The sequence below is a fragment of the Arachis hypogaea genome, chromosome 18 (assembly GCF_003086295.3).
Source record: "Arachis hypogaea cultivar Tifrunner chromosome 18, arahy.Tifrunner.gnm2.J5K5, whole genome shotgun sequence".
In the NCBI taxonomy this organism is placed as follows: domain Eukaryota; kingdom Viridiplantae; phylum Streptophyta; class Magnoliopsida; order Fabales; family Fabaceae; genus Arachis; species Arachis hypogaea.
Genome location: NC_092053.1, coordinates 2,351,149 through 2,493,762, shown reverse-complemented (window position 1 = coordinate 2,493,762; position 142,614 = coordinate 2,351,149). Strand labels below are relative to the sequence as shown.

At 33.4% G+C, this 142,614-nt stretch overlaps 14 protein-coding genes, 1 long non-coding RNA gene and 2 pseudogenes across 22 annotated transcripts; 6 read left to right on the top strand and 11 right to left on the bottom strand.

Annotated features, from left to right (window-relative positions):
- Window positions 1-873: 873 nt before the first annotated feature.
- LOC112772629 (pentatricopeptide repeat-containing protein At1g03540-like) lies at window positions 874-2,247 on the bottom strand (annotated as a pseudogene).
- Window positions 2,248-3,660: 1,413 nt separating this feature from the next.
- On the top strand, window positions 3,661-7,160 carry LOC112773330 (protein STRICTOSIDINE SYNTHASE-LIKE 13). Its single transcript, XM_025818409.3, has 4 exons — window positions 3,661-4,155; window positions 4,561-4,845; window positions 4,931-5,098; window positions 6,519-7,160. The coding sequence occupies exons 1-4, from the start codon at window positions 3,782-3,784 to the stop codon at window positions 6,916-6,918; spliced, it is 1,227 nt and encodes a 408-aa protein (XP_025674194.1). The 5' UTR covers window positions 3,661-3,781; the 3' UTR covers window positions 6,919-7,160.
- Window positions 7,161-10,110: 2,950 nt separating this feature from the next.
- Window positions 10,111-15,486, top strand: LOC112771681 (electron transfer flavoprotein-ubiquinone oxidoreductase, mitochondrial). Of its 2 annotated transcripts, none has more exons than XR_003187172.3 (18): window positions 10,111-10,659; window positions 10,767-10,843; window positions 10,942-11,048; window positions 11,168-11,249; window positions 11,323-11,431; window positions 11,699-11,745; window positions 11,849-11,923; window positions 11,986-12,102; window positions 12,613-12,681; window positions 12,829-12,921; window positions 13,045-13,147; window positions 13,532-13,656; window positions 13,823-13,872; window positions 13,987-14,053; window positions 14,243-14,322; window positions 14,781-14,920; window positions 15,011-15,077; window positions 15,215-15,486. XR_003187172.3 is itself a non-coding variant. In XM_025816482.3 (18 exons), the coding sequence occupies exons 1-18, from the start codon at window positions 10,305-10,307 to the stop codon at window positions 15,296-15,298; spliced, it is 1,836 nt and encodes a 611-aa protein (XP_025672267.1). In that variant the 5' UTR covers window positions 10,111-10,304; the 3' UTR covers window positions 15,299-15,486. The 2 variants fall into 2 exon arrangements, 1 of the variants encoding a protein (XP_025672267.1); XM_025816482.3 differs by having other exon boundaries at window positions 14,792-14,920.
- A 1,155-nt stretch (window positions 15,487-16,641) lies between these two features.
- On the bottom strand, window positions 16,642-19,990 carry LOC112771223 (probable transcription factor PosF21; annotated as a pseudogene).
- A 6,184-nt stretch (window positions 19,991-26,174) lies between these two features.
- LOC112771322 (probable hydroxyacylglutathione hydrolase 2, chloroplastic) lies at window positions 26,175-29,621 on the bottom strand. Its single transcript, XM_025816030.2, has 8 exons — window positions 29,357-29,621; window positions 28,681-28,863; window positions 28,344-28,547; window positions 28,040-28,163; window positions 27,845-27,945; window positions 27,213-27,287; window positions 26,729-26,827; window positions 26,175-26,643 (listed from the first exon to the last, which is right to left on the bottom strand). Exons 1-8 carry the CDS (start codon window positions 29,408-29,410, stop codon window positions 26,497-26,499), a joined length of 987 nt encoding a protein of 328 aa, XP_025671815.1. The 5' UTR covers window positions 29,411-29,621; the 3' UTR covers window positions 26,175-26,496.
- Window positions 29,622-33,972: 4,351 nt separating this feature from the next.
- Window positions 33,973-37,850, bottom strand: LOC112771441 (uncharacterized). Its single transcript, XM_025816196.3, has 4 exons — window positions 36,533-37,850; window positions 36,053-36,361; window positions 35,864-35,955; window positions 33,973-35,150 (listed from the first exon to the last, which is right to left on the bottom strand). Exons 1-4 carry the CDS (start codon window positions 37,505-37,507, stop codon window positions 34,289-34,291), a joined length of 2,238 nt encoding a protein of 745 aa, XP_025671981.1. The 5' UTR covers window positions 37,508-37,850; the 3' UTR covers window positions 33,973-34,288.
- Window positions 37,851-59,955: 22,105 nt separating this feature from the next.
- Window positions 59,956-60,895, bottom strand: LOC112772608 (large ribosomal subunit protein eL38z/eL38y). Its single transcript, XM_025817572.2, has 3 exons — window positions 60,684-60,895; window positions 60,293-60,476; window positions 59,956-60,107 (listed from the first exon to the last, which is right to left on the bottom strand). Exons 1-3 carry the CDS (start codon window positions 60,684-60,686, stop codon window positions 60,085-60,087), a joined length of 210 nt encoding a protein of 69 aa, XP_025673357.1. The 5' UTR covers window positions 60,687-60,895; the 3' UTR covers window positions 59,956-60,084.
- A 5,381-nt stretch (window positions 60,896-66,276) lies between these two features.
- On the bottom strand, window positions 66,277-68,279 carry LOC112773020 (protein SHORT-ROOT). Its single transcript, XM_025818057.3, has one exon. It carries the CDS (start codon window positions 68,002-68,004, stop codon window positions 66,607-66,609), a length of 1,398 nt encoding a protein of 465 aa, XP_025673842.1. The 5' UTR covers window positions 68,005-68,279; the 3' UTR covers window positions 66,277-66,606.
- Window positions 68,280-74,555: 6,276 nt separating this feature from the next.
- LOC112772660 (uncharacterized) lies at window positions 74,556-78,033 on the bottom strand. Its single transcript, XM_025817629.3, has 11 exons — window positions 77,747-78,033; window positions 77,459-77,658; window positions 77,287-77,347; window positions 77,065-77,113; window positions 76,731-76,785; window positions 76,565-76,652; window positions 76,224-76,342; window positions 75,755-75,880; window positions 75,513-75,606; window positions 75,152-75,306; window positions 74,556-74,882 (listed from the first exon to the last, which is right to left on the bottom strand). The coding sequence occupies exons 1-11, from the start codon at window positions 77,892-77,894 to the stop codon at window positions 74,823-74,825; spliced, it is 1,155 nt and encodes a 384-aa protein (XP_025673414.1). The 5' UTR covers window positions 77,895-78,033; the 3' UTR covers window positions 74,556-74,822.
- A 6,372-nt stretch (window positions 78,034-84,405) lies between these two features.
- LOC112772601 (uncharacterized) lies at window positions 84,406-87,840 on the bottom strand. Its single transcript, XM_025817567.3, has 10 exons — window positions 87,433-87,840; window positions 87,097-87,221; window positions 86,825-86,937; window positions 86,541-86,743; window positions 86,153-86,437; window positions 86,018-86,076; window positions 85,814-85,850; window positions 85,651-85,722; window positions 85,417-85,567; window positions 84,406-85,320 (listed from the first exon to the last, which is right to left on the bottom strand). The coding sequence occupies exons 2-10, from the start codon at window positions 87,203-87,205 to the stop codon at window positions 84,763-84,765; spliced, it is 1,587 nt and encodes a 528-aa protein (XP_025673352.1). The 5' UTR covers window positions 87,206-87,221; window positions 87,433-87,840; the 3' UTR covers window positions 84,406-84,762.
- A 5,601-nt stretch (window positions 87,841-93,441) lies between these two features.
- Window positions 93,442-97,215, bottom strand: LOC112771849 (uncharacterized). Its single transcript, XM_025816668.2, has 7 exons — window positions 96,553-97,215; window positions 96,126-96,225; window positions 95,515-95,580; window positions 94,724-94,838; window positions 94,471-94,553; window positions 94,114-94,175; window positions 93,442-94,002 (listed from the first exon to the last, which is right to left on the bottom strand). The coding sequence occupies exons 1-7, from the start codon at window positions 96,726-96,728 to the stop codon at window positions 93,891-93,893; spliced, it is 714 nt and encodes a 237-aa protein (XP_025672453.1). The 5' UTR covers window positions 96,729-97,215; the 3' UTR covers window positions 93,442-93,890.
- A 4,421-nt stretch (window positions 97,216-101,636) lies between these two features.
- Window positions 101,637-103,249, top strand: LOC112770925 (probable peroxidase 26). The gene is made up of 4 exons (XM_025815408.3): window positions 101,637-101,989; window positions 102,069-102,251; window positions 102,351-102,510; window positions 102,601-103,249. Exons 1-4 carry the CDS (start codon window positions 101,753-101,755, stop codon window positions 103,032-103,034), a joined length of 1,014 nt encoding a protein of 337 aa, XP_025671193.1. The 5' UTR covers window positions 101,637-101,752; the 3' UTR covers window positions 103,035-103,249.
- LOC112770923 (rab GTPase-activating protein 22) lies at window positions 103,166-108,789 on the bottom strand. 2 transcript variants are annotated; one of them, XM_025815407.3, is made up of 11 exons: window positions 107,974-108,789; window positions 107,544-107,642; window positions 107,310-107,413; window positions 106,372-107,159; window positions 106,122-106,244; window positions 105,923-106,011; window positions 105,637-105,837; window positions 104,926-105,363; window positions 104,643-104,726; window positions 104,037-104,287; window positions 103,166-103,528 (listed from the first exon to the last, which is right to left on the bottom strand). In XM_025815407.3, exons 1-10 carry the CDS (start codon window positions 108,145-108,147, stop codon window positions 104,246-104,248), a joined length of 2,142 nt encoding a protein of 713 aa, XP_025671192.1. In that variant the 5' UTR covers window positions 108,148-108,789; the 3' UTR covers window positions 103,166-103,528; window positions 104,037-104,245. The 2 variants fall into 2 exon arrangements, with proteins under 2 accessions (XP_025671192.1, XP_025671191.1); XM_025815406.3 differs by having other exon boundaries at window positions 103,166-103,532; window positions 107,974-108,692.
- Window positions 108,790-115,806: 7,017 nt separating this feature from the next.
- On the top strand, window positions 115,807-121,969 carry LOC112770838 (protein NLP8). 5 transcript variants are annotated; one of them, XM_025815260.3, is made up of 7 exons: window positions 115,807-116,376; window positions 116,495-116,559; window positions 117,261-118,303; window positions 118,939-118,983; window positions 119,174-119,920; window positions 120,435-120,555; window positions 120,930-121,969. In XM_025815260.3, exons 3-7 carry the CDS (start codon window positions 117,359-117,361, stop codon window positions 121,682-121,684), a joined length of 2,613 nt encoding a protein of 870 aa, XP_025671045.1. In that variant the 5' UTR covers window positions 115,807-116,376; window positions 116,495-116,559; window positions 117,261-117,358; the 3' UTR covers window positions 121,685-121,969. The 5 variants fall into 5 exon arrangements, with proteins under 5 accessions (XP_025671045.1, XP_025671043.1, XP_025671046.1 ...); XM_025815258.3 differs by having other exon boundaries at window positions 116,495-116,598; XM_025815261.3 differs by lacking the exon at window positions 116,495-116,559 and having other exon boundaries at window positions 116,039-116,376.
- Window positions 121,970-122,846: 877 nt separating this feature from the next.
- LOC112773040 (peroxisomal membrane protein 13) lies at window positions 122,847-125,753 on the top strand. The gene is made up of 5 exons (XM_025818081.2): window positions 122,847-123,190; window positions 123,688-123,921; window positions 124,029-124,357; window positions 124,615-124,707; window positions 125,190-125,753. The coding sequence occupies exons 1-5, from the start codon at window positions 123,163-123,165 to the stop codon at window positions 125,403-125,405; spliced, it is 900 nt and encodes a 299-aa protein (XP_025673866.1). The 5' UTR covers window positions 122,847-123,162; the 3' UTR covers window positions 125,406-125,753.
- Window positions 125,754-126,515: 762 nt separating this feature from the next.
- LOC112773041 (uncharacterized) lies at window positions 126,516-128,194 on the bottom strand. Of its 2 annotated transcripts, XR_011876601.1 has the most exons (3): window positions 127,675-128,183; window positions 126,915-127,057; window positions 126,516-126,830 (listed from the first exon to the last, which is right to left on the bottom strand). It is a non-coding gene; the product is annotated as an uncharacterized lncRNA (long non-coding RNA). The 2 variants fall into 2 exon arrangements; XR_011876600.1 differs by lacking the exon at window positions 126,915-127,057 and having other exon boundaries at window positions 127,675-128,194.
- A 3,616-nt stretch (window positions 128,195-131,810) lies between these two features.
- On the top strand, window positions 131,811-133,286 carry LOC112772626 (protein FAR1-RELATED SEQUENCE 5-like). The gene is made up of 2 exons (XM_025817596.1): window positions 131,811-131,852; window positions 131,967-133,286. The coding sequence occupies exons 1-2, from the start codon at window positions 131,811-131,813 to the stop codon at window positions 133,284-133,286; spliced, it is 1,362 nt and encodes a 453-aa protein (XP_025673381.1).
- The last annotated feature ends 9,328 nt before the right edge of the window (window positions 133,287-142,614 follow it).

Sequence of the window (142,614 nt, the reverse complement as noted above, 5' to 3'; positions counted from 1 at the left end):
GAAATTAGTTTAGTTTTAAACAAGCAATAAAAAAGACTCAATTATCAACAAAAACACATCGAATTCACTTTTGAATCCATATGAACTTCAATTAAAGTAAGGAGGAAAAGAAAAATCGCAGTAATAACGGCAGCAATAAAAGAATAACGATTGAGAGAAAACACGCGAAGACGAAGAAGAAACACGACGAAGAAGGAGGACGAATGCGAAGAAGAAGAAGGAAGAAGACGAAGAAGAAGAATATGTTTGCTTTAGTGAAGCGCGTGTGTACACGCTGGTCCACACGTGGGTATAATAAAAGTGGTTTTTGTTGAATTTAAACCAATTTAATTGGACTTGATTGCCAAAAAACTTAGATATGTAGCTGGGGTGATATTTTTTTGTATCTTTAAAAATAAACCACTTTATCTGAGTCAAAAATGGTATATCTTAAAATATATTAAGATCAATTAGCTTTCATTGAACTGAGATAAAAAAGTTCATGATGTTAATTGATCCATCCTTCCAATTTCTATCATCACACAGCTTCCTCCATGTTTGCGAGATCAAAATGAGATCTCTTTTGATTCTCGCATTCAATCCAGCTCTTGCCAGGCATCTTCTTAACCCCTCTATCCTCCATTAACTTCCTGATTGCTAGAGTATCATTCCACCTACCAACTGTTCTATAAGGTTCCGTTTGGTTAATGTCCATGTCCATCAGAGACATGGACACGGTGGTACGTGTACACCGTTTGTTTGCTGAGACATAAAATTTTAAAAGATACGGTTACACACAGATGCACATAAAAGACATGTATTTAGTGTATCTCTTTTAAGCTGTGACATTAAGACACAACTCATGAGACACAGATTTTTTCAATTCTATCCCTAATTATTTTTTAAAATTCCAACCATTGTCCTTTATCTTTAACACTTGAGTTGTTTTAGTTTGGGGATAAAATGGACTTTTGAATTAAATACATGTGTCTTGTGTATTATCACCAAACATGTTATAAAATTTGTGTATCTTTGTGTTCATGTGTATTTGTGTCTTTGTGTCTATGTCTCTATTTTTTTGAGACAACAACCAAACACTGCCTAAATGTTACCAAGCAGAACATAACTTAAATGAAACCCTGGTTGCAGCTCAATCATCTTTTTGGCTATGCGTTCTGCAGTGATATAGTCTGAGCACCTAGTGCAAGCTCCAAGAAGTACTACCCAAAGTGACTGATCATGTCTACAATCCGAATTTTCCAACAAAATTTCAGCCTCCTCTATCAGTTCAGCACGACCTAGAAGATCAATCATGCAATTGTAATGCTCAACTCCAGGCTGAATCTCATATTTCTTTGTCATTGAAGTAAAATATTCTCTCCCTTCATTAACCAAACCAGTATATGACTGCAAGCAAAGAGAACAAGGCTAATGCTACCATCCCTCTTCCATTCTGTGCAAACCCACCAATCATTGAGTTCCATGTTATCAGATTTCGAACTTGCATACTCAGGAACAACCTATACCCAAAATCAATGCACCCACATTTTGCATATAGATCAACCAAGGCTGACTCCACTATAATGTCTCTCCAACCACCCTTTCTCACATACATACAATGAACCTCATTCCCCTGTCTCGTAGCAGCGAGTCCCGAGCAATAGTCCCCAAGCTGTAAATATCCACAATCCCACTCTCCTTAACAAGATTGAGCACAGTCTCATACTCTCGATTATAACAATATGTGCCGAGCATAGCAGTCAATGACACCAAATTCTTATTACTCATCCTATCAAAACAATCCTAGACTGGCGAACCGAACCACACTTACCATACATATCCAAAAGACTACTCTCAACAACCACATTCCCACATATCCCAGAAGTAACCACCTTAGCATGCACCTCTCTCCCCTGTCTCCACCACCCCAAGTTACCACAAGCGGCCAACAATGTCCCGAAGGTAAAACCATCCGGTGCCAACCCGCAACCTCTATGAATCTTATAGAACAACTCTACAGCATCCTTAAACCTATCATTCCTTGTAAGCGCTGAAATAACTGATGTCCAGCACACAGTATCCGGTTCAAGCAATTCATCAAACAGTTTGCGTGCATCCTCCACACCAAAATTCCTCCCATACATATCAATCAACACACTAGAAACCACTCGATTCGAGTCGAACCCACGGCTCACAACAACCCCATGAAAGCACCTTCCGACTTCCGAGCCTCAAGAAACCAAGTTCGGAGCAGGCCTTGATAACACATTAGTTCTTCACTGTTTTGACAGCATAGATTCCAGACAAAAAATGAGCGCTCTTGGATGTTTGATGTTGCATTTAGAATTATTGGAAGAGACTAGAGAGTTCTCAACCAAATTATGAAATTTATTTTATGTAAGTTTAACGAGGAATGCTAGGAGGCAACAACTTTGTGATTTGTAGCCATCAAATAGTCATCAATGATGATTTTAATGGTGTGAGATTTCATCTAATGGTTCACTTTTCTTTGTTAGTTATATACTGGCCAGAATTTAACAAAGTTGCTGGCACCCTAAACTTTTCCAAATTTAATTATGGATGACAAGAAAAATTTTGAATTTCGATATTTTTAAAAATTAAGATAAATGTTTTATGCTAATTTTAATTGTAATAATATTATATTATATTTATATAGGATCAACAACAATTTTAATTTAAGATATTTAATATTACGTGGTATTTTTAAATTAAAAATTGTATAAAAAAGTAATAATATTTTATTATAGGTTTAATTACTCTATTGGTTTTTATAGTTTTACGAAATTTTCAATTAGATTCCTATATTTTTTTCTTTTTAATTAGATCTCTGCATTTTTTTTTTTTTTTCAATTAGGTCTCTCTGGATAGTAATTAGTTTAATTGTATAGAGGTCCAATTAGAAAAAAAATTGGTGCAAGAAGTTAAATAAAACGAAAAAAAAGATAGAGATTCAATTAAAAAAAATTTTGGTGCAAAGACTCAGTTAAAAAAAAATATAAATACCTAATTAAAAATTTTACGAAACTATAAAGACAAATAGAATAATTAAACTTTTATTATATTTAATTTATTTTTAAAAATTAGATTCAAGAACGATTTAAAATTACCTGGCACGATCAGCATGTGACCTATTTATAACTTGTTGCTGGATTGAACGAATGAATACACAGATGGTTGGAAAATCGATTTAAAATTTTAAAATTATTAAGCAACGCAATGTCTATCGTGTAAATGGTTAGAAATTGGAAAAGAATTTTTACTCTATCAGCTACAACATGAACAATGTCTTCCACAACAAATTATACAGGTCATCATCATCACATGTGAGGGGTCCTTCTTCTTATTTAATTTTTAGTTTGGAATTATTGTTGTCCAAGATACGGAACATGCATCATGAACAAGAATCATTATTAGGTGAGACTCAAGTATGCCTTACAAAGGAAGAAGACAATTACATATACATTATACTTTGGCATTTATCACTCTATAGAAATATAATCTTGACCGTTGTGCTAATTTGTTTGTTCATGAGTAAACACATTATGACACTTTGGAATTAAAAACCACGGAACTTTTCAGCAACCAAATGTTTGTTTTCCAACGAAAGTCATAAGAATGCGATCAACATGACAACCTACTCCCAACTTGAATGGTGTCATCACCAATGCATGCATCATAGCTTTTAACTCTTCTAAGTTCTAACCTTTCAAATACCAAAACTCTACCAAGTTATTGAAGTTGAAGTGAAGAGAAATTAAACCTCAATACAAACGTTCCATGAATGGAGAAGAGAAACCTACTCATCAAAGATGAACCCTTTATCCAACACCCTTTTATTGTTTCTCTTGTTCTGATTGTGGGATTTGTTGTGATGGACCCTTTTCATCTGGGTCCATTGGGGAATCATGAGTTCAGACCCGTGAAGCATGACATTGCACCATATCATCAAGTCATGAAAAATTGGCCTAGGGACAACTTAAGCAGGCTAGGACTTTATGGCAAATCAGAATTTAAGGACCAAGTCTATGGACCTGAGTCACTCGAATTCGACAACTTGGGTCGCGGTCCTTACACCGGTTTAGCCGATGGCCGTGTGGTTCGATGGATGGGAGAGGAACTTGGTTGGGAAACATTTGCAGTTGTCACCTCCAATTGGTTACTATCTATCACTATAGTATTCCCCTTTATTATTTTGTCAGGCAGTTACTTTTCTAAAAACATTTTCATACAAAGATGATATTACAACTGTCAAATAGTTCAATCAAATATATTAAATTATTTAACAGTTTGTAATACTATCTTTAAGAATGGAAACTCAGATGCAGTCGACTTCACGTGAAGTTGATAGCTGAGAGTCGTTAGATGATTTAATTGATTTGACTAAATTTTCATCTAACGGCCCTCAACTATCAACTTTACGTGAAGTCGACTGCACCTAAATTTTCACTATCTTCAAATTATTTTTGTCCTAATACAGTTACTGAACAAATTTTAGAAAATACATAATTTCGGATATGCAATACATGTATTTTAAGCTAATCTAATGTTAATTATGATTAGGACGGAGAAGGTTTGCTTGAGAGGGAATGATTCAACAACTGCGAAGCAATGGAAGCATGAGAAAACGTGTGGGCGTCCACTTGGTCTAAGATTTGACAAAGAGAGTGGAGATCTATATATAGCTGATGCATATTATGGTCTTCTTGTGGTTGGACCAAATGGTGGACTTGCTACACCTTTGGCAACTCATGTTGATGGAGAGCCTATTCTCTTTGCTAATGATCTTGACATTCATAACAATGGTTCCATCTTCTTCACTGACACCAGCAAAAGATACAACAGAGTGTACTACTATACTATTTCTCTGTTTCTTGTTAATTAATTAATATTATGGGGGTTATTAGTTATTAATTACTTGTTTAATTTGCAGTGCGCACTTCTTTATATTGTTGGAAGGAGAAGCTACTGGTAGGCTTCTGAGATATGATCCTCCAACTAAAACAACTCATGTTGTCTTGGATGGCCTTGCTTTTCCTAATGGTGTGCAATTCTCTAAAGATCAATCTTTCCTCCTCTACACCGAAACCACCAATTGCAGGTTACCACAATTTTGGTGTATTCGATATTTTAACATATATTTTATATTAAAAAATATTATTTATATATTAAAATTAATTATTAAAATTAACTTTTATATGTTTATGTATAAATTATATTTTAATATTTTATACTAATAATTTATTTTAGTGATTAGTTTTGATGTAAGTCTAGCATGATTAATTTTATATAACAGATGAATTAATCATTCAAATTTCAGTCAAATAAAAAAAAATTTGCTGTTACAATTTTAACAATAGAATATAATACTGAAAGGGATAAATCACCAAAAATACATTCAAATTTTGTTATGGACAAAAATATTCTCAAATAATTTAAAAATGCGATAAAATTTTGGTAATTTTTAATGTTAGGTAATTTTATCGTATTTTTAAATTATTTAAAAATATTTGTATCGATCTCAAAATTTAGATACATTCTTATTAACAATAAAACTATTCGATTGCATTTTTAGTCTGCTAAAAGATTGAGTTAACACAGAATTTATTGTCTACAAACGCACTTCAACAACTAATTTCGTCAAACTACCTCGATGTTTAATGAATATCACCTTAATTTATATTTCTTATGATTAAAATCATAGAAATTTTTCAAGTGATACTCCATTGTGTTGAAATAAAGTATTCCAGGTTTGATAACATTATATTATGAGTAAAGGATTGTTTTTGTCTCTAATATTTGAGGTAAGTCTTAAAGTTGTTCCTAATGTTTCAGTCGTCCTAACGTTTCAAAACTGACTCAATGCTGTCCTACCGTTAGGGATCTAGAATTGACGGCGGGACAAAATTGAGACGATTTTAAAATGTTAGGACTTAAATAGGACGAAAACGTTGGGGACAAAAATGATATATAGAAATTAATTTTAATTTTATCTTTCAATAATATCAATTTTTTACTATACATAGTATTCAATTATTTTTTAATCACATCTAAGTAAATTAATATATATACAATAAAATATAAATTATACTTTTTGTCTCTAATGTATCAAAATTCTTTAAAATTATAAAAAAATAAATTTATTTAAAATAAAAGTAATGTGATTAAGTGTAATTTATTTAGATATAATTGAAAAATAATTGCATACTATGTACAGTAAAAAATTAATATTATTGAAAGATAAAATTAAATTAAAATTTATTTTTATGTATCATTTTTGTCCCTAACGTTTTCGTCCTATTCAAGTCTCTAACGTTTCAAAATCGTCTCAATTTTGTCCCGCTGTCAATTCCGTTAACGGATCCCTCACAGCAGAACAACATTGAGTCAATTTTAAAACGTTAGGGACTTAAATAGGACAAACTGAAACGTTAGGAACAACTTTAGAACTTACCCGAAACAAAAATATACTACTCTTATATTATTTAGAAGATATTGAATGGTAGATGACATGATGACAGGCTAAGGAGGCTTTGGATAGACGGTCCAAGAAGTGGGAGAGTGGAAGACGTAGCAGACCTGCCAGGTTTCCCAGACAACGTGAGAATGAACGAAAAAGGGCAGTTTTGGGTGGCAATAGACTGTTGTCGGACACCGGCACAAGAGGTTCTCAGTCACAACCCATGGCTAAGGAACATCTACTTCCGGTTGCCGGTAAGAATGAGCTTGCTCGCCAGAGCCATGGGAATGAAGATGTACACCGTCATCTCGCTTCTCGACGACAATGGACGCATCCTCGAAGTTCTTGAGGATCGAGAAGGTGACGTCATGAAGCTCGTCAGTGAAGTCAAAGAAGTCAACGGCAAGCTCTGGATAGGAACCGTGGCCCATAACCACATCGCCACCTTACCTTACCCCTGAAATGACTCAATTCTCCTCCACGTAGGATTTTCCTCATCGGTAGTAGTCAGCGAACTGCATGATCTATGTGTAACAATATTTATTTATAATAAAATATTTTGCCGCATGTTACATCGAGTTATTTTAGGATGAACGGATTAATATTATTACATTTATTCTGACTGTGAAATTGGAATTCTCTTAAACACAAATTTGTAGGATTTTGGGTTGGCATCTAAATATATTTATAAGAAATTTCAATATTTAAATAGTAATAATTTAATAATAATAAAAATGATAAGAATAAACTACTAAAAATATATTCGAATAATTTTGTCGCGGACATAAATGTATTCGAATTTTGTTATCAATAAAAATATTCTCAAATAATTTAAAAGCGCGACAAAAATGTCCAACATTAAATATGTATTTTAAAAAAAATACTTTAGAGATTGAATTTTGATGCAATTTTTTGCAAACATGATTAAAAAAGAGATATTTTTATCTTTAAAATTTGGTGATTTTTTGCTAAGTATATTTTTTTTATGATTTTTTAAAAGTATTATTGGTTGTCGACAAAAAATCACAAAACAATATATACTTAGCGAAAATCATCGATTTTAAAGATAAAAATATCTTATTTTTCTAATTATACTTATAAAGGTCGCATCAAAATTCAATTTTAAATCACTTTTTGAAAAACAATATTTAATGTTGGACATTTTGTAGTATTTTTAAATGAGTAAATGTCCAAAATGGTCCCTGAATTTCAAATCGGTATTCAATTTAATCCTTGATTTTTTTAAATGACCAACTAAATCCCTTAAATTCAGAAATGTGCGTCTCCGTTAGTCCCTCGCAGAAGTGCCGTCAAAACATTGCTGATGTGGAACGTTAACTACCATGTGGGCATTCTAGCTGTATGCTGATGTGTGCCAAGGTTGAATTTGATTCAAATTGATATCTGTAATTGCCTAATATTACCCAAATTAGTCCATTTCAATTATAAAACCCTAATTGTCTTCCCTTCTTCAAACTGTATGCTACGTTCTTCTGTTCTTCGACTTTCCTTCTCTTCTTCGACTCTCCTTCTCTTCTTCAGATGAAAAAAGTAATGTTATTTCATTAACAATCTGCTATTACACAAGCAGCAAGTACTTTGATTAGCAAAATAACTTACCTCCACCACCATTCATGGTCTTCCACAAATAATTGAATTTATGTCAGGCCAATATTGACCAATGCAATTATGACAATGGCAGCGATAAATGTGATGAACAAAATGCTAGAAAGAGTGTATATTTTGTAGTCCTACATACTAGCATATTCCTGATGTAACTACAGGACAATTGCACTAAATGACACAAGATCGCCAATAAACATTTGAAATGGTATTTTCCTATATCAAACAAATTGCTGAATCTTCCTAAGATATCTCTTTGTGGAAGAAGGGTTTTAAAACTCAATTCTAAAGCCGTATCCAATAACTCCATCAAACACGAGTAAGGAGATAGCAAGGACTATGAATATAGCAAGAATCACAATAATGAAGCAAAACGTGAGAGCAGTTGTGGCACCATAAAATATTGCAATAATGTTGAAGATAGAGGCTATGACAAAAACTAGTCTAATGTAAAGAATTACTGCTAAATTAACACTCCTTTTCTGGAATCATAATCAAGTAACACAATAGACATAGGATGTTGATAAAAAAATATAATGAGACATCATTTATTTTTCATGTTAATTGTATATGAAATTACCCATTCATTTCCAACAAACTAGCCATAGAAAGATGCTGATGAGTACCTGAACAGCAAAGAAGTTTTTAAGTATCTATCCATCCTATTCTCAAAATGCAGTGCAGTTGCATTTCAGGTAATTGAATAAGTGAACTTAAATCAACATCAAGATCAACATCAAACATCATTACTTATATCAATAGCACCATTTGGATCACCAAATACATTCACTTCTATGACTTGGTCTCCGTTAAAAGAACATCAAATTGAACATGCATAAAAAAGTAATACTTTGTCCCTCCCTTAGCAGGACTCCAACAATCCTCCTCAAGCTTCCCAATAAACCCCCAAAATAGAAGGTCATCCAAGTAAAACTGGAAGTAGTAGTCACAGTTAATAGCTTCGTTGAAGCTTGCAACCTCATCAACATATCCATTTTTGGCACAATGTCTCATCAATTTTGTCCTCTCTGAACTTAAATTCATACAAAGCATTGCTCAAATAAAAAGCCACAATAACAGAATTGAAATCCCCATCTTTTTTACGCTTCACTTTACCAATAACTCCCTTTATTCCTTTATTCTTTTTTCTTTTTCCATCACTATAATGTTTTGAACATCATTGGAGCGATTTATCTCAATATAAATTACATCCAGGCATTCAAGATTTGTATCAAAAAGAGTGATAGTGAGAGATTACAAAAACCTAAACACTCACCTTTCACCTTCTGCAATGTGCGAATATGATGATGCTTCATGCAAAACTTGATTCACTGAACACAACCGGGGGTGCCACGGAGGGGCACTTGTGAAGCTCGACAATTGCGAGTTGAAGGAGATGAAGAGATGATGCAGAAGAGAAGAAAGTGTTTTTGATAGCAAACGGCATTGTTTGGCCTGTTCCCCTTAAACGGTGTCACTTTTCAAATTGCCAACTAAGCATTTAACTGCACACATCAGCAGTGTTATAACGTCTGGTAACTTTTGGACTAACGGAGATTCACGATTCCGAGAGTCAGGGATGCATTTGGTCATTTTAAAAAATGGAAGACTAATCTGAAGCGAGTTGGATATTTCAGGGACCATTTTGGGCATTAACTCATTTTTAAATTATTTGAGGATGTTTTTGTCGATAATAATATTCGAGTGTATTTTTGTCTTATTCAAATGTATTTTTGGGGGTTTACCCAAGTTATAAATAAATAATGGAAAAGTATAGATAAACAATGAAAATATTAAAAAATAAACAATGTTCATTTTACTAGTGTACGAATATTTATTTTAATATTAAAATTTAAAAGGTTAAATTGGAGGTGTAATATATTTTTATTTGATTAGTGGTTGATCGTATTGTTCAACAAAATCATTGTTCCTAGCATTCCTCATAAATAATATATTTTAAATATGTGTTAATTTGTAAATTTATAATGTTAAGAATCTTTAAATATGATCATAAGCTGAATGAAGCCAAAAGGACAAATGCACTTTAAAGAAGATCAGATTTTAAAATTATAGAAAATTACATCGCAGAAATTGGAGATGATGTTAGATTGTTAGTTACGTGCTTATCACATTCACTATTACTTATATAAGAGCAGAGAAAGAGCATGGCTCTGAAATTGTAACTAACCAACTTCGCTTCAATCATTGTTTCCTCTTCTTCACAATGCTCAAGTTTTGTTCAATCTTCTCCAAATCGAAATCGAAGAATCTCTTTCTTCTTCGGAGTCGTACCAAATCTACTTCAAGTTCTCAATCTTCTCCAGCTGCATACACCTTCTCCCGGCGCATATTTCCGTATTCCAAGCACTCTTCGCTCCTCGCACCTGCCTCCATTTCTAGGGTTCCGCCTTCTCGAAGCTTCGCCACCGATTCAGAGGCCAGAGACTCTATTGAATACGATGTCGTCGTCGTCGGAGCTGGACCTGCTGGCTTATCGGCCGCCATACGCCTCAAGCAGCTCTGCCACCAGAAAGGAGCTGATTTATCGGTGTGTGTGGTGGAGAAAGGTGCTGAAGTAGGTTTGTTCCATGCTACTCTCAGCTTAATTGCTTAATTAACTTTGATGTAATCGTGAACTGTTAAATGTTAATTATTAAGTTAATCTTTATATGTTATATGTAATTAGGTGCTCACATTATTTCCGGAAACGTATTTGAACCTCGAGCGCTGGACGAGCTTCTCCCACAGTGGAAGCAGGAGGAGGTGCATTCTGTTTGTTGAATTTAGTTACAGTTTATGAGTAGTTTTAATTTGTGATTCGTTTTTTTAATCTGATTCCGACTGTGTCTTTTTACTTGCAGGCTCCAATCAACACTCCTGTTTCTTCGGACAAGTTTTGGTTTCTCACCAAGAATCGTGCTATTTCTCTCCCGTCTCCTTTTCACAACAAAGGCAACTACGTAATAAGGTTTCTATGACATTCAATTCATTCCATCCTTTTGCCTTTTATATCTATAAAATCATGGATTCTGTTCTTTCCTTTTTTTTTTTTTTCTGAAAAAGTTTCTATTTGGACATCTGATACAGTCTGAGTCAGTTAGTACGTTGGTTGGGAGCAAAAGCTGAAGAGTTAGGAGTGGAAATATACCCAGGCTTTGCTGCTAGTGAGGTATTTCTGCATTTGCTTGGATGCTACTTCTCCGCATTCGTTGTTGTTTATTGTTCTTTTTTTTGGTGGCCAGATATTGTATGATACAAACAACAAAGTTATCGGTATTGGTACAAATGATATGGGTATTGCAAAAGATGGTTCTAAGAAGGAGAATTTTCAGCGTGGTGTTGAGGTCAAAGGTTTCGTTTTACATGTTTCTTTCTCACGCATTTCAGTGTGTGCTTGCCCTACTTGATGCGTATTCAGCTTGCTCCCGAAATTTGTCATTATATGCCTGACCTGTTTATCGTTGCTCACTTAAGGCATATGCTGTTGATGGTTTTCCTTGTTTATTATGCAAATCATTTATATGTTTATATCTAGATATATTTATGGTTTTGCATGTAATTTAGTTAAGTCTTTCTGGGTTTGATTGGTAAACTATGTAAGCATGGCATCACATGCAGGTCGCATAACACTTCTGGCTGAGGGATGTCGAGGATCACTCTCAGAGGTTTGAAAATTCAAATTTTAAGATTGATATAGATTCGGGTCTTTTCTGTCAAATATTGTTTTTATAGCATGATCTTCAACCTTCATCCCTGTGTTTCCTACAGAAAATAATGGGAAGGTACAACCTGAGGGAGAAGGGAGGAGCAGAACATCAGACATATGCTCTGGGAATCAAAGAGGTATTATTATGTCACTTGATTCACATGTTGAATGTTCTGATAGCTTAACATTGCACTTGCAGGTTTGGGAAATTGATGAGAGAAAGCATCAACCTGGTGCAGTACTCCACACATTGGGATGGCCCTTGGATCATAAAACATATGGAGGATCTTTTCTGTATCACATGAAAGATAATCAGGTAAGAGTCTCCTCCCCCATCTTCAGTATTCATGTATTCACTTTTTTGTAATTTTGGACTGCGACAAACACCATCTATTTTTTGAATTAGTTGAATTGTTAAGATATTATAGGGTACCTTGGTGTGGTGCAATTTTAGTAAGACTTAGTTTTTTCTTCTTATTTTCCTCTCAAAACAAAATTTGAGGAAGAAGTTAGATGTGTGACTGCTTTTATTTTTCAGCTGGCCTTCAATTCTGAAGTCTGTTAACTTAAAAGTTTATGATGTTATAGTTCCATTTGGCAGACTTATCACCTAGTTCCCCCCAATGAAATATTTAAATCTGTGATCTGTCTGACCGATCACAATACATATTATGGTCTCTGTTTTTCTACAGCAAATTTTACTATGTGCTTCATATCCGAAAATGAATATTGCAAAAATAGCACATAGTGCACAAAACTGAGTTTCAAATTTTCTTATACTCCAAAATATTCAACACATTAAGAAGTCCACTTACCATTGTGACAGATCTCTATAGGCTTTGTTGTTGCTTTGAACTATCAGAACCCTTTCATGAATCCTTATGAGGAATTCCAGGTATGCTTTGTTGTCTTAATGTTGAAAATTCCATTGAACGATTGATATTTGATACATTACATATTCTCAATTCCTGATCACTACTCTTGTTCAGTACCTTCTTCTTACCTTCCTCAATCTCCTTTTTTCTCTCTCCTGGCTCACCAGAAATTTAAGCATCATCCTGCAATCAGACCATATTTGGAAGGCGGAACAGTTATCCAGTATGGAGCTCGCACTTTAAACGAAGGTGGATTTCAGGTACACTACTAATAGCAGGTTCCCTTTCTTGTGTTCAGTCAACTAGAAATGCAAATAATAACAGCTTCCTTTTATTTTATTATACATAATGCAAATACAAATATGATTCTAGTTAAATTTCAGTCTATCCCATATCCAGTTTTTCCTGGAGGAGCAATTATTGGATGCTCAGCTGGCTTCTTAAATGTGCCAAAGATAAAGGGAACTCACACAGCCATGAAATCAGGTATTGGCTTCGTGTAGTTTGCCGGGTTGACTCTTTGACATATCTAATTACTATTTTTTTTTTCACAGAAGTTAATTTTGTTTTCTTGGTCAGTGGAGTTTCAAAATATTATGTTTCAAACTTTCAATGTGAAAGTTCTTTTTCAGGATATGCATTAACATTTGACCTAGATCCAAAATATTGATCTTCAATATCTAAGAATTTTTTTTGGTGTTCTTTATGGCCAATTAAACAGTGCATTCTCCAATGTTGGTATTTCTCCATTTGTTAAATCTTCATTCAATTCAATTCATTATAATCAAGCACACACTAATACGTGCATATTTGTCAATGATTCCATATTCCAGAGTTGTTCTTACATATCTCTAATGCTTCTTTTTGCAGGAATGCTTGCAGCTGAAGCTACATTCGGGGTGCTTAACGAAGGTCTGGATATGGATATGTATTGGAAAGCTCTGAGGAATTCATGGATTTGGGACGAACTATATAAAGCTCGGAATTATCGACCAGTTAGTGAAGCAATTCATTCTCCCTCCTTTTTTTTCGCTCTTTATCCTGAGTCACCATTCCTTTGCTTGATGAAAAGCCATTGGGACTATTTATGCCATGATAATAGCTCTAGAATTAATAATTTGTTATCATACCATATTGACCTTTTTTAACATCTTGTTGTAGGCCTTTGAGAACGGGCTTATTCCAGGATTGGCCTTAAGTGGTCTGGAACAGTAAGATCCAATTTTTCTTGCTGGTTATGTTCATTACTTCAGCACAGGAAAGTTGCCTTTTTCCGTGCTCCCTTTTGTATGGGATTTCACTTAGCTTGGTGGTTTTCCTGTCAGTTATCTACTCCGGGGGAAGCACCCATTTACTTTGAAGCATGGTAAAGCCGATCATGAAGCTACAAATGTAAGAAACATTATTCAAGATTTTTTTTTTCCAAATTTAAAGTTCATATTTAAGCCTTTCATTATTGGATGTTAACAGTGTAGTGAGTTTTGCTCATTTGATTTGTTTTTCTTGTTTGTTTTCCAGTAAAATATAACCTTTATTTTGATAATTTTTACCTTTTCTTTTTATTTTTGGACGTTAATGCAGGCTGCACAGTTGCATTCTCCAATTCAATATCCAAAGGCAGACGGGATTTTGTCCTTTGATGTTCCTACCTCCCTTCACAGGTTTTGGAGCACTAATTCTCTCCTGTTGCTTATTATTGTTTAGAGTTGTGACAAATGATCATTTTAAATAATAATGAAAACAAGGGAAAGTGAGCTAGCTTGTCTAAATATAAGGTTGCATGGTTGCATATGGAACCTAGCACCAGACTAATACACTTGCAAAATGCACTTACAAAGAGAAATAGAGCATAGAGATGGGTTCTGCTGAGAGATTGATGTGTAACAGGAGAGAACGCAAATTGAAATCCATGTAGTCCTTTTACATAGCTGGATGCACTTAATACCTAATTTTCTAGGGTGGCCTACACATATTTTTTATAAAATTGAATACCATTCATATTTCTCACTTGAGGGTAAGCAGTAGGATGACATTTCCTATTTTAAGAATGCTATCCTTGTAAAGTTATGATGGTAAACACACTGCTTTATCCCGTTGCTTTATAGGAATTTATGTTCAGTTTATTTTCAGGAGCAACACAAATCATGAGCACGATCAACCTCCTCACCTTCGTTTGAGGGACCCAAAGATTCCTGAAACTGTAAACTTACCGGTGTATGCAGCCCCCGAGTCACGATATTGTCCTGCGCGAGTATACGAGTAATGCCCATTTTTTACAGCTTGTTTATGAAGGGATTTTTGGTTTTTTAATCATTTCTTGATTTTTTTATTTACCTTTCCGAAATATAGGTATGTCGCAGATGAGCATAATCAGCTCAAATTGCAGATTAATGCACAAAATTGCTTACATTGCAAGGTGAAATATTTTAGACCTAATTTGGATATTGTTTGAATTTAGTGTTTTGAATTTTGTGTCATCCTATCGTGATCTTGCATTAAGGTAGCGTATTATCTTCATTATTCACTGTTTAATACAGTTCTTTGATATTTCAGGCTTGTGATATTAAAGATCCAAAGCAAAACATAGAATGGACAGTACCAGAAGGGGGTGGAGGCCCTGGATACTCAGTCATGTAGATCTACACTACACAGTACACACCTTTAATAAACTACTTTAGGCTGCTGGCATGTTAGTCATTGTGTATCATGTACACCGAAAGGATAATGTTACACGGAATAAAATAATACTAAATTTAAACCCATGCGTTATGCAGAATTAACATGAATTTATTTTTATATATAAGAAAGTATTTAATTATGCAAAATATTAGCAAGGATAGAGTAGAAATAGTGAAAGCCTGAAAGGTATATGATTACGTGAGAGGAGATAAAGATGTGTAAAGTGAATGTTGATGTATATGGTAAATATGTATAGAAGCGAAGAGAGAGAATGAATTATGTTTTATTAATTAATTTATATTATTAAAAAAATAATATTACTATTAAGTCTAAAGACATAGAGTAATTTACATAAAAATAAAGAGTTAAAAAGGATTAAAAGGTAAGATTAAACACTATAAGATATAATATAATGTAATGATAAATTATAAAATGACAATTTCACTAAAATATTTACGTAACAATATTAGAAGTTACCTAATATATCAAGAGTTTATTTTATCATTATTTGATTTTTTTAATATATTATAAATAAATTAATAGATAAATAGATAAATAAATCAATTGATTTTCGTAAAATAAAATTTATTCTCTAAATAGGATATACAATATAAAAATTTAAATACTATGTTTTTACATGGATGATATGACAACTTTATATGAATTAAAAATTTGTGTCGTTTATTTACCATAATATTACTTTGGCTCTTCTTTTAAATATTATAATAGATTATAGTAATAGAAAATCTTTAAGTGTACCAGTACATTGATATTTTAATAATTTTTAACTATTAATTTTAATTATAAAAATATATAGTATATATAGTTAAAATCAACAATTAAAATTTATTAAAAATACTGGTGTACTGATATATTTAAGTTTTTCCAATAGTATTAAGGGTTTGCAACCCCCAACAAATAAGCATTTTTTGGGGTTTAAAATCCTAAATAATTTTATAATAGAAATTTAAATTTCCAAAAAAAAAATTAATGCAATTTTATCGTTCACAACCTACTTTTATTTTCCGTAGCGTTTAAAACACTAAACAATTTAATAATTATTTTTTAAAGTATAAAACCTTAGATTTTTATATTTCTAGTTTTTAAAGCTCTAGATATAGAGTATATCTTGTATTAATGTTTGATCCAAACTCTAAATAGATGTATTGAGTTCAAAAGCCCACCAGATGAATAGATATATTTGTTTAAGAATGTGTGCACTGTATGATTTTCCCGGATATTATTGATGCGAATGGATTAACTACTTTAAAACATGTTCATTGCTAGAAAGAGTTAAAAAATTGATAAACCATGTTAGTTAATATTTCTACTTGATGTAAAATGTTAGTAATCTACGAGAACAAACAGCTCCTCTAAATCATGCATCTAAAAACGGCGAGGTATGTTAAACTAAACAGGTAGCTAAAGGGTAACCCAGAGCAACTGGAACTGAAGGCAGACTTACCAAACATAAATCTACCCTATAACTGTAGTTGTATATCCATGACCAATTAACTAAGTGCCAAAGAATTTTAGTATTGTACATAGCAAATACGCGACTTGTTATTCTCAATCCCTATCTAGGACCCGTTTGTAACTACTGTTTAAGAATGAACAAATTTTAACAAAAGGCCAAAACCTAGACGCACTAAGACACGAGAAGGGAAATGAAGAGGTGGAGAGAACAATGTGCAGCCTCACTCAACAATCCTTGCCCATTGAAGGATTTACATCTGATGATGCATTATCTTTGGGGCCAGGAGAAGGTGTAGATGACCTAATTTTCAATTCTCCTGACTGTTGATGCATCTGTTCCTGCTGTTGCTGCAACATCTGTTGCTGAAGCTGCTGAAACTGATGCTGCTGCTGCTGCTTCTGGGGATGAATCTGGAGCTGTTGAAATTGCTGGGCAGCTAGAAGTGTGTGCATCGCATGATTATTCGGGTAGAATTGCGTCCCCCTCCAAAAGAAGCAAAGTTCATCATAGGCCCTCCATTATTAGGTGGCATAGCTTGACCGGTCAGTATTTTCAAATGCTGAATTTCCTCTTTCAACGCATCATTTAATGCTGCAAGTACATACGTTGGTTAGTTATCATGATACTAGAAGCTCCATGGTGAACATGAGCTATCTACCTTGCATACGCTAAAAACCTTGAACATCAAATTTCATACACAAGAGCACTTTTTGCCTTTAAAAAGGAAAAGAGCCCAAACTCAATCAAATTTTGCACCCAGGTTCAAACTAAACATGGATCATTATAATTTATAAAGAAAATTTGAGATAATACAAGGGAAACATTAACTAATGTCCTCTCATAACTATTGAGCCAACGTTTTAAGAGACGGGAAGTGATGATATCAGTAGAGGACTAGATTTTGAAACTTGATCATAACATGACCTTACCATCTTGCAAGTGAACTTGTTGTTCCATGGTTTGCAATCGCAACTTCAGCTCATTGTTCTCCGAATTAAGTCCATTGGTATCTCTCTGCTCATAATAGACCAAAATGCATTGATTATAATCCTCTAATTGTCTTTTCAATAAGAAGGGTGCATGGCAATACAGAAGTAATACACTATACAACATCCAAATGACATGTGCACAAGTCAATAGAAAACCATGAAACATAAGTTGTAGATAATGAACAAGGACAATACCTGCAATAGTGTTAACTGTGCAGACAAAGATGTTGCTTCAGTTTGCAATGTCTGCACCTTCCTTTCAAGTTCAGCAATGTAGCGCATCTTCCTCTCTTTTGACCTTGCAGCAGACTGCCTATTTGCCCAAATCCTGTTTCACACATCAAAAGACAGCACTTATCAATATAGATTTTTCCCGCTCATTAAGGGAAAAAAAGGAACGACATAACAAATTGACAACAACCAGCCATACAACTGAATATGCCCTCAACAAGGGCCATTCTATCAAAGCAGTTTCTAGAATTTCCCCTAGCAGGTAGTAAACCCAGAGAATAAGAAAAGGCAAAGAATTTTTTTCATAAATCAAATTAGAATATTGATGTTAACAGGACAGTATATGATAAATGCTTCTAAATTCAACTACAGCAACCAAAATACAGTATATAAACATATCTAAATTTCAGAATTAAATAAGGCACAAAATCACACACCAGTCCATAATTGGTTCAGTCTCCCCAAGCTAAAGATAATGATAAAACAAATAGGACTTATTCAGAAACGATACCTCTTTGCACGCTTGGGATCAATTAAGGCTAGTTCGGCAAGCTTGGCAGCTGACATTGCTTTTTTAGAATCAGCTGCAGATATGTCTTCTGAACCAGAGACGAGCATCTCAGGTTTGATGGTTGTTGACCCATCCATGGATTGGCTGTGCTGGTGTCTAACTCTAGGCCGTTCATTGTTACCAAGGACACTGTTCTCTGCAGAAGAGGTAGGCCCTCCTGATGTAGGAGTTGATGTGGGTACCGAACCTGAAGCTGCAGCAGCATTAGATGGCTCACCCATTTGAAATGTTGATGTAGCAGATGATGAATTGAATTTATCCATATCGAGGTACATTGAAAGTAAGTCCTCCTCTGTGTCGTCAGAAAACGACGGCACATCGGCACCTCCAACGACACCAAGGTCACTGTCGAAGCTGATATCATCAGGTAGGGTTAGAATCTCTGAATGAGCACGCCTGTGTCCCCTATTTCTTGGAGGATTATCGGGCATTCTGCTAATATCGTGACTAAATCCACTAGAATCTGAGGACATTCCATGACCAAAGTGACTGGAGTCTGGGCTAGAACCTGGAACCATTGGAGGATATGACGACGATGAAGACGGCTCGGATTTCACATTGAAGGCATTTCCAGTGGGTGAGTAACCCGAATAACGTCCTGATGGAGGTGGAAGACCTCCACCATGAACAAGAGGTTTGTCCTTGTCCATGCAGATTCCTTAATTTCAACCCTAACGAACACTATGCAATTGCAATGTTACTGCTAAGCTAATACAGTCCAATCACTCCAAACTCCCAGTATATCTCATTCCACGAAATATAACAGCCCTAGAATCGAAGAAGGAAAAAAAGCAAAAAAAAAAAAAAATCAATTTCCTAATATGAAAGTCCGAGTAATGGTAATTCTAAAAATGATAAACAATAAGCATCATCGCATACGGAATCGATATCAATGAATCGGGAAGGAGTGAAGCCTTTACCTTATCGCAGATCAGTAGCGTGAGATCGCAGTGAGAAGCAGAGAGTTCGAAGAATCGAAGAGAGCCACAAACGATGGAGCTCGAGATTCAGATTGAAACCCTAGATGGAACGAGATGCACAATGGGGGAGATAATGGAGGAGAGAGATGGGAATTTGTTCGGGAAAATGGAAGCGAAAGGATGAGATAGGGTTTCTGTGTGTTCGAAGAGAGAGAAAATGAGATCTGAATTTTGATAGAAAGAAAGAGGGAAAAAAAAAAGAGAGCAGAGAGGAGGGAAGCTTCCAACTCAAGACATCAAATTCATTGCAAGGCAGATATACAAGTGCTGCAATTATTATTATTTTTTTATTTATTAATTATTATGCGACAATATTATTGTTCAATTTATTTTCCCATTTCCTTCCATCCCTCATCTTCCGCTACACTGTTTTATTGTCCAAAATATTTTTTCTGGTTTCTCATTAATAAAATATATTTTTCAAAATGAAAATATGTGTTGAAATACGCCTCCTTTCAGCATGTGCACATGAACCTTCAATGTGATTTGATAACTATAATTTGCCATGCCCATGCTTAGAGTATACTCCTATGTTGAAATACAATATTATATGTTAGTTACATATTTGACTCTACTTTAGTACAATTTTTCCATCAATAATATATAGTTGAATTTTCATCTCTGATGGGTGCAGTCAGTTCTGTCTGTGTGATAAATTATATTTAATTATTATCTGCCAGCTATATACATATATCCAAAGAAAATGCATGGGCAGTAGGAATTGTAACACTATTCCCATTTTGAAGCAAAATGTCAATTGACAATTGGTTGGAGTCATTGAATTCAAGCATATATGTTTTGATTGTGAGTGCTGGGAAAAAAAGAGGGGAAAAGATTAATATATACATGCTGAGCTCCTTCATTCACTGATTCACGTGGTTGCGCAACCAAAGTAATGATGCAAAATATAAATGGAAAAGTATAAGTAACCAACAAGATTTTTGAATAATGTGTAAACAATGTGAATTAATAAGGTTAAAATAGAAAATTTAATTAGTAACATTAAATTAGGGTGTAGTATATTTTCATTTGATTGGTAGTTGGTTATATTGTTCAAAATTTCTATTATTTCCCTAGCACTCCCCTAAATAATACCACATAATCAACTAAATGTAGCATTCTAGTTGTAGATCATGGCTCACCGTGCACGTCACGTAATTAATTTACCCTAACAAAATAGCAGCTATTAACAAACAAAATTTAAAATACCCCTCTCTTCTCTCGAGACAAAAGATAGTTTAAAACTTTAAAAAACAAAATTAAGATACGATTTTTACCTACAAAAATTTTAAACGCTAACAAATTTACAAAAAAAAATAAAAATAAAATTATACTTATTAAAGATGATTTTGTACAATAAAATATTCAAATATTGATTATTCAAAAATTTTAAATTATCTTTTTTCTAACTCTAATTATCTTGATTTTTTTTCCCTTTCAATTTTCACTATTTGACTCCCCAAACATCAACACTTCCTCCTCTAAATCTCAATCCTCCACTAATGTTAGTAAAAATTAAATTATTTTACACTATATTAGAACTTTCATAAAATTAAAACTACAAAAATTATAAGACAAATTTTATCTGCTAGTTAAAATTGAAAGCTATAAGATTAAGTTAGTTTTGATGAAACAAATAATAAAAAAAATGAAGCATTTATATAATAAGTTTCATTCAGCATCTCCGTACTAAAAAAATCATGAATTTAAAGTTTCAAGTTGATGACTATACATGAAAAATTTGAAACAAATTTAAATAAAAAATTTGACTAGTTAAGTTTCTACTAGTTTCATAAAATTTAGTTATTATAAGAATTATTATTTTATTATAAAGATTTGTTTATATAAAGACTTCATATATATTGTTAATAATCTTCTTATATGAATACAAACATATACAAAAATAATTTTATCGTTTGAAAGCCATCTTTTATGAGTACCAATTTTAATTTCGTTTTTTCACAAATAAATTTATTAACATTTATAACTTTTATTAGTAAAAATGATAATTTACTCCAAAAAAAAATAGGCATTAGAAGAGCAGGCAGAGAGGATCATATATGATTCAATTGTTCAATTAGTAATGTTAATGTGGGACTTTGGATTATGATTTTAGAAAATATTATTACTATCATCTGAAACTCAAAATTCTATATAGGTGCAGGCATCCATTACTTACACGTAGATACATTATTAAACGACCCGATTAGGATGCATGTGATTATATCATGTTGATTCTGTAAATCTGTCAAATAAGTATGTTGGTACTTTGCAACTAACATCACGTAGATACATTATTAAACGACACGATTAGGATGCATGTGATTTTGTAACCTGTCAATAAGTATGTTGCTACTTTGCAACTAACATCGTAATGTGTCTACATTCTTTTTGTTTCCCTTCGCACACGTAAAAGGAAAAGTATAGATAATTAACATTTTTAAACAATGTATAAACAATGTGAATTAATAAAATTAAAAGAGTAAATTTAATTAGTAGCATTAAATTAAGATGTAGTATATTTTTATTTGATTAGTGGTTGTTCATGTTGTTTAAGATAGTCATTATTTACCTAACACTCCCCCGCGTAAAATCGTGTTCATTTTCTCCCATGGGAAATTATTGTGGATTGTGGGAGATAATAAAACATATCCCAAAAAGTTGAAGCCTTAGTTCCTCAGTTCCTCACTCCAGTTGTTGCAATCAAAAGAACTTTTCAATGTTGATTGGGTAGTCACTTAATTATTTAATACATATTGTCAATAATTCTAGAAGAAAAATAATTTAATTTTCATGTACAATGCAAAGGAGTTTTCGTACATTATTACATCAGCAAAATTAAATAATTTTTAAATTTATTACTTAAAAAATCATTTAAAAACATGAATTTTATTAGAACAGACCTTTCAGTGCCATCTAAGAAAAATCTAAAAAATTTGTGTTTAGTTTATATTTTTATTTTCAGTATTTTTTATTTTTTAAATTTTGTAAAAAAAAAAATATAATATAAAAATAGAAAATAAAATTTTATTATTTTTACTTTTTTTTACAAAATTTAAAAAATAAAAAATATTAAAAATAAAAACACAAATACTACTAAACTCTTTGATTCTACCACCCACCCACACTTGCTTAAACATACAGAGATCAAGCAATTTTTTCAACGGCAATGCATGGATTCTTATTTTATATATATATATATATATATATATATATATATATATATATATATATATTTTTAATTCGACCATACACAACTTTGACCTGCATTAAAGAAATAGAAATAAATATGTACGCACAAAAAGTCAAATAATAACCATAATTAGGAAACTCTATTTAATAGCAAGCTATATAGTCAATGCAAATAATGTTGTATCCTTCAAAATATTTGAAAAATAATAAAAAATTAATCTAAAATAATTCAGAACTACTTTATTTTAATTTTTTTAATTACTGTTAAAATATTTAATAATATAATAAATATTACATAGATAAAATTATAAATATTAAATTACATAACAAAATTTTAAATGATTATTTTTACTTTAGATTATTATCTTCTTAAAGTTGTATACATGCATATCTTATAAAAACAAAATATATTACATAAACATACATACTTTTCTAGTTAAATAAGTCTATCAGAAAAATAATATAGAAATGGCTAATGATTGTAATTTATAAAATTAATTTTACTATAATATATCAGTATTAATATAGAGATTTTAAATTCCTGACTTTATACGTGACTTTGAATTAGCTATTATAAAATTTTTTGCATATATTTTTGATTAAATTACTTATTGTTTTAAAAGTTTTATAGTTAAAGTAATCATATCTTTATATTGGCAACGGTATCATAATTGAGTATTTATGTAAGAAAATTATTTACACTTATTATGCATTACGAGTAACAAGTATATACGAACTTAACAAATTAATCCGTTTTTCAAACATTATATTTGATAATAATTATGTTAAATATATACCAATATTAGTTATTAATATATAATACATATTAAAAATAAATTGAATTATCAATTTTTTATATTCTCTTTCAATACTAAGACCCAGGTCCAAATAAGCTAAAAAGGCCCAATCTAAAGATTGGCCTTTACTGTCCACCGACTTCCTTATAAGAGGTCGACTCGAATATAGATTCCACTCCAAAGAAGTCGGGGTCGAAGGATAGAACACTTATTTAAATAAGTAACTGCTCCTAAAATCTCTCAACCCACTTCCAAAAGCCATATCTCAACTTCCATAAGATAAAAGGACGGTTATCCTCCTTAAAAGGTGGAACTATTCCAACAATAGTTATTGGTTCACCACTATAAATATTCTGACAGTGCTCAGGTATCTCTAAGTTACAATACTCTCTAAAAACTGCTTACCCTTGTTGACTTAGGCATCGAAGTGTTGGGAATAATGCAACATTCCCCCTTGAGAAAACACCTTTGACAGAGAAATAAAATAGACACAATCACAACACAAGAATTTAACGTGGAAACTCTAATTACCGGAGAAAAACCACGGCCGTTGTCAAATGACAACCAGAGAATATCACTATGTGAAAATTGTTACAACACATAGACTTCTTTCTCTCACCGGCACCCCAGTACACCCACACTCTCTCAAAGCAAATATCTAATTACACCTCACAACACTCTCTAAACAAAGAGTACATAGGAAAAGAAAAATCAGATACAAGCTTAAAGTGTTTCTGACTGGTGCAAAAATAAATGGAGAACTTAGCCTCATATTTATAGCCTAGGCCACCCACTCCATTTGCTATCCTGAGCAATGTGGGACTAATTCAACCAAATCCTAACAATCTCCACCTTGATTGAAATAGTCACACATCTTCAGCTTCCATTGTCAACACCGACAATTCTTTGCTGCCATTGTCTATACCGACAATCATAGTTCAGAGAACTATCATACTCCACCATGAAAGTATACTCACTTGGAATTAGACCACTCCAAGCATTTCACCTTGGTACAGATCGAAACCTTGCTGAAAATTCATGGTGCAACTTCCAAATTGGCTTTTCCTGGAAGTTCTTCAGCCATCGACCTAACTCCGCCACACACCTTGCATCTCAACGCCAACCAATGCCCGTGTGCAATTGTGGACCCGATTGCCACAACTCATCCTTATCCATGGCAGTGCGGTAATACCATGAGGATACTTCTTGTCTTCTAGAGAACATCATCTTCTCTCATAAAGAGAGCAACCAGAGATCTTCTCCTTCAACGCCTTGTGCAAACCTGATTGTATCAACACATCCTTGACTTGTATTTGCCACAAGCCAAAATTGATTCTTCCATCAAATTTCTCTATTTCAAGCTTCACAGCACTTGAATATCCTGACATTGTTGCAACTGTATACTGGAATAGTATAACTCAACCGTGCACTAGGAAGGGTCCCCAGGAAAGAGAGGTGGGTCACAATGGACACACTTAAATACCAAGTCTTTCCTTAGCCAGAACCTTTCCAAACTGCACTCTCACAGTATCACACTGCCTTCCAGCAACAACAACAGCAACCAAAGATCAACCTCAAGCCACAGGACAAAATTCTTTTCTGATGTGGAAGGTCAGACTAGGCTGCAACCACAGAGCATACTAAGAATAAATCCCACCGAACCGAAGCTCTTGATACCACTTGTTGGGAATAATGCAACATTCCCCCTTGAGAAAACACCTTTGACAGAGAAATAAAATAGACACAATCACAACACAAGAATTTAACGTGGAAACTCCAATTACCGGAGAAAAACCACGGCCGTTGTCAAATGACAACCAGAGAATATCACTATGTGAAAATTGTTACAACACATAGACTTCTTTCTCTCACCGGCACCCCAGTACACCCACACTCTCTCAAAGCAAATATCTAATTACACCTCACAACACTCTCTAAACAAAGAGTACATAGGAAAAGAAAAATCAGATACAAGCTTAAAGTGTTTCTGACTGGTGCAAAAATAAATGGAGAACTTAGCCTCATATTTATAGCCTAGGCCACCCACTCCATTTGCTATCCTGAGCAATGTGGGACTAATTCAACCAAATCCTAACACGAAGTGTCCTTGCAGGTACCACCCTCCATTCCTTCATACACACAAGTCAAACGGGCAGCTCCCAGACGCAAACCAAGTCAAAGACCACCTCCTTATGACGTTTGGGCTAACCTTACAAGTTCAACCCACTAATCTCTAGTTACCCATCATAACATCAATCATATTAAATGTACACTAAAATTAACTAATAATATAAAATATATGTTGAAATAAAAAATATATATCAAAAATAAATTAAACAACACATGTATTTATACATAGCTAATTTTAATGAACAAATAATATTTTTGTTAAACTATATATATATACATAAATACATAATAATTTATTTTGATAATTGATTTTGTTATGCATATAATTTTTTTATTCAATAATATGGAGTGATAACTTTATAACGAAACTTAAACACCACATATATTTATACATAGCTAATTTTAATATAAAAATAATATTTTTGTTAAATTATATATATAGTTATATATAAATACATAATAACTAATTTTGATGCTGATATTGATGGTTGATTTTTTATTCGATAATATGGAGTGATAACTTTACAAGGAAACTTTTTCAAGCACCAAACCAACAATGCTAGCATGAGGGAGTGTAAATGCTACTATTCCATCTTCCTTAGTTCCATGTACCCTCATGCCAACACTACTTAATCTAATTCCTTACAATGACACTCAATTTAAACTCAAAAATCATGTTGAGAATATAGCATCAAGCTTAGATTATTATGACCCAAGTGGATTCATTAAACCCATCACCCTATACAGAATTAAGTATCTTCAGGGTTTTGAAATTAAAATAAAAATTTCCTAAAAATTATCCTTTGCTTGCCGAATGACGCCCAGGGTTTCTGCATCGTCGGCCGTATCTGCAATCTTTAATACTCGCCGGATTTCTGCGCTGGACGTTCGAAGGAATGGATTTGTGGCCTTTTCCGTCTTCAGTGTTGTTGGAATCTGGGGAAAATGGTACTTGCTAGTTTGGTTAAGACAATACTAAAGGGATTCCATGAGTTTGATAACATCAATTTATGAATCTCACCGTCGGCATGCCCTTGCTTCGAAGGGAAGCTACATGCGCAGCATACGATTGAAGCTCCTTGTTTCCAGGCTCAATGGACAGTGCAAACTTTGAATTACTCTGCCAAATTACAAAGGCCGAAGGTCAAGGCCGCAGCATATGCGCTAAGAAAACAAAGGCAAAGAATATGAATAGTACAACAAGTAACTAAGCCTTGGTCGATTATACGAAACACACAATGCCATTGCGCTCTCTCATAAATCATATTTTTGTTTAAATAATTTATATTTAAATCTCTTCCAATAACTTCCTATAAGGTTTTCTTAGATTTCTTGTTACCTCTAGCTTAACTCAATTGGAGTCTCTGCAAGCCTTCTTTGAACATGTTTATACCACCTAAGACAAAATTCTATGACCTAAATCTTAATCCTATCTAGTCTAATCGCTAGTGTGTCCAGTCCTAGCCGTAAAGAATATACGATACGAAGAGGAAAAAATGACCAACCAATGTATACTCATGTCCACAGTAGATGCTTGTTTCGTCTGGCAAGGACATTATCTTTGTAAGAGACGATTGCATCTGTAACAAACATGGATAAAACTCTCAATAGCTGATAACAACACATGCATTACAAGTTTTCTAAAGTAACTAGCAGTGTAAAATTGGCTAGGATGCCTTTTAAGTAAATCTGCTAATAACATATATTAAAAAAATAAAAGAAAAGCGACAACAAGAAGAAAATTCAATTCAATTGTATTCTATACTAAGATAACAGACTTAGGGGGGATTTCTGTATAATGTTCACTATCTAAGCCTTAAGATTAAAGCATGTGTAAGGGTTAATTTTAAACAACTCCGTCATCAAATAAATGTGAGGTATATTATGAAAGCATCTACTTTTACAAAGTTGTGATTTGTCCCAAGGGATACTAGTTACTCTAGAATAAGAAATTGTCCCCAGTTACTTGCAATTTATGCAGGGATTTAAAATCTACAAGGACTGCAGACAAAGGGATATACCATGATCTGCAAACTATTATGCCACATCACAAGGCACAAGATGCATCAACTCATCACTTATGATAAAAATCTCAAACCTTAGAACAAACTGGAAATATAAATGGCACTCAATCAACCTGTTCAGGAGTTCCTTCAAAAAGCTTGCCACACGATAAGCTGAACAGAGTGTCTCCGGTAAATATCGCCTTAGATCCAGGAAAGTAAAAGCTTATATGGCCTGCTTACAATATAAGTAAAAAGATATCATGAAAAAAATGATGCTATAAAAGTAATGAGAGGACTCCATAATGCAAATGGGTGATCAATGCGACCTCGAGTGTGACCAGGTGTGTCCATAACATGCACCTCGTGGCCAGCAAACATCCACTTATCGCCATCATTCAAATAGATATCAATGCCAGGAATCCTTTCCTTGTCAATTCCTGAACCAATCACCTACGACGAAATAAAGGAAGCATTGACATTTGTAAAAAGTAGCAGTATCACTTTAAATTTGCTCTTCACATGAGAAATTGTACTTCAAACACATACTACATTATTATAATTATACCATAATGTTCGCCGAAAATACATATAGCATAGAATAAACTAGATAAGTGAGATAGATAAGGATACCTTTGCTCCATATCTTGCTTTCAACTCTTCATTTCCACCAGTGTGATCATAATGATGGTGAGTGTTGAGTATGTATGTCAAATTTATATTTTTCCTGCTCAATGCATCAATGATAGGCACAGCTTCAGAAGGATCGACGACACCAACAGTACCCGTGTTCACATCATGCAAGAGATAAGCATAATTGTCTCTCAAGCATGGTACCTAAAAATTAAGAGCAATAATCAGTAACACATAAAAAATTCAAGTTTTCTAGCACAGTTTCTTTTTATCAGAAACCAAAACCATAACCAGCTAGAGTGACATTATGATGAGGAAGACCTGCTCCCCTCCTCACCAATTCAATCTGCAAGGAGGAAGACATGCTGGCAACACTGCAAAATCGTCCTACTCGGATTGAACGACTAGCTACCCGAAGCGTTTTCAATGGTGTAGAAAACAACCTCATGAATCCATACAGAATCCCTTTTCTAAAGCAAAGTTGTCTTGCATTTGGCCACATACAAAACCCACTTCTCACCTGAATAAAAACACAGAATAACCCAACATATATTATCATAAAACCAAACATTCACCTCTTAAAGCTCAATCTATGTGAAAGTAAACGATTCCTGCTGACACAACACACTCATATACTCATATGCTATAACAACAAACAAACAAATACAAATACCAAATAAACAAATGAACACACAAATTATTCATATTACTTCCAAGTAAAAGAATAGAATCAATGATCTCTCTCTTTAAACATTAAAAAACTAATCTTTCCATGATTTCAGATGATGGGGTGAAACAATTTCTGGCACGGAGAGTACGGTCAGAAAACAGAACAACTTCATATGCGAACAAGAAGCATAGGCGAGGCAAAAAATTAAAATTTTTTTGCTCCCCAAGAACAAAAGGAGAAAATTTGAAGGATAGAAGCAATATTATGCTGCTACCACTTTCAATTTGACAAGCTAATTACAGCATAGGCATATCACAGAGAGATGAGAGAGAGAGATAAGAACCCTAGAGGGAGGGAAGGTGGCCATGGCAGATGAAGCCCTTGAGAGCATCTGCATCTATGTTTACTACTGTTCTTGTTTGGTTGAAAACCAAGTTGCTGTTTTCTTCCTTTTTCACACCACACTGGCTTCCACCTCTTCATGCATTCATTCGTTTATTCATTTTCAATTTCCCCTGTTTTTTATATATAACCTTTTTTGTGAGGTGTGAAATTGGCTACAAAATTACAACACCCACTTGAATTTTAGATTTTAATCCTGTTTATGCATCACACAAAGGCATGAAAGAGTATTGTTAATGTATTCCACGTGGACATACTCTCAAATCTTCCTTTGTCACCATCATGGCATGGCATGGCATGGCATGGCCCCTAGAATCATCCCTTTTTATATTCTCTACCAAGTTCTCCCCCTTTTTTCCCTCTTTATTTGTTTTACAAAATATAAATTATATTCACTTTCAATTTTACGCTTTTTATTTTTATTATGGAGAAGGGATTGGGGTAGGACGGGGATATGGAGAGCGTGTGAGCTTTACCAGCTTGTGGGATCAGTTAAGGACAAATCGGACGGTTCGAAATTTCCTTAAATCGAACCTTACGAGTTGTTTAAATTTGTTTAAAAAAATCTTATAATAATCAATTCGGATCTTCCGAATTACTTTTTCTATTATTAAAAAAAAAAAACAACACGGACGGTCCGATTTATACCGTTCAAAATTCAAAATTTTCCTCCTTACAAATCGGACCGTCCGATTTGCCACTTATATTTTACTTCACAAATAATTTACATGGTCCCAATTGTTAACATCAAAATTCACAAAAAACTGTCTCACATTGTGGTCTAGCACCCCATATCCCATTACGAAACACTACACACTCATATGTTCTATAACCAAAAAAATCAACCTCAATTTTAATTTAGTTTTAAAAAGGATAAATATCATTTTTGGTTATTGATCATTTGCTTGAAAAACAAAACGTCTTTTTTACAATTAAATTTTTTTTAATAAATTTCTAACTATTTAAATAATTGATTTAACCCATAAGAGACTTTTATATACCTAATGTGTTAAGACCACTTAGAAAAATAACTTAAAAAAAGTATTATATAGTTGTAGGTATATAATATAGAATAAAAGAACAAAAAGAGATTAGGGGATAATACTTATCACTTTATATATAATAATTGAATGGATATGTGATAAGTCTATGCTGCTGCTTCTTCTTCTTCTTCTTCTTATTATTATTATTATTATTATTATTATTATTCTCAAAATTTCAATTTAAAGTTTTAAATCAAAGAGAAGTGTTAAGGGACTAGTAAATTTTGTGAGTTATAGTTATTAATTAGTCATTAATAGTATATTTAATAGTGTGAGATTTCATTTAATGATAGAGAATTACTCATTTTCTTTTTATTGGCTAAATACTGGCCAAATTTTAATAAATTTGTTGACTCGCTAAATTTTCGCTAAACCAAATAACTGTATTAATAAGCTTAATTAAGTTGGGTGTGTGTGAAAAACTGAAAATGACATTAGATGGGTGGTCAATGGCCACCAACTGCTTTATGTGCCGAAAGGAAGTCAAAGAAGAAGAGCATTTAATCCCCATACCTAAGTTAGATAGCCATCAAATGGGAATTGACATAAGATTCATAGATCAACTTGAATTTATCTTGCTTCCATTGTCTTCTATTCTTCTAAGTTCTCACATGCATAGGACAAGAAATAGACAACGTCAAAACCATACTAATTATATTATATATAACTTATTGAGAAAAAATAAATAGGTCTTTCATCTTTTGATTTGTAGATATTTAAGTTATTGAGAATTTAAAAATACATTTAAGTTTGACTTTTTTAAAATTTGAACATATCGATCTCTCATATTTACTTGGGTATGTTAGACTCAACAAAAAAATTAAACATAACTTTCGTTGTCCTGACCTGATTGATATAGATGTACACGTGAAAGAATTTTTACAATTCAACTAGCTATTCTTTAAAAATGGTACAATATTCAGCCTTTTATTAGAATAATTTAAAAAAATTAAAATAAACACATCTAAAAATTATGAATAGATTTAGTATCTTTTTAAAATTAAATACACATTTAAAATACAAACTAAATAAAACTGAAATTTAAAATTTAAATTTTAAATTTCGGTTTCAGATTTAATATATTTAATTATTAATATATTATAATTTAAATACATATCTAAAAATCAAATTATTCAAAATTCAAAATTTTTATTTTAAAATTTTAAAATAAATCTTAAACCATCTAATTATTCTCAAACAAGAAGAGAAGTAAAGTTTGGCCCACATCGAAAATTCAGATACGCACATCGAAAACCCAGAGAAGTTATCATCTGCCGCCGTTCATCCGCACCACCTTCCTGCTCATCCTCGATGCTGCCTTCCTCCTTTTTGGCGCTCATTCACAACGCCGCATTCCCCTTCGTCGCCGTCTTCCTCCTCCTCGTCGCTCGTCTGCATCAACGTCGTCGTTCATCTACGCCGAAAACTTACCTAAGGTTTGGATGAGTCTCTGACACCATTACTTTTTTTATTATTCTGTATAAATTTTTTAATTTTTTTATTTTGAAATAAAAAATCGAATAAAATGGCCTGAAGAGATTTTCATATATACTGCAATGTTAAATTATTTTTGCATGTGCAATTTCTAAATTTTGAAAGTGTTTCAAAAATATTTTCTGTATAACTTCATAATTTTAGATGTGTTACAATTATTTTTTAATGTTTAAATTTAAATTTTAGATTTATGATTTTGGATGTGTTTTAAAAATATTTTCTGTATAACTTCATAATTTTAGATGTGTTACAATTGTTTTTTAATGTTTAAATTTAAATTTTAAATTTATGATTTTGGATGTGTTTCAAAAATATTTTTTATATAACTTAATAATTTTAGATGTTTTACAATTGAAAAAGAAACTACAATTGAAAATATTTTAGTTTGTGTATATAATTATATTCGACCATTTATCACTAGAAAGTCGTAAAACAGATCTTGCATTTTATCAAATGTACAATAAGTAAGGGATTAATTTTTTTCTAAATGCACTAACTTTGAATTCTTTTTTTTCTGCAGATAGTAAGATACAAATTGAAATATTGTAGCAGAATAGAAGAAAGAAGAAAATCGTGTTAAAGAATGTAAAAGATGGAAATAATAATTAACTATGAAGTGGGTAGGAAGTTAAAAAAATTTTAGTTTTTAAAATTTAAATTAATTTTAATTATAAATATGTATCCTAAAAAATAGGAATATGTTTTAATTAAAAAATAATTAAATAATATTAAAGGCTGACTAAAGGCTTAATTTTATTGTACAAGTAGCATTTTCCTTTTTAAAATGAGACAATTAGACTCACGAATCGATGTGTTCAAATTTTACTTAAATATATTTTTAAATTCTCAGAAACTTAAATGTTTACGGATCAAAAAATTAGGAATTGATTTATTCTTTTCTTTAACTTATTTAACAAATCTGATACAGTACAAACCTTTTTTTTTTCAAAAAATAAATTACTACTTATGTAAAAATTATTTTGAGAAAAAGACAACTAAAAATATAAAAACGTCTCGATTTTTTTAAATACGAGGTATTTAAATTTCTCCAAAATATATAAAGATAAATTTAGATGTCTCGTATTTTAGAAAATAAGAGACATTTTTGTATTTTTAATTAGTCGATAACTTATTTATCTTCAAGATAAAAATTAAGAGACATATGTGTCGTTTACTCTATTTTGAGAAAAAGACCATGATAGTTTGAGATGTAGATATGAATTATGTCATGTAGCTTATAACAAAATAATTAATGAATAAAGATTACAAAAAAAAAAATTGAAAAAAGAAAAAAAAAAGTAAAAAACTATTGCGTTCATATTCCAAACTAGTTTACTACTCATTTGACATTGTTGTCAATCTTTTTGTACCTTTTAGGCTTAGGATAAGGTCAAAGCCACATATGAAAAGATGGCAGAAAAGGCCAAAACATGCATGCATTGCAAATGGAAAATATTACTGCTGGTTAAGAAAAACTGAATTCTGAACACGTGGGGTGGGGGAAGTTTCGTTACAGTTTTGAGCTGTGATATAATCTATCCAATAATTCAAAAGCAATCATGCGAATCAAGCCACTCTTATTTATGGACTATGTCTCTTATCCACTATATATAGGCCAGCATATTGCAATTGCAGCTTGGGTCCTACACTCCACAGACATGAAAGATGCCAATGAAGATAGCATTCTGCAATTTACACAGCCCTTTGTATATAGTACACTGTACATACACTTATTTTTCAAAGATCCCACCAATTTTATGTGATGGATCAAAACATGATCATTCTGTTGCAGATGTCACACACAACTTGACATAATCATAGTTCTCCTCTTATTCCTCAACTCTGCTATGTTTGCACTTGTTGCAAAATGCTTGTTATCATGATTTGGCATAATTTCAATTTGGATAAACTACAAAGTTTTCAGAACATTAGTCTATTAGACTACTTGCATTGACTTCATGAGCATGGTTGTGTACTTGTGTGTGTCACAAAAGATTCCAAGCCTTGATAACTAACCATATTATAGTGAATCTAAGGGGTGAGTTTGATATAGAGGTGAAAATGGAGCCAAAAAGAATTCAGGAATTAGTTTTACAAGAACACATTGAAGGCAAGTGATTAGGAAAGATTATCTCTCTGCCTATATCCTCCAATGTTTCACTTCGTATAATTATATTCAGAGGAAAAAATGAAAGAAAAAAAAATCACAAATCACATTTGCTACCTTCCCTAACAAATAATTAGCAGTCAATCTATACCTCAAACCCCATATAGGATTTATGTACAAACAAAGAGTGGAGTCTATTGCACCCTTAAATACCAAACTATGTACTCATTCACCTTTTGGCTTTAGCCTCTGTTGTTTGCAACGGAGGCGATGATTGTGATCCACCACTGAGTGCAGCCGCGGCAGATTCAACGTGTGTAAGAAGATATTCGTATATTTTCTTCCTCAGTCGATCGATTGTGTCTGGTGATATCGCTTCTTCCTCATCTTTGCTCGACCCTATCTCATCTAACCAATCATTTACACTCTTTAGTTGAGTGAGCATACCTGCTATTTGGCCATTATCTGACAGGATAGCATCCCCATCAGAGTCCAAGAACCTCTCAACAAATCCCAAAAACCAGTCTCGGGACTGTTGTAGCAGCATTTCAGTCAAATTGACCACCTCACCAAGGCCATTTCCTCTAAACCAATCTGGGAGCGGTTGGACTGGTTGCTTCTGCCCTGTTGCTAACCCATCACCTGGTCTGCGAGTAGTTCCTTGTGAGGTATGCTTCGAGTTAGCTGTTAGACGATGCTTTACAGGGGCTTTAGATGAAGCATCTTCGCTCGAATTTTGTAGGATTAGCATGTGTTGACTTCCTAAAACAGTTTTTTGATTTTGAGAATTACTTGAAGCTGGAAGCTTGGATGATTGAGGGTCTTTCACAAAAACAGCGAAAGATGATAGGTTGGTGGCGAGGGCTGCCTGGACCCATGAAGCAGCATGTTTCTGTCTCTCTGATTTCACTTTTAGTGCTTCTTCTGCTGTGATCCTTTCATAATCAGGAGACGAACAGTCTAGAACAGGTTTAGATAAGGATTCAGCAATTGTTCGGGTGCTATTCAGGCTAGCATGAAGAACTAAAAACTGCTCTACTGCTGGTTGTGGGTTGTGTTCCTTAGAAGAATTAGTTAGCTCCACATACATACTGCCAAAAACAAACATCGGGAAAAAGTGTCAGCGACAACATAGCAGGTTGCATTGCATTATGAGATTCCAACATAATTGCCAATCGAAATGGTTTAATTTTATTTATGGCCGAACCAGAAATCATGCTGTACATTTAGAGAAATATAGACCAAACCAAACCACAATTCAACTATATTCTATAAAAATTATGCTTCCAATTTTCAAACCAAACCACAATTCACATTCTAATTAATAGTTTAACATGAATTACAATCATTCGCATAGTTCTTCACTTTTAGTCTAGATATATCCAACAACTATGGTAGAGATTGTTCACTTTATTTACTTGTGATTTCAAAATGTCACATTGTTCACTTTGCCTCAATATACAATTTCAATTATCCAACTGTTTCATATTCAATCTTATCAGCATTGTCCAAAGCTTGTATGAATTAGTACAGAACTGACAGAAAACAGATTTCTCCGAAAACTATCTTTACTTTTCTGGAATGACACTGATTTACATTTTACCGAAGTCAGCAAAAAGCATTATTTAGCTTATATTCTAGAGGTGCTTTCCTTCACAAAAGAACAATATATAAGTAGAGTATCTTGGACTCAAATACAAATACAAATTGCAATTTCAGGTGTGTGAAGTTTGCAATCTTGACCATGTCACTAAATACCTGATCTAAATCATTTCAGCAGCTCAGAACAATTCAACATTCATACCTTAGGCAGTGCAGCAAACTATCTGCAGCAGCAGCCTCTTGCATAGCCTCAGTTGCTGCCATCTGCGCTGCATCTCTGTGCTTCATTACTTCCTGCCATAAATTTTAACAAAGAATAAGCTCCTTTCATTTTTCAACAGAATTGTCAACTAGTCAAATGCAAAAGGCTATGAGTTTCAAGTCAATATACCCTTCCAAGCTTTGAAATAGATGATGGGAGCGACGACCACTGAACACTTGCATCCGTCACTCTTCTACTATTTACAGGAACTCTAACCAGGTTTCCTGGCAATCCACTGCTAGAAATATCGGCTGCCTTCTTTCCGTTGGAAGTTCTTAGCCTACTTGATTTCTCTTGCTCCTCAACAGTTCCATTAGCACTGGCCTTCTTCACAGACACTTGACTCTTATGTTCTTCCTTAGATGGCTTCGCCGGAGCTTGGATCCTGCTCTCCACTTTAGACGGCAACTTGTCACTCGAAGTACTTCTCCTAGGAGTCTGCCACACCACAAAATGAAAGGATAACATCAAAATTGCTGGATTAACCCAAAACTAGAGACAATGTAAATTACTATCCATAAGCAAACTATCAAATCAAAAAAAGCATAGAGCATATGATTCAATTCATTCAAACATTTCAGAAAGTGCAGATTCTAGATTGTGACTCACACTAACTGAACTTCGAGCATCCGACTTGGGATCAAACTTTGCAGGCCGGGGTTTAGGTGAAGACTCTTTCGTCTTAACCTCCATAGTCCCTTCCCAGCTCTTGCGCAGCGCCTTCGCCCCCAATCCAATCCCTTGCACCAAATTCCTTATTGGATTCACCACCAAAGACTCCTTCTTTACAGCAGGGGAAGCCTTCTTCCCTGCCTCCACCACTCCCACCTTCTTGGCCTTCGCCTGCTGGTGCTGCTTCACTCCATTGGCAAACTTCTCAAAGGAGCTTGGCAATGAATAGCAGCTGCTAGGCGAGGAAGGAATCGACCTCGAATTCAAAGACCTCAATCTAGACAAAGATTCCCTCTTCACATCAACCTTTAATGGTGGTGGCTTAGTTGTTTGAGACAAAGACCTATTACTCCTATCAAAACCACCAACATTTGATCTCTCTTTCTCCTTACTCTTCTTCTCCTTCTCCTTATCCTTATTATCCTTCACAGGAATTTTCCTCGGAGACTTGGATCTCTCAAAGTCAATGGTAGAAACAGAAGAAACACTGTTCTTGTCTTTGTCTTTGTCCTTGTTCTTGTCATTGCTATCAAGAAAACCGAGTTGGTGAGTGGCAACAATGTCTTGAGGGGTTCCAACACAAGGGTGTCTACCAGGGACAGGTCTCACGCCACGAAGAATGGGAACCGGTGAAGCATTCTCCAACCGATCAACGAACACGAACTGCCCTAACTGAATCTTGTCGCTCAGGATGAGATCGTCGTGTTCATCAGGTAGCGACACGTAGGTAGCATGCGACGAATCGGAGACTTTAAGGTAGAACCCCTGGTTGGGGAAGAGTTCTCCGCCGGCCAGCGCCGGCACGATGCTGACCACCTGAAGCAGTGAGGAGCGGTGCTCGCCGGCGACTTTGACATCTGTGTTCATATGCTGAAGGAGCTTGAGAAGGACGCCGGGAACCAGATTCGCCATTGTTGTGTGAAGCAGCTTCAATATGCATCAGTTATTCCTCTCAAATGGGTCGCTTCAAATGGCGGAAAGCAAGCTTTTTTCGTTCTGCAAGCACAGATTTTGGTGGCAGAAGCACAAGACTCTCTCTCGTTTGTACCAGAATTTCAGATATAATATTTTTTCCTTTCAATAATTTATGGATTAAATATTTCGAATTTATTTTCAGATTTCAAAAATCCAGTTTAGGTAGAATATATACAAAATAGAATACAATCTCGTTACCTAATATAAGCAATTAATTAACAATTGGCCAATAAGTTTGAAAGAATTTAATTTTTATCAGTATAAAAAAAAATTTACAGGAATAATCAATAGTCTATAGAGGTGGCAACGAGGCGGTAAGGGCGGGTTTTTACTCTATTCGACTCCACCCCGTCGTACAAGAACTCGCATAGAATCCTAATCCGATTTTGCGGGTATCCGTCCCGCCTCTATCCGCCCCTATAATTATTAAAATTCAATAAATAAAAATAAAATTTTAAAATTTATATAACTATCATCATATACATAATATAAATTAAAGTAAAAATTTAAATATGATACAATATTATTAATCATTTACTAATTATTTTACATATATTATACATATTATATATATAGCGGGGCGAATATTACCTAAACCCGACCCCGTCCCGTCCCTCTCAAGAATCCATCCCGCTAAAAACCCGCCTCGGTGCGGGGCGAGTAATTACCCGTCCCAAACGAGTAGGAGCGGAGTAGATACCTGCAGGTTCGGGTGGTATTACCATCCCTAATAGTCTATTAATATATCTAACTAATTTTTTAATTCATGGTTAAAAATATATCACCCTTTTTGGAACACATTTTTTTTATTTCAAAGTAAAAAATATATTTCATGCTCGCAATAATGATAATGATACAATATCACCAAATAAGACAAGAATCAGGTAAATTATTACTTTCAAGGTATATCAATAAGAACAAAAGAAGAAGGAGGGTTTCCTTCACCAAGAAAATGTTCATATGGTCTTTTTTTTTTTTTTAGTGAGTGGTGGGTACAGCTAAGCTAAGGACTTGAGAAGGAAGGATAACCCACCAATCATGACCCAAAACACAAGGACTAGACTTTTAATAATCAATTAATCTTAGAACTTCTGGCATCAAATGCAAATTCTATAAACAATCCCATATGGTTTTGTATTCCAATAACAATAGTCATAAATAAGTAAAATTTAACCTAACAAAAGAAAGCTTGAAAGTGGGTAATACTAGGTAACTTACCAATTATTTTTTTAATAATATAAATAACTACCAATAAAATTAAAATACACTACTCTTATAAATTATTTACCTAAATTTTAATATTAGAATAATCATCCACACACCTAATAAAATGAACATTCGATATATCTATTGTTCACATTGTACACTAATATTGTTGATTACATATACTTTTCCCTTGCAGAAAGCCCAAAATTATGCTACTATATTATTTAGATAAAGTATTCCTTTTACTTAAACATTGTCAAAATTATTTTTTTCTCAAAAAGAAAATAAGCAGTGTAAAATTAAATTTAATTTTGATGCATTATCAGTAAAAAATCGTTTTATATATGTATCTAATTACATAATATCATATTAGCAAAAATAATTATTTTTTACATTGTAAATGGTTATTAAAGAAAACGAACTGTGTTAAAATTTTATACAATCAATATATCAAAATTAAACTCACATTAAATTTAGGATTGGTGAAAGTGAAATGACTTTTAAAAAGTTAGGATAATGTCAATATTATAAACCCTTGAATGGTACTCTTTTTTCCATGGAATTGGGGGAGAGTTTTGATAGAAAGGGATGGATGAATGAAGGAGTGAAGAAGCTGTAATAATGTGCATTGCATGATTGAGAAGCAAAGAGCTGTCAGTGTCTGACAAATGCATATAAACACACATGCAATTCCTTCAGGGATTCATCTCATTCACACAACATAATATGAGGGACCTGACCCACTCCTCTTATTGCCATGGTTTTATTTGCTTTCACAAACAAACACATAAAATGTGTGGGGGCAGTTGAAAAGCCAAAACCTGAAGAGAAGTTTTAAAGCCGAATACAAAGAGGGACAAAAGGAGAACCTGAGTGATGGGGGATCAAATATGATTCTATTTTTATCACATTCGGCTAAATTGTTTATAGTCATTGATAAAGAAGTTTGGTTCCATATTTATAATGTTGTATAACGATTATGGTTTAACTTTCTCTCTGTGACATAGCCAATTTGCAAATGGGTGCATGTGCAAGGTAACGTTGGTGTTCGGATCAAGGTAATGCTGTGTCGCCTATCTGGAAAAAATATTAGAGGGACTTAGATGAAGAATTGGAACTGAATATTGAGTATAGTGATTAAACATTAGAACTAAAATTTTAGTAATGCGATATAAAATTTTAGTTTTTTTAGGTACCGTTTATTTTGAGGTATTGGAATAGAGATTGGAAGAGTGAGACTTAGTATGATATTTGTTGGTTTAGAATTTGGTATTAAAATTTCAATATTTTAATGCTTCAAAAAAATAGAGACACAAGAGACTGAATTTTATTGAACTTTAATAATATTTTATATCAAAAATATCTCATTTCAATTAATTAATTCTAATTTTATTCTTTGTGCAAATTAAGTTAGAACTTCATTCTTATTTCAGTATCTGTCTTATACTTTACAATAAACACAATAAATTTATTTCAGTTTCTGTCTCACAGTCTCTATCTCTCAGTCTCAGTCTCTGTCTCTCGCTTTTAAACGCTACTTTAATATCTCTAAAAAATGGAGACACAAACTCAAATTTCTAAAGATGGAAATTAAAACTTTAATAATATTTTTTTTAAATATTCTTATTTAATTTTTTTAAATTTAAAATTTGCCTATTAATCTCTATATTTATTTACTTTTTTTTTTTACCAAAGATAGGAGACTAGAACCCACAACCTTTTAATTGAGTATAGGAAGACTATGCTATTTGAACTATAACTCATTGGCAATCTCTATATTTATTTTAAACCAATCATAATATTAAAATATAATTTAATTCAATATATTTTATATCAAATATAATACAAACATTTAATTTAATTTCTATCTTTTTAGCCTTTGTCTTTTCCTTTCTATTTCTTTCCCTTTCAAATACAACCTTATATTATAAGGTGGAACAAATTAAATACGACCTTTATTCTTTATTCCATGGCTATAAAACTATACTAAAATTATGAAATATAGTAAATATTAAATAATAATATGGAATATTTTCTCTGCCATGGTTTGGTCATAGGTCATTTGATTTGGTGGCTGGGAAAATTAGGAATGCCGTAACCGAGTTGGGTTACCGTATAGGGATGTAGTATTGACGAAATTCAAAAAGTATTTCAATTTTGTTCTCAAATCTATGAATTGCACCTAATATTCCTCACCTAATTGTTTTAACTTTTAACCGAGTAACGAAATTTATACTGAATAAATTTGGGGAGGTGACGATAAGGATAAATTATTGTTACCGTCGAAATAACTTTTTTTTTTTTTACCAAAGATAGGAGACTCGAACCCACAACCTCTTAATTGAGTATGGGGAGACTATGCCATTTGAGCTATTACTCATTGGCACCGTCGAAATAACTTTTAACCTAAAACTAAAGAAATTGCATGAGTTTGATTATGTATAGGTTTAAAAGTCTTGACGTGTAAGTTAATAACTGAATATTTATAAAAATAATAAAAACCTACGGTGGTTCGCTTGTTAATTCTGTATTATATCAATTAAAAATATTACGTGTCTAAAAAGATCAACTAATCATTTTATATTTATATATAAATATATAAATTAAATTATATTCTATATAAATGATTAATTTATTGAATAATTTTTTACGTATATACTTATTGTTACGATGGGTAACCGAAGATTAGTGGGTTGGACTCGTTGGGTTGGTCCAATCGTCTGAGGAGGAAAGCTTTCGAATGGGTCCGCGCCTTTAGGGCCTCCGTCCGACTTGTGAGTGTGAGTGAATGGGGGTGGTACCTGCAAAGACACTCCGATGCCTAAGTCAGCAAGGGTGTAAGCAGGTCTTGGGACTTAGAGATACCTGAGGGGTGTCAGTGTATTTATAGTGGTGAACCAATAACCACCGTTGAAGTAGCTCCACCTTTTAAGGTAGATAACCGTCCCTTTATCTTAGGGAAGTTGAGATATGGCTCCTGGAAGTGGGTTGAGAGATTTTAGGGGCAGTTACTCATTTGAATGAGTGTTTATCTGCTAGCTAATCTTCGTCCCTGACTTCTTTAGAGCAAGTCGTGGCAAGAACCGACTTCTTCAGGGGAAGGTTGGTGTAGGGTGAGGCTCAATCCTTTGCGTTGGGCCTTTCATTTGTACCTGAGCCTTAGCGTTGGGCCAGGGTATGAACAGTGCCCCTACTCGAACCCAATTTCTTTTAAGAGTTGGGGTCGAATATTTTAATTCGGAACCGTAGCCGACCTGATAAGGAACCGACGTGATTTTTTAGAACTGACGTGTTTTAAGAATTCTCAACAATCGCGTCTATTCAAAACGTCGCGTCCGTTAGGAATTTGCGTATTCATACGCGGGGATCAATTACATTGGGAACGATGCCTCTCTTTAAATGACGATCTTTGTTTTTACCATTATGCCCCTAACGTTTTTATAAATACTTTTACTCTCTTTCCTTGCTTCGTTTCTGAAAACTTTCGCACTTCCTCTCCTCTGTTCGAAAGAAGCTCTTGTTCGAAGGAATTCCTCTTTCTCTGCCCCTATCATTTTTCAAGTAAAGGTTAGTTTTTCTCTACTTTCTTTTTACGAATTGCTTTTGTTTGCATGTTTTTATTTTGGAGAGGAGGGTTAGCTCGTAGGCTCCTAGTGACTCTGTTTTGTTTGATTCCAGGCCCCTTAGAGACCCTGTTTTTTATTCTTTTTCTTTTTCCTTTGTAGGTTTCGCTATCCCTTTCTAGGAAAAAATGTCTTCTGTAGAAATCCTTACTCAATGGGTGGATGTCACGGTTCTGGGGGAAGAACCTTTTGTAGATACTGACTTCATCACCAACCTTCGCACTCATCATAGAATTTGTGCTTCTGATGAGGACGAGCCGAAGTATGAGTTGGTTGCCCCGGGTCTGGAAGACCGGGTTTGCTTCGGGAGGGCTTCTGATGAGGACCCCCCCCTTTCTTTTTTATGTATGAAAGTTTTTTCACTCGACTGGGGGTGCTTCTGCCCTTTTCTGCTCTTGAGGTTTCTGTTTTGCATCACTGCCGAGTTGCTCCTACCCAGCTTCACCCCAATTCTTTGGATTTTTTAAAGTTTATCAGCTTATCAGTCAGGCCTTAGAGTTTCTAACTTCTCTGAGGATTTTCTTTTATCTATTTCACATGACTAAGCCATTTAGTGGGCAAAATAATAAACAACAGTGGGTGTCTTTCCGAGCTATTCAAGGTCGGAGAGTCTTCACTCTTTTTGATGAGTCCTTCTATGACTTCAAAAATTTCTTTTTCAAAGTTCAAGCTGTAGAGGGTCACCACCCCTTTTTCCTGGATGAGAATTCTTCTCCTCGCTTTCCCCTGTACTGTATAGAGGCCTCTCCTTGTAAAAAATATAGTTTGGATGATTTAGATGAGGTGGAGGCGGCCATTGTGGGGTTCCTCCGAGAAGTTTGGGGGAGAGCCCCCTACCTGGATACAAAAAAGTTTCTCCAGGGGTCTCCGACCTTTGTCCAAGCTCAACTAGGTAGCTTTTTGTTTGTTTATCATATTTTCCGACCTGATGGTCGCCCGACTTGTTTTCTCCGACTTGTTTTACTGACTTTAGCTTCCTAATTGCTTTTACAGAGATGACGAAGAAGAATTCCAGGGAGTCTTACCAGAGAGTTCAGGAGGCCAAGGCGAGGTCCCACGCCAGGGCAGCTGGTCCTTCTCTTCCTTCCCCCCTCCCCCTTCTCACAACTTGGGGACCCCACCCAACCTATTGTCATCTCTTCCTCAGCTTCTTCTCTGCCGTCCCCTCCTCCCCGATCTTCCCCTGAGCCAGAAAAAAGGAAGAAGCGCAAGACTTTAGAGTCTATCTCTTCTTTTGAAGGTGAGGCCAATGTGGATGCGCCTCAGTTTGTTCAGAAGCATATCTATCCTCATACTCGTATAGGTATGGATGATGCTTCTGTTCGAAACCACTTTATTATTCTGACTCAGGAGAGTATCAGGGCGGCAGGGGTGTGCACAAAGCTTCTGGATATTTTTGAGAAGACTCCCCTTAGCTCTTTGGGTTCATCCCTGAGGGTTGAGGAGCTGGAGGGGAGGATTCTCTTGTACCAAGAAGGGGAGAAGATGCTGGAGGAGGAGGTCGCCAAGTTGAAGGAGGAGAGGGATGGCCTCCGGGAGAGGGAGAAGAAGTTGCGGGCCCAGTGCTCCATGGCGGAGGGCCTAAGGTCGAAGGCGGAGGAAAGTTATACGAGTTTGTTTGAGGACCTCGTGGAAGTGAAGAAGAATTTGGCGAGATCTCGAAATGCCTATGCGGAGCTAGAGGACTCCATTGCTGACGGGGCCGAAGAAGCATGGAGGATCTTCAAAGAACAGGTCGGGGTTCTTGCTCCCGACCTAAATCTCTCTCCTTTGGATCCGGATAAGATAGTGGTCGACGGGGCTATCGTTTTTCCTCCCCGACCTGTTTCCAAATCCGAGCTGAAGACTCGGGGGCAGAGGATCATGGAGTCCCCTCCCTGACCAGAAGATGCCCCGAGTTCTTCGAAGGCTCCTGGGACTCCCGCTCCGTCTTCTATGGATATGGCTCCAACTTCTCTTCCTGGTCCTGATGGTGCTCCGGCTACTCTCCCTGACTCTGGTGGTGCTCCGACTGCTCTTCCTGGCTCTGGTGGTGATGTCCTTCCTAACTGAAAAATTTATTGTGGCTATATGGGGGCCCGGCCTGTGGATCCCCCTTTTTTAAACTATTTCTTTTTATGCTGTGGTGGTATTTTGCTGACATTTTCTTGGCCTTTTATGGCCGTAAATAAAATATTTAAAAATACCATTTTTTGGATAAGGGTTTAGGTTATCTTTCTTTGTCTTGTTGTACGTATGCTTGTCTGTTTAGGTTTTGAAAAGAACCTTTTTTATCTTTCCTTTTGAAAAAACCTTTTCCTTGGCTGGCTGTCCTTTCTTCTAAGTTTTTCTTAAGTTTTTCTCGAGGACTTGGGACAGCCAAGGTTGCGAAAACCGAACCGGTCAATAAACCGGTAGGGTGACCGGTTCAGCGGTTCAGTGGTCTGACCGTGGTCCAACCGGAGTTCAACCGGTTTAGTTAAATATAAAATAAAATTATAAAAAATTAATATATAATTTTCAATATTTAAATTTAATAAATTTTAAACAGAAATCACACAGTATAAATTATATTTAACAAAATAAATCTTCAAATTACATTTAACAAAATAAATCTTCAGCCATAAAAAATATTCTTTCAAATTTTTTAGATATTCTTATGAAGTACATTATCTCAAAAAAAAAAATTTCCTGTAGTTATTGCCTTATCGGCATCAATGTTTAGTCCATGCCAACATTGTTCCAAGCAGGTACTTCATGGCTGCAAAACCACCACAGCTCCAATCTCAGTTGACAACAAAACCACCACAGCTATATTTCAATACAAAAGCATCTCAAACACTGATCCCTTCTCTTCTTCAACTTCAACATGCAAACAATAGCATCAGCAACAAAATCATGAATAAATAACAAATAAATCAGAAACAACAAATAACAAATAAATCAAAATAACCTCAGAAAATCAAAATAAATGAAAATCATGAATCCAGCAAACAAATAAATCAGAAAATCATGAACAGAAAATAAAAAATAACACATAAATCCATTCCAGCGAACAATAAACCAGCAAGCAGAGGAGGAAGGCGAAACTGCGAACAGAGGAGGCGAGGCTTACCGACGGCGAGGAGGTAGGCGAGCAACGGTGACAACAGAGGAAGCGACATCGGTGAACACAGAGAAGGCGAGCTCGACGATGACAAGGACGCGATGGGGGATGGGAAACAGAATCAGGGAGTGTTAGAGACTGAGACTTGAGACCCGAGAGGGTTGAAGGCTTGAATCAGAGAAGAAGAAACTTGAGAACTGAGAACTGAGATCTGAGACCTGAGAGGGTTGAAGCAGAGACTAAGACATGAGACACGGCAATGGCGAGGAGCAACGAAGCGGCGCGACTCACGGCGACAAAGCGAGCTCGGACAGAGAGGGCGACAAGTAGAGAAGGGGTCGGCGATGAGTTTAAGCTCTGAAATGGGATGGTGGGTGGTGGCTATTGGAATTTGAAGAGATGAGAGGATTGTGGGTGGGACTAGGGTTTTCATGGTGGGTATGAGTGAGACTGTGAGAGAGAGAGACAGAAAGGGGGTGGGGTGGGGCATTGGGGCCTTTTTGGCCTTTCTTTCTTCTTTTTTTTTTTTCCACCTTCAAAACGACGTCGTTCAATAGTTTAGTTTTCAAACAAAAAACCGCTAAAAAACCGGACGGTTCTTCCGGTTCACCGGTTAACCGCCGGTTTGACCAGTTTTTTTACCGATTTTTTGCTAAGCGGTTTATGACCTTACCCAGACCGGTTAAGTGACCGGTTCCCGATTTTTTCGGTTGAACCGACCGGTCCGGTTCGGTTTTCAGAACCATGGGGACAGCCTTTACCTTGGTAGGTTTTCTTGTCTCTTTTTGGTATTCTTGGTGCTCAATTTTTCTCTATTGAGTTTTTATGACTTAAGTTATTTTTGCGATGCATTTCTTTACTTCTCAGTTTTTCCGACTTATAAGTCGGATGTTTTCCGAGTTTTTCACGATCTACTTTTATAACCTCTTTACACCGATTTGTACCTCGTCGTTTCATCCTGACGACCATCTAGGTCGGTTCATGGGATTTTCACGCTTTGTCGAGTTTAAGTCGGTGCGTTTCGTAGAAAAACGAGAAGGAATTTATAAGAGATATTGTAAAAAGATCTTTATTTATTTGCAAAGGTACTTGGCTGCTACTAAGGGTTTTTTGACTACTTATGGCCCCTTAGCCTCTACTATGATGCCTCGTTAAAAAACCCCCCTTCATGAAAAACCATTTTCTTTTGGGAAAAAACCATGAAGTTGGGAAAAGAGTACATCAGGGAGTAGAGTTCGCTTTTAACTGTAGTACCTTTTCATATTACAAGCATGCCACGACCTAGGTAGCTCGGTGCCGTTTAAATTGGTCACCTTGTAATAACCTTTTCCTAGGACCTCACTAATCTTGTATGGTCCCTTCCAATTAGCAGCGAGCTTTCCTTCCCCATATTTGTTGACTCCAATGTCGTTTCTGATTAAGACCAAGTCGTCTGGGGTAAAACTCCGTCGAATGACTTTTTTGTTATATCTGGTAGTCATCCTTTGCTTTAATGCCGCTTCTCTTATCTGGGCTTGCTCTCGGACTTCGGGGAGCAATTCGAGTTCCTCTTTGTGCCCCCTGTATGTTTCCGACCTCATCATGAAATATCACCCTTGGACTTTGCTCGTCAATTTCTACTGGTATCATGGCTTCCACGCCATAGACAAGTCGGAAGGGTGTTTCCCCTGTAGCAGATTGTGGCGTCGTCCGGTAAGCCCATAACACTTGGGGGAGCTCCTCAGCCCAAGCTCCTTTTGCGTCTTGTAGCCTTTTCTTCAATCCTGCCAGTATGACCTTGTTAGCTGCCTCGGCTTGTCCATTTGCTTGTGGATATTCCACCAAGGTGAACTGGTGTTTTATCTTCATACTGGCTACCAGGCTTCTGAAGGTAGAGTCGGTGAACTGAGTTCCATTGTCCGTGGTGATGGAATGAGGTATCCCATACCTTGTGATAATGTTTTTGTAGAGGAACCTTCGACTTCTCTGGGCCGTGATGGTGGCTAATGGTTCTGCTTCTATCCACTTTGTGAAGTAGTCTATTCTCACAATTAAGTATTTGACTTGTCCTGGGGCTTGGGGAAAAGGTCCTAACAGATCCATCCCCCATTTTGCGAAGAGCCATGGAGAAGTTATACTGATGAGCTCCTCAGGGGGAGCCACGTGGAAATTTGCGTGCATCTGGCATGGCTGAACCTTCTTCACAAATTCTGTGGCATCCTTCTGCAAGGTCGGCCAGTAGAAAACAGCTCGGATTACTTTTTTGGCTAGCGACCTAGCTCCAAGGTGGTTTCCACAGATCCCATTATGAACCTCCTCTAGCACTTCAGTGGTCCTTGAGATCGGTACGCACTTCAGCAATGGTGTTGATATTCCTCTTTTATAGAGGATATTTTTCACCAGAGTGTAGTATTGTGCTTCTCTCTGGATTTTCTTGGCCTCTTTTTCCTCTTTGGGAAGAATGTCGAATTTTAAGTATTCAACTAGGGGGTTCATCCACCCGAGGTTTAACCCGGTGATTTCAAGGACATCTTGTTTGGTCTCTGTTTTTACTACAGAGGGTTCTTGGAGAGTTTCCTGGATCAAGCTTCTATTATTCCCCCCTGGTTTGGTACTTGCTAACTTGGAGAAGGCGTCTGCTCTGCTATTAAGATCCCGAGTTATATGTCTGATCTCGGTTTCTGCAAAGCGCCCGAGGTGCTCCAAAGTTTTTCCAAGTATCTCTTCATATTTGGGTCTTTGGCCTGATACTCTCCATTTATTTAGGAGGTCACTACTTGAGAGTCATTGAATATCATCACTTTTGTTGCACCGACCTCTTCTGCCAATTTTAAACCTGCGATCAAGGCTTCATATTCTGCCTGATTATTAGAAGCTGGGAATTCAAATTTGAGGAAAACCTCAATTTGTGTTCCCGCTTCATTAACCAGTATTATGCCTGCGCTGCTTCCTGTCTTGTTTGAGGATCCATCCACGTATAGTTCCCACGTAGTTGGCCTTTCCTCTTGATCTCCCGCATATTCCGCTATGAAGTCGGTGAGGCATTGGGCTTTAATTTCCATCCGGGTTTCGTACTTCAAGTCGAACTCGGAGAGCTTTATTGCCCACTGAACCATCCTCCCTGCAACATCCGTCTTTTGGAGGATTTGCTTCATGGGTTGGTTCGTTCGAACCCTTATTGTGTGAGCTTGGAAGTAAGGCCGTAACATTCGCGAGGCTATTACCAAGGAGTAGGTGAATTTCTCTAGTTTGTGGTACCTTAGTTCAGGGCCTTGTACAACTTTGCTGGTGATGTACACGGGATGCTGTCCGACCTCATCTTCTCGTATCAGGGCTGATGCTACAGCTTTGTCTGCTACAGACAAATATAGGACGAGCTCTTCCCCAACTAGAGGTCGGGTCAGGATTGGAGGTTGGCTCAAGAACCTTTTGAACTCCTGGAATGCCTCTTTGCACTTTGGAGTCCATTCGAACAGGCATCTCTTTCTTAGTAGAGAGAACAGTGGAAGGGATCTTAATGCTGATCCTGCCAAGAACCTGGAGAGGGCTGCAAGTCTACCATTCAATTGTTGAACCTCTCTTAAGCAAGTCGGGCTTTTCATTTCTAGGATGGCTTTGCACTTGTCGGGATTTGTTTCAATTCCCCTTTGTGTCAGCATAAACCCCAGAAATTTTCCAGCCTCCACCGCGAAGGTACACTTTGTGGGATTTAGCCTCATCCCATGTAACCTTATGGTGTTGAAGACTTGCGAGAGGTCTGTCAAGAGGTCGGTTTCTTCCTTGGTTTTCACCAGCATGTCGTCTACGTAGACTTCCATTAAGTTCTCGAGGTGGGGAGCGAACACCTTATTCATCAGCCTTTGGTATGTGGCCCCCGCATTTTTTAGCCCAAAGGGCATGACCACATAGCAGTAGTTTGCTCTAGGCATGATGAACAATGTTTTTTCTTGATCCGACTTGTACATCGGGATCTGGTTGTATCCCGAGTAGGCATCCATAAATGACAAGTATTGATACCTCGAGCTAGAGTCTACTAGAGTATCAATGCTTGGAAGTGGATATGGGTCTTTGGGACATGCCTTATTCAGGTCGGTATAGTCGATGCACATCCTCCACTTGCCGTTTTGCTTCTTGACTAGTACTATGTTTGCTAGCCACGTCGGATATTTGACCTCCCTGATGAAGCCGGCCTCTAGGAGCGCTCGTACTTGTTCTTCCACCGCTTGAGCCCTTTCTGGACCGAGTTTACGCCTTCGCTTCTGCACAGGTCGTGACCCCGGATATACTGAGAGTCTGTGGGACATGAGCTCGGGGTCTATCCCTGGCATGTCGGAAGCTTTCCAGGCAAAGAGGTCGGAATTGTCTCTTAAGAGCTTTGTCAACCTTTGTTTTAGGTTTTCCTCTAGGTTGGGTCCTATGTTGGTATTCTTTCCTTCCTCTTTGTTGACTTGTACTTCTTCAGTTTTTCCCCCTGGTTGTGGCCGCAGCTCTTCTTTGGCTCTCGTGCCGCCGAGCTCTATGGTGTGGACTTCCTTGCCTTTTCCTCTCAGGTTCAGGCTTTCATTATAACATTTTCTTGCCAATTTCTGGTTTTCCCATACCGTTGATATCTCCGCATATGTTGGGAATTTCATGCACAGGTGAGGGGTAGACACCACTGCTCTGAGTCGATTTAGGGTAGTTCTGCCAATCAAGGCATTATATGCTGACCCAACGTCAATGACTATAAAGTCTATGCTCAGAGTTTTGGATTTTTCCCCTTTCCCAGAAGTCGTATGGAGGGGCAGGAACCCTAGTGGTTTTATTGGCATGTCGCCTAAACCATACAAGGTATCTGGATAAGCCCTTAATTCCTTTTCTTCCAGCCATAGTTTGTCGAACGCGGGCTTGAAAAGGATGTCTGCTGAACTCCCTTGGTCTACTAGAGTTCTGTGGAGATGGGCATTTACCAGGATCATGGTTATCACCACTGGATCATCGTGTCCAGGGATTACTCCTTGCCCATCCTCCTTTGTAAATGAGATAGTTGGGAGGTCGGGTGCTTCACTCCCGACCTGGTAAACTCGCTTGAGGTGTCTCTTGCGAGATGACTTGGTGAGTCCCCCTCCCGCAAATCCGCCCGAGATCATATGTATATGTCTCTCGGGTGTTTGTGGTGGTGGGTCTCTTCTGTCCCCGTCATCTCGCTTTCTTTTCCCATGATTGTTCGACCTTTCCATGAGATATCTGTCAAGTCGGCCCTCCCTGGCCAGCTTTTCTATCATATTTTTGAGGTCGTAGCAATCATTTGCTGAGTGACCATACATCTTATGGTACTCACAGTAATCGTTGCGGCTTCCTCCTTTTTTGTTTTTGATGGGCCTAGGAGGCGACAGTCTTTCAGTATTGCAGATTTATCTGTATACATCCACTATGGAAACTTTTAGAGGAGTATAAGAGTGATATCTCCTCGGTCTGTCGAGACCGACCTCCTCTTTTTTCTTGGGCTCCCTTTCTTTCTATTTTATTGAGTGGGGGTGCCCAGGTCGCCAACTCGGCTCTCGTAATCTGGCATTCTCCTCCATGTTGATGTATTTTTCTGCTCTCTCTTGTACATCGCTCAAGGAGGTGGGGTGTCTTTTTGATATGGACTGCGAGAAGGGACCTTCTCTAAGTCCATTTACTAGGCCCATGATGACTGCCTCAGTAGGCAGGTCTTGAATCTCCAAGCACGCTTTGTTGAACCTTTCCATATAGTCCCGTAAAGGTTCTCCGACCTCCTGATTTACTCCCAGGAGGCTTGGTGCGTGCTTTACTTTATCCTTCTGGATGAAGAACCTCATTAAGAACTTTCGCGAGAGGTCCTCAAAACTAGTGACCAACCTTGGAGGGAGGCTATCGAACCACTTCATCGCCACTTTTGATAGGGTAGTCGGAAAAGCTTTGCAGCGAGTTGCATCAGAAGCATCAGCCAGATACATCCGACTTTTGAAATTGCTTAAATGATGTTTCGGGTTTGTGGTTCCATCATAGAGGTTCATATCAGGGCTTTTGAAGTTTCTTGGAACTTTTGCCCTCATTATGTCCTCACTGAATGGATCCTTTCCTCCGAGGGGCGACTCTTCTCGGTCGCCACGGGAGTTCCAACTTCTAAGGGAGGACTCTAACTTCAAGAGTTTTTCTTCTAACTCTTTTCGCCGCTCTATCTCTTCCCTCAGATTTCGTTCCATCTCTCTTTATCGTTCTAGCTCCTGTTCCAGCTGTTCCAGACGACCTTGGTGGCTATGGACCAGTCCTATTAGCTCGGTCGCGTGGGGTGGTCCTTCTTTTCCTGATTCGCGTCCCTCCGAGGAGTTTACCTTTGGGTTTTTTAACCCGGAGGTGCCTTCTCTATGTTGGTCGTTGGCTCCCTGGTGAATGGTTAGGTCCACGTCGTTATTTCCAGTGTCTAGATTTTCTTGTTCGGAATCAGACGCCGTATGACCATCCTCTGGTGAATTATCCGCCATTACTGGTTGATCTCTCGGGTCACCGGCAACGGCGCCAATGTTACGATGGGTAACCAAAGATTAGTGGGCTGGACTCATTGGGCTGGCCCAATCGTCTGAGGAGGGAAGCCTTCGAACGGGTCTGCGCCTTTAGGGCCTTCGTCCGACTTGTGAATGTGAGTGAATGGGGGGTGGTACCTGCAAAGACACTCCGATGCCTAAGTCAGCAAGGGTGTAAGCAGGTCTAGAGAGTATTGGGACTTAGAGATACCTGAGGAGTGTCAGTGTATTTATAGTGGTGAACCAATAACCACTGTTGAAGTAGTTCCACCTTTTAAGGTGGAAAACCGTCCCTTTATCTTTGGAAAGTTGAGATATGGCTCCTAGAAGTGGGTTGAGAGATTTTAAGGGCAGTTACTCATTTGAATGAGTGTTTATCTGCCAGCTAATCTTCGTCCCTGACTTCTTTAGAGCAAGTCGTGGCAAGAACCGACTTCTTCAGGGGAAGGTCAGTGTAGGGTGAGGCTCAATCCTTTGAGTTGGGCCTTTCATTTGGACCTGGACCTTAACGTTGGGTTAGGGTATGAACACTTATCATACATTCAATTATCATAAAAGAGCAACTAATGTTTTGGGGTAGACAGAATTAAATTCAGTCAACAAAGACTTATTTCGAGAGTTTTCAGTCAACAAAGATGTTTTATGGTAAACTAATTACATCCTAAATATAATAAAATATATATTTTTTGACCTTTTTGGACTGGAAATCAAATATTTTATACCAAACTAATAAAACGAGTAAATAGCAAGCAGTTATGCGATAATATCTAAATATAACATAATTTTATTTAAAAAAGAGGATAAATAGATTATTGGCTTTTTCACCCACGACATTTAAGTTTTTGAGGATTTGACCTTTTTAAGATCTAGATACATTGGTCTCTTTATTCACTTGGATCTGTCAAACTCAATAAAAAAATTAAACGTGACTTCCGTTGTATTGACTTAATCGATATACGATTGTATACATGAAAGAGTTTTTAAAATAAAATAAATTAGACCCATAAATCGATATATTTAAATTTTAAAAAAGTTAAAAATTTAAATATATTTTTAAATTTTTAAAAATTTAAATATCTCCCAACAAAAGATCAAAAATTTATTAATCTTTTTCTCTTTTATATTTGTTGATCAACCTTTCCGAAAACAGCAAAGAGCTATGTATGACACTCTAGCAAACATGTGAATGACATTATGATAGTGTATATGTTTATGGATAAAAATGAGGTTATTTTTAATTACTTTTCTAAGTTGCAACTGTTTTTAGTATATGAGTGTATATGTTTATGGATTTTAAAAAAAATTAATGTAGTATTTAATAAATTATCTTTTTTTTATATAGATATATAACGTACATTTTATTTCTAATTTTTCGAATTTTTAATTTGTTTTCTTGAACTAGCTAATAAATTAAGCCACAGAATAGAATTTTACAAAATATATAGAAGAGGTTACGAATTAGAATCAGAAAATTTCTATTCTTTTAATTTAAAAAAATGTAAATAATATTGTAGATTATATAATTAAAGTAGCTGTTTTTAGTGCATACATATTCGAATTGAATTTAATCGTGGAGTGAACTTCAACGTCAAATAGATTTGGGCTGGGTTTGGTAAAGTTTTTTCAAGAGATATTTGTGCACCTCATTTTGCGTTTGGTAAATTAAAAAATCCAAGTGCTTGTGTTTGTGACTTTTAAAAGTTAGGGATGCTTTTAAAAGTACATAAGTCGAAGCTTTTTAAAACTGGCTTATGCTTATCAAATTTTATTTATTTTTTCACACATATTTTCTGTTATTATATTACCATTGAAAAAATCACAAAAAAAAAAAAAAAACATTACCATTGAAATTCTCATATATTTCTAATTTTTCATCCTAACCTTCACTTCGGAGACTATATCAAATATTTCCTATCTTAAAAAGCATAATTTACGATCCTAACAAATTAGAATGCATAATTTTCTATCCTAATAAAGATATACATGAGAGTACTCTTGGAGTACCGTATTTATTCTTAAATTATAGAAATATTATTAATATAATATTTCTATGTATATCTAAATTATCCATTAATAAATTCTAACACAGTCTTCATATATTTTTTATTTTTCAACCTAATCCTCGTAAATTTCAACACAAATACATCTCTATCACATATTAAGTATGAACTTCTATCTATTTATATTATTTTTTGGGCGTTATTTTTGTATTTTTTTTGTAGATCTATTATGTTTGTTTGTTTTTTATCTGTTCTTTTAAATGTGAAGAGGTTGAATCATAAAATTTTTCTTGCATGAACATTAGTCAAAATTATAATAACAACATGTATATACATATGTAAATATAGATATATAATCATGCATAATTTTCTATCCTAATAAAGATATACATGAGAGTACTCTTGGAGTACCATATTTATTTTTAAATTATAGAAATATTATTATTAATATAATATTTTCATATATATATAAATTATCCATTAATAAATTCTAATACAGTCTTCATATATTTTTTATTTTTTAACCTAATCTTCACAAATTTCAATACAAATACATCTCTATCACATATTAGGTATGAACTTCTATCTATTTATATTATTTTTTTATGCGTTGTTTTTGTATTTTTTCGGTAGATCTACTATGTTTGTTTGTTTTTTATCTGTTCTTTTAAATTTGAAGATGTTGAATCATAAAATTTTTCTTGCATGAACATTAGTCAAAATTACAATAACTACATGTATATACATATGTAAATATAAATATATAATCATAAGAGTAGTTTATCTGAGATATGTGTCCTATTTTTTGTGATATGTAAAAGTGAGCCAATATATATAGGTGGGTAATGGACGAACTCAGTACTAACATTGGATTACATACAAATTTTATTATTGACTAATGATAACTCTATTTATATTAGTACAATCAAATAAATATTTAAACTATTAGTCTCTAAAATTTGAGTTAGGTAATTTAGTATTTTTTTAATGATGATGTTTAGGATAAAATAAATTTTTATGATACTTATATAAAATTTTAAAGTTAAAAAATAAAAGAATTTATTTATTATATTTATATTTATTATGAATTTTTTATTTTAAAATTATTTTATTTTAAAATATTATATAAAATTTTAAAGAATTTGAAAAAACAAATTATTCTTCATTATAAACATATTTATCATAATTTTTTTAAATTTTAAAAGTTATTTTATCAAACACAATTGTGATACTTATACTTATTAAAAATTATTTTTAATTTAATTTTATCAAATAAGTGCTACAGCTTTTAAAAAGCTGTCTTTTAAAAGATAGTTTTCAAAAACTATTTTCAAAAAGTAAAAACTTTATCAAATCAAGCCTTAGGCATGACCTAACATTTTTTTTTCCGTTTTTGTTTAATCACTTAGTTAAACATGCTGTTCGAGATTTCTCTAATGTTGTTATCAACCAAAAGCATATTATTCCTTCTTCTTTGAAATATAACTGGGAACCACCTCCAATGAATGTCTGTAAAGTGAACTGCGATGCAAGCGTTTTTGAAAATGAGCAATTAGCTGGCTTTGGATGTATTATTAGAGACAGCATGGGAATTTGGATAAAATGTTGTTCTGCCAGTATACCTCTTTCTAGTGTTCTCTGTTGTGAGCTTCATGCTATTTGGAGAGGGCTTGTTATGGCTTGGGATTGCGAGTGCAAAGAGGTCATATGTGAAACTGATAATCTTGATGCGTTTTTTCTTGTTTCGCGAGGCACAACCAGCATGATTAGGAATGACTCTGATCTGCTTGACAAAATCAAAGAGATGCTCCAGCGCAATTGGACAACTACTTTAGTGCTCATCCAGCGAACAGCAAACAGAGCGGCTGATTTAATGACTAAGACTGCTGTTTTAAACAAGCAGGTGTATCTAGAGTGGTTATTGCCTCCTAATAATTTAGACATTATTATTAGAGAGGAATACTACTCTTTTTTTTAGGTCTTTTTTTTTGTGTTATGTTCGGTCACAAAAAAAAAAAAAAAAAAAAGACGGGCAATATAGGTTAGCCAATTAGACAGATAGGTTAAAGTTAGATATCCTCTATCAGACATGTGTAACATAAGGAATCATGTATATTAAAGTAATCCGGTTATTAATGCGCTAATTTGAAGTTAACTAAAGAGAAAGTAACAATTTTAAGCTCCTACACATTAAGTTCATTATAATATCAAATGAAAGTTAAAGCAAAAGAATGTACAAGAGATCCATGCATAGAAGTAACATATTATTTTTTTTTATTTTTTTTTACGGTATCTCCTAATTGAGCAGGCCAAAAACTAATTCGCGACGTATTTGAGTTTTATTTAAAAATTTGCTACTAGCCAATGAATTGTTGCATGCACAAGACCAAATTCAAACTCTCAATACTTGATTAAATAAATTAGTTAACTAACTTCTAAACCAACCAAAAATTGCCAGATAGAAATTAAAACACCTGATCCAAAATTTGACATGCTCTGAACAAGTTATAGGATTAGTTTTCTCATCATCTAATCAATAAACCACTATATTACTTTTTTTTTCGTTGATGGTGTTGATTCCTTTTGGTTGCATGGTCGTTGGTTGATGATTGAAACGTATAATTGCATGTAAGAATCTTTCCCTATCAACTTCTTGTCTATGTCGGTGTTGAAAAATTATAATTGCAAATGTTGGTTTAGGATTTGAATTGGTCGAGGATAGGGCTGAAAACAATTGACCAAACAAAAACTTTGAAAATTTATTTTTTATTTTATTAATGAAAATTCTGGTTAAAATGTACGATAACCTAACCAATAAAAAATATAAATATCCTGACATATGAAATTAATCGATAAATTAAAATTTATAATTTTGTTATAATAACTCTTACATTTGTTACTGATAGAAGAGAATACAGCACTTTTATTTAAGTGGTAGTTGAGGTTTTTGAAAGATGATTTGTTCATTTTGAAAGAAAATTGTATGTTTCTGTAATAACGTAATTTTTTTTTGAGATGATTTGTGATCAACCTGTACCTACAAGAGGGAGTTCTTAGAAGAATATTTGTCAACTATAAATAAGGAGCCACAAGTGAGAGAGAAAATAATCAGAAGCTTGGCTATGAAATTAGTGGATGGCAAGATAATCCACTTTTGGGAGGATAGCTGGTTACCATGTGGTGTTCTGAAAATTACTTTTCCAAGACTTTTTAGGTCTCAAATCTTCAAAAATCTGCCATAGGGAATTGTGGGTTCTGTAATGGGTTAGAGTGAATTTAGAATTTCCAATGGCGACGAAAATTATTTTAATAGCAGCTGGAATTAGTAAACCAGTTTCATGCGGTTCTGCAATTAGTGAAACTGACAACTAAGAGAGACGATAGAGTGGTCTGAAAATTTGATAAAAAAATGTGTTTATTCTACTAATTTCTTTGTGTAGGTGTTGCAGGCAGAGGTACTTCCAACGGATATCACAAGCTATAGCTTCACTAATATTATTTGGAGAGGATTCGTCCCACCAAGGATTAAGTTGTTTACTTGGTTTGCACTGGTTGGTAGGGTGAATACAAGGGAAAGACTGTGTTAGCCAGAATGATAACGTGTGTATTATGTCATAAGTCTGTTAAAACTACTTTTTACTTGTTTATTAGTTGTGATTTTGTGAGCTCACTTGGCAGGTATTATGTGCTTGGTTGTTCGCTTTTGAAAGGATATGGACTATTCCAGGTACGCTCAAGTAACACTATGAAAATTGGACAAATATATCACCGAGAAAAATAGAACGAAAGCGGTGGTTAATTGGCTTTTTTGCAATCATTTGGACAATTTGGCTAAAAAAAAATGATAAAATCTTCAGAAATCAAGATTCAAGTAGACATTATTAACCGATCCTTTACAAGTTGCAATGAGTAAATTGGTGGTGAATCTTGTGATTGTTGATGGCAAGAGATGATTAGTAGTTGTTATTTTTAGCGTTGAATTTTCGTTTCTTTTCTTTTGCTCCACCTTATTGTGTTGAGCTTTTTTACTTCAAAAAAAATATACAAAAGAATATAACAAACATTAGTACATGAATGTATATCAAAAAATTTTTACCGTATCTTCTAATCCAACAAATTAAAGACTAATCTATTAATCATCCGATAGATTAAAAACTAATCCGTCGTAAATCAACGCTCTATTTTTTAAGAATTTGCCGCTCTTCTAATTATCGAAGGTATTTCGAAACATTAATTAAGAGGCAGCAACCGTTCCACTATCCTAAGGCACGGGTCTGGCTTTATTTGGTGTATCAAAGTAGGTAAGCTTCTAGCTAGCTACAGAATTATTTCAGGTGTATATATATATATATATATATATATGTGCTATTTCAATTATTTTTATAAAAATAAAAGTATTAAAAGCCTAAACCCTAAACCCTATATATATATATATATATGTGCTATTTCAATTATTTTTATAAAAATAAAAGTATTAAAAGCAGAGTTGGCATGTATTCTTATTTCTTATCTTCACGAGTTCCACACCAATAGTTGAACTGCCAAGTGCCAACCTTTAGGACCATGATTGATGGTGCGATTGTTATACACAACAATACCTTGACTTTTTATTAAATGAAATGGAAAATAAAGGATAGAATGAAATAAGTGAAATGTAGAAAGAGATCATATTTTATAGTCCCACAAACCAAGCCATGAATGAGCCAACCAACATGCTAATAAAATAGTATAGGGCATAGGCCAAAGTTACACGACAAAAATTCTTGGTTTACTATACAATAGAGAAGACGAAATGAAAAGATTTATTGAAAGCAATAATAACACACGAAAGAATGTTAATTTGAAAATTAAAACGGAGCAAACAATTTAATTATAAGAAAACAAATTTTAAATTGTTCTTGCCACTTTTTCCTCTTATAATTGTTGAGAAAATTCAAACTTTCTCTTTTTGTAATTATTGGTTGTTTGCTTTCTTACAAGTGTCAAATTAGTATTTCCTTTTTGGAATCAATGGGCAAAATTATGGAAGAGACTTGTTCAAGCAATGGCTTAAATTCTAAGAAGTAAAATCCTAAAATTATTCTTACAGAACTAAAACAAAAATAGTGATTAAGTAGGATTCGTAGGTTGCGGGTAACCGCCAACATAACTTATACTCCATCTTCATACCACAATTCCAGTGATATTGGGATTTACAAGTAGTTCTAATATTTTGTTTAGAAATAATAGTATCATTAACCATAAAAGTTCACTTGTGAAGTGTGAACTATCTTATAGTTAAGAGACCATACGAGAACCATTATGAATATTCTCAAATCTGTTAAAAATATTTATAAACTCAAGTATGTTTCATCCAAATCAGTTACAAGTTTCAACACTGTTGTGTCCGATACCAACAAAGACGCCCTCTTAGAGGCATAGACCACCTTTTTTTTTTGCATAAAGTGACGAATAAATTCATGTGGATTAATATTTCAGACGGATTAGTCTCTAAAAAAAATACCAATAAAATCCTTCAAGATAACAAACACAGACAAATTAGTTCAAATTTCTAGTCTCTAAAAAAAATACCAATAAAATCCTTCAAGATAACAAACACAGACAAATTAGTTCAAATTTCTACCCTAATTATAGAGGTTAATTCGAAGGTAGTGTGTGCACATCTACTATTCTAGAAGACTTTATTGGTGTTTTTTCTTTAAAGACTAATCTGTCCGAACTATAAATCCTCAGGGATTAATTTATTTAATTTACTCTTTTTTTTGTTAGAATGTGAGTTTCCACTTTCTTGTTGAAACAGAGAAATAAAAAAAATGTGGATAAAATGGATTATAGTGTATATCTCACAAGGCCTTCTACAGTTGTATTCAGATGCAAGTTTCAGTAGCTGGTTTCTATTGAGTAAATTACTGGAAGGAATGCAACTTTAATCGCAAATCTCAATGCCAAAACGAAGAAACTGGAATGTCGCAATGCAAACAATTAAATTGACGAAGGTTTAAGTTGAATCAGTCATGAACATAATATATAATTCATAATCAAATGCAACAAAAAAGAACAACAATCTTGCAGACAAAACTTGTTCTACTCTGAATCACAGATCCTGAACGCTCAAACCTGCAAGAATAAATCGGGATAAACAGCATGAAAATCAATCGAATTCTCCACTGTACTTTTCCTCACACCAGATCAGTTTTAAAATCCATGGTAATTTCAACTCAGCTAAACACACATGACCATTTATCTATGCAATTCAGGTTCCTAAAGTCTTGAAATATTGACGGAAAGAAAAGAAATCGAACCTGGAGGAAGTGATTGCTTCAACTTATCAGCTTTCTCAGAGTCAAAGACACAGAGAGTGTAGAGGTACTTGGAGCATCGAACCTTGAACTTCACCACATCTCTGCTCCTCTTGATCTTCACCGATCGTGCATCCTTCCTCCTTGCAGTTAGAAGGAAGTCCTTAATCTCATGAATCTGCTTCGGCTGCACCAAATCACACAGAAATTCAGAAAATTAAGCTAAAGAACAGAAAAAAACCAATACATATTGAACGTTTCAGATATTCAGATCTGAGATGATTCAACAAGCAGAAAATGCGAATCGATTACACAGGTAGAGAAACCGTGAACACTGAACAGATAAAATGAACAACGAAGGTATGTAAAATTGGGTGGGAATAGAGCGAAGTACCATTGTGGACTTCGATTAGGGTTTCCGTCTCGAAGGCTCAAACAGAAGCTGCTAGCTCCACACTCAATTCAGATTTAGAATCGTCCCTTTTTAGGGTTTGGAAACTAAACCCTAGAGACCATAATGCGAAATGACGTTTCTATCCTTCGGAAGATGGGCCTCAATCTGGGCTAGGCCCAAAATATTTGGGTTCTTTTGTTTCACTCTGTCTCACTGAATCTGTTTCATTCGGATCCATTTGTGCTACATATTTCACCACCAAAAAAAAAAAAAACAGATTCTTTTTTTTACATTTATATATTAAATTAAAAAAAAACTAAAAACTGTCAACTATCATAGAAAATAATTACTTATTGTATTTAACCCTTTTTTCTCCTCAAAATTTCTAATTAATTAGATGAGAATATAAAAATATTTAACACTCTCAAAATATATGAAAATGACATTTAAATCAATATTATATTAGATGCATAAAATTGAAATACATATTCAGATATACAAATATAATTTCCGTTATGGATATACACTCCTCCATTTCTTATTAATATTGGTGTTATTATACTCTACTTCCTTGTGTTTCAATTGCTTAATGCAAATTCCTGTCTCCTTGTAATGAGTAATGGTTTATTTGCTTGTCTTTTACACCCAAAACTCGTTGCACTTGCATAAAATTAGTTATGAATTAGAGGAATAATAATAATAATATATAAGATTTGGTTTGTTATGTTTGCACTGATATGAATGTATATATCTATGAGAACGAAAAGGAGAAACAAAAAATGAAGTGATTGTGGCATGGCAGTGATGATAGACAAGTAACGTATAAAAGAGTACTAATGGTACCAAAACCAACAAGTCCAATCCAAAGCAAGAAAAGGTTTCATTGCTTGCCACTATGTAATGTTGGCCTATTAAACACTAAAGAGCAATGCAAGGCAAAGAGACTCGATTACTTAAAAGCAAATAATCTTTGCTATTCATATCAAATCAATGGACCATAAAAGCCACAGTGCATTCAGTCGGCTACCATCTTTGCTAGCAATCAACCCCTCCCATGGGGCCCTCCATTTATAAACAAAGCTCATTAAGCAGGAAATTCATTTAATTAAATCATGTTCATTTTTTTCATTAGGGGAAAATAATGTGATTTTTGTTCCATAAAGCATATAGTTATACTTAGTTCGATTTTATTAATAATTTATTAAAGATGGTATTTGAAAAAGACTTTTTTTTAATTATAGCACTTATATTTAATAAAATCAAGTTGAAAATAAATTTTAATGTTTAAGTAATAATATTTGTATTTAACAAAATATTTTTAAATTTAAAATATCATAATATACATAAATAGAGAAAAAATTGATTATGAATAAATTTGAAATAAGAAATTTAATTAAAAATAAATCTAAATATTTATTAATATATAAAGTTATTTTTTAATTTTAATAAGTATAAACTAATTTTAAAAAGATTCTTTTAAAAAAACTTAAATTTTCAAAAATATAAATACAAATATATGATCATTTTTATATTTACCAACTACAAAATAAGATATTTTAAAAGAATTTACCAAACGACATCGATCTTATATGTCTCATTAGTTACATATATAGGTTGGATTTGTAATTAAAGTGTTTAGTAGTGATGATGATTCCATATAATATATTATATGAAATGATGATCAAACAACCCAAAATGGGTATGAAAACTTAGTGCATGTTTGGGCGCCATTATTTTGTTAAAAAAAGATCTTTTTTCAATGAAAAAAGATCTTTTTTTTTATTTTTTAACATATTTGGCAAATTTCTAGTAGTAAAAGTAAAAGCACTAGTAAAATCAAAAAAAGATCTTTTTTGAGAAGCTGTAATTTACATCTTTTTTTAAAAGATCTTTTTTCCTTAAAAAAAAGATGTTTTTCATGTAATAAATAAACAAAAAAGTACTTTTATATTGTTATACCCAAACATAATTGATTGATAAAAAGACCTTTTTACATGAGATATCCAAACATAAAATTACTTTTACTTCTCTATAAGATCTTTTAAAAAAAGATAACTCAAAAAAAGATCTTTTTTTAAAAGTTCACCCAAACAAGCCCTTAGTCTTTTTAAAAAGATCAAATTTTTCTATTTGGGTTGCTTTGCATTTGGTTCTTTCAACGAAAGTGTTTTGTTTTAAGCGTTATCTTTTTCGCTTCAGATGTTTGCAGGAGATGCAGGGTAGAGATTAAAACCATAGAAGATTAAAACCTTTCATTCTTTGATTGACTACAAAGTTGCTACTAATGCTAAACCCTTACTCTTTAATGCTAGTATCTTTTTCTGATTTTTGGGTATGCTTGAATTTGGTTGTATATTATTATAAATTCTGATGGTACGTGAGTTTCGGGTATTTAAAAAATATTTTTTCTTGAAATATTTTTAAATGTAAATTGTTTGTGGTTTGGAGAGTTCTTGTTTTGGTTTGAGAAAATGATACTAAGAAAGTTACATGGAAAGCTTATTAATTGCTTAGATGTTTTCTTTTTGCAAAGTCTCCATGGTTTGAACATATGTGAAGGGTATGATTTTGTTTTCAAAATTCAAAAACTCCTCTTTCGACAATCGGATATTTCAATTTGATTGGATTCTGCAGGAAATAAATAGAAAGATAAATTGATTAGCTCATTATGGCATCAAGACTAATTCTAATCATGTAATTCGGTCAGTTTCAACAAACGATATTTTCACTAATTATCTGTTCGAATATTAATATTGTTATTTAAGTTTATTTTGTGTTCATATTTTGGCGCACAAATTAATTAGGTTAAAAAAGAATAAAGTCTAATCAACACTCTAAATAAAACTTAAATCTACATTACTATCTACTCGATTTTATAGAAGTCGGACTCAGCAACATGGGCCTAGCCTTATTTGCTAATTTAAGTATCGGCATCCTTTATAGGTATCACTTCCACCTTTTTACGAGAAATTCAAACAACTTTATTTCTGTTAAAAAAAATGTTGAATCTTTTACCTCAAGGCATTTGAACTTTACATTCAATCTCAAATTACCCTGATTTTAGGTAAGCCTGAGAACACTTTGTGTTTTCCCTTCGGAGATGTTTGGAAAAAAAATGTATGGAAGCAAGGCAGGTGACAATAAGAGATAGATATATAAAGAGAAAGAGAAAGGAATAGAAAACTGTGGAAATTAAAAGTAGCAAGATGGGCCATGAATGAATTGGAGAGGATGATAACTTTTGAAAATTATAGCACATGTACGTTTCCATGTTTCCCACTGAGATCTCACTTTCCACCAAGTTGCCTTTTTAAAGCCTGTACATTGGGTTCACTCATGCTACTCATCTATGTCTTTCTCTTTTGATCCTTTCCCCCAAAACCTACCTTCTTTTGCAATCCAATACAACATATAATACACACAAACATACATACATATATTATTATTATGAATTATTAATGGTCATGCATGGCATCTAATTCATCAAGATGTATTTATTTATTGTCAAACATATTGTGACATTGACTAATCGATTTTTTTTTGTTGACTCGTGAATTTAAAGTTTTACTATATATAATATGAGAATAAATTAAACCCTTGACAACATTTAATTAAGAGGGGATGGCCAATTGTTAAATTTTAAAATGTGTTTTATATTATCAATTATTAAGAAAAAGTATATAGAACCAAGATGTGAACAGCCAAAAATAAACAACTTAATTAATTTATAATTATATTTAATTAATTTTATTTGTTTTTAATTTATAATATTTGATATTAATTGCTTCTCACCCCAAATTAAAATTTTGAACGATACCTTGGAGAAATAGGGGCAGGAATCACGGAACTTCCAACAATTTCGATTCTTAGTATATAAATTTTTTTTAAAATATATAAAAGAATACCCATTTAGTATGAAAAAGAAACATTCTGATACTTAGTAGAAGAAACATCCTAATGCCTAGTATAAGCACCATCCACGTAGAGGTTTTAAATTCACCAAGAGGCATTTGGCTGGTTTTTTGCTGGTACCCTCTTGGTTCCCTAGCATTGTTGAATTATTAATAGGTATATTATATTAGAAATATTTAATAACCAAAGAAAATCAGCCAAAACTTTTCTTATTTAATATTTATTAATTGTTACGATAATTAATAAATACTAAATAAAATAAATTTTAGCTGTTTTTTTTTGTCTCCCTATCATTACCCATATTATATATGCTAACCCTGAGTCGTGCAATGGGGGAACCATAAATATACCTCAATTGTGATCAATAGAATCCACATCATCGCATATCTTAATTCGATTTTAGTTTATCTTCTTGTTTTGTTCTTTTTTGGAACTGAAAATCAGTAGCTTACTATGCAGTGAGAGTGATGCGTTTTAGTTAGATGACGTAATGATGTCATTAATATTATATAATCCATTCTATTATCTATATTATTCCATTGTTTGAAGCAAAATAAATAAAGAGAATAATGGTGCTTTTCCTTGTCTCTGTTATCTTATTTACCCTAATGCACCATGTTGTTCTTATATATGCTTTATGCTATTTTAATACTGGATAGACACTTATAGAGAGTGACCTAATTGACAATATATAATTAAATTAACGACTATACTAAGTGTATATTAAAATAAGTCATCAAAATCAATCACCAGTATAAAATATATATTAAAAATAAATTAAACCACACATGTATTTATACATAAATACATTAGTCGTAACTTATTTTAATGACTAATTTTAATATACGTATAAAACATTTTTCTTAAACTAAACAAGGGAGAATTAATCTTTACTATGTCAAAAAATCTTTATTCTATTTTATTTTTTACAATATTCTTCTCCAATTTAATAAGTTAAAAAATAATTTGTTGTAGATCTAAATTTTACTTAAAAATTTATTGTCGAATAATAAATTATTGTATATACAATATATGATAAGATTGAAACTTTAAAATATGAAAAGAACTAACTATTCTAACAAATCAAGTTGATTATAAAAAGATAATTAACATGCAAATTGATATCGAAAATGTTGGTAACCAAAGAAAATCAGTTAAAAACAGTCATAATTTGTCTTGTTTAACATTTATTAATTGTTGCGATAATTAATTAATACTAAATAAAGCAAGTTCTGGCTATTTTTTTTGTCTACCTAGCATTACTCAATTGATATAAATGCACGCAAAATGTTCCTCAAAATCCATAGTGCAGATCAACATGGATATGAGAATGCTATATGTGAATCGGATTTGGATCTTCTAAAGTTTAAATTTCACTTTAGAGAGTAAAGTGTGATCTCTCACCATTGATTTCATAGGTGGGACCAAATAATAAATATGAAAAAGAAAATATTCAAGGGTAGAAAATCACATTTTACTCTCTAAAATGAAATTCAAACTTTAGAGGATCCAAATCCATGTGAATTACTTTGAAATCTTGATCTGATCTGACAACATACCACCAATGCACTTAAAGAAAAGAAAGTTGATGAAACAATAATAATCATCCATCGTATTGATGATGGATGCGCAAAAAGGGGGAAAGTAAGCAATCACCATGGAATTCATAAAAAGAGCACAAGTTCAAACACCTTCAAACAAGGAAACCATAATTATATAAATAAATTAAAGAACACCAACCAACCCTATAACAGCACAAATTCCGATGCAATATAAAGCTATAAGAAAACTTACAAACAAATGCATGCAATATAAATCATAATAGAAAGTCAAAAACAAAATCCATCCATATATATACATATATATCCATTGCTAATTAGCCATCCTCATCAATTTTGAGTTTTCTAATTAAGAATTTAGCAACCTCTATATATATATATGAAAACAATTTCAGTGATAATATATAAATACACATTCAATTGAATTATTGAATCATCATAAGCAGCTATATCTAGGGTTTCCATGCTGATGCCCAAACTACAGGTTCCTCCTTCCATGTCAAGTAAATTCCTGAGAGAGTATTATTATTGTAATTACTATTATGTCCTTCTTCTTGTTCTTGTTGTTGTTGTGGCAAAACCAGTGACCAACCTCCACGGTATCTCTTGAGCAATGCTTTAACATCATCAACGACGTCATCGCTGAACTTTGCGGCTGAAAACTCCTTCTTCAGCTTCTCACACCACTGTGTTCCTCTCTCTCTTCTCTCACAACAATCTTCAAACTCTTCTTTATTATTATTATTATTTTGATCATTATTGTTTTGTTCATCACCACCGCCACAAGCCAAAACCCTAACTATGCTTCTAGAACAATCTCTCTCTAACATCAACCGTTCGTTGCTCGTTAATGGAAAACTCTCTTCCAACATCTCGAAGTATAAGCCGTAGAATTTAAGGCACTCTTCGAAGCACTGAACGAAATCGTTTCGATTGCTGCTGAAATCGGCTTCTTCCTCAACGACGGTTACGACCTTCGGATTAAGCGATCTGAACATGCGAATTGCCGATTCTCTTTCTTCAACCTCGATCCTTCTCAACGCTCCGATGCAATTCACGGCGATGGCTTCGTCGTTTGTAATCCCTAACGATTCCTTCGTGAGCTCTCCGAGGCGATCGAGACCGTTGATTACGTTGAATTCAAAGGGAACTCCCATGAGTCTCGCGAACTTCTCCATTCTCTGTCCGACCTCCTTCATCACAGAACTTACTGTGGCGGAGCTGAGCGCCACCACAGTAAGTCTGAGACGAGGAGTTTCGTCGTTCCTGGTGGCCAGCGCTTCGAACAGCGTTGGCCACTGGGTGCAAAGAGTGTTGCTTATGTCAATTATGTGGAGGTTGGACTCGCCTTCCAAGGCCTCGAGTATTGCTCCGTTGGCTGCCACGTGTCCGAAGGTTGTCCAAGGGGAGACTTCTTGGAATTTGAGTATCAATTTTCTGGCGGAGTCGAAGTTGTTGCTCTTTTGAGCGACGGTTGAGAGAGTCTTGTAGCAACGGTGGCCGGATTCCGTGGCCTTGCAGAACAAGGCTTGCAAGAAGTAAGAGGCGAGCTTCTGATCCAAGTCGCCGTAAGGGGAAGCGAGTTCGTTGAGCATCCATAAAAGGTGGTGGATTTTGGTGGAGTCTCTTTGTGAGATGGCGATGGCACACTCCTTGAGGAGCTTGCAAGCCCATTTACCATCCTCACATGGCTCACCGGAATCGGAGGAACACCGGCTGGTTGAGTTGGTGGTGGTGGTGTTGTTATGCATGTCTATGGTTGAAGCATCATCATCATGGATATGATGATGATGATGAAGATGAGGAATGTTGTTATTGAAGTGTGTTTTTTTGTAAGGGCTTAGGTGCATGGTGGTAGGTTCTAGTATTCTAATTCATTATTCTTAGTTTGTGAGGATTTGTGCTAATAAGGAGATATTGTGGTGGAAAATTTAGATTTCACTTTAGACATTGATGATTTGGGAAATTATATATAGGGTCGTTGTCACAGTTTGTCATTGATACAGTACTTTATTTTATAATATTAATAATATTAATAATAATAATAATAAAAATAATAATAAGATGGAAGTACAGGCTAAGGGAGTTTGTGGTGTTAGGGATATACATTGTGTACTTAATGGCCTTCTCTAGCCTGCACGTAGTGGTTGGCACATCCATATACATCTTTGCTGTTTTTTTTTTTGGGATGGTCATTACAATGATCCTTTTCACATATTTCTTTTAGGGTTTAGAACAAAGTATATTTTTTATTTGCTTGTGTTATAGATTATTATTTTTATAAAATTATTGCTGAATTAGTCATATATTTTTTTAAAAATTAATTATTATGGATGAATTTGATGTGAATCAATTTTTTTTAGGATAAAAATAAAATAAAAAATAAAATAAAATAAAATTTATAAATATTTTTAATAATTTAAAAAAAAAATATTTTTTTGTCGTCTTATAACTTATAAGTATAGAATAAATAAGGTATTATTTTTTTTCTTAAGAAGAGAAGATTGAATTACCACGCGAAACTTCAATAGAATTATTTATTTATATTATATTTATGTCCTATTTGAGCATATTGTAGCTCAAATGACATAGTCTTTCCATACTCAATTAAGAGATTGCGGGTTCGAGTCTTATATTTTTTGTAAAAGAAAATTGAGCAGATTGTAGCAGAAAAAAATTTATATAGCGGCTTATACATTTGTTTGTTGCGAAGCAGCAGGAATATAAATTAAACTTGCGTGAAAAATAACATCATCATTCATCAATGCTATGTATATATCTCTTAGTTTAAGCAGAATTAATTATCTAGCTATGAAGTGACAATGACAAAGTTTATATTGCGGCTCCGATCCATGTTTCCGATGATGATTTATATATATTGCTCTGATTCGGAGGTGACACCTAGATTACTTGTAATAGCAGAATATAAATTTGTAGGATTAACAATATGTAAATCGCTGTAGATTAGTATATTCATGGTGATGGATTGTATTTATAAGAGATTTAATTATAAGAATTATGGATAAATAACGTACTTAAAGTCCTTTATTTATAGCGTTTGAAAGTAAAATTTAAAAGATTTAAAAAAAAATATGTAAAATATACCGAAGATCTTAGGTGAATAATATGATTTAGATTTTATTTTTTATGGACTAACATATTTCTAAAACAAGCGTTGTTGAGCTTATCACAGTTTTATAATTAATTTGGGAGAAAAATCATTAAAAGTTTCTACTTATTTTTTATGCTCATAAAACTAATAATTTATGTATCTCTATTAAGATAGAATTAGAGTGTCTATTATGAATTATGATGATTAGAATTGAAGACTCAAATTATATTTTTTGTAAATAATTGTATCTTTTTTATCAGAAAATTAACTAATTGTCAATATAATTAACTAATAAATTTTTTAATAATTATAATACCATCGAAAATTAATTTTTATATTAATAAATTAGATCATAATTATAATAAAATTCTAACACTGATCCGAACGCCCTAGATGCTATACAGTGTGAAAGCCAGGCACATATGTCTTTCTATAATTGATATACTTTATACTTTATGTGATGATACTAATTAATTAAGATGCGTTAGATTAGATAAGACATTTATATATTTGCCAATGAAGATTATTATTAATTATTAGCTAGTTCGTTACCTGTAGTGTGTGGAAAGTGTATAATGTCTCATTATTCGTTACTTCATTTAGCTTTAACTAGACAACTAAGCTATATATAGCATTAATAGTTTAAACCAATTAACAATATGACACAGGAGCATATATAACTCTGAATTGAAAAACGACCCATCATGATGTTGGTATGTAGCTTATTATATATATAATTAATTAATCACAGAATTTGTTGGTTTATTAATGTGGAAGGGATAGAAATCATAGAACATATATTCTCACACACAAAATATGTGGGTGAGGAATCCTCAGTCACTGGATGGCAATCAGATCACGTTAAATGAAAAGTAACAAATAACATATTTCTTTCGGGGATGCAAACAAAGAGATAATGATAAATACATATTATATAATTGATAAATACTATAACGATATTGTAATGTGACTTGATCTTCTTGTATTATTATTATAACTTCATTATTGTTGACTTCAATTCATCACTATCTCAATGATCTATCTTAGCTATTAGCTTACACAAATATTTATTCATATACACTCCATGTTGATACTAATTAATTAATTGATAGTTTAGATTGAAGGGGAAAAAATAGCACATCACCATTTAAAGTTAGGACATACATTTTAAACTTATTAAAATCTTAACAAATCTTCTATATATTAAGTATTAACTAATAGTTGCTAATTAAGGATTGAACTCATCAAATTTTGGCATTACATCAGCGGTAGGCAGATTATATGAATTAACTTTTGGCTGCTGCTGGTGCTAATTATTTGTATCTTGTCTCACTATTTTTTTTTAGGAATCAAAATTAATTTTTTTTTTCAAAAATACTATATATATATATAAATCAGTTATATGAAGTCGGTCAATGTATATATATTTGTATATAAATATATGTGTATTTTAATTTATTTTTAATATATAATTTTTTTAATATATATTTTATATTAGTGACTGAGTTTAGTATATATTTAGTATGAGTATTTTTTTTATAATTTTTTTAATTAAATTAATAAATACTATATAGAGATATATAGTTAGAGAAATATTTTAAGTACATCGGGGAGTACCGGTATACCAATTGTTTTAACTGTTGATTTCAATTAATATATATTATATATATTTTTTTATAATTCAGATCAATGGTTAAAATAATTGGTGCACCAGTATTCTCGGTACACTTGAAATGTTTCCTATAGTTAGTTGGTTACTTAATTATAAATTGAAATTGATTAGTTGATGCTAACTAAAAGACGATGATGATAGATAATAATGAGAGAGAAGCTAAGGGTGAAGATGACCTCTCTCCCTCTGATTGGGCATCTTGAAGGTATATATCATCACCTTGTAGTAATGTAGTGTTTAGAATATAATCAAAATTAAAATTATTAATTTGTTGCATGCATCCAAATTAAATTAGTCTATAAAATACTTCCCACTTCAGGTAATCATTTGATCTTATATATAACACCAAATATATAAGTTACCACATATCACATCCTAATAATATGAAACACTGCCATAATAATATTATTAAAAAATAATGCTAGACTACTAGCAGAATTTGTTATTAGTTAGTAATGTTTAAAATATTAATTAAAAGTATGTTATTAAATGAATAGACTAATGATATTAGATTAATAATTAAAAATACTAGATATAAAATAAAATTATTGATCCTTGAACATTTCTTATTACTAAATATGTATCAAATAGCACAAGACACACAACACCTTTGCAAGCAATATAATAACATGGTTTTTAAAGCTTATTTTAAACTATGCAAATAATATAAGTAGATCTTGATGGAATAAAATATTTTCATTATCCTTTAATTTATGCATAATTTATTAATCAATAGCGCTATATATACGTATACTAAATACTCTCGATAACCTGTATAAAAATATAATTATTATTAATTAATTGTATATTTATTTTTTATTTAACAAAAAAAAAAACACAAATTAATTATTAATAAAATATTGATGTCAAAATAATATCTACAAACGAAAGGATGTATGAGTAGCGAAATTGTCAATTAATTATCCATGTCAAATAATTTGAGATTTAATTATTTTGTTAGTCTCTATAATTTTATTAAATTTTTAATTATATTTTTTTAATTGGATTGTTACACTACTTTTAGTTTTGTAATTAGGTGATTTTCATGTCAAAAACATTAAAATTAACAGAATATTTCTCCTAAAATACGTGCGATCAAAGATCTAATTATGTTTTTAATTATAAATATTTTTAATTTGCAAAAAAATATTCAGTTAACTCTAATATTTTTTATACTAAAAAGGGCCTAATTATAAAATTCAAATCAGTGTAAAAATTCAATTAAAAAAAATATAAAAACTTAATTACAAATATGATAAAACTATAACATCAATAGAATAATTAAACCTTAATTTGGTTTCAATTTCACTGTCCATGTATATATTAAGAAGATGAACTTATCAGCAATGCAAATACTGAAAATTATGTGGTATCAACTGAACTTATTCCATACCAATGATTAGACAAGACGACAAGGTTGAGAAAAATCTTGTACTGTTGGCAACACAACACACCATCTAATCATTGGAGAAAATTATGTCTTTGCCATATCCCCCCCCCCCCCCCACCTCACCCATTTCTAAATTATTTTAACTTTAATTTGTTAGAAAGAAGGTTCATATGGGCGATCCTATTGATGGTGGTCCATGTCTTCATCATATATTGCTATCTTTCCTTGTCTACTATACAAATAAAGTTTGTGTCACCACATTTTTATGGGACTATACTTCTTGACATGATTTTTCAACAAAAAATTAGGATGTTGCTTCTAATTATCATCATAATAAATATATAGCTAAATCTGACAATTGCATGCGTAGTATTGACGATATAACTTCGTCAATTTTATTTCATTTTCATTATAAATAAACACACACTACTAACAAAATGAGAAACTGCCTCAGTGGTCACAGAATCCGTTCTTCTAATAAGGCTCGGAAGATACGTTAAAAAAAACTCATCAGTTCATGGCTTCATGCCATTGCCACCCCTTAATCCCACAATAGTTGGTCGCAGTCATGCATGCAAACGGATGAACTACGACTAATCCGTCGCAGATCTAAATTCTATTTAAAGATCTGCCGCTGGAAAATGGATTGCTGCATGCACAAAGCAAGATTCGAACTCTAACACTTGGTTAAACGGATGAGTGAATTAACCACTCGACCAAATCAAGTTGATTCTATTTTATTTGTAATTTCATACTGTAGTTTTGTACTATTATTCATTTATTTGTATTTAGATATATCCACTGGTGGTTGAATATAACGTTGTAGAAAATGAAATGTGCACAGAAATGCAGATACTGAGAGACATGAAGTTTCTTAAACTGAGAAAATGGGACAAGAAATTTGGGGGCACATGCCTTGTTTCACAGATATTAATTAGTAAATGATAATAGAATAGAAACAACCACCAAGTAGCACTCTCAGGCTGACACTACCTGCCACCACTAACTGTCTCTGCCAAGTATAGAAAATTGAGAATTTTCGTAAAATAAATAAAATATAAAATTGTAGCAAAATTTAAATCTTAATAAAACTCTCTAATTAAGTAAAGTTTTATAAATTGATTTAGTCATTTAAAATTGAAATATCAAAAAATTTTAAGAATTAAATTGAGATTCTTTTCTGTTCTTTATCTTAGTAGCACACACATTAAAATAATTCTTACCATTCTAAGCTTCCTCTGTAGTTCTCTTTCCAAGATCACTGGTAGTGGTGTACCTATGTATTCATTCAAGAATTCCTAGAATAATAGCAGGATTTAATAAATGTATATAGTTAACTGACATCATCATGTACTAATAAATAAAAAGACTTTGTTGTTGTTTTCTCTCAGATTTTATATTTGGTATCTCTCTGTTTTTTGTTCACTCCTAGGAATCTACAATTTCAACATGTTGAAATAGAATATATATATAGCAAACAACTCTGCAATCTTTAAAGAATATGAGAATTAATCAGAACAAGGTTTAGTATTCTCCCAAGTTGCCTCCAGATCAGAATACAAACCGTTCAACCCAATAGAACACTACTCATTGCAGTGGCAGGCCAAGGTTCAAGCTAAGCTGTGGTGGTGCTGGCACACATGCATGCATGCTATCATCATCCTCAACCACAACAGCTTGCACCAAAATAGCTAGCTAGCTAGATTATACTACTATATAAATCCAAGAAAACATTATTATTTGTAAATGTAAATGCATTACAACATATGGTGATGCATTGCATTGAGACTATCGCCTCCTTTAGGTATATATTAAAGAAAACAAATGATAGATACCACTGTCGGCTGTGCCCTCTATCAAGATTCATTCACTTTAAAAATATTATAAGGACAAATTATAGGGAAAAGGAAAAAGAGGAGGAAGATGTTAGAACTTATATATAAAGCCAAAGAATCTCATTCTTTGCATGCTTAATTTTAAGGGAAAAAAGGACGTTTCCACTTGTTTTCCTCACACAAGTGTTTGCAAATACACCAAAGAGGTTTGCGTGGTACACCATAATATGAGTTGTATACTATTTTGGGGTTATAGAAAGAAACAAAGAACTAGCTAGGTAGTGATCCATATATTGCATAGGGAAATCCATACTAAGATTTAAGAAAAAGAAAATGACAACAATTAGTGACAAAACAAAATAGGAAGAACCGAACAAGTCAACAAGCAAAAGGATGAGAAATATTTTGTATATTGAATTGACATACACTCTTTTATCATTAGATAGAGTCAGACTCATTATCCCATGTGGTTACCACACATTCCATTGAATGGTAAGAGATATGTGTCTGCTCGGTTTAAAAGACAGAATGAGTATAAGTAACAAATTTATATACACTAAAAAAAACTTTACCATCAGTTAAGGCCCCATATTTGTACTTTCAAATACCCATAACTATCCATCAACACTTTCGATTTCGAAGCTTTAATTGTTGCAGAACTAGTGTTTCCATCCTTTTGAGTGACCATCTTCCATGTAGGGCTCTAAAAATCCAATAAACTGAAAAGGTTGGAGGCACAAAAAAGAAGGGTTGAGAAAAATTATTTCAATGGACAATTCTATTTGTTACCAAGGCTAAAGAAAAATAAATCTTGCAAGTTGAAAACAGAAAAAGCTTTTCTCCAGGCTAAAACCTTATCCGCAGCTAGGGAAGGATGAGTATAAAGAAAGTTAACTTGAGTCTTAAGTTATGCAGAAAAGACACCATACTATGTTTGAACGTGCGACGGAAGCAAATGAAAAACAGAGTTTAACGATTACCCACATACCTTGCTTCCATCTTCTGTCCATCGTGCGCCATATCCTTCAGCAACCCTTATTTCGAACACGGTTCCATGCGGCGGGACAACATGCATATTCACCCAACAACAATGTGCTATTAGGCGCTTAATTACATCCATTGCAAGTCTATTCTTATTAGAATCTGCAACGAGTGGTTACAAATACAAGAATTAGTAAAACCAATGCAATCAACTTGTTAGACACACTATTAATCAATAGCATTTTCGTCAACATATTAAAATAACATGCAGAGAAACATAGAAAGCAAAGCGCAAAACGGAAATTGCAAAGCAATTATTATTGCAAATCTATTGAAAAGTTTCTGAAAAAGGGAAAAATATTCCTTACCACCTCCATCCAGGGACCCCCAATAACCACTGCTACTCCTACAAGCATGTTTGGCCAATGCACGAGCTCCAAGAGTTAAGGAACTACCTTCAACCTTAAGCAGTCAAGCCAACAAAAGGTATAATTTAGTTTCAAAGTACACAGATTTTTCACTGCATCATATTAGCTAAACAAACTCACCATCAAACAGAGACTAATGAAACCTCGAAAAAAAAAAAGTATGAATGAAGTCACTTTCTTACATCTGGATTGCATAGCAAACTAAATGATGCTAATAGAGTTGATCTTGGTGGTGGAAGCGCATCTGGAATTGTCCCTGCTGTATGCATCAACCCTAGAAGGCCTTGAACACCTTCATAACTTAATTCCTATATAAGATGAAAACAGCACAAGGGTCAGGGCACTTATGTAAGTAAATAGCCATTTACCAAAGCAAACATTTATGACTGCATATGATAACTTCAAGGAAAGAAAATGCAGGACACTTAAGAGGGAGAATATGGGGTAAAGCAAAAAATATATATGTGATTTTAATTCCAATAGGAAATAACATAGTTCTTACTTCTTAAGGTCTAACTCCACTTTCATTGCAGTACATTATTATCAAATAAAAGGCAGAACATGCACAGTAACATAATTGTAGAGGGTTCTTAGATGATGATTCTAAGATTGCAGATCAGTTGCAGTGGTTTTACAGGAGAGTGAACTCACAGAGAATAAATTGGCCAAAGGAATGTATGGTTGAAGGGTATGTTTTGAAACACCAATTGCAAGAACACCATTTGACTTTTCCTTCTCTTCTGTGTAAAACCTCCGGTAGATTTCTACTCCTGCAATGCTATGCAAGCTTTATTCTGGGGTTATCAGTATAAAATCTGGAAATGACTTAGACATCAATGTAACTGAGGCTTCTTTCATCTTAAGAACTTTTTGGCTGCATAATTACAGGGAAGGAAGAAATTAGCAACTCAAACTAGCTTAGTTCACTTTGATTCTTCATTTTGAATCAATTAATCATCCTGCTATAGATACTAATACAATATCTCCAGTACCTTTTTCAACACTGTCAACACCTGGAAGAACTTTCCCGAGGTTTTCTGTCTCCAACATGTCAGCAAAGGTAGGATACCAACGTATTCCCTACATATTGATTATGTTAAGAAGCAGAGCAACCGCATTACAGAAAGATCCTCCACTAATAACAAAACTAGTCATTACCTGAACTTCAAACACGACAGATTTGTTTACCAGAATCAGGTTTCCTAGTCCAATCCTGGAAAGGGAAAACCAAATATTCCAAAAATTAAAAGGAAATATGAATAGAAGTGAAATGGGCAACATGTAACTCATAGTAATCCAATAGCCAACTATTAAGAGAAAATACAATCCAAGAATCAAGTAACAAGATACTATGCATCCATGGTAAGACAACTTTTTTGTTACATTGGAAGGACAAGCATAACACCTAAGTTTCTAAGACTTATTGGAATATAAATTTGCATACAACCTCATTGGCATATCACATATCTTTAAAATTGTAAAACATTGAAACCTGCTGTATTTGCCGCCGGCGCACCTCCCTTCAACTGTTTTCAGGCCATCTGCAGTCAATAACTACATCATAATTCCTAAGACTTCATAAAAGAAATAGGACTCTACCGCATTACTTCAAAGCAATTCATTCTAAGCAATAGAGAATTTTTCTACCTATCAACATGGCTTGGGAAAAAAACAAATGCTTTAGCAGTGATTACAGAGTGATAGAACTTTCTACCTTTGAGCTGTGAGAAAAATGGTTCTTGAACATGGATTTCAAAAGAGAGACTCTTCAAAATCTGTTGAAACAAAATGTTAATACACTATTTAAGATCTGTTGCAACTAGCTTCAATCAAAAGACAAATAGAAAGAAGCAAATAGAGGCATCAAATGTTTAAGTTCATTTTACATTCAGTATCTCAGATATCTTATCCAAAATCAATTTGTGCCACTCGGAATGCTTCTTCTGCACGGAAGCATTATCAATTTCATTAGTCACCGATGAATTGCATGATCCTGTCCAGAAAAACGTTTGAGAATCCATGCATTTCAAGAGAACTAATGCTAGACGCTTGTACAATGGATACAGTGGCACTCCTTCCAACAAATCTGCACACAAACACAAGCATGTAGTGTAAGTAGGAGGACAAAAATGGAAACTTTTTTTTTCAATCGAGAGTGATATAAATAGTTGTACCGAGTGAAGAAGATGGTTGTGTGGGATCATCTTTGAGAAGGGTGGAGCAGAATTCAGTGGAAAGGGCAATATGGTAATTCTGAGAGTTGGAGAGAGTGAACTTCACGAGCTCCTCTAAACAATCGCTTCCACACTTCTCCATTTTCATTTCACAATCAAACTTCAAACCCTAATCAAGTCAACGCATCTTAACGATTTTTGCACCTTGGCCCAAAATACCTAAAATATAATTTTGATTAAAGTCAGTGACAATGAGTATGAAAAAGATATAGTTTTAGACTTTGAGTATGGAAATTTATTATCTTTTAAGTTTTTATATAAATTTTATTAACTGTTCATTATTTATTACGTATTTTATCAAAATAGATGAAGTTTCATTCCAAAAGTTATTATCTACTAATTTACATGACAATCTTTTATAAATAAACATATCACAGTAGATAAATAATATATATAAGTATCCATTAATTGATGGAAAGATATCATGTACCATTTACCATCATGGAAAGTCAAATTAATACTTTTTGTTCTTTAAAGCTAATTAGTTCAAGTTCGAGCCAATGAGTAATAGCTCAAATGGTATAGTCTCTCCATACTCAATTAAGAGGTTGTGGGTTCGAGTCTTCTATCTTTGATAAAAAAAAAATTAGTTCAAGTTCGAAATTTTTAAGAGTTTAATCGTCGTTTTATTTTTTTATTATTTTTGTTGTATCTTTATAAAAAAATAAAAAATAGGCAAATAATAAAAATATAAATTATAAGTACCCTGATAATTTATTTGTATATTATTTTTGCCAATTTATGTGTAAATTTGTGTAATATAAATGTAAATTCAATAATACTAGAGAACCAATAATATATCTGCAAAAAATCAGTCAAATATTTTTGGGTTGAGACCCAAAAGCCCAATTCACTTCAGCATCACCCCAAAATTGATCCAGAGTATACAAAAATCACCCTCCTAAAAACCCTACCTTTGCTTTCACCGTTTTACCACACAGAAATTTGAAAATTATCTACACCCGCACCATGCTTCCGGGAACATCGCGCAACCCTCTTCCCTCTCTTCTCCGGACGCTGCGACGCTACTCCGAGCCTCTCCGTGCATTGCGCCTCCACGCACGGTACCAGAGCCACGCGACTCTGGCACTGCATGCGTGTTTTACCGGCGCCACTGAAGCCTCCTGGTGCAGTTGCGCCGTCCGCCAGTGGACCTCCACTTCTCCAGCCTGGAATCCTCCCTTCGTCTCACTAATTGGCAAGTATGGTAAATGTTTTCTCTGATTTCCTATGCATATTTTGAAAAGAGATTTGGACATGGTTTTGTTGTATTGGTTCCGGTGAATTTTAATTGAATGGATGTTTTTTCTATGTTGTATAGCTCAGGTAATATAATCTTGGTGCATCACTGGCCCTTGTCAAAAATATCAGCTGCATGTTTTCCTGTTTTTGGAGTTTCACAAAAGCCTGATCACAGGTAGGTATGTTTTTTGTTTACTAACTGGATTTGGGTATGTTCTAATTATATGAAACTCCAGCGAGAAAGTTTGATTTTATGATTAAGATTTGTACGAGGTTTTACACAAAATTTGTTTGGAGTTTGTAAGTTACCAAGAACATAAAATTAGAACTTTGATAAATTGTGATTTGTAATCTATGCTTAGGTTCAGCAACTATGGTTATAAGATTAGTTATTCACTATTTTCTCATTATAGGTATGCACGTGTTGCAAGACTATATATTGTTAGCGTCCTAATTTGTTAACAATTATGATCAATTACTGTTAATTAATTTTGTACCTGAACTGCATCTAAGAGCTGGTGGAGGTACTCTATAGCTGTTTTATTTATTTTTATTCCTTGATGATTTTGAAGAGCAAAAAAGATATCCCCCAAGTTTAATTTCTCTAAAACTTTTCGAAAACATCTCAATCAAAAGGTAAACTTCACCTATTTTTTATTGTTTTGTTTCTTTGCCGGTTTTGCATTGTTATGGCATGAAGTTGCTTGAGACATGTTGCTATATACGCCTAAATGAAAAACCTTTGGAAGAAGTTATGTTATGACATGTGTTATTATAGACTAATAGGTTATTTTTGCATATTTGCTAATTGGTTGTACTTTAAAAAGGTTTTTAAAGGACTGTCCCTGGGATGTTAATGATAAATTATTAATAGAATTCATTGAAACAAATAGATAAAATTAGTAAAAAGATTGGAGGTTGATTTTCTCACCCAATTATTCTATTTTGCTTTCTCAAATTGGTCCGCTTATTAATAAGTATTCCTTGAAGTAATTAGCAGCGAGTCCTCCTATACAAATATAGTTGCAAATCACTGCCATGCTCTTGGTTAAGCAGTGTTTTTTTTTTTTTCGAATTCACAGGGAGTAAGAGACGTACTTCACCGGTAATTACGATATTTTTCTAATTGAACTGGGTCTAAACTGAATTTGTCAACCTCCAGCAAGAAAATTCGATTTTTTTGGTTAAGATTTGTTGGTGGTTTTACAACATCTATTGGAGTTTATTAGTTACCTAGAACATAAAATTTGAAATTGTTTATTCCTGTGTTGTAATCTATGCTTAGCTTCAAGAACTATGGTTGTAGTCGATGTGGTTTACATTTGCTATTTTGTTGGATGTTGTTTAATTGCTATAACTAGCGAATGGATGATTCTGTAATTAGAAAGCCAAAGAGGTTGTTATTGGAAATTGGGTTTTGCTATATTGACTTCAATTGGTGATTGATTGTTGCTGTTCTCTTAACTGTGTTATGGATTTTGGATGGCGAAATTATAGTAAATGTTGGCTGATTTGTTTCCTATGATGTTTGTTGGCAGTATCCGTTAAAGGATTAGGGGTTGTTTCTTGTGAGACTGCAGCAGGATTGATTTGCAGAAAAGCCAACCAACATGGGGAAAAAGGTAAAATGATATCTACCATTCGCAGATTTAACATTCCACATTATCTTATGTGTGACTTACTGCTAGTGTAACCTCTAACAGAAATTGTTAGAGTCTCGGTGTTCGCCTAGCTACATACATGACATGATGAGCACGCTATCTAAAAACAACTCCGTCGAGAAGCTTGCGGAGATTGATGAGATCGGATTCGGATTCTTGAGGCTTGTTCCAAATTGGTCGGTAAAGCAAGCCATCATGGTTCATCTGGCTGAGTCGTATCAAGTTAAGCAAAGAACTTTTATACTCGACATTGGCAACATCCGCCTCAATGCCGAGTTAATCGGGAAGGTTTTCGGCCTTCCGTCTCGAGGTAAGTTCTGCTATCTTAATTACCTAGTCTTGCATAGGCGTGCTGGCGTAAATATCTTTGGGTATGGATATATGACCATGCAATAACAAATGAACATGTTGTAGTGGATCCATTTCCAGTCCTGGATGACTGTAATCCGTGCCACGTGGCCATCAAAAAGAGGTTCCATAGACGGACAACAACCGAACTCCGGGATTTAGTTTATAGTTGTCCAATGGCCACAGAATCAGATAGGATGGAGTTCAGGAGATATTTCCTACTGGTGGTGATGAAAATGTTCCTGTGCCCCACCACTCAACAGGTACTTTCGCCATGGCACATCTATCCCGTCTTAGATGTTTCTGATCCACGGAGATTCAACTGGCCGTTGGAAACTCTGAAGTGGTTCGACAAGGCAGTCGAGAAGTATAAGCTGAAAGGGAACAAAATGTGTGAAGGCTGCATGTTCGTCATGCTGGTAGGACGCAATGACCATTACTAAATTCAGTATGCCGTTTTTTTATGAAGAACATAACTTGTAGAAAATTAATTTCCTATACGTTAGTTTGGAGAGTTCAGGCTCTAGTACTGTTATTTGTATGATTTATACTGATATGTTGCTGAATTACTTGAATCTTTGTTTACTAATTTTAGATGGTTCAGTGTATGTTTTCATCTGAATGTTTCCTGTCACTAGTTATGTGTCCCTCGATATATACCAGTTGATTGCAAGCCTTATACAATCTTGAACTATATCTGATGCTAACTGTTCAACTTAATAGTATATTCAACTTGATTTTCCGTCATGTATAACAAAACTTGCGCCCATCCTCTGTGTAGATCCTCTATTTTCAGCGGTTGCAATACAGTCTGCTCGACAACTGTCTTGAGCATGAGCCATGGCTCGATGCGTGGGCCTCGGAGAGGCTAGAAAAGAAGGCGTAATATATTCTATCCGAGGTACTCATTTCCCTCTCGTAATCAGTTAATTTATGCAATTATGTAAGTTGAAGCTGCTTATCAGATGACTCAAGATGTTTTTTATGTTTGCTTTTTTGTTGTTTCTAAGTATATTTTTTGTTTGTCAGATGTGCTAGGTAAATGTCGCTGACCCCATGTGTTTGAGATTTTATTTATTTATTATTTATTTTGCTGTTTCTAGTTTCTATTTTGGTGGTGCTTCGGGGTTTTATTAAGATCATTGATTCTCTTCGTTTCTTAAATCAATGGCGCCTTTTGACTAGACAGGGAGAAGGTGAAGACATAAAGGGCCAGTCACCGCAAGCTGCAAGGAGAAAACCGGGAAAAAAAGCACCACAGAAGCGTGGGCAAAAGGATTCGGTGCCGCCAAGGGTAAACACGTTTTAAGGCTTTAGCATGTTAACAAGTTTACTTCGCTATTGTTAATTTGGTTCATGCTATTACTTCAAACAGGGGAGCTCAGTCGGTGGAGAGAGTAGGCAGGTATCAAAGGAAAGACAACCAAGTGGACGCACAACAGCTCCACATCCAACCAGAAGAAGTTCACGGCGCGCCGAAGGATCAAAAACTAGCCCGAGAGTGAGTATACGTTTATTGTTGTGTATGGTTTAAATCATCGACTAGCTTTGCATAAGTTTATTAGGTTCATTTCAATGTACTTGGATATTTCTTTACCCAACATATTCGTTATGCATAAAACAGCCTAGCAAGGGAGCTACGCAAAAAAGGGAGCCTAAAAAGGACCGATCACGTAGGTCCAGCCCAAAACAATCTGAAGAAAAATATCTCCCAATTAGCACAGATGATGATGAGGAGAATGAGCCTCTTGCTAAGAGAATTTGTCGACTGTATAACCAGGGAGTTGACCAACAAAAACCAAGTGCCGATTCACCGAAGGCAACCTCAATCAGGATAACGTTCCCAATGAAACACCTGTCTCTAGAGTTCCCGATGCAGGAGCACTCTCCGTTGCGTTAGTGCAACATGAAGAATGGGAGTTCGACGGGCAAGTCTCTTAGGCAAAACTATTTCATTTTGTGGTCTATTTTGCTTGTTAGTGAATTAGGGATTATATCCGTATACAACTGCCTTTTCTCTAACATCGGTTGAGTTTCTTGCAGTAATCCCAATTTCCTGTCGAACCGAGACCCCGAGAGTGAACGAATATGGCAATACTTTGAGCAACTGCAGAACACGAGGCCACTGCAGACCGTGATGTCAGCCACTCCGTCTTGCATGACTCCTAGCCCACCAAGCAAGAAGATTTCACCAGGCATGACTCGGACGGAACAGCAGTCTACCCAATGTACTCCTATGTCCAGCTTTCGCCCTTTCAGCAGTGGATGCACCTTTATAGGAGTACATTGGGTAGACTGCTGTTCCGTCCGAGTCATGCCCGGTGAAATCTTCTTGCTTGGTGGGCTAGGAGTCATGCAAGACGGAGTGGCTGGCATCACGGTTTGCAGTGGCCTCGTGTTCTGCAGTTGCTCAAAGTATTACCATATTCGTTCACTCTCGGGGTCTCGGTTCGACAGGAAATTGGGATTACTGCAAGAAACTCAACCGATGTTAGAGAAAAGGCAGTTGTATACGGATACAATCCCTAATTCACTAACAAGCAAAATAGACCACAAAATGAAATAGTTTTGCCTAAGAGACTTGCCCATCGAACTCCCATTCTTCATGTTGCACTAACACAACGGAGAGTGTTCCTGCATCGGGAACTCTAGAGACAGGTGTTTCATTGGGAGCGTTATCCTGATTGAGGTTGCCTTCGGTGGGATCGGCACTTGGTTTTTGTTGGTCAACTCCCTAGTTATACAATCGGGAACAACACTTGATCCGCGATCGGCGTTGTCACCTTCAATTGCGACTTCTGGATAATGGTGGCACGGACTAGTGGAGGCAATCGGGAAGAAGAATAACGATGGTCAACCGCAACCCAACATGTGGTGGCACGGACCGACGGAATCCAAGAAGGGGTCGGTGCTTGGATGGTTGAATGGAAGAGCTGGGCGCCGCTTGGGATAGAGAGCTTGATTCGGGATACAGCCGCTTGGAAGAGATGGTGAAGAATCGGGATTGTTGGAAGCAGAGTTCCGTGATCCCCGTAACTAATTCTCCAACGTATCATTCAAAATTTTAATTTGGGGGTGAGAAGCAATTAATATCAAATATTATAAATTAAAAATAAATAAAATTAATTAAGATAATTATAAATTAATTAAGTTGTTTACTTTTTGGCTTATCATCTCTTGGTTCCATATACTTTTCCATGTAAATTATACAGTAAACTCATGTGCATATGTGTGTTAAAAAGAACTAATATGTGAAGTAATTCTCTAAGCTTGGAAAATAATAAAAATTTGTTAAAAATTAAAGTATTTGATTTGAATTTCGTTGAGACTAATAGAAAAAAGTGCAACTTCTTGAAGCAAAGGAGATTATAATAATCTTGAACTAGTATTATTTGATGAGTTTGGTACATCTGTATGGTGTTGAGGTATATATAGTATGGGGTTGGTTCCCTCTTTTTTATTTATATCATATATTCTAAATGAAATTTTTACAAAAAATATGTCACAATTTAGTGTAACCTAAAATTCATATCACCAAGGTAACTAAATTCTAAACACCTTTGAGGACTAAAAAGACTGTGTGTATCAGTGTATGTACAATTTGGAAGTTGTTTGCACATTTTGCTTTCTGATATCTTTTCTCTGTTTCTAATCTAAGTATAAATTGTCTTACTGTAGTCGTTTAATCCATGTAGTCGACTCTTTCTAGTGGGATACGACTTTGTTGTTATAGTTGTTATTAACAACTTTAGTGGAGCCTAATTCCAAGTTACTGGGTTGTGTTGCACATTGTGGCTCAACAGAACCATATGAAACATGAGCCTTTAGAGTCCACAGTAGAACCAAAACCAGCATGATCACAGCAACAAGAACCATTCCAGACCACACCATCTTTGCATATCTCTTCAATGGATTGCAGTGTTTGACAAGAATTTCAGAGAATGCATCCTTCACAAGCTGGCATTCCAACAAGTTCTCCATGCTTGGATATACATTTAGTAAGTCCTGAATTGAACTTGTGAATGCTTCAACTCTCACATATTCACTTCCACTTATTATGAAACTGCTTCCACTTTCACTGTCACATGTTCCATCAGAACATGTAAAAGGCTTTAGTACCTTTGCAATGTCTCCTATTCTTATGGTGTTGGCAGGGCAGTTCTGTGGCTGGTATAGATACTCCGGCGGCGCCGAGAAAGGGTTGCAAACATGAACAAGATTTGGATATGATGTTGCCTGCATGCCTGATATGTTTTCATTCACCTGCACAATTACCATAACATGTGACACCAATACTAAAATAGTTACATAGGGATTACTATTAGTGTTGAATCAACATTTGATTGATGCAAATTATACCTTATTTACAAGGTTATAGATTCCAGCACTAACACCAGACAGGACTGATTTTGCTGAGAGCAATTCATCACAAGGAAGTATGGAACTTAAGCTGTTATTGTATGGATTTTCTTGAAAGTTGTCAAGTGCTGTGCAAGCATCACCAGAAAATCTGCAATATGGTGGAACTTTTTTTAGTTAGTTAAGGTTGAGAACTATTGAGAATGAGTAATGCAGATTGGAATTGGAGTTTACTTTTCTAAGAAGAAATAGATCCCAAAGAATATCCAGCATATCACTGTCATCAACCAGCAAAGTGTGATTAACCTGTGAAGAACAAAAGGGTAACACAAAATTTAGATTTTTGACAGATAAATAGCATCTAAGCTTCCAAGAAAATGCAGTTCAGCTTGCTTACAAGTAAAGTGCTCGTCGCAACCTCAGTACTCCGGAAACTGTTCACATAAAAATCCAAACATTTATGAGAATCATGTGTCATATACAAAAATTGCTTGAAGCAAGAGCTACAAAGTAGTCTCTTAGGATTTGAAAATGATGAATTCATCCCACACAATTCAAAAACTTGTATAGGAGAACTAATTATAAACCAAGTGGGACATACCTGACAAAACTGTCACTGCAACCAAGTTGAAGCTCATAATCACAATGGTAATCACAAATCTGCAATTAGAAGCATTCCACTATTATTGCAATGTACTGCATTATTCATAAGAGACAGAGAGGAATGAATTCTTACACAAGTTTCAAGCCCTTGTTGATAAGGCGCCTATTCTTGCTAGCTTCCTTTTCAATATTTGCAGATGCATCATCAAGCCTCTCAGTTGTTGAGTCAAGTCTCACAGAAACCACAGCATTATTGACATTGTCTTCCATCAAGTTACTTTCCATGTCTTTTAATGCTCCTGCTGTGTTGTTTATTGTCTCTGATGCCTCATTTGCTGTCTTTATTATAATTCCAACTGAACTTTCTGCTTCAGAATGGAATCTTGCACTCCCAGCAAGAACAAGCCCAGTTGCAACTCTACAAAATCAAACATCCATGCATACATGAATTGTGGAAAGCCATGGAATTTGTCAAGGAGAGTGAGTTGGCTCGATGTCCGAGGACGAAATGAATAACTTACATGGCTAATATGGTGAGCAATATAGCCAAAGGGATAATTGAAACATCAAAACTCTTGTAAGGAAACACATTCTTCACCCTTTTTGGTTTCTCACTTTTGCCATAGAACTTGGTTGTTACTAACAAACAACCTCCATATAATGTTCCACAAAAAAGGAAGAGGATCCCAATTGCATATCCATAAACTCCTGTGAAGATCACTGACTACAAAACATTAAGGAAGTGTTAACAATATTTCATATATATCATTGGTCTATGAAACTTAGAGTTGAGAAAGATTTATACACTCCAATAGTGCTTGTTGGTGATGTCAAATCCTCCTTTGTACTTTCTTAAATTATCTAAAGGATCCACTCTAACAGTATTATCAAGCTGCCAAATCTGTTCTGGTGCATTATCTGCAACAAATATAGACATAATGTTCCTCATTTTTAGACAATTTTGAAAGACATGGAGAATATGCAACATTAATTATTATTAGTCCTTCAAGTAATACAGCTTTCAATGTGAATAAACACAAAGGTATAAAAGAAAATCTGAAAGAAACCATATATTACCTGATGGAGAATCAGCTGGTGGAAGAACTTGAGCAGCAATTTGTGGTAAAATCAACACCATAATCACTAAAACAGAAACTAGGCCTTTGATTGCATTGGCTACAACCATCTCTTTTAAGAATAATCTGCCAATCATTGTTTTCATATCCGTTAGATAATTTGATATGTCTATACAATCATGTCAGAACCATTAGGTAGAAGGAGTAATGGCTTAGGAAAAAGAAAAAAAAAACATTTGAAGGCTTTCCTTTTTACATAGAATAAGTTGGTTACAAGGAAAGAACATTTGTGACTGTTGTTTAGTGCATGAATGTAGTCTTTTTCAAAGTAACTTACCTCAGAAAGAAACTGAGAGAGAGAAAACCGAAAGTTACTGGAAAATTATTAAACTGTTCCCAAAAACCTGCAAGAATCTCTGCCTAAAATTTTCTCTTTGGAGAAAAAACTTGGCTTGTGGCTTAAATGAACCATAAGACACTCAAAAACCCTCTTTAATCTGCAGAGTTTGCATGTGATGTGAAAACACCCATGTAGCTTTTTTCCCTTCTCAATATTCTCCAAAACTAATAAGTAATAGTGTTATAGAAACCTTTCACACTCTGATCTTTCAAAAATCAATAGGGTGCTTAAAAAGTGTGTATATATATATCTACATATATGTATATATAACATATGAAAACACCTGGAAACTCATCAAGACTACTATTCAAGTGCCAAATTGTTTAATAAAAAGTACAAGAATCCAAATCCAACCTCAACTAGAACACTTTTAAGATTTTTCTGATGCTCTAAATCGTCATTTCTTATCAACTAAAAGACCTTGATGGGTTAGTTGGTTAATTAAATATTAACCAAGATTAGATTTTGCATAGTTTTGGCACAACTTTTTTAATTTATAGTCAACCCCTTGTCAGCAAAATTGAATTTTACTGCTTTAAACTTTAATTGGTGATTAAGAAGAAGAAAAAAATTGCTACCTAAAGTGATAGGTAAGGTTTCAAAACTTGTATAGTAACTTTACTGAAAAAATAAGAATCCAAAAACAGTGTGTCAATGAAATAATATTAGTGATAATAAAATAATATACAAAACCGTGTCAAACACTCTAGTCAGAGGGTTATGTTCTCATTTCTCAGTGTCCAAATTTTCAACCTAAACCACTTCTGATCTGATACATAACAACTACAAAGAAGTCAAAAAAATGTCATTTTTAATTTAAAAAATCCTATGTGTATAAGGTCCTACTTTTTTGAAGGTGGTGCATCTGGTATAATTCACAAACAAAACCATAAATTTTCTTCATTTTTTCCCCTCTTAAAGTCAAATGATGACAAAGGGCTTGACTTTCTCGTCAAGGAAACAAACTAGCTAGTGGAATTAATATGTGGGTAGATATTTTTTTTAAATCCTCATTTTTTTTTAAACTTTAGAATTTAGAGTTAGGATTTAGAATTTAGAATTTATTTTTTAAATTTAATATTTAGGAATTAGAATTTAGAGTAAAAGAATAATTTTAAAAAAGTTGATTGATATTAGTTGAAAAATAGTTGATTTTCTAGTTGAATTCATATTATATATGTAAGTTAATTTCTATGCATTACCTAAATAGAATTGCACAAATATATAATGATTTTTCACCCCCTTTTTTTTTGTGTAATAAGCATATAATCTAGCAGTAGGTGTGAAATCTGTTAGATTTAATTATTCTATCAGTCTTTATAGTTTTTTTAAATTTTTAATTAGATATATATATATATATATATATATATATATATTTTAATTGAATCCCTATATCATATCAAATATTATAATTAAATCCTTACCATGACAAAAATATTAAAATTAATAGAATATTTTGTTAAACAGAACGAATATATCTAATACTTAACTGAATATTTTGTATAATTTAATAGAATATCCGGTTAATTCTAATATTTTTGTCATAGTAAAAATTTAATTGCAAAATCTGATATAATATAAAAATTTAATTAAAAAATATATATAAAAACTTAATTAAAAATTAGATAAAACTATAAAGATCAGCAACATAATTAAATCAATCTGTTATATGATAATATTAATACTATATTATATGGTATGGGTTATTTATGCACGAGGAAATCGAATTAGTTCATTCCATGAATTGCAAATAGCAGCCATTTTCTGCCGCAAAAGTGGAAGGGTATCTATCTAATATATCAAGCAAGTTGCAGCAGCCAGGTTCTATAAAGTAGAAAACTAAAAAAGGCAGACAAATAAATCCCAAAATGATATACATATTATTAAATTAGTTATCCTTTAATAAGGTTCAATGAACAATTACTCATTTTTGGGTCTAATTAATAGTACATATGGTCATGGATCAAACACCTATGCTGACGTGGCATGAGTATTTTGTCAACTTGGACCAACAGGCAACAGTGATTGCCAATTTGACTAGTACGTACGAATCGGTTTGGAACATATTAAATGTCTATTTAATTCATGTTTGTATTAGTATTTTTTTTACTTTTTATTAATTTATATAAAAATTATTAGAAGTTTTAACTTATCTTTTTAATTATTTTTTTATTTTTTAAAGAGATAAAAATTTATATTTTTTATCTTTTTAATGTTTAAAAAAAATTAAATATATTTAAATTTTTATTCATTTAAGTATTAGAAAGATAATTAAAAAAATAAATTAAGTTTTTTAATCATTATTCATATTTTATTATTCTAAAATGATATTATTTGTAGATTTTATTTTTTAATAGATATTTGACTAACTAATTCAAACAATGATTTACAATTAATAGAATTTTAGAAATTAAATATCAATATTTATATAATTTCAAAGAATATAATTTCTTAAACAAAAATACTATTTTTATATCAAAATCAACCACTAAAATGTATAAATATATGTGGTGTTTAACTTATTTTCAATGCATATTTTGTATTTTAACATATATTTTATATTAGTGATTGATTTTAGCATACGCATAATATAGTTGTTTTTTAAAATATTCCGAGAGAAGAGAGATATATGCATACTGGAACCAAAACGCGTTGTGTCAATCTTTTTTGCACTCGAAAAATATAATATAATATAATAATATTATTTGTAGATTTTATTTTTTAATGGATATTTGACTAATTAATTCGATAATACATAAGATGTAAATATTTTATTTAAAAATTATATTAATTAAGGTAGATACACAATAAAAAAAAGATATAAATTAAATTTATTAGGATAATTTAATTTTCATATATTTTTTAAAAAATACTTTCTTAAAATATTACGAGAAGATAGAGGTATACATACACTTTTTAATTTGAATATGGAAGCAAAAGTGGTGTTGGATTCGGATATGGGAAATACAGGTGCTTTACAGCTATGTGGTGTCAGTGGAATAGAACTCGAAAACTATGTGATGTCAATGGAATAGAACTCGGACCATGCGAGTTCTCCATCAGTAAACGGATGGTCCGTTTTCTAGCTTCCAAAATTCATATTTGCCCAACCACAAGTGGGACCATGCGATTTCTTAAGGAAAATTTTAAAATCAAACAACTCGCATGGTCCGATTTGTGTACTCCGAGTTTTTTCAATTTTTAACATAAATCGGACTCTCTGATTTGTGTACTCTGAATTTTTTTCAGCTTTGTAGACACAAATCGAAGGGTCCGATTTGTGTACTCCCACAATTTAAAAAAGAGTGAATACCCCATCCGGCCCCTGACAATTATCTCGAAAGGACAACGAGGCCCCCAAGAAAAAAAAAACACCCAATCCGGCCCCTGATAATTTTTTTGGGGACTGATTAGCCCCTGTGCCAAAATATTTTTTTTGGCACAGGGGCCTCGTTGTCCTTTCGAGGTAATTGTCAGGGGCCGGGTTGGGTTTTTTTTGTCAGGGGCCGGGTTGAGGTTTTTTTTTGTCAGGGGCCTCGTTGTCTTTCGAGGTAATTGTCAGGGGCTGATTTGGGTTTTTCTCTTTAAAAGAACACCAAAAATTACCATATTAAAGTATATCACTCGTTTTGCTTCCATATCAAAATTTTTTAGCCGTATACATACTAGTGTCATAACACTTTATTTCGATATTTTTAACGCAAAAATATTATCTGTAAGATAATATAATGATGTCGGTATCATCGGATTAAATAAATATCATTAAAAGTGATTTTGTTCACTCATGTAGTTTTTTTTAATCAACTATCAAAGATCAATTGTAACTTTTTTTTTTTTAAATGTATTATTTTGAAATAGATAAAAGACTTGTTATAAGATTGCACTTTTATAACCTAGCACACGAATTTTGACCATGCAAGGAAGGTTATTTTTCAAGAAGATAATAAAAGTGATTCCAACCGTGTGCTTTATCAATTTATATTTTGTTCTACTTAAACACCAAGAATTATATAGTTATTGGAATATCTTACTTTAAACGTTTTGATATTTATTAAATGATAACTTTGCCGAAAGCCATAAATTCCATTGCATGTTGCTACGTGAGACCACGCCATTGCTTCCAATTAAACTTCATCTTTCATTAACCGAAAGTAAATGCAAAATAGACTCCATCAAAAGCATTACAAGGAAGGTTCCAACATATTTGAAGTTTAATGTTCAATTGAAAGTGCAAGAAGAGCCGTTGAAAAAGTCAACTAGTTAGAACTTAGAATTAAAACTTTTTACAAGCACCACAAATATGGTGTGTACTACACGTACTCCTGAAATGAAGACTAAATTCCAATCACAATTAACTAGTAATAATCATAATGAAAATGCTTAGTGGGGTAATATCAACCATCAACTCAATATTTGTGGCAAACTTCTTTGTCAAGACAAAGAAAAATAATGGAACAAATCATATTTCACTTGGGAAAACAATGAAATTTAACGTTACCCAGCATATAAAAACAATTATATAGTTCACTATAACTAAAAATTATTTTATCATTATTATTATTAATTGTTTTACAGAAATAGTTAATGTCTTAATGACATAATACCATAACTTCTTGGCTAAGTAACCTAAAACCTAATTCTTATATTTGGCCCCACTCTTAATAATAATATTATTGTATATGTTCATAAAAATATATATACACATGTTGAACAAATAAAAATTTGAAGTCAAATTCCTTTCTTTTACAGAAGTATTTTTAGTATTACTAAACTAATAATTCAATTTGCTAATAAATCATAAATAATATTTATTTTTCGCACAACGATTAAATATTGTGATTGAGTTCAGATTAATGAGGGATTTATGATCCACATAGAATTTGGGTTAATGGGTTTAAACCTGCAAATATGTTTAAAAGTAAAGTATTGTTTTTGTCCCAACATTTGGGATAAGTCTCAAAATTATCCTTAACATTTGAATCGTCCTATTTAAGTTCTTAACGTTTTAAAATTGAAACAATATTGTCCTGCCGTTAGAAATCTGTTAACGGAATTGACGACGAGATAAAATTGAGACGATTTTGAAACGTTAAGGACTTAAATAGAACGAAAACATTGGGGACAAAAATAATATATAAAAAAAATTTTAATTTTAACCTTCACCAATATCAATCTTTTACGGTACATAGTTATTCAATTATTTTTTAATCATATTTAAGTAAATTATACTTAATCACATTACTTTGATTCTAAATAATTTTTTTTTTTATAATTTTACTCTTAAAAGATTTTTACTCATCATGAAATGTTTATAAAATGATTAGAATCACATTATTTTATTGTATATGTATCATTTTTTTCCATAAGTTTATGTACTAGTTATTCTACAAATATTTTATGATGAGTAAACATTTGTAAGACTAAAATTATAAAAAAAAAATTTATTTAGAATAAAATTAATGTGATTAAGTGTAATTTACTTAGATGTGATTAAAAAATAATTGAATAACTATATACAGTAAAAAATTGATTTTATTAAAGGATAAAATTAAAAGTTATTTCTATATATCGTTTTTGTCCCGAACTTGTTTATCCTATTTAAGTCCCTAACGTTTTAAAATCGTCTCAATTTTGTCCCGTCGTCGCCGTCAATTCCGTTAATACGGCAGGACAACATTGAGTCAATTTTAAAACCTTAAGAACTTAAATAGGACGATTCAAACGTTAGGGATAACTTTGAGACTTACCTCCAAACGTTGGGAACAAAAACGATACTTTACTCTGTTTAAAATGAAGTTTAAACTTTAAACTGAATCTTACCCTGTCCAATGCTTACCCTTGTCTAATCTTTAATCAGGTCAAAAAATTATATCTTTATTATCAGTTCAAATGAAAATTGGAAATATGGGATTTGCAGGGGGAGGGGAGAATGCAATCCAATTACACTTGAAGGAAACATACAAGGTAAATACATCTATAATTTAAAACAATATGAACAACATTAAGATCTGCAAACAAAATACCATGGACGATAAATGGAATTATAGCACTACTTATTGATCAATCATCTACTAAATTTAATTGAACTCAATTAATAACAAAAACACTAATAATTCCTATAGTTCCAACTAAGGTTAGAGCCAATAAGAACAAGAGAAAAACAGCCAACATTTGCAAAACAGAATTAACAAAAAAAAATTGAAGACTAGTACAACTTAATTATCAACAATTATTTCATTATATCTCTCCTTTTTCTTTTCTCTTTTTTCCTCCAACTGGTAAATCTTGAGTCAACTTGATTCAGTGATTGGCAGTTATTATCCCGATCAGAGGCAGAATATGAATTGAGTTCCACTGAAGGCAGAAATATGGAAAAAAGGGATGATAAAGTAGCATCATGATTGTGTTGGGAGAGTAGTTCTTGGAAGTATGGAATTCGCTAGATCGTCGTTCACCTTCACAGGAAGAGGCGGCATTTGCTTCATCACTTCTGGCGAATCGTTCAACCTGCCATGAAAATAGAGAAGAAGAAAGCAAGTATTTATACTCGAGTCAAATTAAACTTAAAGAAAATATTAAATAATATAATTTCAAGATATATTAAACAGTATGACTTACTCATTCATGATTTTAAGGATGTTGTCTCTGGTTTGGCAGAAAAGATTGATATTATCTTGTATCTGAAAAGAAAATCGGAAAGAAAAGGAAATTCGAAGTCAGCTGCAAAGAATGGCCTAAGAATGGAAAGGACACCGATAGATGAGAACCCTAGTTTCGTAATAACAAGATATCCCAACTATAGTCATTTCCGCTGTTTTACAAACTCTTAAAAGATTCATGATACTAGATTGTTGAATAAATTAGAACAGTATATGGAAAAAAACAATAACATGAAAGAGAAAATATGCAAATCCTGTTTTTGTTCATGTGGTCATTTTCATAAATTAAAATCGGTCAAAACTGTTATTAACCCACCATAAAAGAAGAAAGATTAGCAGAGATCTGATTCAATGCCTGTGCATTTTGTTCCAATAGCTCGCCAGTGGGACCTCCGATTGCTGCCAAAAGACCAATTCAAATAAGATAAAGCTGCTTGAACATTCAAAAACTACGTAAAGTACATGAGATGCTTCAAAGGTGAAACAAATGCTTATGTTGGAAAGAAGCCTGTAATCACAAACCACACCATCCTAAGCAATGAGACCACTCAGAAGTTACGGAGCCTGACCTGTACAAGGGATACCATCATCATTGTCCATTGTAATCATAGGAGGAGCATACGGGGGAACATTGGAACGAGCAGGAAAGTGAGATGACTTTGCGCCAGCATCTGAAACTCTTTCCTGGAAATAAAGATAGATTTTTGCTAAGCATCTAAATTCCCATTGAGAATGAAAAGGGACATAAAGAAAGAAACTACAGTTGTCCAGTATTCTACAAATGATTTAATATTTGTTAAATTTCTGCTTTGTTTTTTGTACACCAAGTGTTGGAAATTGGGGAATAGTGTTTAGGAAAGTAAAAATTAAGCAGCATTTTTATTCAAGAAGAACAACAGTTTTCTAAAGATGTACTATGAATGAATGTCACAAAGTTTTGGTTGGATAACTATTGCTCATAACATCATGAAGTGAAATTTATTGGTGTTCACCTTAGCATTCTGGAAAACCAATCAATTATTTCACCAGGACTAAAAAATAAAAATTAAGATCATCAGTTCAAAGTTAAAAACTTGATGAAGATGAAGAACCTTGGTACAAGGGTTGAAGATTATTCTTATTTATTTTCCACTTAGGCTAAGGGAAAAGGGGTTTAAAGTCAACTAAGCAATCAACAAGAGAACATAAAAATAGGTCAGCCCTCAATCCACATGGCACAAGCATACACCAATGCAGAAACGAACAGGTAGACACTAAATAGCGCCTTTAAATGCAAGGACAGGGCAGAATATACATACCACAATAAAACTAATATAACGATTGCAAGAATATTGAAATATTAAATAAATGTTAGTAGTACCTTCTTATCTTTACTTTTCCTCGTCAAATTGTGATCATCCTTCCTTCTTTTGCTATTTTCTTTCTTCTGCAAGAAAGCACACCAAACGTGTTACCAATAAGAGTATGAAGTAACCAAGTTTATTAAGGATGGGTTGCAAAAGGAATAAAAGTTCCTAACACAATTTTAATGAAGGAACCAAATCCATAGTTGATGATTCTATTATACATGAGCACAAAATATCTCCATCAAAAAAAAAAAAAATCATGCAACCATGAAGTAGAACCATAAAGCCTCGAACGCTTCAATGACAATTTTCTAATTCGAATAACAGAAAAGCTGCGTGTACAAGTAAAACTAAGCCAAGTTTCTAACCAAGAGACGAAGAAGAAAAACAAAAAACGAATTGCCACTTGTTTTTGGGGCCGCCGCTTGGCTGGAACTTGGTTAAATTCACTTGTACACCTAGCACCGATATTCTAATAAACAACGAGGAAAATCAGAATCAGCTTCCTCATATGACATGTGATCCAAATGGCTCAATGGTCATGCAATCATATGTAATGATAGAAACATGATCAACCCAGAGGAAATAAAATTGTACAGCATTCCATAGCACAAATGAATCTTACATTCATCCACCTAACTCGCAGCGCAACATCTCGGACGGTCTTGCTTTGTAGTTGAAGGGCTATCTTTGCATACCGCACTATATTTGTTTCCGAGGCATACCTACAAGTAACACATTAAAATTCTCATCAATTCAAAAACTATTCATTTTTCTTTTGTTTTCTCTTCTCTTCTCTTTCCCCGGAATTAAACAAACACCATTTGCTATTCAAGAGCCAGTTACTAAACACTACCACAAGTTCACAAATTGATTTTGATGTGCAATCTAAGTATAAAATGCAATTCAAGCTTGAATAATTAACAGCTCAATTAAATATCATTATTAACAAAAAAATAAAAGTATAAAACATCATTATTTAAGCACAACAAGTCACATATCCCAAATTACACAAAACCCCAATAAAACTACATAACAGAAACTGTACTCACTTGCTGAGTCCATCTTCAAGAATGGCCTGTTCTTCGGGGGTCCAATCGAGAGAGATTCCAGGGTTGTGCTTCATGGCGAGAGCTGAAGCAGAAGCCGAAGCCTCAGGGTTGTTGTTGCCGTTGAGCGAAGAAGAAACATGAGTCTGTTCTTGGTGGTTCCCAGAAGGGTTCGCCATCGATGACAAACCGATAAACCCCGTCAACTTGCTCAATTAACGAAAGCAACTTTTTCACCCGAATCCGATTCAAAGCGTTATCCAAAATTAACGGCTTGTTCCCGCCAATTGCCGCCAGCCGCCGCCACCCACCCAAAAATGAATTCAGAGAGAGGTGTTGATAGTGATAGAGACGATGAAAGGATAAAATAACAGACAGAGAGATAGAGAGAGAGAAAGAGAGGGTTTTGATTTTGAGGTTTGAAGTTTGAAGTTTGAAGGAGGTGGAATTGCAGGGTGTGGAAAATTGAAAAGGGAAAAAGGAGGAAAATTTTGCCTTTTTAAGGAATAGGGATTTTCTGGAATTCCAATTTTGCTTTGCCCCAATGGGTCTACTCTGCAGGATGAAAATCAATGACACTGCTTTCATGGCACCCTCCAATTTACCATTTTGTCCTCTCTTTCTTTCTTTGCCTTATTTTTCTTTCTTCTTTCTTTTCTTTCTTTTTCACAACTATCTTGCTAATAGTAATATGTTAAGGTTACTTTAAGGAATTTAATTTATTGTAAATATAAAATAATTTTACACGTATATTTAGTTATGTAATATTATATTATTAAAAATAATTATTTTTTATATTAATAATATGAATTATTATTTAAAAAAATAGATGTAATTATATAATTATGTAAAATATTTTATATTGTATATCAGTATATTAAAATTAAACTATAATTTAAGACATAAATATTAAATTTTTTAAATAAATAAATTTATTAAAAATACATTAAAATTTTAAAATTCTTTCGTTTTTTAACATAAAGGTTTTTGTATTTTTAATTCTATTAAATTATTTAACAAAACTTTTTAGCAATATATATTATTTGAACATAAAAAAATGTGACTATTTATTTGTACAATAACTTTTTATTAATTTAATGTCACAATTAAAGTTTGTAACCAAAATTCCAAAAGAGCAAGATTTCTAACCACCTAAACAATGTCAATTAATCTATTTTCAATTGACAATTTAGAGTAAAACATAATTGGAAATTGCCACCTTTAGTCCTTTACCACTATGAAGAGAAGTTCAAAAATCTTATCATATTGCATGGTTGAGTTGAATGTGTTTTATATTATAATTAATATTTATAAAAAGAATGTAAAGAATAATAATATATTGCACCGAATTACTACCTCATCGAGTTTGATTTTATGAAATTTAATAAACAAAATCAATAACTGTTAAGTTTAAAATGTCATAATCTCTCTATTCTTATTCCTAATTTAAAAAAAAATAATTTCAATCGGATTTTACTCAAACTAATTCGATGACTCAAACCAATCCAAAATCATTTAAATTGCATGGTATAACTATAATTATTGATCCAATACTAATCATCCAGATTATAGGTACCATGTCCATATTGGTACAAAATCTAAAAACCAAAATGATTATTACAGTTTTTTTTTTAATAATTATATAATAATCAAAATTAATCCTTTAGCCCTTGCCAGCACAATGCTTCAAGAAGTGATTTCATACTACAGCTTTGTTATTATGAACTAACTAACTTGGGCTTAAATTAAGCACAGATTTTCAAACTCAACACAATCGAGGCCAGCGAATATATGTGGATGTTTTACGTAGATTCCTTTCCATTCTTGGATAATATATATCAAATGTTTAATGTTCTAAAAGATAATAGTTACGATATTTAGAGATTCATTTTAAATTTTTAATATACTGAAAATATAAAATATTTTATATAATTATTAAATGATATATGTTTTTAATCATTATTTATATTATAGTTATAAAAAAACATTATTTTTAACAAAAAAATATTAAAGAATTATTAGAATTTATTATTTTTAATTATTATTTTTAAATATTAATTTAATTTTTTTAGTCTAATAATACATATAATAATATATTTTATTCTATATTTTTAAATATTAATAATTAATTAATAGTAAAAGACAATAAATTTTAATAGTAGTCTATTATTACTCTTTTAATAATATAGTATTACATAGTTCAATATTAAGATAAATCTCTTTTACATTTATTTAAATTCGTAATAAAATTTAAAAATTTATATTCGTGCTAGGCCAAATGTTCTAAAGATAACAGTTACGATATTTAGAGATTCATTTTAAATTTTTAATATACTGATCATATAAAATATTAGTCATAAAAATAATTATTTTTAATAAAAAAAAAGTTAAAAAATTATTAGAATTTATTGTTTTTAATTATTATTTTTAATCATCAATATAATTTTTTTAGTCTAATAATATAATAATATATATTATTCTATATTTTTAAATATTAATAACTAATTAATAATAAAAGACATAAATTTTGATAATAATCTATTATTGCTCTTTTAATAATATAATATGAGAAAATCTAGAGGTAAGTACTTTTATTAAAATAAAACCAACACTTAACCAATAAAAGAAAAGTGAGTAATCTTACACTATTAAATATAATCCTACATCATTAAAAATACTAATAATAACTAATTGATGGTTACAAATCACAAAATCGGCTGACCCCTAATACTTCTCAAAAGCCTTAACTAATGTCCTAAGAATATATCTATGTATCTATGTATATATAACTATAAACACACACGCTAACGAACTATAGTTCAAATGACATAATTTTTCCATTCTTACTTAAAAATCCCGGATTCAAGTCTCAACAAAAAAAAAACACGCACACATACACGCCCCAAGTCCAACTAGTTAACTTGTACCACCTTGCTTGATTACTACTCTTCTTAAACATGAGTATAAGACTGTTATGTGTACAAATTACAACACATTTAGAAAAAGCCCCTTTAATTAGCTTTGCTTTTGGTGCTTAAAATGCCTTTATTTTAAACTCGTTTTCTAATTTCTGGGTCTATACCCTTTGCTTGGTCTTTATATGTTTTTTTTTTTTTTCATATATTATATCAACTAATAAAAAATTGTTATATAGTTTATCTATCAACCAACATAATAACATATTGCATACTATACTAAATTAATTTCATTTAATTTTTCCATTTTCGAGTTAATTATGTTCGGCGACCTGGCTAGTTTTTTAAATTTAACTTTTTTTTTTCTTTCTAATTTTTGGATTTTAGCCTTTAATTGAAATCCCCACTATGATCCATCTCGAAGCATAGCTCTACTTATTCAACAGTCAAAACCTTTGAAACTAAGTTACCACAAAGCAAAACATATATGCATCTTTACTCTAAACTCTAAAGTGCGTAAAATAAGTAATGACTACAAATATAAACATAATCTATAGACTATTACTTCAAACTTGATCTTTTTTTCCTTCTAATGTGTATAATAATAATAATATATAAAATATATGTATGATTTAATTTATTTTCAATATATATTTGTATTTCAACATCTATTTTATATTGGTAGTTGGTCTTAGTGACTAATTTTAGTGTTGTTCCGTTCTGGCTGAGCCGAAGTATACGACTCCTTTGGTGACTGCTCGATTCTGGGCAGAACTATACGTCGTCCAAGGAGCAGCGTCTTAAATAAACTTCGGTTATGCGAAACATGGCTGCAGGAGCACCTGCAAAAAGTACTCTGACGTTCAAGTCAGTGAAAAATATATAACAGTATAATGAAAAGGATATGAGAACGATTTTGTGATCTGTCTTCTCGTGAGCTATTTGGTTTGATTTTATAGATGAGTGAGGTGTTATCTTTTGTTTGTTTGTTCCGATATTATTGGTTTAGATAATGAATTCTGTTGTTGTTGGTAACGGCTAAGAGATGGTGTTTAACTTGTGCGTAATTGTGGTCAAGTTGTGGTTTCAGTTCTGCTTATTTCCAGATTATATGGTCGGTTTTGATATTGATCTTGTTTCCGAGTATTATGGGGTACACGTCAAGTGTGTACGTAGCATAATCGATAATAATAATATATAAAATATTGCCTATTGACTTATTTCATTTACGAAGGTCGTTGATCAGTAACAACTAACAAATCCAGTTACAATTAATGCATGACTGCACGTATGTAGTTGTAGTTGCATGATGTAAACTGTACAGAGATCCATCTCACACAGCCATGCCCATAATTAATTGTGTACAAGGCACATGCCATATGGTATTAGTCAATAATCACATCATCATGGTATATATATACTTTCTCATAATAATAAAAATTAATTTTTACACTATAATTCGATAACTAATGAACGATTTTTTCTATCATAATTATATTATTCTTAACTCGGTAAATAAATATTTGTAAAACAGTAATATACTCACAAAAAACTTTTAGAAAACACAGAAGTTGTATTTTTTTCTTGCCGACTTAAACCTTGGAGTGCTTTTCGTAGAAACTTGTAATTTATGTTCTTTATATATACATTGGGAGTGGATCATCTCCAGTGAAAAAAAAATTGGATGGTGTCAATTGTGATCTCTCACTCTTCAATGTTCTCTCTCATATTTAATTTTGACCCCACTTATAAAGTTAATGGTAAAAAATCACACTGCATTTTTTCAAATGTTAAAAAAACTGGAGAGGATATCGATGTGCAGAAATTATTGGATCACAAAAAAAGGTTTAGCGTTTCTCGTAGTTAGGGAGGGAATTGAAATTTGAAAAAGGGAACCCAAAATCCCAAGTAGAGATCACATGAGAGCACGTTGCTTAATACAAACTATAATCATGGCTTGTGAATGAAGCATAATAACTCACAAATGCACCTTGGTGCATGTGAACAGCTCCATGCCTCACTCCTCAGCCACACGCTGCCCGTAATCCTTGGAATAATATTCTACACCTTCAAACTTGAGTTGATAGATTAGAGAGCACAAGGTGAACTAATAAATAATCCAATTGGAATCTCGTTTTATTATTCTAAACTCTCTTCTCTCTTCCATTCTTTGGAAGTTGTCGGTTATGCCAACAGGACAATGTGTGTATACTATATAAGGTAAACGTTGTTGGAAGTACTAGACACACAACAAGCTATTAAGGTTACTCTTAGTTGCATAACCCAAAATGAGGAGAATGAAGTGCATGGCTTTGCCCTTAGTAGCACTTGCATTGTTGAGTTTGTTTCTCATAGCAGATGCAGCTGGTGCACCTCCAAAGCCCAGGTTGCAGTGGCATCACTACAGGAACTCGTGTCGTTATGCCGAGGTGTACGTCCGCCACCAAGTCGAGGAGTTTTGGAAGAACGATAAAAGCATTACTCCGAAGCTTGCTCGCTTGGTTTATTCGGATTGTTTCGTCCATGTATGTCCTATTTCCTTCTCTCTCTATTCAAATCATCTTTGTTGTTCTAAACTTATCAAGTCACATTGTTGTTGACTAGGGTTGTGATGCGTCGATATTGCTTGACGAAGGAGCCAATCCGGAGAAGAAGGCGCTACAGAACCAGGGTCTTGGAGGTTTCATATTGATTGACAAGATCAAAACAGTGCTGGAATCGCGATGCCCCGGAGTTGTCTCTTGTGCTGATATACTCCAACTTGCTGCTAGGGATGCTCTGAAACTGGTAACTCTTTTCAACACCCACTTTGTATATTGGAATGGATGAAAAACTAACACAATAGGGGGGCATAAAAGTAATCAACTTGAGGGTTGATGTGAACAGGCAGGTGCACCAGGTTATCCAGTTTTCACAGGAAGAAGGGATGGCATGAAATCAGATGCTGCATCAGTAGACCTACCATCACCATCCATCACATGGCAACAAGCTCTATCATACTTCGAATCAAAGGGCTTGGATGTACTAGACATGACCACACTCCTAGGTAAGACAAGCTCACAATACACAACAAAAATAACATCCTGATAATTGTGTTCTTATTATGAATGTGTGTGTTGTTTTGTTATCAACACAGGTGCACACTCAATGGGAAAAACACATTGTAGATATGTTGTTGATAGGCTGTACAACTACAATGGTAGTGGAAAGCCAGACCCAAGCATGAATGCTACTCTTCTTAACACCTTGAGAAATCTATGTCCACCTAGAAAGAAGGGAGAACATGACCCATCGGTGTATCTAGACCCAGAATCTGGACCCCATTACAGCTTCTCAGAATCATACTACAAGAGGATCTTAAGGCATGAAGCTGTCCTGGAAATTGATCAACAATTACTGTATGGTAATGACACTGTACAGATCACTGAGGAATTTGCTGCTGGAATTGAAGATTTTCGGAGAGCTTTTGCCGAATCAATGTACAAGATGGGGAACATCGATGTTTTAACAGGAAACGAAGGAGAGATACGCCAAAATTGTCGATATACAAACAAGGCCAAAAGCAAATGAGTGCAAAGTGATATATTCTGCTGTTGATCAAGGCATGCCCAGTTCTGAATTTAAACATAATTGTTGTGTTCTCAAGGTAAAGAATAAAACATGAATAAGTAAATGAATTCCAACAGTTCAAGAGAAGTCACTTGAGAAAAAAACAGCTCTCTGTAGCATGTATGAATAATTTCTTCTGCCAATATAACCATTCCAGTTGTTATCATTAACAAGAATGATCTCATCCTTACAAAACCCCTCCCCCCTTTCCTCTCTCTCTCTCTTTACATCTATGGTATGCTTGTGTGCTTTTTCTAAACTTGTTACACCCCCTATATCTATGGCAATAACAGAAACATGTATGATTTTTTTTTTTTTTTCAAATTTAAGAGCTCAACCAAAAGGTTAAAGAAAGAAAATTTGTTCGCATAACATATGCAAGTATTCAACACTGCAAATTGATCAGACCCGGGTGCAACCAGAGTGATGAAAAATCCCCTCCTTCAATCTTCACACTGGCTACATGAAGAGGAAAGAGAAAGAATATAACATAAGCAATGGAAAGAAATATTTAATATGATATTCCTAACAGGAAAACAATCATATTCCTCACATAACATACTTCTCACTAAAGAAAAAGGGGGGTTATTCAGGGATTTTTTTTAAATTAAAGAAAAAATGAGGTGGGAGGATATGTTGTTTCGAATCTATTTAATATTTGTAAACAAAATCTCTAATAAATTGCAAAGCTCGCAGATTCTGCCCTCCAAAAACATTAAATTGGTTTCAAAATCTCATCAGCACTACTGATGAAGTTAGTGAATCGTCCAATTTGGATATTCTCTGGTGCTCTTGGTGACTGGATATTGTTTAACTCAGCAACTTAATGTGCGTAATTCTGAGAAAAATCAGTGTTTTTCTGATACGATAGAAAACTGTACAAATTCCTTATTGGAGTAGATAAACTAATTTCCTAGAATCCCTTATGCAAACAAAATATAAGGCAGAACAAAGTGAAATTACCTTGTAAAAAAGAGTAGATTATAAAGGTACAACAGCTGGATCAGCCTCCAAAAGCAAAAGCACTTTACACTAAAACGTTTCCCATCCAAAGTGGATAAGTAATGCCTAACAAAAACATTATACTCCGATTTGAAAAAGCAGAGTCATTAAAATGATGCTCTGCGATTCAGTGCTTTCGCTGCAAGGATGTATTTTGAAATGATATTACCCTAGTCCTCTTTCTCTGGAACATACTTCCTTTTCCTGATAACCTGCCAAAGGATGAGACTTTAATATCAGCATCAAGGAATGATAAACTCATAAGAGTTGTGTATTTGGTGAAAGCATCACTCAAAACCCACTGCACAGAACTATAACAGAAGAAAGATGATTTGAATTTAAATTTCCCCTTGCATATGAAACATCATAAGGAAACAAGAATTAGATCTTTTAAGCATGTTATACATCTGCTTCATTAGAATGAAATAAAGATGAAAAACACATTGCTGCCGTACTAAAACAAATTGTTTGATAAATAAAAATACTTTTAAAAAAAAAAAAAAAAGCATATCAAACATTCACCAAACCAAAAAATAATGAAAAGTTTGCAAATATTAGGACTCTCACCTTGTTTAAATATTTCTTTCGGAGCTTAATTGCTGTGGTTATGCATCTTTTTACATTGATCTTCAACATGTTGTCATTGAATATCTGTAAATGGAACATAAAATTAGAAAGACAACATAATTCACACGAAGCAAACAGAATAAGGTAACCAAACATAGACATTATTAACATAGAAAGCAAAAATAATGCAACAGCATTTTAGTTATTCCACTAAAATACTAATATGATGTTCATAACAGCAAAACAATTGGGAAAAAAAAAAAAAAAACATCAGTGGACCTGCCTTTATCATATCATCAAAGGAGTGGGTTTCTCGAATGATCTTCTGGCGGTTTAAAACAAGAATTGCTGCAACGCAGAATATGGACAACTCATCATTTCCTCTCCTTTTTGAGGAAATAGTGCCCATTTGAACTCCATGACGACTTGGCCAAATAGACCTCGCCAAACCACAAAAGGCATAAGATGATAGTGACTTTAATTTGACATCAGATACAGAGTGATCAGTATTCACATGATTGGACTGCAGGCTGGCATTTTTGCTATGATTTTGATTGTGCTTAGATTGAGAACCACTCTTCACGCTACCATCACCAGGATCTGCACTTTCTTCTCTCGTATCGTGAATTGAGTCTCTGGGTAGATGTACATCCAATGCTTTCAGACATTTCTCTTTTAAATCATATGACAAGGATTCCTCAAAGTCAGCTGCCCACATCATCTGTCATTATGCCAGAGCACTGAGACTATGTTTTGACAAACTATACCAATAATGTATCAAAAGGATTTATTATAGCAAATAATCTAAAACTAGGATCATATTTCACTTATTTCCAACATCACAAACCGTATCTCCCCACGCAGAGGTGGACAAAGAAGAAAAGTGTTACTCAAAGATTAAACTTTAAGGCTTACATTTTAATTGATTTGTAAGAACTTGAAAACAAATAATGGGATTCTCAGGTGGAGAGAACTGGAAGCATAAAGCACCAACCTCCCACATTGAAAGAGACTCGGTAAAGGACAACTCCCTCCGGAAAAGAACTAGCAACATACGGAACGCAAAATGAAGGCTTTCAGCACCAATTTTTGCCAGGTGCGCAAACATTTCCTTGTCTGTCATTTCAAGGATATGCCATATTGCACGTAACTGCTTCATCACCCTAGTTGGCCCTTCCATTTGAAAATTTTCTCTCTGGATTTATGTGAAAGGAAGCAAGTTAGCCACTGAAAATAAAACGATGGTAACTTTGTTGAATCTAAGCTAAATTTGATAATACCATTCTCCTTAAAAGCATCTCAAAACACCAAAATGCATCTGCATTATCCTCAAAGATAACGACAAAAGGCGACAGCAAATCACTCATACCTGAAATCCAGTGTCAGTGAAAAGAATGTAAGTTTTGGTTTCCAAGGTCAGTGTAACTTAGAGAAAATAGATTCATAATCATGAAAAAATTCCCAGGAAAAAAACACAACCTTGACAATACCCTGTTGCAGGATCAACCCAGGCATAAACAGCAAGAATATCAGACATCCTAGCTAAATTTCTCCTGTCCTCATAAAATTCAAGGTGGCTATCTGTCCTCACAACATCAACAACTGGAAAGGAACAATCTCATTAACTAGAAAGAAGAGCAGTTTTAACATATGATGTCATCAAGAAGAAAACCAATGTCATCTCAAACTAAAGGGAAGACAGGGGAGCCACAACATAAAAGATAGATACCTATCCTGTGCAAGGTCCAAAGCCACTCTGATACCTTGTCTTCATTGGCAGACCATCCCTGAGCAATTGAGGTGTTTATAATTGCTGGCTGTGGTACATCTGATATTTTTAGTTGATTAATCATCCCCGATTCATAAACTGGATTGGAGGACAGAAATTCTGGTTCATCATCTTCAAGTGAAGCAATCTCAATTTCAGAGTCCACAGCGTGCAAGGTAGAAAGTGGTTGTTGACCATTTGATTCAATAACTAAGTCTTCATTGTTGCTTATTTGAAAACTATGCATTCTGCCACCTTCAAAACTTAATTTATGTTGTGCAGAAAATTTGTCTCCATGCTCAATGCCTGACCATTCATCTTTACCACTCTTTTCAAACAGATTAGTGACAGGTAACGGAGGAAAATCAAAACAACTGTCAATCTCATAATGTGATGCATCCGATTCTCTTCCAAAATTTGGGGAACTGCAGTTCTGTTGAACAGAAGAATTATATGTTGCAGTATCTGTGCTTGTTCTCAAACCAACTAGTTCAACACAATTATTGGAGCTCTCCCGTTGGCTTGCATTTGCTGCCTCTGTACAAGTAATGCTCCCATCACTATGTTTTCCTACTTCAATATTATTATTGTTAGAAGTCAATCTTCCTATTTTAGCTTGTGGTTGCCGATCATCTCTAGAAGAAGTCCTCATATCCATAACTTTGGATCCGACAACATATGCCAAAGAACCAGTTCCAACACTTGAATGCATCGCTTGGCATTGTTTAATCAAGTCCCTATAATGTTCCCTGTAAGGAAAGACCATCAGAAATGTCCATAGTAATAATATTAATAATTATATATTCAAAAACTCAGAAAGATGCAACACTGAATGAAACAAGATCAATTTAACATCCAGCAACTGATGAAGAAAATGAGGAGAGTGGATGGACCCTAACCTCCTAGCTGCTCTCAAACTTCTCCGATACTCGGTAGTGCTGCTCAGTGCATAACAACCAAGTAAAAACTCCCAGACTTCAGGTCGTATCGATGGATCTACACCCTAATGTAAATAAGGGATTAAGCAAATGAAACACATTACAAAGATCAGTATATGATTATGATGTCGAAATACAAGAAAAAGAAGAAAAAGAGGGCAAGGGGAGCGAGCCATGAATAGGTAACAGACATACCCCAAGCACAATCAGCTTTAATGCCTTCTGGAATCCAAACAGTTTCCCTTCACTATCAAACATACCTTGCCATTTGTCTGGCTTAAGAACTCTGTGTGCCTGCTTCATATCAAACAATAGACCTTATAACAAGAACAAGACTTCCTTTTTTCTAAAGTAAACAACATTATCCCCTGAATGCTGAGCAGTTCAAATGAGAAACCAAGAGGAATCTCCACTAATACATGTTTAGTTTACATAATAATAATGCTGAAAGTAGCTAATAGTGCGATCATATAGAGAGATAATCTAAAGTGGTTCTAAAATCTCAATATGCATTTCACTGAATCCACAACACAATAGTTCACAGTTGAATTGAAAAACATGCAGGATTCTTCAACAATTATAACAATGGAAATCAACATAAACAGCATAAATTGAAAGAACAAACCTTTACAGGGGAGTGAGATAGGCATGGATCCCCAATGTCCCGAACGATGGAACTCACTTTCCTCAAATTCACACTGCCAGCTCTTCCGCCGCAACTCCATTGCCTCTCTTCTCCACACATCACACTCTTCTCCCTCTCTTCCCTCTTACCCTCCTCCCCAAGCTCCACCACCATCACCGCGCTCAACTACTAACTAAGATAAAAATAAAATAAAAATTTAAAAAGACAAAAACTTCATGCACGTTTCGTTTTTTTTTTTTTTTTTTTTTGTCTTCTTCCTTTTTTATGATGTCAAGACAAATGGTGAAAGCGAACGCAGAATAATTCGTGCTTTGCACAGAGAGAACGCGAGATATAGTTGCCGATTTCTCGGTTCTCGACAATTAGATGAAACAGGGAGGGGAAAAAATGGCGAAAACACGAGAAATTCAAAAATTGAGGAACTTGTTTCAAAAATTGCAAATTAGAAATTAGAATCGAAATGGGAAGAGAAGGATGCGTTGCGATCTATGCTATTGAGAGAGAGAGTGAAGGAGAGAGAGAAATAAATGAAAAAAGGAGGGAAAGGGTTTTTCGGGTTGAGGTAGCGGTGGAGCTCCACGGTGGCTCCGTCGCCATTATTCGCTCTCAAAATAACAATGAGAAAGACCGTTTCTTAATTTCTTATTATTTTTTCTTTTTATTTTTAATTATCTTGATAATGAAAATTTGCTTTGATTGAATGTTACTGCAACGAAAGCGAAATAAGAGTTTCTTCTAGAAGGTCAATATTATTATTAACCATTTTGCCATGCTTGATTAATTTTACTAATTCATATTTTATTGTTAACGTGATTCTGCTTAGATACATATATAGTCCGTAATCAAGGCCACAAATCTTTTCCAAAAGATATCATAATCATAATCATTAAAAATATCTTGTTGCCAAGTGAAGATAATAATAAAAAATTATTTAATATAGCAAGTATTTATGTTTTCGTCAACTAAATCTAATCCGTTGTTTTCGCCTTTGCATCAACAATGTACACAATTTAATGATAATAATAAGAATTTAATTTTGATATATTAATTGTATAAAAGATTGTATATTATTATTTAATTATATTTATATATTTAAATAATTTTTAATTAATAGATTTAAAAATTAGTTACATGATAATACACCATTAATTATCTCTTGTTTATAAAACTTAGCATGAAATTTAATTTGTAATAATAATATATAGAGAAAGTATAATGAATCAATTGTTAGTTTGATTATACTATGTATATATTAATATTAGTTATTAAAATTAGTTATTAGTATAAAAATATATATTGAAATATAAATATATATTAAAAATAAATTAAATCATACATATATTTATACACAAATATATTAGTAGTTAATTTTACTATTTTAGTATACGAAAAATATTTTTGTTTTTTTGTTAAATTACAAAAAAAAAATTATAACTTAAAGTTTAAAATTTAAAATAAATAAAATAATTTTAAAAGAATTGACTAATCTTGACTAAAAAATTAGTTTTCTACTACTAGTCTAATATAATTCCTCATGCTCATAAATTTCGCATCAAATAATTGTAGAAAATCAACATTATAACCATCCATTTTCGTTAATATTATAACAAATTATTAAACAAATTCAATATAAAATTTACTGAAAATAAACTTTTGTTAAGTTTAAATTTTAAATTATTTTTATTTTTTTAAATTTTTTATTTTTTTAAATATTAATTATACAATATTTGCTCCGAAGAAATTCTCCATGGCATGCATACACCATATACAAAGTCAAGATTTAGTCAATGTCTATGCAGCCAATAATCCAATAATAATTAATAAGAATTAATTTAGATTCGTCGAATTGTTAGTGCACTCATTTGTTTAAATAAATGTCGGGATTTAAATTTTATTTTATGTATGTAATAATTTATTGGTCAACGACATACTATTAAATAAAGCACAAATCTGTGACGAATTAATCATTGACCTGTCACTCTGTCAGACTAAAAGATATTGTGGGCAACAACTATAAAAAATAATCATAAACGGGCACGCTACACATCTATATAACCATATAATCAAGTTGGCCCAAATTCAAATAGAGTCACACGCATTAATGACGAGTGAAAACACGCGCTTGAAAATCTTTCGTTACTTCGCGCTCATTATGAAAAAACGTTACTTCTTTCTCAACACGAAACTGCTCTTTCTCTTCGAATCTCTCTCAAATTTCAGTCATGTTTTCTGCGAAAACTACTACTGGAGAAGAATCGCGAGAAGATTTGGCAAGGAACAACCAGAAACGAACGAAAACAACAATAGAGATTCGCCTTCCTCCTCCTCCTCATTCTCCTCCTTCTTTTTCACGTTCCTTCTTCTTTACTTGTTTTCTCCTTATCTTCATTCTTTTGTTGTTATTGCTGCTGTATTTTTTTTTTTTTTTTTTGTCTTTTCCTCTTTCTCTCCCTGGTGAAGAAGCAGTAGAAGGTGAGAAGGAAGAGTTTTAAATTGTGCAGAATAGAAATGAACCGAAATGGCCAACTTCACTGAACCGAACATCATTAATGTGCTGAAAAAAATGTTACAAATATTTAATCATAAAAAAATATATTTCTACATGCACAAGGACTCAATTGAACACACTAACAATCAAGTAAATCAAAATGAGCAACTCCACTGAACCGAGTAATATTCATGTGCTGGATAAAACGTTATAAATATTCAATCATCAAGAATAGCATTTTTCCATGTAAAATAAGTCAACTAAACACATAACAATTAGGTGAATCGAAATGACCAACACCAGTGAACCGAACACCAATAATGTGCTGGATAAAACGTGATAAACATTCAATAAGTAAGAAAAATATTTCTGCATGCATAAGGACTCAACTGAATACATTAACAATCAAGTGAATCAAAATGAGCAACTCCACTTAACCGAACAAAATATTGGTGTTGTAAGAAGGATCTGCATGCGCGAAAAAGAAGAACCTACGTGCGCGAATTTGAAAGAAGAAGGAGGAGGAGGAAGAGGGGGAGAAATACTATTCTTGTTGATTGAAAGTTGATCATCATTTATTCAGTATATGAACATTGTTCGGTTTGGTGACCTCTGTGATTTTGATTCACCATTTAAGATTATTGTGATAGCATGCAACAATCATTTCATATCTGTCTCAACGTAATAACCTCATTCAACTTATTTGAAGTTGAATTATTCATTGTTTCCATTCATAAGTATAGATCGAAGAAGAAGAAGAAGAAGAAGAACGACGGAGCTTATTACGTTGAACTCAATGCAGATCAATAACGAAGAATGTGAGCGGAGAAGAAAAACGCGAACAGAGAAGAACGACGAATTTGATTAGATTGAAGAAAAAGAAGAAGAACGCGAACAGAGAAGAAGAAGAATAATGAAAACGCAAGAAGAGAACAAGGTTTACGTTATAAGAAGTGCGTGTATAACAAACGCGTAAGGAGGTTGGGGAGGCGCGTCTGATTGAAGTTACTTGGATAGGTTGGATGACAAAATTACATGGATGTAGAGCTTTTTTGAATAATAAATAATATGATTCAGAAAAAAATACAAGAAACCAATTAGTGGTCCAGGCGTATAGCAACTTGCAGTTAACTAGTGAAAAAAGTTTAATTATAAAAAAACCACAAAATTAACCTAATTTCACTCGCATTTTATTTACAGTAAAAAAAACAATCTCACAAATTCTTATCCCTCTCTTGTCTCTTCCACCACAGTTGCACGCTTTATCCCTCTCCCAGAGTCGTCACACGCCGAACCCCTCTCTCAGAGCCGCCGCCGCACGTCGCGCCCCTTCTCAAAGAGGAAAGCGATGTCACACCATATCCAAAGATACCAAGATTTTCTTGATTTTAGATGATTTCTTTTACTAGTTTTAGAATTTTTTTCTTCTAAATTTTGGATTTTTTTTTATGTTTTGAATGTTTTTTTTTAATATTTTGTTGGAGACCTCATTTTGTTAGGTATTGAAATTAGAAAAAGATTTTAGATATCTTGTTGTTTTTGTTAGGTTTTGAATATTTTTTTGTTACGTTTTAGATATTTTTTATTTAAAAATTTTAAAATAATTTTACAATAATTTTAGATGTTTGTTATTATTTATTTTTTTTATTTTGAATAATTTTTTCATTAGGTTTTGAATTTTTTTATAATTTAAATTAGAAATATTTTTTGAATATCTTATTTTTTGTTAGATTTTGAATATTTTTTTGTCACGTTTTGGATGCTTTATTTTATTAAATTTTTTTAAAATAATTTTATAATAATTTTAAATATTTATTATTATTTGATTTTAGATATTTTTAAGATTTTAAATATTTTTTATTTAATTTTAAATGTTTGTTGTGATAATTTAAATTCACGTTATTTTTAAAACAAAATTTAAAAGATAAATTGTTAATCACCTGCCAATGAGTTATAGTTCAAATGACATAATCTGTTTATACTCAATTAAGAGGTTACAAATTCGAGTCTCCTATCTTTGATAAAAAAAAAAATTGTTAATCACCTAACCAGACTGTATGATTAAAGTTAAACAGCGCAACTATTTTCATTTCGGCTCGTTGGTTGTGTCATACAAGTTTAGTTAAAACTTAAAAGTTGTATGACACTATCGTTTCGTTAGCATAATGGAAGTGAATTTTTATTTTATTTTTTTATAAAGATTCGATTACTAATTTTATTTGCAGTGTAATTTGAATTGGATATTTTTTTTTAAATTCTGATCCAATCTTATTTCAAGTGGTCTGGTTAGAGTGTTAGAGTGGATTTATAATTTTGTAAATTAAAAAAAATTAAATATATATATAATAAGTTTTAACATTAAATTTCAAATAACTAATGACATAATAAATCTCAATAATATCTTATCTTAAAAAACCAAAATAATATAAAAATAAAAATAAAATTATAGATTAGTTAAAATAAATAAATAAATTATATTTTGAATATAAAATATTTATTAAATAATAATAATACATGAATAATATAAAAATATATAACAAATTGAACATATTATAAACATGATTGTAATTATAATAATAAAAGAATAATAATATTATAACATATTGTTTGGTTTAAATTAGATTGGATCGATTATAAAAAATAAATATGAAATTCGATCTGATCCAACTTTAAATTAGTGCGATTTTAATATATTTTCAATTTGAATTAAATTAAATGAACGGTTTAATTTTTTTCAATTTAGATTTGAACACCCTAATCCATACATATATAATCCCTTTTTCACTCATAATTACGTAAAGTGTCATAAGTCTTACCCAATTATGATGGTGATTTTCTTTTAACACATAGTAAAATAAAAGCTAGGAAGTGCAAGGAATTCTGTTAAAGAAATTCCATAGGATACTACTCCGTTCAATATTTATTATGTGTACTTTTTACTCCAATTGTTTTCCGCAAATCGTGGTCGAAGATCGAACAGTTTCAAAGACACCACCATTTGCATCATCAATTCAGATTGACCACAACATCATCCCTTTTAATTTCTGCATAGAATTTATAGTAGTGTCCTTCAACCTTTACGTGAGAACCAACCTTGTGCCATTTAGAACCTTTGACTCGCTAGCTAGCTGTGTCACAGTCTGTCTGCATATAAGTCTTCATTTATTTAGATTGCGTTTGTTTTGAGGTATTGAGACAGAAATTGCAAAATTTAGATTCAGTATCATTTTTGTTGGTACTTGGTATAGAAACTGTTACTAAAATTTTTGTCTCTGTCCTTAAAATTTCAGTATTTCAGTACTTTCAAAAAGTGAGAACAGAGGTAACTAAAATTTTTAGAGATAGAGACTGAAACTTTAATAACATTTTATACCTAAAATACCTTCATTTTAATTAATTAAGTCCAATTTTACTCTTTGTATAAATTAAATTAGAATTTCATTCTTGTTTTAATTTCTGTCTCCCACTTTACACGAAACAGAATACTAATACTGAGATTTATTTTAATTTCTGTCTCTTAGTCTCTGTCTCAGTCTCAATCTTTCTGTCTCTGTCTCTCCACCAAACGCTATATATAGACACAAAAATATAAAATTGTGTTTAATAAATGAGACATGAAAATATTGTACCAAAAATATTGAATTAATATATTTTGTCTTCATCTGACAAAAAATATAAAGACATTAACAAAAGATACAAATTTTTTTTATTTTTTTAATATTTTATAATTATATTTTTTCTCGAATTTTTTAAATAAAAATAATTATTTTTATTTATTACTAAACAAAATACAGTGTCTTTTATTTCTTATTTTGAGTTTCGTGTATTGTTCTTAAAACCAAACACAGGAAGTGTATTTGTGATCCCTTGTCCTATCATTTTTTTATATATTTATATATGTACATTGTACAAGACTACAAGTAAGGTTAGGTAAATAATTATTTCGAAGACCCTGTTTATTTGTTTGTTGAACTAGAAAATGTACTCTGTTTTGTACAGTTGTTTTGACCAATCTGTGTTTTATTTTCTTGCTTCCTGTTGCCACTGTCACACATAGGGTTCCATAATTAACAGCTGCTCGTATATATGAATATGACTCTATCTTGTCACTATTTCGGAGCCTTCATACTTCACTTTGCTAAGTTTAAATTGATTACAGATATTTGGCCTTTCTTTTAACCAAATTATATAAATCACTACAGGATAATAATCATCACTATTTATTCATAAATCATGTTATTCTGCCAAAAATTGTTAAAAATATTCAATTATATTATATATACATGAATTAAAATCCAATTACCAAATCAACCACTTATATATACATATGCTGAAATATAAAATATATATTAAAAATAAATTAATTAAAATATATATTTATATAAAATATATAGTGACTTATTCAGTACTAATTTTTTTGTGGTTATAGCATTTTTGAAAAATATTATAGTGCCATTTTAGTATTTAACGCATAAATCATAAGATGAATGAATAAATATTTTTGGGTCTTAATGCTTTGTTTGCTGAGTTAATCTTTTTGGGTCTGGATTATTGGGCCCATAAGCCTTTTAGTAGGGCCCACAAGTAAAGTTCTTCAAAATTATGGGCCTGATAGTATATCCCCATGGGCTTATATATTAGGCCGTGTGATCCATTTAGCTCTTAATGAAGTCAAACCATCAAGTCATAACGATCACCTCTTATTGTCAACGTTGTTTAGGGTGGTTGGCATAGAAATTAGGCTGCGTTTGTTTACAGAGATAGGATACTAATATAGAAGTACAAAATCATGTTTTATAAATAAGATATAGACAAAAATATTATGTTCGGACACTAAATTAATATATTTTATATCTATATTAAAAAAAATACAAAAACACTAACAAAAAATATAATTTATTTTTTATTTTTTTATTATTTATGTTAATTTTTTATAATTAAAATTTTTATTATAATATTTTTTTAAAATTTTTTAAATAAAAAATAAAAATAAATTAAATTTTTATAATTTATTTTAATTTATTATTAAATAAAATATAAAAACACGAAATTTATATCTCTATCATCGATATCTTGTTCTTAGTATCTTTATTATCTAGTGTTGTGTTTTCCAAAACAAATCCAACCTTAAAAAAACGGAGAAATCCCAAAAATTACAATACAAAACGGAATCTAATTTTTTAGATTCCAAGTCCAACTTGCCTTTGGTTCAAAGGTTCTCTTTCTCTACGTGTTCACGTCTCAATCAATATTTCTTTTGCGTCACCCATTACAAATTTAAATTATTACTATATATACATATATCTTCTTTAAACATAAGATTCACCAACAACTTATTTATACCCGAGAATAGATATTTTTTTATTTAATTGATGAAAATTGAGTTTTCTACTGATTCTTTCTGATCATTTATGGAACATGTCACATGTATCGTTATAGAATTGGAAAATTCTAGGAGAGTATGGGCACCATGGTACTTTCATTCCCAAAGCCTTTTAATATTTATAAATGAAAATGGCAAATGCCTAATGAAAGTTATTTCATTTCATAATGATATGGGTGGCTTAGGAAAGAACACCGTACGTAGTTGAAAACACCGTCGTGCTATTTATAGTAAAAGAAAAACTTGTGTGATAGTTTCCATCGTAAGAGAACTTTTAACTGTTTAGTCTTTCCTTTTATAGAAGCAACCGAAACACTTACCAGTTATTACCTACCTTTTTTATTCACCCTGCCAACTGTTTGATAAAAGTTCAACTTCACTTGAGAGCTAAACCATGTCCTCTGCTGACTTTTATGGACAAAAACATGACGTCATTTTCGAGGATTTTGAGGTCGGCGATTTCTTGGCCATACTATTTCATTGACTATTCCAATCAAAGCCACTTCTCTTGGTATGTAATTGGACCCCCTCAATTACAATTTATGGTTTCTCTGATTTTGTTGTTTCTTTTTTATTTTTTATTCATTTTATATGCGTATTTGTTTTTGTGAACTGTTCCCTGCAATTAGGATTTGGGTCATTAATGTCAAGCTTCCCAATTCCACCTCTGTGCCATTCAGTTACGACTTACGTGGTTAAGTTTACTTCTGAGCTCAAATCCCCATCCTTTCAGGTTCTTGGGAACCCTTATTCCCTTATTTTCTGTGATTATGTTTCAGCTTTTTTTGGAATTGGCTTATGGTTTAAGTAAAATGTTTGAAGTATCTTTTCTTCTTTTAGTTTATATGTTTATTGAATCTCTCTTTGGGGATATTTTATGCACAGCCTTGATGCTTAATTTGGAAACATGCAGGTTTTAGGCTGTTGTTATCCTGGTACTCTCTAGTCGCTAGATTCAGAAGAGAGGACTTTGATGATATATTATTATTTTTTTTATTATTTATTTTTATGTTGAAGGTGGTTTAGAATGAGCTAGAAAGATGACTAATATTTAATGTACAGAGGACTTCAGACCAGCTATAAAGGGCAGTGTAATTATCAAATTTTATATCTTCATACAAGCATTCTAATTTGCTTCCAGGAAAAACTTTGATTGAAGTTTCTTCTTGAGAGGGTCAAGTTTAACATCACCAGAATTTTTTGTAGGCATTCGTTTTCGCCTGATTGCTTGGGTCTGGGGAGTTGAGATTACTTTGATTTCCCCCCTTTTTTCGTGCTTAACTTTGATTTCTATCATGCCCTTATGATAATTACTTATTCAAGAAAATTTATTTCTTGGATTATGCTTAAGCGTCAATTGTTTGCTGATGCTGAATTGTGTATGCTAACTTTCAGGTTTCAAGAGTGCTGTTGAATAGGGGAGCAATGTTTTTTGTGCAAATTTGGGACTCTTAACGTTGGCCAAATTTCAATTTTGATATCCAACTGTCAGTATGGAACCATACCCTTATTCTCCCAAGAGAAGTGGTGCCTCGTATTGGGGATCTTGTAGAGTTCAGTTGGAGGGATCAACATCGTTAGATGGTGATATGAGCAATTCAATTTCAGATGATATGGCTTGTAGCTTCTCCGGGCTCATGAATATTGATCCTTATGCCGGCTTGTACAATAGCCCATCGATAACTGATCAGGTTTTCAGTAATGGCCTTCCATCATCATATCCATCGACCCCTGGGTTCAATCTAGAGGAAAACAATAGTAGCCAATTCTTCATGACAGAAATGAATGGATATTTCAACACTAAACAAGGCTCCCCTGGTTATGGGGAGAAAATTGCGTTTCAACAAATGGACCCCTTACTTGGTTTTTTTGATGGTACAGATGACACACATAGTTTAAGTTCTATGCAAAAAATTAATGGCTCTTCTCAACACCTTGATGCCATTGGCAGTTATATCATGTCCAAGCCAGCTAGTTTGTCACTTGATGAGAGAATGTTGAAAGCCTTGTCCGTCTTTAAGGAATCAGCTGGTGGTGGAATATTGGCACAGGTTTGGGTTCCTATAAAGGATGGTGATCAATTCTTCTTGACCACAAGTGAACAGCCTTATTTACTAGACCAAATTCTTGCCGGATATCGTGAAGTGTCAAGAACATACACATTTTCTACTGAAGGAAAACCGGGTTCTCTCCCAGGACTTCCTGGTCGTGTGTTTATGTCCAAAACTCCTGAGTGGACTTCCAACATTGGTTATTACAATAAGAATGAGTACTTGAGGATGGATGATGCGATTAATCATGAGGTTCGTGGATCAATTGGTTTACCCATATCTGATCTGCACTCTGAACTGCCATGTTGTGCTGTACTGGAACTTGTCACTACAAATGAAAAGCCTGATTTTGAGAAGGAAATGGATATTGTTTGTCATGCACTACAGGTAGGTTTTTCCTTTGCTATTTACTGCTCAACTTCAGTTCTTCACTTTGCCTGCCTTGCTACTTATGTTGAGTCTGACAAAGGTTTTATTCATGTCTGAATTTTGAGCTGTTATGTTTGAGAGTTTGTTTGGCTGTCAAGTGTTACACTATTTAAGACTTATTGTTTTCACAATTCACCAATAGGGACCTGATGTTATCATACAGAACTTTCAATATTCTATGTTGTTCTCAAAGTGCAAAGGAACTCTATGGAGGCAGAGGAATGTCAATGGATGATGTTTTTTGACACGTGTTTCCCGTGATCACATTTTAGGAATCATCCAAAAATTTGAAAAATACATATTTTATCTCTTTATAGTCTATAATTTTCCCTTAGAAGCACTTTATTTTCACTAGGGCAGATACTCTAGTCATTTCAAAGCGCATCTTGTGTTCATTTGACTTTGGCCAAGATCTTAAAAAGAACATGATGTATATCACTTGATTCAGTTATGAAGGCACCCTTCAATTGCTTAGGGAAAGCAAATCTCTCTCTCTCTCTCTCTCTCTCTCTCTAAAAAATTGTGTTATAAATTTTTACATTATATTACAATTGAAGTAAGTAATGATAAATGCATTATCATGACTTCTGCAGAATGTAGATCTAATGGCTAATATGCCTCCTCGACTTCTTCCTCAGGTATTTACTTGAATTTTTTCATTAGTTTTTTTTCTATAATATGCAAATGAAACATAGGAGCATGAATACCTAAACTAACATGAAAATGCATTTTTTTTTTGTTTTTTTTTTTGTGTGTGTGTGGGGGGGGGGGGGGATGTCTTTTTATCTTGTTTCATAATTTCTTACAATATTATTTATTTTTCTTCAGTGTCTTTCAAACAGCAAACGTGCTGCTTTAACGGCCATAGTTGATGTCTTACGTTCCGTTTGTCATGCGCATAGATTGCCAATGGCACTGACATGGATTCCTTGTTGTGTCGCTGAGGACGCAGAAGGTAAAGATACAAAGATACACATTAAAGAGGGTCATTCGAGTCCTCGTGAAAAGAACATACTATGCGTTGAAGAATCAGCATGCTATGTAACTGATAAAGCAATGGAAGGATTTGTTCATGCTTGCATTGAACACCATCTTCAGGAAGGGAAAGGTATAGCTGGGAGAGCTCATCAATCAAATCATCCTTTCTTTTGTCCTGATGTGAAGGCCTATAATATTAGTGAATATCCACTTGTTCATCATGCGCGCAAGTACAATCTGAATGCTGCAGTTGCAATTAGGCTGAGGAGTACTTATACTAATGATGATGATTACATACTGGAATTCTTTTTGCCTGTAAACATGAAAGGGAGCTCAGAACAGCAACTTCTCTTAGACAACCTCTCAGGTACCATGCAGAAAGTTTGTAGGAATTTAAGAACAGTTTCAGATGAGGAATTATCAAGAATGAAAAGCTCACAAGTAGGATTTAAAAACAAAAATGTCCCTAGAATTTTTCCTATGTCCAGGAGAAACTCCCAAATACCATTAACAAACAGTAACCATGATTCAGTCCGTAAGATGTCCATCAAGGCATCTAACCAAGGAAACAATGGAATTGAGTCTTCTCATAACCAGGTATGTAAATTATGTCATTTGATCCTAACGCATTTTCACTAGCTTGATATTTGTTATAGCAATTCCTTTGTAACCAGTAAGTCTCTGAAAAACTTCAGTCCAAAAATGATTGACTACCTGAGGCATGTGATCAGCATTTTCAAAGTTCGTAAGATTATCTATATATTCCAACTAATACATTTTCGTAGTCAAGCTTTTCATATTATTAACCATTATGAAAAGAAGAACTTTCTTACCTCTAATCTGTTTTTCAAGACCAACGAATGCAACGCTTTGATGGTTATTTATTTATTCCTGCTGAAATTATGATCTAGTATGTCCACACCTTCATAGTAGGCAATTAAAAATTCATTATTATAATGATGGTGAAATTTCGAGCAAGCATTTGTTAGAATTGAATCAAGTGATCTTTAATCATGGTACAGAACATTGGAGCAAAAATCCTTGATGTATAATTTATGGAACAGCTTTGTAAGTTATTGTCCTTTAACAAATGTTGGAATTTGTCTTGCAGGAAAGAAATCGATCAAGAAGGATGGTTGAGACAAAGAGACCAGCTGAGAAGAAAGTTAGTTTGAGTGTTCTTCAGCAACACTTTTCCGGTACTCTGAAGGATGCTGCTAGGAGCATTGGTGGTTAGATTCCAACATTATTTGTGCTAATTTCTGTATATTTGTTGAACTGTATACGTTTAGGTTGTCAAAGCCATTGTGAATTTCATGCTTGTTGATTTGCTACCAGTACTCACTATTACCAGAGAAATAATGATGAAATTAATTCAATCGAATTTTCTATAATAAAATTGTTTGATTAGTGCTGATTACTCAATGACCAAATTGAAGTGATGTACAGTTCATTAACAAGCTTGTTAATGACAATTTAATTTTTTACCATTTTTACGGCTGGTCTATCTCAAACAAATAATGCATTTCTTTGTCCAAGAAGAAAATGCTTTCTGAAATGTAATTCTAGTTTGTTCTTAACCAAAAAACGTTTCTTCCTTGAGCAGTTTGCCCGACAACTCTGAAAAGGATATGCAGGAAACAAGGGATTTCGAGATGGCCATCCCGCAAGATCAAGAAAGTGAACCGATCGTTAAAGAAAATACAGACCGTGCTCGACACTGTCGAAGGACTGGAAGGAGGGTTGAAGTTTGATCCCTGTATAGGGGCACTTGTATCAAGAGAAGGAGAATCAATCATCCAAGAAATTGATGCACACGATACTCTTTTGCACCCTGAGAATGTTACTGCAAAAGAAAAATGGATTCTGAACAAGGGTGGTTCAAGAGAAGACAAATCAAAACATTCAAGTATCTTGGTTAATAGGGATGATGATGGAGCTGTTGAACATAACCACCCTTCTTCTTCAGGCTTTACAAACTCATCTAATGATTCTGGTTCAAACCAGAGGCAGAACTTGAAAGGCAAATCAACCTTTGCCGATAAAACTGGGTTGAAACTTCAAGCCAAAGCTACCTATGGCGAAGACACGGTTCGTTTCAAGTTTGATCCATCCTGGGGTTGTTTGAAGCTATATGAAGAAGTTGCAACAAGGTTCAAATTACAAAATGGGTCGTTTCAACTCAAATATCTAGATGATGAACAAGAGTTGGTGAGGTTGTTAGATGACTCAGATTTGCAGGAGTGTATTGAAATATTGGATGAAGCTGGGAAAAGTTGTGTCAGGTTTGTTGTTCGCGACATACCATGCAATTTAAGCAGCTCCAGCTGCAGTAGTTGCTACCTAGGATGTGACTCATAGCATAACATACGAGGTTGTGTTGGATATGGATACTTCAATACAAGTATGCAACAATTTATTCAAGTTCTTCGTTTTCAGAGTCTTGTTGATCTCAGATGGAAGCTCAAGCACTGCAATGACACGTTAAAGTTATAGGTTAGAAGCAACATAGAAATTCATTCACATTAGTCTCTAATTAGGACATAGGCAAATAGCTTTGAAGTTCAGTATATCAGTTAATAGTTATAGATTATAGATTATAGATTATTTGCCATGAGATAATAATGTGTAATTACGACAAGAAAATAACGATTGTCGTGTGTGTTTGATGGTTGAATTTCCATTTTGTTAATCCTTCTCTAACCAGTAAACGATAGTGAAGGTAAAAAGCGTAGAGAATGTATTTTGGTGAAGTTTCGTGGAAAAAAGTGTTTGGCGGAGTCAGCGGTCAACACCGTGAAGAAATTAACACGGTCTAAAATCTATTCTATCACGTGTTTAGCATGTTTGTTTCAGAAATTTACACCAGAAATATTGCCTTTGAAGTAAAAAATATATTTTAGTAATTTAAAATTCCACTCTATTTTTATTGAAAGAGGACATCGTTTTATTAGGAGGAAAAAACAGTGAGAACGATGAATTTTTTTCTCAAATCTCAACTAAAATATTATTTTATTGGTTACATTATAATATTTTATCATTAAGTAACATAATTCTATATATTTGAGAATTAATCAATTAAAAGTATAAATTATTAAATTTATATTTTCTAGAATAAAAAATTAATAAAATGATAAGATAAAAAATTGATCATTATTATAATCTAACTATCATAAAATATATATTTTATTATCTTAATTTAATAATGATTAACTTTTATTTTATTGTTTTACTGAATCTTTTATTTTAAAAGATCTCGATCCTAAATTATTATCATATTGTTGTTAAGATAAGAGTTGCTTAATCTTTTTAGATTATATTTAATCTTTTACAGTCAATTTCATTATCTGTATTTTATTTTTTCGTGATAAAAGACAATACGATTTCTTCCCAATAAAAAAAATAAATTTAAAGAGAGAGTAATTTTTTTTGATTTGTTACGGTATCCCTCGATTCGACAAGTCAAGGACTAATTCATCGCAGATCCGAGCTCCATTTAAGGAAGAGAGAGAGAGAGTAATCTGATCTCCTAAAAGGTGGATTGGGCTGAGGTGAGTGGCGAGTGCATTACACACAACCCAAGGTGCGTGGGGGCCACATAGGGACAGAAACAATTTGGAGATGACGATGCTTATGCGGATGAATGAATATGCAACCAAATACCAATAATTCTTCTTCTTCTTCTTCTTCTTCTTCTCGGAGCCCCAAACAGAACGATCGATGAGCTGATATCACGAGACTCACCGCCCACTCAACACACATCACAGAGAGAATAGAATTGTCGTTCGGAGCTTCTGATTTCAACATTCGCTGTTCTTCTTTTCTCTGCAATTACAATCATGGACCAATCTAAGCCTCAACCATCAGGTATCTACCTACCTACCTTACTCTTCCTTCACCATGCTTTAGATTGCCAGATTCTTATACATGTTTGTGTTTGCGCTCGCTCTTCATTTTCTAGGTTAGGTTATGCTCTTCCTTTCCGATTAAATTCAATTGATTTTATCAATCAATCAATTTCCAGCGTTGTTATTCCCCCCTTCTCCCTTCGCCGAACCCTAGAAACGTAGGCATCCTTCCCCCTTCCGTTTTCCCCGTCGTGCTTGTGTGGATATATGTCTGATTCGGCACTATTCATGAATTACATGTCGTGGATTTTTTTTTTCCGGTTGAGTATCACTATGATAATCTGAGCCTTCCCTAAGTGGTTTTCTGCTTTATATTTTTATAGGAATCATGTATAGGTAATAGGTTCTTAGCCTGATTTGATGTTTGAACAGCCGAGATGATAGTTCAATCTTTACAAATTATAGCCATCAGTAATTTCTGAGGGTTTTTGTTGTGTGCTTGAATTTGTGTTGCAGGGAGTGGTCCTCCGCCAAAGCCTTGGGAGCAAGCCGGTTCCTCGGCTGGCCCGTCACCCTTTAAGCCTCCGTCCGCGGGCAACACTAGTAATGTAGTGGAAGCTTCTGGGACTGCAAAACCCGGGGAAATCGTTTCCAACCAGAATGCAACTGCCAACCAGAATGCTGTTGGGAGGCCCCTTCCTTCAAGGCCATGGCAGCAACAGCAGAGTTATGGAAACAGCAGCTACGGAGGTGAGTTTTGTTATCATGTCATCTTGTAGCCCATTGAGTTCTTTCAACATTTTCCTAGTTTTCCTGATTACATTAGATTGATCTTTTTATTTTTGGGGTATCTTCAGGTTATGGTTCTACAATGAATTATGGTTCTGGATATGGCTCAGGACTGTATGGATCTTCTTACGGTTCTTCTTATGGTGGGGTAGGTGGGGGAATGTATGGTGGAGGAATGTATGGTAACAGTATGTATAGGGGAGGATATGGTGGTGGCCTTTACGGGTCATCTGGGATGTATGGAGGTGGGATGTATAGCGGTGGGATGGGTGGTTATGGCATGGGTGGTATGGGTGGTTATGGCATGGGTGGTGGTCCTTATGGAGATCAAGATCCTAATAACCCCTATGGAGCCCCTCCATCCCCTCCAGGATTTTGGATTTCTGTTCTACGTGTGGTGAGCCATTTGTTATATTGCATATTAAGCTTTCCCTCATTCTCTGAGTGCAAACTTATTCCAAATTTCTGATGGGTTGTTGGTTCTGGATTAAACTCACTTTCCTTTCCTGAATAAATTCTATATTGTGCAATTAAAAGAAAAAATTACTTGTCTCTCTCTCCTCCATCCCCTTTGGTTTCATTTGCCATGAACACATTCTTTGTTGTTGAAGACTTAACATTGCATATGCTGAACTGATTTCCTTCTAATGACAGATGCAAGGAGTGGTTAACTTTTTTGGTCGGATATCAATACTCATTGACCAGAATACACAGGCTTTCCATCTGTTCATGACTGCACTCCTACAGGTTTTTGTTCATGATTATCCTATTATACTGTTCTGTTCTGTCTATTTGTAACAGCAGCCAGTAAGACAATCTTGGCCATTATTGTTCTTTTTCTTTCTGGTTTTTGTTTCGAAAGTCGTCTAAATTCTAAAAGGTGCATTTTAAAATTGTCCACTTTTAGAACCCCCCCCCCCCCGGGCCCACTCCCTCCCTCTTCCAAAACAAAAACCCCATCTTCCTCTTCTTCATATATCACTTTCAGCGTGAAAATTTGAAAGCTGTTTCCTACCTGCCTTTCCATTAAACAATCTATTATAAGTGACCAAACAATTTAATTAAAAGCAAACTGGCCTTTGGTGTAGTTTAGACTCGGATACTACTGTCTTACTGGTCTTTTGAACATCGCACATTGTAAAATCTGGGAACCTGCTACATATTCACTTGCATTTTATCAAGTGTGACGAGAGTATTTAAATCTTATATATTTACCTGGTCTCATGCAGCTTTTTGATCGTTCTGGTTTATTGTATGGAGAGCTAGCTAGATTTGTGCTGCGCTTGCTTGGGATTAGAACTAAACCCAAGAAGGTTGACCCACAAGGTCCAAATGGACAGCCATTGCCTGGACCACACCCCCAAAACATGAACTACATTGAGGGACCAAAGGCGGCTCCAAGTGGTGCTTGGGACAATGTATGGGGTAACGACGGCAGCCAATGATGAGGAATAATATATTTTGTTTTGCATGCAGAGCACCTCCGAATACAGTCAAAACAAGAAACATGACAGTAGCATTTCAAATGAACATACTCAGAAGCTGCAGAAAGTCATGTATAGAATTCGCGGATTTTAAGTTCGGTTTGCTGTTTTTCTTTGCTATATTGGATCTTAGAGTTTACTGGAAAGTGGAAATGGGATCTTATAATAATAAGGCACCATCGGTGCACATACCTCATAAGCATTTACTCGGAATCTGCAGTATCCTATTTGCTACATAATGTATTGTTCTGTATTCAAAATGTATACTTTGCTTGCATTAAGACTTAAACTATAAATTATGTTTCTCTACGTGTACTAAGGACTTGGTGTTCATCGATCGTGCTTTCTGAATGGATCTGCCCAACATAATATTTAATAGTTCTATGGATCATGAGTTGGATTTTATTTCCATCTTTTTTAGGTCGAGATTTTATTTCCACTATTAGGATATCAAGAAATATTAGTTCTTAATTTTGGAGGAAATGCATTCTGCAATGATATATACAAGAGATGCTTGTAAACCATAAAGTGTAATTCAAAAGTAGGCTGGTTCTACTATGGGGAAAGAATAATGTGGTCCTCTAAGGACCTGAGAGGTTTTATAAAATAAAAAAGTTATAGGGGTTAATTTATAAATATTAATTTAATTCAAAAGCTGTGTTTAGGAAAGTGTTTAAAGATAAATTTGCTGATGATTTAGATGACTAGTGTAAACACTGGAAACGAACAAAACAACGTCGTGTGTAGAGGCATATACCATCGAACAAGAAAAAACAACAGCTGCAGGGAGAAATGGCTTCGACTGAGCTACAAGAAAGGAGTATCTTCCGCGACTTGATCTGACGGACTAGGGTCGAATCTCAGCACACTCATATCAACATCTCTTTGTTCCGCCTTCCATCCACCAGATCCACGAGGTTAGTGGAATTTTTTGCCGTATGAATGTTTGAGGCAAGGTTCTGAAAATCGGACCGGTCATCAAATCGTTCTACACTGGTTCACTGGTTTACTGGTCCAACCGGTCTAACCGGTGGTTCAACCGGAAAAACCATTTTAGAATAAAATAATAAATAAATAAATAAACATCCTAAAATATCTTCCAAATTTAAAACACTACACAAAAAATCATCAACCAAATTCATATGATCTTATCAAAATACAAACTCAAGTTAAATAGTGAAAAAAATACTCAAAGGATTATCAATTTCAAAAGAATGTTGAGCTAGTTCAGTTAGAAAATGTTGATCATTCTGTGGTATTATGCTAACTGAACATGAACCTGAATCTTGCAAGATGACCTTTTCGGTTTAATCTTAGGCAGCGTTGCGTTGTAAGAGAGCTCCCTTAGCAACAGATTCTTCTTGCTGAGCAAGCCATAAACAGGATCTAGTGTTGTTTCCAAGTTGAGGTATCAACATAACAATTAACAAATAGTCATTGAATAAGAAAGCATAACATATCACCAACTACCTATACACTTTGACTCTCCTTCCACTACCATCATCATCATCATTCATCAGTTTATTTATATATGGCATTGGCAGGCAGCTAAGCTACTCATTCAGCAACAACCAGCATTTGATTTGATTTCCAGTTTTAGCATTCAGCAACAACTATTACAAAACAGCAGCATAACAACAACAGCAGCTTAACAAGTTATTAATCACAAATTCCAAATTCAAAACACTGATCAGTGATCACACAATCGCAGTGCCATAACAAAACGGCAGCATAACAACAACAGCAGCACAATAAGGGGAAAAGAACAATGAAAGTCACAAAAGAAATTAGCAATCCTATTCCTGTTTCGTGCATTTAATTACTCATAAACAAAACTCAACACAGAACAACACAAAGAACAAAAACAGGACTAAAATGAATCAACTAATCAGTAATCATTCAATCCAAAACAGAGCTAATCATTCCATGATTCAAGTTTCAATTAGTAGCACTAACAGAATCCCCCAAAAAAATCAATGTTCTGATCAGAACTAAGAACAGAGAAGGAATATTCATTAAGGTGTCCAAATCCTCATATCAAGTCTTCAGCCACTAGCAAACCCAGAACACAAAAACACAATAAACAAAACTTTTGATTCTAAAACTAATAAATCTCCAAAAAAATCTAGACCGATTTAAATACTCACTATTTTCAACAAAAACTAAGGCATATCAACCCTCAAATTCACATGAAGTTCACCATTTTAGAAACAAGTTCACATTTTGGTACCTATTGGAACAGGTGACAGCAAACTAAGTCCAACCAACTTCATCTCCTTCCCACTTTAGAATCCGGCCATCGGCAACGTCGGTATATGGCCCTCCGCCGTGACAATCGAACACGAGACTCTCAGGACCAAGGGCTCCGGTGACGTGGAGGAGGCGCGCGGCGTGGAGGAGTGAGCAGTTTGGGCAGAGTGTGAGGAAGATCTGTTAGAGTGCGACGGACACGACGACTGACGACGGCAGAAGTGCGGCTGAGAAGACGAAAACCAGACGCGAATGTCGATCTCAACGAAGAAGCTGCAATTGGCGAGACTGTGAGAATGAACAGGGGTTGGAGACCTGGAGCACGACGACAGCGCGATGGACGGCGGTAGTGCCTCACTCCCTGCGCCGGTGGTGGAGGTTAGATGGCTAGGGTTTGTTTGAGGGCAAAACCAAAAAGCTCTGAAGAGAAAACGTGTGAGGAGGGTGTGTTGGACTGTTGGGGGAAGGGGGGTGAGTGAGTGAGTGAAGGGGCTGAACGTGGGTTTTTTCCTTTTTTTTTTAATAAAAACGGTGCGTTTATTGCATAGTTGTAAGAACCGAACCGGTAATCGAACCGGTTAGGTTACTGGTTCACTGGTTTATTGGTTCAACCGATAAACCGTTGGTTGAACCGATAAAACCGGTTTCACATGAATAAAAATAGCAATCCTAAATTCCCTAGTTCCTATTCTCTATTCAGCAAGACAGCAACCTTAAATTCTTAAATAGTTAAATTCCCTATTCAGCAAGACAAGCAAATTCATATTTCATAGATTCAAATCAAGCATATAATCCAACAGTTTCATATTTCCAGTACAAATCAACAAAACATAAATTGATTTACATGAAAAATTTGATTTACATAACATGAAAAATGCAACAGCCAACAGTTTCATATTTCATGTCCTAATCCAACAGTAAATTTACAAGGAAATTCAACAAGCATATTCAACAAGGAAATTCAACAAGCATATTCAAGTGTAATGTATTCAACAGTTTCAAATTTCAACAAGCATATTCAACAAGGAAATTCAGCTTAACAGAACTTACAGTAACAGAACAGAGCAGGGTGTAATGTATTTCACACAACAATCATTAAACTTCAAGTGCAGAACAGAGCAGAAGCAGATTACAGAACTGGAGCAGTGGAGCTTACCTATTGACAGAGTCACAGAGCAGTAGCACTAGAGCAAAAGGGCGATGGGGAGGGCGACTAGGCGAGGGAGACGGCGCTGGAATGGCGAGTTCGACTGCGCGCAACGGCCGACCGGCGAGTTCGCGGGTGGCGGATCTGCTGTTCGGAGAGGATGACGGGCTGAGTTGGTTGAGTTGGTTTCTTCAGAGCTCAGACCGCTGGTGAGACGAAGAGGATGACGGGCTGGGTGAGTGAGGTGAGGGCGGCGGACTGGCGGAGGGCTGGTAGGGTTTCGCCGTTTCGCCGTTAGGGTTGGGGGGAATAGCCAAAAAGGGAGGGAAATTGGAACTGCAAACTGGGATTGGGTGGGGCGTGGGGGTGGTAGCCCGTAGGGCTTTTCTTTTTTTTTTTTTTTTAAATAAACCAAAACGACGTCGTTTTGGAAAAAGAATAAAAAAAAAAATTTCCTGAACCGGTCGGTTAACCAAAAACCGCCGGTTTTCCGGTTTTTATCAAAACCGGCCGGTTCAACTCGGTTCAAAACGGTTCTATTCCTTATCCGGTTACATCACTCAACCGGACCGGTTCTGGATCCGGTTCACCGGTTTTCCGGTCGAACCGGCCAGTCCGGTCCGGTTCTTACAACTATGGTTTATTAAGAACCGGCCGGTTACCGATCCGATCCGATCGACCGATTCTCAGCCGGTTCAGCGATTTTCGAACGGTTTGTAGATGGGCAGTTATTAGTAGCGGATCGGATCATTTTCATTGTCGGTTCTCGGTTTGACCGGTCAACCGGCTAATCCGGTCCAGTTTTTAGAATCATGGTTTGAGGTAGGAATTGGGGAACCCTATAACGACAACCCTTAATTTTTAATGAGTGCCGTATATTTCACCTTGCTAATTTTCTTTCCTTTGTTGGAGCAAAAAGACGTGTCATGGGGTTGTTTTTCACGGTTTTAATGGGTTGTAAAGTAAATTTTGTGTTGAAATGTGATACTGAGTTGAGGTGTTGTAGATTTCTTTGGTTCAGGGGAGGCTTACCCTTTCATAGCAGTGCAAGCTGAGATATTTTGAGCAAACTTTTCAATATTGATAAGTGGTAACTAAGAACTTTATTACACTCTTATGCTTTTTTAAGGAAAATTAAAGGGGGAAAAATAGAGAAGGGTCTATACAAAATATTGGCTTGAGAAAAAAAAAAGTATTTGTTTATTTATTTATACAGCCCTACATCACCAAACTATAGTCCTACTTCTCCTTATTATAGTAGATTATCTGCAGAGTATAGTTCCACATCACCATAGTATAGGTGAGTCATTCTTTGGATTCTTTTGATTGTTGAACTTTGCTAATGGATGCAGAAATGGAACTTGCCAACACTAAAATGAGGATGAGCCTTAACCTTGGTTCTCAATAGTAGCTTTTTGGGTAGTTGAAAATGGTCTAGTGACTTTGGTTATCAACTGCACACTTGTTTTGTTATAGTTCTTCACTCCAAGTAACTATGTGCCATATTATTTTGCAGCCCCTCATTTAGTCCAAGCAGGTAAGTTAAGAACAATAGTACAAATGTTCTCTCTATCTTTCTTTCTTTTCTTTTTTCTTGCTTTCTTATTGGTGCTAAAATTGCAAGAGGTTGCATTTCTTCTATTGTTTGACTAATTCACATTTTTGCATTTTACAAGTCTGGATTTCAGCCTAACTTCTCCACAGTTCAGGTATGCATCTATAGATATCATTATTTTAGTTGCCAAATATCTGGGCATGTCTATTAATTTTGCCATTCTGTTTCATCATTTGTAGTGCTTCAATGGAATACTCGCCAAGTTGACCTGGTTACTCACCGTCATCAACCAGCCAATACACTCCATAGACAAGTGCCAAGGATGAGGATGATAATACAACTATGAGGTAAACTCACACCTGAAAAAAATTAATATCTGTCATGCTTTCTATCTTTATTGGATGGAGTATTTGACAGTAAACATAATTATGAAAATCTTCACTAGGTATATAAGGTGATTCAATATTCACTTGATTCTATTTTGCTCGCATTGATTTAATAAATGTGCATTTCAAAATAAAAAATCTTTAAATAGTCTCTCATTTTTTTCAAAGAAAAAAATAGTACAAGAGGTGTTATTATTTTTAATGTAAAACTACTTTATACTAAAATAATAATTAAAGATATTTATTAAACAAATTTCATGAATAAAAAAATTACTATAATATCAAGTTTATAGCTTTTTAACATAAAACATTTGTACTCTCATTAGTTATCCTATTTTTCTAAAATATTTTCCAAACACAATAATGGCCAGATGTTTGGAAAATTGGAGGATATTTATTGTTGCTAGTATAAGAAATCGAGGGAAAAAGAAAGAAGGTTTTGATGTTGACATTCTTGCACTTTAACTTCCCTTGGGATTCATGGTTGCACAACAATAATAAGTGATAGCATTTGGTCCTAGCATTATTAGTAGAGTAATTAGCTATAAGTAGAAATGAATTAAATAATAGTTAGAAGACTTATGATGGATTATGATAAGAAATGAAATTTAAGTTTTACTTTCTTAAATTCTCTTTCAAATGCTTGGAATTTGTATTGGATTTTTAATTACTATATTTTAGGTGAAACTTATGAGTATGCTGTTAGCATTCAATAAATCATGAGTTTCTAAAGGTGCACAATTTATGAATGCAGACTACACATATTCTATGCCTTGAGTTTCTTAATTTTGTTGCTTATGTATTTCTGATTGCACTGCTAGCGACAGGTTAAGCATAGTCAGAATTTTGTAGTCGTCTTTCATTTTTTTTCTTTTTCATATTTTCCTTTGAAATCAATTAAGATTGGTTAGATCAATTTATGATGTCTTGTCTTTGTTTTCTTATCCTTGGGTTTTTTCGTTTCCGATTTAATAATATCGAATAACCAAGAAGATAGTTCTTAGCGATTTGGGATTTAGCGAGTAACAATGGAGGGGACCGAGGAGGTTTCATCTAATTTTCAGGAGAATGTCACTCCAGAGTAAGCATATCATCGTAATCTTGATGGAAAATGAAGTAAGAGTATTTTTTAGGACAACCTCTTGGCATCAAGTGTGTATTGCTATGGTAATGGATTGTTTCAGGTGGACGAGGACCCGATAGAAAATGAGACCTTTGTTGCAGAAACAGAATCCGTTCTTATTGGTGCTAGTCATTCAGACGATCAAAGAGATGTCATTGTTCTCGACGGAATAGGTTTGTTTGGTGCAATTGATTTTGATGCAATTGATTTTGATGCGTTGCGAGCTGAGGAGATTATGATGATAGAGTTTGTAGATTTGAAAACTGCTTATGACTTCTATAACGAGTACGGTCGAATTAAGGGGTTTTCCATACGGCGGTCGAAGGTAGGGCGCTGCAAGAAGGCAGGATCTGAGGGCGACATTATATGGCAAATTTTTGTATGCTCGCGACAAGGTGAACGAGATGCAAAGCATATTCACAGAAATGATAGGAAGATGGATCCTAGACCAGTAATGCGATGCGGGTGTAATGCGCGGATAAAAGTTCATGTTGACTCAAAGAACGGGAGATGGTACGTTGAGTTCTTCTCGGATGAACATAACCATGAAATGTTGGAGGCAAGGTTTAGGGGAATGATGCGGTCTCACCGGGCAATAAAAACGGGGGATTTACACCAGATTAATACTATGAGAAGCTCTGGCCTTCGAGTTCCGACAATATTTCGGGCTTTTGCAAACCAAAGTGGCGGATTCGAGATGGTTGGGTTTCAGGTGAAAGACATCTATAATGCAATTGATAAGCAAAGAAGAGTTGGAGCCAGCGACACGGATAATGCACTCAAGTATTTACAAATGTTGAAGAGTCGTGACCCCTGTATGTTTTGGAAGTATTCGTTTGATGAACAACGGAGGCTCCACAATATATTTTGGTGTGATGGCGCAAGTCAGTATGATTTCAATGTTTTCGGAGATGTTATGGGGTTTGATGCAACGTACGGGAGGAATAAGTACAAATGTCCCCTTGTGATATTCTCTGGTGTGGATCACCACATGCGCACTGTTGTGTTTGGATGTGCGGTTCTCTCAAAGGAAGGGGAGGAAAGCTATGTGTGGTTGCTTCGGGCATTTCTGGAGGCCATGAAAGGAAAGGCTCCTAAGTCCGTTATTACCGACGGTGATCAAGCCATGAAGAGTACAATCAAAGCTGTATTTCCAGAAGCACATCATAGATTGTGCAGCTGGCACTTGCTACGCAATGCGACCGCTCGAGTAGGTATTCCACGGTTTATGACCAAGTTTCGTCTTTGTTTAATAGGGGATTTGGAGGTCGATGACTTTGAAAATATATGGAATGATGCAGTTGAAGAATTTGGGTTGCAACAAAATTCATGGGTCAATGATATGTATGAAAAAAAATATGTGGTCAAATGCCCACATTAGGGGTAAGTTCTTTGCTGGGCTCAAGACATCATCAAGGTGTGAGGCGCTAAATATGCAAATAGGAAAGTTTATACACAACGGCTACAACTTGAGGGAATTTATTGAGCATTTCCAACAGTATTTAGAGTTCATGCGTAGGAGAGTAGTGGTAGCTGATTACAAATCTGCTTATGGAGATCCGGTTGTGAAAATAAGATTGGAGGAGTTAGAGCGGTTTGCAGCAACAGTATACACACGAGAGGTCTTTCTCTTATTTCGGGAGGTGTTATTATTAGCTAGCAATGTCAGAGTAGTTTCTTCGAAGAAGACAAGCACGTGTACATTGTTTGAGGTGGCCATGCATTGCAATGGTAGATCATGGAATGTTTCGTGGGGGGAGATAGATGATGAATTCAGATAGTCTTATACTGGTTAGAAATATGGTTATTATTCCAGATAGTCTTATACTGGGTCGTTGGACAAAGAAGGCAAAACAACCACCGATAAATAACCATGTTTTTAGTGGAGAGATTCCTGATGCAGCCTATATGAGTATGCATGCGGCAATGCTCGATGACTGTAGAGAATTGGTAAAGCTTTCTTGTAGTTACTTTGAGGATTACTTCGAGGTGAAGACCAAAATAGCTAATGAACGAGACGCGTTAAGAGAAAAGATCCGAAAAAGGTTGGCGACCACTGCTGAGGGCGGGGGCGATGATGCGTCCATACACGATCCTCCGAGAGCCAAACACAAAGGGTGTGGTCGTCATGTTGTGACGACTCATGAGAGGTACCGGCGTGTCCAACGCTGCAGAAAGTGTGGCAAGGCTAGCCGATGCTTTTGGATCATCGCACAACATGGACGAATCACAAGAAGCTGAGGCTTCACAACAGATGGAGTACGATGGTCTGAGCTTCTAAATGAGTTTGAAGAGGTATTACCTTATTTTACATTACTGTTTTATTATTGACTGAATTTCAATCCGTGCTCTGTGGTTGCTCATTCCACAATTATACACACCAAAGCCAAATGAGACAAGTTGCACAAGTCCTACAGCTTTATATTGTTATTAAAAAAATTAGATGAAGGAATTGTTTCATTACTATTGTCATTGAAATTGAAAATTCACTAATATATCAATTCAAAAGCTGATATCTTAGAAAAAATTGGAAAATAAAAGGTTCTTTTTTATCATTCTGTATAAGTATTAATATTTAGTTGGATACTCAATAGTAGGCAACAAGCTTTTATCTATTCCTGCCCAAACATAATGTTCGAAGTGAGAATTAGTACTTGACAGTTGCATGTTATGACTCTTTTGTACTATGATTCCAAATTATATGTTGCGTGAGATGTATTTCGGACATACTAAAGACGTTACGTTTTATAGCAATTGTGGAATATTTCGGGAATTCCCATTTAATTCGCTTAGCCTATCTTAACTTCTCGGGTAGGTTACTATTGTTGAGGTATTGGAGCTTGAGCCTTAATCGCGTTTTTGGATTCGAATCTTATCTTGTATTAGGTGTTATGGTCTATTACACAAATAAAAATAATTTTTTATTATGCTATTTAAAAATAGTATTTTTCCTCAATTTGTATCTCAAAACATAATTACATATTAGTGTGAATAAAATCATATTGATAGTTACAGAATTAAATCAAAATTAATTTTTTCAAACCAATTTAATTTTAATTTTAATTTTTAATGACAACGTTAATATTCTCAACAAATTATAATTTTGGAGACAAATATTTAATTTCAATTATATCAGACTCATGTTATTTCCAACTGTTGTAATCACTTTTTGAATACGATCGATGGACTTCTCCATCATAAAGTGCTGCTGCAAAATCTTCTCCAATAAAAAATACTTTATGGCTTATCCAATTTGTTAAATTATATATTTTGATTATTATGTATTTTTTTAATTCAAAATCCCTTTTTGATTCTCGAACACAATTTCTTAGTAGCATAGTTATTTTTAAATAATATATTTCTTTTTTTCGTATAAAAATATATATTGATTATTTATTATTCTTGCATTAAATTGATGTTATAAAATATTAAAAAAAAAATTCTAAACCCTAAATCCTAAACACTAAAAATTAAAACCTAAACGCTAAATTCTATAACCTAAATCCTAAATCCTAAACTCTAACTATCATTCATATAAACCTTTTTTAAATACATAAGTCATAAATTCTAAATTATAAACCCTACATTTTAGATACTACATATGTCATGAGTAATATAAATAATAAACATAAATTTTAGTAACTACATATGTAATACAAATAATAAAAATGTAGTTTTATTATTTAATTGATCATATTATTATTCGTAAAATTCTATTAATTAGGTAAATATAGTTCAACATTTAAATTTTTAATATATTTAAAAAGGAAAATATTTAAATTTATTTTCTAAAAAATATCAAGTGAACAAATTATTTTAGTAATCAAGTCTAAATGTCTAATCTACTAATTTTTTTTTTATCAATTTTTAAGGTTGCGTTTGTCTACAAACACATGACACTAAAATAGGGACACAAAGACACAAAATCGTATTTCACAGACGAGATATGAATAAAAATATTGTGTCGGGACATCCTGCATTAGTGTATTTTGTGTCTTATTTTAAAAGTCTTGTCTTATCCTCTTTTCAAAACCAAATAAAGCTAAGCCATTAGACCAATTTAATTACACTTAATTACTGAAATATCTTTGTTATATAATATCACGGTTAGATTAATATAGTAACTGAAGACAATTGAACTACACATATATTATTCACAATCTATGAAGCACAGATTCTCTCATGGTGCCGGCGTATCCGTGTCGGACACGAATCCGACGCCAACACGCGGTGGATACTTCAAATGAGTGTATCGGCGACATGTCTTCTTGCGGTGCAAAATTTTGGTGGATATGTCACGAATCCGAACGAGTCCGACTCGAGTCATATGTTCATGAGACGGATCTTTCTGCTGGACTGCAACTCTTCAATTAATTTTGTGATTTTATGGCCGATTAACCAATTTTTTTCTTTCTATTTTTAAAATATTATAAAATTAAAACAAATTAAAATTTAAATTTAAAAATAAGATAATTAATAAATCAAAACCTAAATCTATTTAATCAATAGTAGATTAAAATTTTTTATTTTTTTTAAATAATTGCATAATTTTAAGACTTTTTTATGCAACTATATTTACTCTTATATTTACAATATGATATTTTATTAATTTAATATATTATTTAAATTTTAATTCACAACGTATCCTAAACGTGTCGTATCCAATTTTTTTTATAAAAACAACGTATCGGCATATCTGTATCGTGTCGGGTCTGTGTCGTGTGTCGTATCGGTGCTTCCTAATTCACAATCTAATTTTAGTCATTTCAAAATTAAAAAAATAATACATTAATATTTTTAAAATTATTTTTAAAAAATTGTTATATGTTTTGGCTAAAATAAATGCTTTGATGAAACAATGTATATAATCAAGGATTATTATTATTATTATTATTATTATTATTATTATTATTATTATTATTATTATTATTATTATTATTATTATTACTTTTACTTGTCAGCTTTTTTTTTTCTTTAAAATTTGCTTTATAAGTTTTTTTCTCATAAAAGCGTAACTAGTAGCGTTAGAATTTTTGTTAATTATTGTCTAATATTAGTTCAAAATATTGGTTCTTTATACAAATGTCCATTAAAGGCCCAACTTACAAAAAGTTCATAAATTTAATCTTTTTTAATTGTATCTAATTAACATTGCTTTCGTTAATAACTGGGCCTTCTTTATAATTAATATAAACTATGGGTAAGAATATAAAAACGCATACTAACATGTATGATTGATCAGCAGCCACACATTTGGAATCAAATTAAAGTGTCCTTTAAGAACCACTTGATACTTTCACCACCATAACCAAAACCTCCAAAAATATCTTTAACACCAGAGTATATTGATCTTTATTCTTGGTTTTTTTTTTTTTTATATATAAATACAATGCAAAGCTTCATTGTTATTGTGAACTACTATTAGTTGAAGTATTTTTTTTATTTTCATTCTTTCATAAATAATGAAGCTGGGAATAAGCATTCCTCTGGAATTCTTCAACTTGGAAGACCCAATACGAGCTCTTTTGGTGTGCATTCTTTACACTTGTATTCAATTTTCGTATTTTAGTATAGTGTTTCCTTGTTTTGTACAGTTTTTTTTTGAATGATTTGGTTGATGCTTTTTTGGACTTAAACACTATTGTATTCAACTAGTGCAGAGTCTGCCCCTTGGGCAAGTCATGTACATAATCTACTTTATTTTATTTATAAATTATTTGCTTACAAAAAGACTAATATATATTTGTGGGAAGAATTAAATTACTTATTATATAGATAAATTAATTAGTTAATTTTTTTGTTATAAAAATTTGGCATAATTATATTTTTTAATACTTTAGTTAATATTAATTTACAAATTTTTTAGAAAATAATTTTTTTATTTTAGTAATTTTAAAAATACATTTTAACTAAATATATAAAAAAATAAATAAATAAAATTACTATTACGTATAATTAAAATTAACTATTGAAATTATTTTTTTATATATTAATAGACTATTAAGTAAAGATATCAACTATTGATAACTTAAATATTAAAAAAATGTTTTAATTAATACAAATTTAAAATTGCATCTAATTTAAAAAAGTGCTCTAATTTAAAAAAGTGCTCTAATTTACTGATAAAATAATGTAGTTATATTTTCTTTGATAACATCCATCAGACATACTTTTTTATGGGCGTGAATAATATTTATTAATATTTTATAAATACACACTATATTTATATTTAGATGATAATAAATATAAAATTATTAGTCCAGTAAAAGAAATTTGTTTTCTATCACTTCTAATTTAAAGTAATTTTTTTTAGCGACTTCTAATTTAAGATAGATAATATATGCTTAATTGATAACTTTTTAACAAAAGAGCAATATATTTTAACAAAAATTATTATTTGAATTTAAATTATCTTTTTTTTTACAAAGTAATTACCTAAAATGTTTCCAACTTTCATATAAAAAAATTACAAATTCGATAGATATTAATGTTTATACATAAAGGTATATTAATTAAAACAGTAAAATAGTAATAAAATCTTTTTAAAAAATATGGGACAATTATAAATGCCCTGAGTATTTTTTTTTTTGTATATATTCACAAGAGGTTGAAAATTATAAATGTCCAACTTTTATAACAAAATATCATGAAAATTAATGTCCCACACTAAATTTATGTTATTTCACAAACTATCATAACTAATCCATTATATAAAATGAATGAGATCTCAAAAAAAAAAATTTAAAAAGATTTTAGTTTATATACAAATCATTACAATTGCATTTCATTAGTTGACCATACAAAGATAATTAATTACTAATAGAATATATTTTGACTTATTCAATTATTTCTTCCATTACATAAAAGACAACATTATAAACACAATAGTTAACTTGAGTTGTATCTAAATAAAAAAATATAACACTTAACTACTTAAGAACCTCAGCCTCTTTTATGTTATAAATAATGCAGTATTAAAGTTATTCACAAAGTGAAGGCAACAAACATCACACTAATAAGTACAACTTTAAAGTTAAATTCAAACTAAATATAACAATATAGTCATAATAAATTGATAGCTTAAATTAAGTGGATATTTACCAACATCTCTAAAATTTACATCAGGGCTAAAAGCATATTAAACCCACTAAAGTGTTGATTTGAATTGGTTTTTTTAGTTAAAAAAAATATTTAAAAAAAATAAAATACTTTTATATACAAATCATTATTCTCAACTGGTAAATCCTAAATTTTATATCGTTAAGCTAACTACCATAAATAAGATTTACTTCTTAGTATATTTAATTATTAAATATATATTTTTAATAATAAAAAATTAACATTATATACTTATATATTAACTTAATATACAGTAAATACTAATTTATATAATACTAATTTATATAATGTTTGTAAAAAAATATAAATATTAAGTGCACCATAAAAGTTAGATTCGGTGACTTAGTTAAAAATTAGTTAAATATTATCAATGAAGCAAATAATTTATCTAAAAGATATTGAGTGCATAATATTGAAACAATGAAAATTGAATTTTGTAATTTAGTTAAAAAATTAATTAAATTGTATTGACAACACAAATAATTTATCTATAAAATTATTAATATAATAAAAATAATTAGTCTAAATACTTAAACACTTTCATTTAAATCTTAATGAATATGTCGCAAGCGCTAATTCTAATAAGGTGGAAATTCAGGTGCAGTCGACTTCACGTGAAGTTGATAATTGAGAGCGGTTAGATGATTTGACTGATTTAATTAAATTTTTATCTAAGGGTTCTCAACTATCAATTTTACGTAAAGTTGACTACAACTGAGTTTGCACCTTCTAATAATCTATCATCAAACATCTAAACTTAATTTTTTCTCAATTTTTTTTAATTGGTGAACTCAAAAGTTTTCATTCGCTAAACTAACCACCGTAAATACTAATGAAACTTGCTTCTTATTATATATATAATTTTTAATTATATACTCCATTGGTAAAAAATTAACACTTTATATTTATATTTCAAGTTAATGTACAAAAAAAAATACAAATAGTATTTACACTATGAAAATTAGATTTAGTGATTTAGGTAAAAAATTAATTAAATCATATTGACAATACAAAATTTATCTACAAAATTATTAATATAATAAAAATATTATAAATTAATAAAAATCATTTATAACTTTTTCAAAAATATATATTCTAAAAAAACTTCAAAACAAAAAAAAAGGAATAATTTAATATTAAATTATTTAGACAATTTCAATCAACAACAACAACTACAAAGCCTTCTCCCACTAAGTGGGGTCGGCTACATGAATCAAACGACGCCATTGTGCTCTGTCATGTATCATGTCTACAGAGAGACCATTTACATATAGATCTCGTTTGACCACCTCATGGATGGTCTTCTTAGGTCTTTCTCTGCCTTTCGCCCCTTATCCATCTTCCATCTCATCCACCCTCCTGACTGGATGTTCTATCGGTCTTCTTCTCACATGTCCAAACCACCTAAGACGCGATTCAACAATCTTTTCCACAATGGGTGCTACTCAAACTCTCTCCCTTATATCTTCATTCCTTATTTTATCCAATCGCGTATGACCACTCATTCATCTCAACATCTTCATCTCTGCCACACTTAGCTTATGTTTGTGCTCTCTTTTAGCCGTCCAACACTCCGTACCATAAAACATAAATACTAATGGTGCAACCTCATAATCTAGTATTTGTATTTCTTTCTAAAAGGTATATATCTCCAAAAACTATGAGATCCTCGTCAATGCAATTTTTAAAGGTGAACTAAAAGATCATGATCATGGAAAACAAAACAACTTATGACTTATGAGAATACAGCAGAAAAGAATGACACGAAGTGAATCAACAACACCAAAGCCATTCAATTGCCACCAACTCTTCGTTCAAAGATCAATCAAGTCACTTAAAATGGGAAGAAGCACAAATGCATTTGAACCTTTGCCACCCCTGAACCATATTTTGAAATTTGAACCGAAGTAATAACATAACTTTCTAATTTCACAATACAATAAATCCTGTTTCTTATTATAGAGTCAGAAAATGTCCATTGAAAGGAAATTTTCACATAAACATTTTAAAGCATATGTCCAAGTATATGATTTTTATTATCTGGTCATATTACAATCAAACATTAAATTTAAAGGTGTTATTATACTCCTTTTCAACCATTTAAAAAAGGATAAAATATTAAATTGGTCATCTACATTTGAGCGTAATACTGTTTAAAGTTTAAAGTGTTTTATTTAAATCCAAAAAAGTTTTATTTAACTTCAATGTAGTTCCATTGTGAGGTCAAAGTTAAATAATTAACAGAATATCCTACATGACAGCAATATAAGAACAATGTCGATAATTTGAAAGTTCTAGAGACACAAAAAATGCATCAATATATTTATTTATCATTCTTCTTACAATTCAAATAAAATATTTTTCATAGAACTAAAGAAAATGATAAATAAATATATTGATGCATCTACAATTTTGTGTCTCTGAAACTTGTATTTATTCTCCAAATTATTTATCTTGTTCTTGTATTGCTGTTACATAGGATATTCTGTTAATTATTTAACTTTGACAAAATCAACTGGTAAGAATAGATAACCTTAGCTTGTGGCAGGATCATATGCACCTTTAAAAAGTTTGAGAAAAATTGAATTAAAAGGAAAAAAAATGGTAAAAGACTAAGACTAATACTAAAACTGTATCGTCGGGAAGAAACACTTGTAATCTTCAAACTTGATAGGAAGAAATACAATATTTTTGTGAAGTCATAGATTCACACTATGAAATACAGACATTTCGCTAAATTACTGTGTTTGCGTGTCGGACATATTTCAAACACGACATTCGTCTGATACGCATGACTACCCTGTCCAACTGTGTCTTAATAAAAAATTTTAAAAAAAATTTACAGACATATTTGGATACACCTAAATACTATAGTGTGTCCAGATAAATAAAACAGAAAAAAAATGTAAGAGAATTGAACGGTAACAATTGAGACGAATAAATAAAACCGAAAAAAGAATGGAAGAGAATTGAATCGGATATATGCAGGCACGGATCTACGTGTAATGAAGAGGGAGCATTTGCCCCCATAAAATTTTTAAAATTTTTGGCGTTAGCTTGCATATGCAACGATAGAGGCTTGAGTTTCGGCCACCTTTTGCAACGTAGATGTTCTTAACAACTATACTCATGTCCTCTTCTACCCTACTTTTGTTAACGAGGTGACCATTCGGGAGGTCATTGAAGATGCTGGTTTTGAAGCCACTGTAGACGGAGACCAATGAGAGAAATGTTCAGGTACGTCGGATGTACATTAAAAGAATGACTTGCACCTCTTGTTTCTCCATGGTTGAATCTTTTTCCCTGCCTCCATGCATGTGTTACCATTGATTTTTTTTTATTCCGTAAATGTGCTGGATGTTCGCTAAGTATGGAGATGGTTATTTTAATTCTTAATTGGATAGTTATTATGTTCGATTCAGTTAAAGTATATACGATTAACAAATAATGGATGATCATTTCACTAGATAGGTAGATAATTATTTTAATGACTACGTGGATAGTTATTTGATGGTCGGTGGGAGAGTTTCTAACGCCGAAGAGGTGAGATAATTGATGAGGGTTAGATAGTAGACAATTTAGGAAAGGGA

Bases quoted from the DNA above. Each gene is read 5' to 3' on its own strand.
- LOC112771681 (XM_025816482.3), top strand. From the start codon at position 10,305: ATGCTCAAGTTTTGTTCAATCTTCTCCAAATCGAAATCGAAGAATCTC. The intron at 10,844-10,941 runs GTGCATTCTGTT...TTTTACTTGCAG, and splicing joins CACAGTGGAAGCAGGAGGAG to GCTCCAATCAACACTCCTGT. The intron at 11,924-11,985 runs GTATTATTATGT...TTGCACTTGCAG, and splicing joins ATGCTCTGGGAATCAAAGAG to GTTTGGGAAATTGATGAGAG.
- LOC112770838 (XM_025815260.3), top strand. From the start codon at position 117,359: ATGGAACCATACCCTTATTCTCCCAAGAGAAGTGGTGCCTCGTATTGG. The intron at 118,304-118,938 runs GTAGGTTTTTCC...TGACTTCTGCAG, and splicing joins TTGTTTGTCATGCACTACAG to AATGTAGATCTAATGGCTAA. The intron at 118,984-119,173 runs GTATTTACTTGA...ATTTTTCTTCAG, and splicing joins CTCCTCGACTTCTTCCTCAG to TGTCTTTCAAACAGCAAACG.
- LOC112773040 (XM_025818081.2), top strand. From the start codon at position 123,163: ATGGACCAATCTAAGCCTCAACCATCAG. The intron at 123,191-123,687 runs GTATCTACCTAC...TTTGTGTTGCAG, and splicing joins ATCTAAGCCTCAACCATCAG to GGAGTGGTCCTCCGCCAAAG. The intron at 123,922-124,028 runs GTGAGTTTTGTT...GGGTATCTTCAG, and splicing joins TGGAAACAGCAGCTACGGAG to GTTATGGTTCTACAATGAAT.
- LOC112770923 (XM_025815407.3), bottom strand. From the start codon at position 108,147: ATGGTGGTGGAGCTTGGGGAGGAGGGTAAGAGGGAAGAGAGGGAGAAG. The intron at 106,012-106,121 runs GTTGTGTTTTTT...ACTGGATTTCAG, and splicing joins TGCAACAGGGTATTGTCAAG to GTATGAGTGATTTGCTGTCG. The intron at 105,364-105,636 runs GTTGGTGCTTTA...GCATAATGACAG, and splicing joins AGTCTCTTTCAATGTGGGAG to ATGATGTGGGCAGCTGACTT.
- LOC112772626 (XM_025817596.1), top strand. From the start codon at position 131,811: ATGGAGGGGACCGAGGAGGTTTCATCTAATTTTCAGGAGAAT. The intron at 131,853-131,966 runs GTCACTCCAGAG...GGATTGTTTCAG, and splicing joins CATCTAATTTTCAGGAGAAT to GTGGACGAGGACCCGATAGA.
- LOC112773020 (XM_025818057.3), bottom strand. From the start codon at position 68,004: ATGCACCTAAGCCCTTACAAAAAAACACACTTCAATAACAACATTCCT.
- LOC112773330 (XM_025818409.3), top strand. From the start codon at position 3,782: ATGGAGAAGAGAAACCTACTCATCAAAGATGAACCCTTTATCCAACAC. The intron at 4,156-4,560 runs GTTACTATCTAT...AATTATGATTAG, and splicing joins GCAGTTGTCACCTCCAATTG to GACGGAGAAGGTTTGCTTGA. The intron at 4,846-4,930 runs GTACTACTATAC...TTTAATTTGCAG, and splicing joins AGCAAAAGATACAACAGAGT to TGCGCACTTCTTTATATTGT.
- LOC112772608 (XM_025817572.2), bottom strand. The intron at 60,108-60,292 runs GTTCGATTTCTT...TTATTCTTGCAG, and splicing joins GAAGCAATCACTTCCTCCAG to GTTTGAGCGTTCAGGATCTG.
- LOC112770925 (XM_025815408.3), top strand. From the start codon at position 101,753: ATGAGGAGAATGAAGTGCATGGCTTTGCCCTTAGTAGCACTTGCATTG. The intron at 102,252-102,350 runs GTAACTCTTTTC...TGATGTGAACAG, and splicing joins CTAGGGATGCTCTGAAACTG to GCAGGTGCACCAGGTTATCC. The intron at 102,511-102,600 runs GTAAGACAAGCT...TTATCAACACAG, and splicing joins AGACATGACCACACTCCTAG to GTGCACACTCAATGGGAAAA.
- LOC112772660 (XM_025817629.3), bottom strand. From the start codon at position 77,894: ATGAAAATGGAGAAGTGTGGAAGCGATTGTTTAGAGGAGCTCGTGAAG. The intron at 75,607-75,754 runs GTAAGAAAGTGA...TGACTGCTTAAG, and splicing joins GTTTGCTATGCAATCCAGAT to GTTGAAGGTAGTTCCTTAAC. The intron at 75,307-75,512 runs GTAAGGAATATT...CACTCGTTGCAG, and splicing joins GGGGTCCCTGGATGGAGGTG to ATTCTAATAAGAATAGACTT.
- LOC112771849 (XM_025816668.2), bottom strand. From the start codon at position 96,728: ATGGCGAACCCTTCTGGGAACCACCAAGAACAGACTCATGTTTCTTCT. The intron at 94,554-94,723 runs GTCAGGCTCCGT...GTCTTTTGGCAG, and splicing joins TGATGGTATCCCTTGTACAG to CAATCGGAGGTCCCACTGGC. The intron at 94,176-94,470 runs GTGGGTTAATAA...TTTTCTTTTCAG, and splicing joins CTAATCTTTCTTCTTTTATG to ATACAAGATAATATCAATCT.
- LOC112771441 (XM_025816196.3), bottom strand. From the start codon at position 37,507: ATGGCGAATCTGGTTCCCGGCGTCCTTCTCAAGCTCCTTCAGCATATG. The intron at 36,362-36,532 runs GTGAGTCACAAT...GTGGTGTGGCAG, and splicing joins ATGCTCGAAGTTCAGTTAGT to ACTCCTAGGAGAAGTACTTC. The intron at 35,151-35,863 runs GTATGAATGTTG...TGTTTTTGGCAG, and splicing joins AGTTTGCTGCACTGCCTAAG to TATGTATGTGGAGCTAACTA.
- LOC112771322 (XM_025816030.2), bottom strand. From the start codon at position 29,410: ATGCAGATGCTCTCAAGGGCTTCATCTGCCATGGCCACCTTCCCTCCC. The intron at 28,164-28,343 runs GTATCCTTATCT...ATTTCGTCGTAG, and splicing joins AAGCAAGATATGGAGCAAAG to GTGATTGGTTCAGGAATTGA. The intron at 26,828-27,212 runs GTTGGTCATTTT...GTAATTTGGCAG, and splicing joins GTGGACATGAGTATACATTG to AGTAATTCAAAGTTTGCACT.
- LOC112772601 (XM_025817567.3), bottom strand. From the start codon at position 87,205: ATGGTTGTAGCCAATGCAATCAAAGGCCTAGTTTCTGTTTTAGTGATT. The intron at 86,438-86,540 runs GTAAGTTATTCA...TTGATTTTGTAG, and splicing joins TTGCTCACCATATTAGCCAT to AGTTGCAACTGGGCTTGTTC. The intron at 85,723-85,813 runs GTAAGCAAGCTG...TGTTCTTCACAG, and splicing joins TTGCGACGAGCACTTTACTT to GTTAATCACACTTTGCTGGT.